The 144,179-nt window shown below is 39.5% G+C and overlaps 8 protein-coding genes across 13 annotated transcripts in view; all 8 read left to right on the forward strand.

Moving 5' to 3' along the window:
* Positions 1–380, forward strand: part of KRT12 (keratin 12) — a 5,734-nt gene extending 5,354 nt beyond the window's left edge. Inside the window, exon 8 of the mRNA XM_005597423.4 lies at positions 1–380. This exon is cut by the window's left edge and continues 87 nt beyond it. Coding sequence (XP_005597480.2) covers positions 1–11 — 11 coding nt within the window. The 3' untranslated portion in view covers positions 12–380.
* A 27,224-nt stretch (positions 381–27,604) lies between these two features.
* KRT10A (keratin 10A) lies at positions 27,605–36,916 on the forward strand. Of its 2 annotated transcripts, none has more exons than XM_005597422.4 (8): positions 27,605–33,061; positions 33,870–33,952; positions 34,319–34,475; positions 34,568–34,729; positions 34,824–34,949; positions 35,281–35,498; positions 35,878–36,227; positions 36,563–36,916. In XM_005597422.4, exons 1-8 carry the CDS (start codon positions 32,450–32,452, stop codon positions 36,667–36,669), a joined length of 1,815 nt encoding a protein of 604 aa, XP_005597479.3. In that variant the 5' UTR covers positions 27,605–32,449; the 3' UTR covers positions 36,670–36,916.
* Positions 36,917–47,716: 10,800 nt separating this feature from the next.
* LOC111775645 (keratin, type I cytoskeletal 10-like) lies at positions 47,717–52,909 on the forward strand. 2 transcript variants are annotated; one of them, XM_070227299.1, is made up of 8 exons: positions 47,717–49,075; positions 49,884–49,966; positions 50,333–50,489; positions 50,582–50,743; positions 50,838–50,963; positions 51,295–51,512; positions 51,892–52,217; positions 52,553–52,909. In XM_070227299.1, exons 1-8 carry the CDS (start codon positions 48,479–48,481, stop codon positions 52,657–52,659), a joined length of 1,776 nt encoding a protein of 591 aa, XP_070083400.1. In that variant the 5' UTR covers positions 47,717–48,478; the 3' UTR covers positions 52,660–52,909. The 2 variants fall into 2 exon arrangements, with proteins under 2 accessions (XP_070083400.1, XP_070083401.1); XM_070227300.1 differs by having other exon boundaries at positions 51,892–52,197.
* A 6,078-nt stretch (positions 52,910–58,987) lies between these two features.
* KRT10B (keratin 10B) lies at positions 58,988–68,918 on the forward strand. 4 transcript variants are annotated; one of them, XR_011423226.1, is made up of 8 exons: positions 58,988–65,084; positions 65,893–65,975; positions 66,342–66,498; positions 66,591–66,752; positions 66,847–66,972; positions 67,304–67,521; positions 67,828–68,226; positions 68,562–68,918. XR_011423226.1 is itself a non-coding variant. In XM_070227296.1 (8 exons), the coding sequence occupies exons 1-8, from the start codon at positions 64,473–64,475 to the stop codon at positions 68,666–68,668; spliced, it is 1,791 nt and encodes a 596-aa protein (XP_070083397.1). In that variant the 5' UTR covers positions 58,988–64,472; the 3' UTR covers positions 68,669–68,918. The 4 variants fall into 4 exon arrangements, 2 of the variants coding, with proteins under 2 accessions (XP_070083397.1, XP_070083399.1); XR_011423225.1 differs by having other exon boundaries at positions 67,828–68,206; XM_070227296.1 differs by having other exon boundaries at positions 67,901–68,226.
* A 7,614-nt stretch (positions 68,919–76,532) lies between these two features.
* On the forward strand, positions 76,533–85,171 carry KRT28 (keratin 28). Its single transcript, NM_001346174.1, is given in 8 exon segments — positions 76,533–77,056; positions 77,503–77,585; positions 78,147–78,303; positions 80,355–80,516; positions 80,597–80,722; positions 83,562–83,779; positions 84,505–84,560; positions 84,843–85,171. Coding segments are annotated over 8 exon segments (1,395 nt in total). The 5' UTR covers positions 76,533–76,606; the 3' UTR covers positions 84,986–85,171.
* Positions 85,172–96,053: 10,882 nt separating this feature from the next.
* On the forward strand, positions 96,054–100,847 carry KRT27 (keratin 27). Its single transcript, NM_001346176.1, has 8 exons — positions 96,054–96,552; positions 97,037–97,119; positions 97,485–97,641; positions 97,911–98,072; positions 98,152–98,277; positions 99,920–100,137; positions 100,356–100,405; positions 100,525–100,847. The coding sequence occupies exons 1-8, from the start codon at positions 96,109–96,111 to the stop codon at positions 100,665–100,667; spliced, it is 1,383 nt and encodes a 460-aa protein (NP_001333105.1). The 5' UTR covers positions 96,054–96,108; the 3' UTR covers positions 100,668–100,847.
* Positions 100,848–107,867: 7,020 nt separating this feature from the next.
* KRT26 (keratin 26) lies at positions 107,868–113,026 on the forward strand. The gene is given in 8 exon segments (NM_001346177.1): positions 107,868–108,352; positions 108,806–108,888; positions 109,480–109,636; positions 109,767–109,928; positions 110,013–110,138; positions 110,514–110,731; positions 111,971–112,038; positions 112,645–113,026. Coding segments are annotated over 8 exon segments (1,410 nt in total). The 5' UTR covers positions 107,868–107,911; the 3' UTR covers positions 112,800–113,026.
* A 7,135-nt stretch (positions 113,027–120,161) lies between these two features.
* On the forward strand, positions 120,162–126,381 carry KRT25 (keratin 25). The gene is given in 8 exon segments (NM_001346190.1): positions 120,162–120,649; positions 120,960–121,042; positions 121,438–121,594; positions 123,795–123,956; positions 124,041–124,166; positions 124,526–124,743; positions 125,115–125,182; positions 126,000–126,381. Coding segments are annotated over 8 exon segments (1,353 nt in total). The 5' UTR covers positions 120,162–120,220; the 3' UTR covers positions 126,110–126,381.
* Positions 126,382–144,179: the final 17,798 nt, after the last annotated feature.

The raw sequence follows: 144,179 nt of genomic DNA on the forward strand, positions 1-144,179 counted from the left end.
AACTAATGTAAAATTTCACAAGATCTGCTCCACGAATGATTCCTTAGGAACAAGAAATTTACAAGTAGAAATGATTCCTTTCAGAGTACGACGCTATGTTAGTTCAATCTCTGTTTTTGTCTGTTTCATTGTCTTTGGATTCCCTATTCACTTTGAGTCCTTTTTGCCCTTCTGGAACAATGTTCAATTGCAAGTCATTGTGGCCATGTTGGTCTTTATAACGAACCAAAATTGCCTTTCATCTTTCTGGACCTGGAGCAGTCTTTTAACAAACTTTCTTCTAGTGACCTGGAACATGTTTTTAATCACAGGACTTTGATCAAGTAGCATTGTTTTAATAAAGCTAATTTTAATAAAAGATAAATAGTAATAACGTGAAATGTCTGCTTGATTCCAACAATAACGTCAAGGGCACAGAGAGAGGTTTGTGACATACTAATAATAAAGTAGGTAAACCCTGGAATAAAGGTGTTGAGGTTGGAAATCAAATCAAGAAGATTGTTTAGAAATTCTGTCCTTTTTTACACCAGCCCGTCAAGGTTACAGCAAAATTATATTGTCCACTACAGGGGATAACAGTCGTCCTGTTCGTTTTCTAGGCTCTTCTTTCATTCAGTCAAGAAAACACTTATTGAGCCCTTACAGTGTGCCAGACTGGAGACTCAAAGATGAATAAGATACAGTGCTTGCCTGGAGGAGCTCACAACTGAGGGCAGAGATACCTCTCTACCAGGAATGGTGACACAGTGAGACAGGGCAATTAGAAGTTCAAAGGACACGTGGAGAAAGAAGTGAACAATTTATCAGGGGTCAACTGAATGCTTCACACAGAAATCAACTAGGCAGAGAAGGGAGAAAGGGAACAGAGGAAACACATGTGAAAGGACACAGGGGCATGAACAAACTTTGCTTTGATGTCCTTCCTCCTATCTGGCACCAGGGAAGCCCAGGGTGGGGTTTCTGTTGGGTGGGTCAGACCCACAAGTCAATAACAGATGTCATATTCTGGGTTGGGGCAGAAGGTGGCCAAAGTCTAAACCTGGGTAGATGGCAGCTCAGTCTGGGGTGCCAAATTCAAAACCCTAAAAGGAAAACAAGAGAAGGATCTAATGATTAAGAGTCTGGGCTCTGAAGCCAGACTGGGTTCAAATCCTGGTTCTGCTACTTAACAGCAAATAACAACCTCTGTGTGCCTCCCTTTCCTGATCTTTAAAGTGGGGTGGGTTTTCTGAAGATTAAATGAAGTAACATACATAAAACACTAGGAGCTTGCCCTGGCACCTAGCAAGTACTCAGCATTTGTGTCCTATTACTATTTACTGGGTGGAACCAAAAGTGCTGTGGAGAATCCAGACAAACTGCTGAGCAAGAAGTGTCAAAGGGAGCAAAAGGGAGATTGTGCAAAAAGGAATTGGGCAAGCCTGGAGGAATTCCAGTGCTGAGTGCCAAAGCCCAGGGAAGGTTATTATGCCATTTTAAGCTGACTTGCTTCAGTGTGCAGGTTTCTGAAGTCACACTTTCTTTTAATATTTGCTGGGGGTTTCAGATGCTCCATTCATCTCACTTTATTATGCATAGCAATTCAACTCTATCTAGCCATCACCTTCTATAACATGTCCTAGGAGAACCTTATCTTTCAGACCCAAAGAGATTATCAACGTCTTTTCCTGAACAAGGTCCAATGCCTGCAAGTAATAAATGATGCCACTTCCCTGGTACTCAAAAGTGGCTGCAAATAGTTACCGTTTCAAATAACATCTGTTTTCCTTACAACCACACCTGAATTGTGTGAGACTCAAAGGAAAAAGGGGTTTTGCACAAGTGTGAATCCAGTGGTCATTTCCCAGCTGTTGTATTAGTTTCTCAGCATTCTCTTCTTTGGGAAATATTTTCTCCAGTGGGCTCCCAGAGACATCACCTCACTGGGCCATTCTTTGTGACTTCTGGATGTTGCCTCAATCCTCCTGGCTTCTTTTTCTACACTGGCTCCCTAGGTGATCTCATCTAATCCCATGGCTTTAAAGTAACCATCTATGGACGGGACAGGTGTTAACGACTTATTGTGGTGATCATTTCGCAATAGACATGAATATAAAATCATTATGCTCTGACCTAAAACTAATATTATTTTATATGCCAATTATACCTCAATAAAGTAACCATCTACACATTGATTACTTCTTGTGGTAGCCTCCAAAATGGCCCCAATAATTCTCACCTTCTGGTACTCATGCTCCTGTGTATAGTTCCCTCCCAGAATAAATGCAGTAGACCTCTTGAAGAAGTGACAGTGTGTGACTTCCAAGGTTGGGTCACAAAAAACATTTCAGTTCTGGCTTGATCTCTGGATTGCTCACTCTGGTGGAAGTCAGCTGCCCTTAAGGTTATATTATGAGGAGAAAAAACTACCTGAAAAAAATCAGTGATTTCACGTAATTCCCACTGAAGCTCCATGGCTAGGATCTCCTGGAATAGCCAGAAACTCCAAAATCATAGTCCTATTTTGATAATATCTCAGCCAGAATATTCTATAGTCTTTAGCTAGCAAAGGAAGGATTCGATGTCTTATTAAGTTCACTTTGCCCTACTCTCGCTGCCAAGAAATGCTATTAGCACAGCATGCTCATCATGAGATGCCAGCTCTCATTCACTAGACCGCAAACCTTAATTCAACGCAAATGTGAAAGCTCCTTTTGGACTCAGCAATTAATGAATTGCAGAAGTGAGAGGTCTGTCTTTAAGGAAAACGGCTCATAAGAAAAAGCCCAAGTACAAGATCAGACAGCAAGAGACAAGCATGTTGTTTATGATTATTTTAAAATTTAATGTTTTACTAATTTAAATTTTTACTTTTTTTTTTTTTTAAGATTTTATTTTTTCCTTTTTCTCCCCAAAGCCCCCCGGTACATAGTTGTGTATTCTTCCTTGTGGGTTCCTCTAGTTGTGGCATGTGGGACGCTGCCTCAGCGTGGTCTGACGAGCAGTGCCATGTCCGCGCCCAGGATTCGAACCGTCGAAACACTGGGCCGCCTGCAGCGGAGCACGCGAACTTAACCACTCGGCCACGGGGCCAGCCCCTTAAATTTTTACTTTTATATGTATTTGCTGTGTGTGTAGGCTAGAGAAAGGTCTGGAAAATATTATATGGTTATCTCCTGGGGATTAGCAAGGGGTTTGAAGAATATTTTGTTTTTTCTTTTGTACATTTCTTAAAATGATTAACAAACAGCATTTATAACTCTGAGAATTGGGGCAGGGGAGGTGAATTTTAGTTATCCAGAACAAAAGGTTTACAAGTAGGTCACAGTAAGAAGGGAACCATCTAGAAAACAATGGGTTGCCAAAGCAGTCACTTCTTTAGGCTTTGTAAGAGTGCCACCTACTGGAATCTCCCGAAATGAACTTCTGAAAAACTGCTTTTCAAGCCACTTGAGGTATGTTTGATACTAGAAAGTTTATTTATTTTATTTTATTTTAATTTTTTTATCCTTTTTATTTTTGAGGAAGATTAGCCCTGAGCTAACTACTGCCAATCCTCCTCTTTTTGCTGAGGAAGACTGGCCCTGAGCTAACATCCGTGCCCATCTTCCTCTACTTTATACATGGGATGCCTACCACAGCGTGGTTTTTGCCAAGTGGTGCCATGTCCGCACCCGGGATCCGAACCAGCGAACCCCGGGCCGCGGAGAAGCGGAACGTGCGAACTTAACCGCTGCACCACCGGGCCGGCCCCAAAAGTTTATTTTTTAAAAAAAGAGAGAAAGAAAAGACAAGAGAAAAAGGCAAACCTGCTTAAAGGCATTAACTTAATAAAATTTTCGTACTTAAATGGTAAGTGTTATTAATTTCCAGAAAGTCCACCAGTAAGGAAGCATAAAGTAAAGAAGAAAGTTAGTAATTATTTAGAGTTTAGAACCAGACAGCCAACCTGAACTACTCAGGCTTTTAAAAATATGCTCAAACATCAAGTGAAAAATTTATTCATATAGCTGAGTGAATGGCTTTTTGTGGGATAGCAAATGTTTCTTAAATCTTGGAACTGGATCTGAGTTAAATGTCATAGTTTAATATTAGTACCATAAACTCAAAATCAAACTAAAAAAATTAGTGTCCTAACTGAATGTATCCTCTCCATCACTACAGCTTTTAATAAAAGCTATGGCTGCAACATTCAGCAACATATTTATACGAGAATTTGTTAAGACTAGAATTCATGGTTGAAAAATAATCACCCAGTGAAACAGATAAATTATGGTACATCCATACAGTAGAATACAACCTACCAATAAAAGGATGGAACCACTATCACAAAAACACAATGGATGAATTTCAAGACCATTATGCTGAACAAAAGCAGCCAGACACAAAAGAATACATATTGTATGATTACATTTATACGAAACTCCAGGGCAAACAAGTCTAATCTATAGTGACAGAAAGCAGATCAGTGGTCGCCTGGGCTGAAACGAGTGAAGGAGTAGGGATTAACTGATTAACTGGAAGGGTCACAAGAGAACCTTTAGGACTGATGAAAATGCTCTATATCTTGATTATGGCGATGGTTACCTGGGTATATCCATTTGTCAAAACTCTTCAAACTGTTCACTTAAAATGGGCATATTTTATTGTACATAAATCATACCTCAATAAAGTTGATCTTAAAATAAAAATAATAACTTTAATAGTCTGTCTTCATGATAATGCTGTGTTGAAAGCACAAAGAGGCCATGTAGGATAATCAATGGTGTGCTAGGGTGGGCTTGCACCTGCTCTTAAGTGCTGACTGATAAATATTAAGGAATTCTCAAGCTGGCTATTAAGCCACTGGTAACTTGCAGTTGGCCATGAAGTAAATATTGACGCTATGGAGCTTGGGCTCTATTTATGTACCCCCTGGGGAGCTGGTTTATACCAGCACACCACTGAGCATAGTAGTTAAGGACATAGACGCAGAGGCTGATTGCCTGGGTTTGGGTTCCAGCTCTGCCACTTTCTAGCTGTTTTATTTACCCCTCTGTTCCTCAGTTTTTGATCTGCAAAAGCAGGGCAGTAACAGTACCCACCTCACATGATTGTTACGAGGATTCAATGAGTTAATTTACACATTGCACATAATAAGCACTAACTAAATGTTAGCTGTTTTCATTAATAGAAAGGAAAAACAAAGTCACTCTACAACAAGAAATTAATTCATTTGCAGATTTCCCCCCAGACCCCTACACTTAATTATTCTTTGCCTTCTCTTCATGCAAACTCCCAAACCATTCCATTTTTAAAATAGAAATGTGCGATTTTCTTTTTCACCTGAAATATTTCTCTTTAGCTGACTGCTTAAAGGGTCCAATTTTCTCACCTGATATATTGGAGGTAAGAATATTTGTCTTCCCTGCATCACAAGCTGTTGTGTACATGAAAAAGCCAATTTTTTTGAAACAGCTTTGAAACCTGTAAAGCACATCAAAATTGGAAGATGCGAATGTTCATGTAGCTGCTCAGATTAAAGAGGAGGATTCTTCTACTAGTCAGTATAGAGTATAGCAAACAGATTGAGGAAAATCTTAGTACTTTTGGGGATTATCACTCACAATTTTAGGGTTGCCTTCCTGTAATGAGCATAGTAAAACTTTTTGCAAAATCCTGAATAAATACAATGCTTTACACACATGCAATAGATTGCGAAATTCAGAGTAGATATTTGAACTTTACAGAATGTGAACACATGACATCAAGCCTTTTAGAAACAATTTCTGAACTCTGGTCTTCCTTCAAAGCTAAACTGCTTGTGAATTTCAGTTGCTAAAATATGCCATTGCTAATGTTTCATTACGCACGTATTCTTAAAGAAATGCAATTTTTCTTCACTATCATGGAAACAGACCTTAGAAGCAGACCTTTAAATAAAGCACGCTAATAAAACAGACCACAGAGAGGTAGCATGGTCTCGTAGATAGAAACTAGATGGTATTTCAGGTTTTGCTCAGTGAGTCATTATTTTACTCAGAATAAGTTACTCAATTTGAGATGATTCACCTTTTACAAAAAGACAATAATAATATCACATATAGGGGCTGCCCAGTGGCCGAGTGGTTAAGTTCGTGTGCTCTGCTTCAGCAGCCCAGGATTTGAAGGTTCAGACCCTGGGCACAGACCTACACACCACTTATCAAGCCATGCTGTGGCAGGTGTCCCATATACGAAACAGAGGAAGATGGGCGTGGATGTTAGCTCAGGGCCAGTATTCCTAAGAAAAATTTTTTTTAAATAATATCACATATAATCACACTGGCCCAGCATTTTGAAATTCTCATGAAAACACCATAAACCCAGGGTGCTATGCACTTGGCTGGTCAGGATATGTTCATTTTAGTTATCAGCTTGGAAACCACCACTTGAAGTTATACATACGTGAAATTTCTGCTGAGAAAAATGTATCCATTTTGAAATATTTCATTTATTTGCATATACCATGGGATTTTTAAAAAAATCACTTGTCTGCAATTTCACATTTCAAATGAACAGAGCTGCAAATATAATTTCTTTTGACCAGTTGAAACATAATTTTTATTTTTTTCAAACAACGTTCAATTGAAATATTTATGTATACATGTGGAGCACCACAGATTTATTTGTGTATCCATTCATTCAACAAATATTTACTTAGCACCAACTATATATGTCTTTACATAATCTATTGAAAATAAACTTAGCTTTTATGAACTGAAAGTTTTACACATGATTTTTCTTTGTTGCATTGGAGCAAATGGAATAAGGTAAGTCATCATCATTTTTAATTGCCAAAAGTGTCATTGCTCCACACGTGGTATACACTGATTATTTAACAAGCGGTGAGGAGAATTAGTCAACTCCTTTTGGAAGATATGACACCTCCTCATTCATTTCTATAAGTGTTATAAGTTTTCAAAAGGAGCAACTCATACTGTTAAACAGATATTTTCAGGGCATATTTTTAAGTTATGATACTCTTAAATATTTAATTACATTTTATATTACCTTTTTCATTATATAAAAGTACCTCCAAGGTACTTTAAGATGTTTTCACTGGACATCCATTTTTAAACAACCTCATGTGCTCATGCTGGATGATAGAGGAATTTTAATGTTACACATCCCCCTCTTACTTACTAAGTGACTGAGTAGGCTGATAACTAACAAGATAAATTTTAATCATTGTTTTAGAAAAACAAACATATACGATCAGCATCTAAACAAAAGATAATCCTGGAACAAAAACTGCAGAATTGGATCCAAACTAGTACAGAATTTATTCGTCAGTGTTGATATAGATAAAGCAGAACAATGAAGTCTAGTTTACTTAATCAGAAGGAACCAGTCTGGTCTCATTAATCAGAGGCTGGGGGAAAGGAAACGTCCTCCAGGTGATGTGAACGTGGGAGAATTTGACTCAGTTCCCCTCTGGAGTCTTCAGCGGACAATCTCTCTCCCCTACGTGACTCTGGAAGGTGTTTTTACAGCTTGTAGAGCTGGAAGGAGTAAGGAGAACTGAATGTGAACCAGTGGGAAGATGGGAACCACTCTAGGGGAAGGTAGGTCTCAGCAGCGAGGAGAGCCCAGCGAAGGTGTTAGTCATCCTTATCATCATTATCTGTCACCTCCAGGGTACACAGCAAACAGCTGCATGACAGAAGAAATGATTTCTGAGGAGTGAAGGGACAATATAATATTGTAATTCCCAAGACACAAAGCTAAAGCGTCAGGTTACACAATTATTTGCTGATTTACCCAGAGGGAGGTTTTTAATCTGCATTTTCCAAAGTACTGGCACTCTGAAAACCTCACCACATAAAACGACATTCCAAAGATGAGCAACATGCATCAGAAAACACTTGCTATATACGCATATACCCAGACATCTTAGATCATCATAACTTCTCTCTGTTTAGGATGTTTATGGGTCATTTAATTTATTTTTAGGGTTGTCAGAAAAATCACCCAAAGGCATTATTTTAACAAATTTATACATTTCAGTCAAATTGAACTTTAGCTAAACAAGCCAAGAAAAGTTATTCTGCCATCAATGTTGGTCTAAAAATCCTTCAATTGTGGATTTTTAACTAGGTCAAGCTCCTAATCTCCTGAATCCATCAATTTATTTATTCATTCATTCAACAAATATTCTAAGCACATCCTGACCATATCTGGCACTTTGCCCCCTAAATATCTGTGATCTAATTACTTCTCTCTATTTCCACTACCTCCACCCTGGTCCAAGCCACCATTCATCATCTCTCACCTGGATGACCACACAGCTTCCACTTGCACCCTCTCCATTCCGTTCACCCCACCAAAGGCAGGGAGAGATCGTTTCGAAAACACAAACCTGATCACCATTACTTAAACATTTCAAAGGCTTCCTATGGTCCTTGGAGTAAAGACCAAAATCTAGCAAGGTCTAGATTTCCTTCTCTAGGGTCCCTTTCTCCTCTCTCCAATTGTGTGCCTCCCTTCCGTCTATACTTCACCAACCCTACTAGCCTAGTTCAGCTTTCCTACACCCTACCCCTCCCCACAGGCTTTGCCCCTCTGCCTAGAATGTGCTTCCTCTCTGCTTTGGCCTTGCTTACTCCTACTTACCAGTTAGGTTTGAATTCAAGTGCCACCTCCCCCAAAAGCCTTGACTCAAAGGTCACCCCTGCCCGCCCCCCCCCCCAAACCACCACTAACCAAGTCAGGTTCTTCTCGTATACATTCAGAGTACACTGCAGTCTTCCTTCACTGCTCTTAGCAAAATTTGCAATTATGTATTTATTTAGAGGAGTATTGAATTAATGTCTGCTTCTCCCATTGCAAGACCTCCAAGGTCTCTACTGTTCTGCCTTCCACTGTAGCCCTGGTGTCTAGTGCAGTGCATAAAACAGCACATTTAGCCTACTGCATAGGAGACAATCAACATTTGTTGAATATATGCACATAGAATCGTGTACAAGTGGCTAGACTGTTCACTCCATAAAAGCTGTAACAACAGTACTATGGTATCCCCAGTACTTATCATAGGGCTAGCACAGAAGAGGCATGCAATACGCACTCGTTGCATGAATACTGTGTGGTGGTGATATACTTCTCCTATTATTTTCTTGAAACATTCATCAGATTTTTATTTATTTATTAACTCTAAATTTTTCACCACTCATCTTCGGTAAACCAAACAAACGCTAGCTTACTAATGCACGGCAGCTAAGTAGGGTCCATCACACAGGAGGCCCTGAGAGGATGCTTTGAATATATTTAATCTTAATCTATTTTGGTTACTTTATTTTAAAAAATGCAAGAGTCACATACAAATGAATTCCACTTACTTTATTCTCTTTAAATCTTAATAAATAAATTATGCTATCAGGGATTAAAACAACACTAAGAAGTTGTTTGCATTTTACTGAGAAATTCATTGAATTCAATTAATATTTTCAGAAAACTTTCAAGATACTTGGCACTCAGTGAAGACATAAATTTTATCTAAAGTATACAAATTCTAATTTGGCAATTTCACGAGGCACATTGATGTAAATCATATTGCTCAATATGCCGTATCTGATGACTCAACAGAAAGTGATCTTCAGTGTCAATAAGCGCTCTTTTAATTCCTGATGCTTTTTTTAAGGAAATTAACCTGAGAACTTTTTCCCATATATCTAAAGAGTCCTAAGAGTTGTTTTCACAAAATAGCATAACTTGGTTTCTATGAAGTCTTTATTAGCAAAAATAAACTGCGTCCATTAATGTTTAGTTACAGAATCCTCTTATTCATCATTAGAGCGTGCTTTGTATATAGGCAATCGACTAACTAGGGATACAAAATTGAGTTCTCTTAAAGCAACTGACAGAAGAAAGACTAGCTTTCTGTGAAAAAACTGAAACTGAAACCTTAATACTCTGGGCAATCTAGACCAAAATAGAACCTGTTTCTTCTTAGTTAACCAAGGTGTTCTATTTAAAATAGACCTTTCTCTCAATCAAACTAATATTTACTGAAAGCATTACAGAAGCACCTGTGAGCAAATATGGACATATATGCAAATAACATTACCCTGAGGTATAAAGAAACCTGCCTATGAGAAAAAGTGTAGATGAGGTACTTAGAGAAATGTGGAAGAGAAAAGAATACACAGGGCTGGGGCATGAGGACCAGGGCCACTTTGAGGGCAGAGAAGCATTTGAGCAGAGCCTTGATGAGCACAGAAAATTTCAGTGTATGGCATTAAATGGAAGTGGAGAGGCAGGGAGAGGACCAAAGAGCGTCTCCCCTAGAATGCCTTCCCCCGAGACTAGGTGAGCTTCTTCGGAGAACCCCGTGTTCTTTGACCATGAACTTTATTTTTATAAGATGTTTGTGTATCTGACTCCTCTTCAAAGGCAGGGCCATGTATTATGACCATCCAGAAATAAATTCCCAGCATTTAATGCAGTCTCTGACAGAATGTAGGTATGCCAAATACACGTTGGTTGAAGTGATGTTTAGAAACATCACATTTGGTCTACATGTTGTTAAAATGATTGAAAAATTCAGAAGAAAGGATTTGCTGAAATCCAATGAAAACTTCAATCAAGCCCATCATTTGGCACAGTTTAAAGTAAAAGCATGTGTTGACCAAACATTTCATTTTGGCACCAGTCATGCCATCACATCAGTATGGCTTCAGTTTATGAGTCGTTGAAAATTCTGTAATCTCAGAATAATGATACAGTGTATTTTAATCACTATATTACAGCAAGTGAGGACACAGGAAAACAGAACCAACAATATTGCAAAGTGCCCACTAACCAATCTTTGTTAGAAAGAATCTCCTACTCAGCAGTACTATAACACCAACACCTAACAGCTGAACAACCCAGAAGAAAAAATATGAATTGTCAGGGAAAGTTTGCTTAGAGGGAAATGAATATCCTATGCATATTATTACATTTTGCAATCACTCATGTTGTAATATAGAAATTTGATTTTAATTGAAGGAGGAAGGTAATTATAGCTTAGAAGCCAACTAGTTAATCAACACCACAATCAGAAATTGAGTGACAAGCCTTGGCCCCACACCCAAGAACAAAGGGTAAACCGAAAAAGTGAGTAAAACAAAAGACACCTGAGCCATCCTGAAACCAAGGAAAGGGGGAGGGTTTTATGTTACTGATGATTAATTATTACATTTAAATAATTTTTATAAATTTAATTGGGAACAAGAAATTCTGTGCTATATTATATCACTGGAAGTAATGTTATTCTAGAGATTGAAGCAATGGAATAAAACACAGTTAGCAGACATTCCTTAAGAAAATATTCCTTGAACGAATACTAGAGACAGAAAAAAAGAAGTCAGATCAATCCTAAAGATTTAGAAGTGATCCAAGTAAGGGCAACCTAGATGATGACGGAAGTGAAAACCTTGTCATCTATGGAGCAATTGAATGAACTGGTGACCCCTTTGCTTAGAAAACAAAAGATTTAGAGGATAGATCTCGCTCATGAGTAGAAGACAAAAACAACAACAAACAAACACAGAGCAACAGAGATTGGATTGGTGGTTACCATAGGGGAAGGGGGGAGCGGGGAGAGCAAAAGGGAGGATTAGGAACACGCTTGGTGATCGACTATAATTAGTTTTTGGGTGGTGAACATGATGTAATCTACACAGAATTCAAAATATATTACGATGTACATCTGAAAGCTATATAATGTTATAATCCAATGTTACTGCAATAAAAAAAATAAAATAAAATAAAAGATTTAGAGGATAGAGTAACCCTCTTCAAACATCCAATAGAAGCCAAAGCTAAGTTCCGTGTGGCAAATGCCAGCTATATTTGGTGTGGTGTATTTCAGTTCAATGTAAAGACAAAGGTTTTAGTAATTAGAGCAGCCCAAAAATGGAACACCTTGTGAGACAATGAGTTTCCCTTCACTAGAAATATTCAAGTAGAGACTGGAGATATTTGATTAATGGAGTTCTGCTCAGTGTTGAATATTTTTAGCAAGAGAAGCAGGAAAGGAACTAACACATCTGAGTACCTACCATTTGCAAGATGCTTTGTATGTGTAATCTAAATTGGTAGTCTCAAACTTATGACTTGGATATTATGTCTCATATGAGGACACTAAGTTTCAGAGAGGTTAAATAACTAACCACACACCCAGTAAGAGGCAGAGCTAGGATTTGAAATCTGGTAATGACTTCTAAGGTCCCTCACAAATTCTGTCCTGGTTGATGCCATGACAGTGATTGTGTTAGTGGTCTAGATAATTCCATTCTGAAAATTTCTGTCAATTTATCTAGTCTGGTATTATTTCTGTCAGAACATCCAGAGACTCTTGGACAAAGAGCATATTAGCTTTCCCCTTGACATCAAACTCAAAAGATAAATCATCTTTTAGGTCCCTTCCAGCTGAATTCTGTAATCTTGATGAATCCCTAATGACCCATCTAAACTAGAAGAGGCAAAGAGTTGTAGCTCATATGGATCCAGGCATAAGCCCATAGGCAAGTGGTTGTGGCTTCCTGGATTAATGTTATTTATAAGAGTTCTACAGTCGGTCTAGGTTCAGCATGAAAGTGTGTCATTATCAATTAGAAACACCCACCATAAGTACAGCACAGAAGAGCAGCAGCAAGAATTTTTTCTGTTTGTCATCTCTAATCTACACATTTCCTAAAATTATTTTTCTATTTTTCATCATCAGTTCTTGAGTGTATACAAGCTCCATATTATTTTGCCGACTAACCGTTGAAAGTAATGCTTGCTGCTATTATTCCCAAAACCACTAATGGAGGGTGTGGGAATACCCAGTGAGGCAGACAGAAGGCAGCCTACAAGACTGATTATCAGGAGGGCTTCTTAAAATATCAATTAGAATTAAATTTGGAATACTTAGCTTGGTTCAGAATCTATTCCTCTCAGTCTTTCATACCCAGAAACTGGACTTGACCAGTATACTCAGAGGTGACCTGACACTTGATGGCAGACTTACAATGATTATATTCATACAATACTAATGTATATATTAGAATGCCAGTTTATTAATTAATAGTAAGGGGACATTTCTTTCCAGATGGACAAGATCTCTTTCCTGATCACTTACTTTCCTGTTATAGGTGTACTCGGTAGGATGAATTAGGAATCAGAAAGTTGCTGCATAAGCACAGAATTTGAGCCTCCCTGAATCCTGCTTTTGATATGCTCTGCTGACCATACTCCTTACCCAGTTGTTGGCTCCAAGAGATAGATTATATTTTGGTTTTATTAGTTCAGTTAAGAAGGCAACTGTATTTCCTTTTATCCCAAGTTCATGGTGATACCTCACTGTCACATGCATATTTACAGCTGTAACTACTTCTTTCAAGTATCAGAAGGCAGCCCTGGGTTCATGGTACCTAAGAAGGAAGTCTTTCATTTTAAAAGTGCAAAGGAGAATGACATACACCTTCCAGGTTCAATGCACATTAATCACATGACTCTCCTAAAAAATAGAATTTTTTTCAGTCATTTTTCTAATGAGACCATGTATCTGTTCTTTATTGTTCCCTATGATGAAGTTTAAACCAATCACCCAACAGGTGATTTCTACATCATTGAGGATTTCACTGCATCTTAGATGACTATTTTTTCTGATTAATCTTTCCTTCCAGGTACCTAAGTGCTGTCTCACTTGTTGGCTCCCTGAGTGTTCTCTTTTTCTTTATTTCACAGAAGCTCTAAAGAGTTCCTAAATTCTACTTGCTTCTGTTTTCAAGTGCATTCCACACACAACAGTCTTGTCTTCACTCCACCCTTGCTTCTTTCTTCACCATTCTTCTGTCTTTCATTCCCACTCAGGATGCTGCAGCAATACAAGACACACATGGCTTCATTCCATCTCCATCCTGTCCTTCCATAATGACAGATGGTCTGGTTCTGTGCCCTAAATTCTCCATAAATTTTCAGATCTACAAGGATCTTGGGGCAATATCATGGGCATTTTTCTAACCCTCATTCTCCCTGATTTCTCTGCAGAATTTGAAACTCAAGACCTGGAAGAACCTCTGGGAGGTTCTGGAAACTACCAGGTGAATCATCCATGCTTCGATCCATGCTGTGATTTCCTGAGGCTTCTCCAGTCTTTCAGATGACTCCTTATCCACTCCGTTTACTGGGTACTTATTTTTCCTCTATGCTAAGCTTAATTTTTGGGGTTTCTTCACCATCCAGTCTTAAACTTTTGTTCTTCTCTCCCTTAAAAAGCTCAGGCATTCTCAAGGCTTCACCTATCATCCCAATATGGATGATCCCTAGCCTTAAGCTCTCTCCTAAATTCTTATATCCATTTCCTTTTTAAAAGAAATTAAAATTTTCTCTTAATTTGCATAAATGGTCATGTTATATGATCTGCAAACTATAAAGACTGAGAATAGATATCTATTTTAGTTAGTAACTTTGAGAGAATTTACTCTCTAGTACTTATATTGTCTTTTCAGAATCCAAAACAGCCAAATTGAAAGGCCACTTTGCAGTCCTAATCCTACTTGACATCTCTGAACTGTTGATATCTTCAACATTGTTGGTCATTCCATCTTCTTGAAATTCTCCTCTCCCTTGGCTTCCCTGAAACTTCTATCTCCTGGTTCTCTCTTTTTTCTTTGAATGTTATCTTTCAACCTCTTTTGTTTCTCCTTAAATGTCACAGCTCCTGAAGATTCTGTCCTTGGTCCTCATCTCTACCCATTCTCTCTGGGAAATCTCATCCAGTCTCATGGTTGCTCTTTGCCGGTAACTTCCAAATCTAGCCACAATGTCCGAATCCCAGACCCACATTGCAACTGCCTCTGGAATATCTAACTGGATGTTGACAGGTGCTTCATCCTAATCTTCCCTGTCCTAAACTCACCATCTTTCCTACAAAACCTGCTCCTTCTTTGCATTCCCATATTAGTTAATGGCACTCCCCAAAGTCCAAAACTGGAAATTTTTTGTCATTTAAGACTCCATCCCTTTCCTTCATCAACCTGTAACTAGTCAACAATCAAACACCACCATTTCTAACTTATATCTCCCCCTTCTTACCATACCATTGCTACTTTCTTGAAGTTCTCATTGCCTTTTTCCCTTCCCCCAGACTTTGCAAATCCTCCCATCTCTTCTCTCTGCCTCCAGTTTCCCTTCAATCCACCAATACACTTCCAACAATGTTATCATTCCAAAACTTTAGATCATGTTCATCCCCTGCTTAGCAACCTTCAATGGTCCACCCCCTGACAATGGGACCAAGCCCAAATTCCTTAGAATGGTATTAAAGGCCCCAACCTTTTTTTCCACCCTTATCTCTTGGCAGTCACTAATACAAACTTTATGCCCCAGCCAAACCAAACTCTTCACAGTTCTTCAAATATGCCATGCATGTTTATACCTCTTTTACACACACTGGTCCCTATGCCTAGAATTTTTTCTCCTACTCATTTTTTAAGACACCATTCAAATGGCATCTCCCTAAGTCTTCCAGAGACTGGTTTCTCTTTCTTGGTGCTTCATATGCTTTATATAAATCTTTATTATTAAACACTTCATCCTATCTTGTAATTATTTGTATCTTATCCCCTAGCCTCCACCCGGCAAGCTATGGCTTCCTTGAGAGCAAGGACCACATCTTGCTTATCTTTGCATCTTTCAGACCCTGTAAAATTTCTGGTATATGATATATATTCAGTGAGTGACTATTGTACAAAAATGGGGAAATCAGAGCCAAGGTATTGCCCCTTCCCTCCAGAGGGTGAGGGGAAAAGGCCTAGAGACAAAAAAGAATCCTCTTTACCCTCTTTCCTGCTTCAGCTGATCTAACAGTCAAATTGCATTAATTGAAAGAATACAGAAAAGTCCTTTCTCCAAAATTTTTATTACCATAGTGCCTGAAATTCCACGTAGGTAAGAGGTACTTTTTTATGTAAATAGTTTTGGTGAATACCTCTCCACCCTCACCCACCTTTGCCAGTAACTCACACCTTAGATTGATTTAGACTAACCAGATGGTTATCCTCCTAATTCCTATTCCCACAGCAGGCTAAAAAGTTTCAGAAAGGAAGGAGGAGAAACTAGGGCACTGGAGCCCATGAGGGAAGGACAAACTAAACTGGGATGTGTCTTTAGGGTATTGGGAGCAACTTCAGAGCACAGGGTAGCTGGAGAAGGGGAGTGCTGTGGAGAGGAAGAGAGCAGCAGAACAAAGATCTAAATTCAATGATGGAAACTTTGATAGGGACTGGTTCTTCTACTACTCCCCAGAGACAGGGGAAACACCCTCTCTCACACTCAGCAAAAGCAGCCCCACCTCTGCACACAGGCTTGGCTCTTCAGAGGAAGAACTCATTTTCTATTGCTACTGAACTCCTGCTAACTCTTGTGACCTAATTCTTATTCCCATCTACTTCCCCCATTAGCCCGCCTTTCATCTAGCGAGGGGGCAAGGAAGAGAAGGGTGAGCCAGTTTCTGTAGTCTCAAGACATAGGCTGCCACAGAGGATTAGATCTTATTTTATCCTATTACCTGAACCCACCTGAGTCGCTCTCGTCCCTCCTACCTTACCTGCCACAGAAAGCAGGTTTTCTGAGAGGAAAATTGGAAGGAAGAAGCCCAGAGAGTTCGCATACAGTGAACATAACATGTGTCCAGGAGTGTTTTCTGGCTTGTGAAACCTGTGTCAATACACCTTAAAGAAACTAAAGCCAAGGGCTGTCCATCAGGATGCCCCACTCATATTGAATGTGTGACTTCTTGTGGTTTCTGAAAACTAGCCCTCTGGAGCACCCCAGTTCTGTTTATCTTCCAAACCCTGTTCTCCTGCCTTCCTTTGATTCTAGAAGTCTTTGATATTCTTCCAGTAAATTCCCTTGTTTAATGCAATGAATCTATTTCTGAATGCGATAATTAGCTACACACACTGTGAAGCCTACCTGGGTCTTCCTGGAACAGTTGCTCAACTCCATTCTCCATTTACTCCACCCTTTATGCCTAACTCTACCATTCCACACTGGTAAGCCTCTGTTCTATACCTAGCACTATGCTAAGTGTCAAGAAAGAAACATGAATTATATGTGGTCTTTACCTTCAAAGAACTTACACTTTGATAAGCATTATTAACCTTTATTTCATGGCATTGAAATTATTCATTTTCCTATTAACCTCCTGGAAGGTAAGGATTTTGTACAAGTCCTACCATACAGTATAGTCCAAGCAAGTAACAACTGGCACACTTGAATCAGAAAAAATCAAGGAGAGTTTACTCAAAGGACTATTTGCAAAGGTGTGGGCATGGTGTAGGGAAACCAGCAGGAGTAGCTATTATCACCCCCGTGCTCAAAGGGACAAAGGAAAGTGACTCAGAAAAGGAAAATCATATCAAAAGGGTCACCTTGAGAGGAGTGCAGCTTTTAATGAAAGGCCACACCCAACCTGTAGAGGAGGCCGGGGGAATAAACACCCCAAACTCATTCTCCTCCCTCTCAATTTTCTGATTGGATCCTCAGTGAGCAAACATAATGAAAGGCAGAGGGCAGCTATCATCCTGGAGCAGAGAGCAAGATGGAAAGAGGTGGAAAGTGGATCTGGAGGGGCAAATGGCTTTTTAGGGTTAACACTCAAAACACATTTGTTGAATTAGATTATTATTTCTACATGTATGCAGACAATTTCTAGTTTCTCTTTACTCGTTTTTGTTAGTTCTCAAGTAGCTATATTAGTATTTTCATTGACGGTTTTCCTGATACATGCAAGTTCTGGGGTTTTTTTAAAGATTGATACCTGAGCTAACATCTGTTGCCAATCTTCTTCTTCTTCTTCTTCTTCTTCTTCTTCTTCTTCTTCTTCTTTCTTCTTCTTTCTTCTTCTTCTTCTTCTTCTTCCTTCTTCTTCTTCTTCTTCCTTCTTCTTCTTCTTCTTCCTTCTTCTTCTTCTTCCTTCTTCTTCTTCTTCTTCCTTCTTCTTCTTCTTCTGCCCAAAGCCCCCCAGTAAATAGTTATGAGTGCCTCTAGTTGTGCTATGGGGGACACCACCTCAACATGGCTTGATGAGCGGCACCATGTCCAAACCCAGGATCCGAACCAGTGAAAGCCTGGGCTGCCGAAGCTGAGTGCGCTAACTTACCCACTCAGCCAGGGGACCGGCCCCAATGCATGCAAGTTTAATTCTCTTCTTCCTCTCTGCTGCAGAAATATATACACTAACATTAAAAAGACAATTGTGCTGAATCTAACTTCCCAATAATCAGTGTCTCCTCTTGAAACTCTGATGAAAGCTGAGATTCTTCTGCCTTTCCTTTCGTCTTCACCCCCTCCATCCTGTGCACCTAAGGTAACAAAATCACAGGGAACTGACACAGAAAAGGAAGAGCAATCCTCATGCTGTGGGGATGGACTGCAGTAGACTGAGGTAGAGATCATGGCACAAGGGATTGGGGTGGGACAGAGCTTCCACTTGCAGGGATTTTGAACTCTTAGCATAAACTGAGAGATAAGAAAGGAAGAAGTGTCAGAAAGAAAGTCTGAAGAAGAAGAGACTTCCTGAAATTCAGAGCAGAGTCCAGGACAGAACTCTGAGAGACTGGATATGGAGCAGCACAAGATCTGTGTATAGAATAAGAAGTAAGAAAATTTGTGCCTTCTCTTCAGTCTACTCCCCCACACACATTCTAAAAGATTAAAATACATTTTTGTTTAAGGCTGCCCTTTTAAGGGAGCAACTGTGATTTCAACAGACTTCAGCCCAAAATAACCTCTCTTCTCCTTACCAAGAACTGAAATTCCTACCACAAAGAACAATCCCTCATTTCATAATTGAAGAAAAAACTCAAAATGCAAATGCTCTATGTGTCCAGAACAGCACAGAGTGAATAAGGCTATATTTCTATTAGTGTCAGTGAACAATATCTTATCTTATCTTATCCTTACACAGAAAAAAAGGAGTTAAAACACAAGAAGAGCCCATGGCTTCAGATGAAGAGCAGAGAGATTTCAACCTAGAGAAGAAAGGGTGAAGAAAGAAGAGAGTAGAGATGCCAAAGACAAACTTTAACAACTCCACCATTTTTTCCAAAGACAACTCTGTCCAGTTGGGGATATGTGTAGATATCTAGAATCAATGCCTACTCAGATGTTGAGCTTAGGAGGAACTTGGGTCAAGAGGCATGCATAACAACTGTCAAAAATCGAGGGTCCACAAGGTCCCAAGAGTCCCTGGTATATACGAGGCATTCAATAAATACACCTTGAGTGAATGTGTGATATAATTAGGGTTATGAGTTTTAGAGACCACTATGGGTTAAAGTGGAGGAACAGAAGAGAAAAGAGAGAAAAGGAGAGAACCAGCATTTATTGAGTGCCTACTATGTGCCAAGCACTATTACTTGTTTCATTTATTTCCTCATCTTTTGGAAGTTATACAGATGAAGAAACTGAGCCTCAAAGAAGGTAAGTGATATCCACGCTGGAAAACTGTAAGCCAGGACCCAAAATCGATCTGTTTAACTCCCAAGTGTATGCACTACTCCACACAGACTCCCTGGAAAGGGACTAGTAGTTGGCTTGAAAACTTATATGGAAGAAGCTGGCCTCAAGAGCATGAGAATGATATGAATACATAGGGTCAAAAGGAAACAAAGATTTTATGTTAGAGGAGTGCCTGCAGGGTTTCAAAAAATGATCATTCATCATGGTTCAAAAGACAAAGTCATGAAATAACGGTCTTCTCTGCTTTTACTGTTCACACATAGTTTTCTATCATATACAACCAACACCCCAAAGAGGCACCACTTGAGCATATGGGGTTCATCAATCACTAAACTAAGGGGTAGAGAGATTAAATTGACCAAAAAACCTATTCTTTTAAAAGCTATTTTTGAAATGTTTGATTCACATTAACCAAACTTAACAAGCAATTATTACAATATTATAATATCGTTCTTTCATATTATTAAACACCCCAACATATAAAGATCTTGTTTAAAACACTTTAATTACAACAGATAACAGTCTTGGGCCGGCTACCTGAAAACTCCTGGCTCTTTGAAATCAAACATGTAGCATATGAATCTCAAATCACAGGTCAGAGACTCATTTTTATAGAACTGCAGAATGTGTTCAGTACTGTATTTGAAAATGAGAGAATCTTGTTCTTTTCCTGGCCAAAGAACAGAGGGCAGATTTTCATTCTTTTTGTGACTTTAATACTACTGTACCTACCATTATTCAACATTGACGATGTGCTAGGCACTGTGCTAAGCACTTCTGTGCATATTAACTCATTTAATCCTCACAATATTCCCATTTTAATGAAGCATTAACTAGGGTTTAGAGAAGAAACATGCCCAAGGTGACAGTTATAAGTGGCAGAGGAGCAATTTGAACCCAGGTCTTTACACTCTGGAGCTATGCTCTTTAACCTCCCCTTTGTGGGATGTTTTATTACAACTTGATGAGGAGAGTCCCATTATTCTCTAAGTTGTGTTTGTTCTTCTAATTGTGCTTTATTTAAATACCGCAGTAAAGTTGCCCTTCACCCAGAGTGTTGAGGTTGGTAGCATTGTCCTGAGAAGTCTTGGATGAGTTGACTCTGAACAAGATTGACATAGCATTGCAAATGGGAAGCCTGATGGAGGAGCTGACTTAGCTCAAAAAGAATCATAAAGAGGGGCCGGCCCAGTGGTATAGTGGTTAAGTTCACAGGTTCTGCTTCAGCGTTCTCAAGTTTCAGCGTTCAGCATCCTCAGATTTGCAGGTTTGTATCCTGGGTGCAGACCCACACACCACTCATCAAGCAAAGCTGTGGTGGCACCCTACATACAAAATAGAGGAAGATTGGCACAGATGTTAGCTCAGGGACAATTTTCCTCAAGCAAAAAGAGGAGGATTGGCAGCAGATGCTATCTCTGGGTCAATCTTCCTCACCAAAAAACATAAAGAATCATGAAGAGTTAGGAATTGCATGAAACGTTAATCAAAAGTTTCAGTATGTCAGCACTTGTGAAGATACAATGGTGGTGGATGTCATTATGAGACACTCATTTCGTAAAGCACAGGTGAAATAACACAGACTGTCAAGTCAACGTCTATCAGGTTTCTCACACCTCTCTCCCTCTGCCTAGCCCTCTGGTCTCAGTGATGGCCCACAGGGGTCTGGGTCATGAGAGAGGGTCTTGCTAAACTTGATGCTTTCTAAGATCAGCATCAACAGTAATGCTGTGCCAGAAAGGACACCCAACTGGAAGTGAATATGAAAACTAAGGGTGGGCAGTGCTGAGTGGTGGGAATATAGTATTTCTTACATTATTATTTGCATCTTTCTGAATCTTAATTCTTGGTGCTTTTTCATATTTTGCAGCTGTCTCAAGATTTTAAGAAAGTATGCTGGATTAAGAGTCAAAGCCTCAGATTCAGATTCATGCTTTGTTCATCGTGACTTTGAGGAGTTGTTACTCCTGAGTCTCAAGTTTTTGCTAATTAAAGAATAACAATGCCCTTTTCTCCACCTCCCAGCAAAACTCACCTCTCAGGGTGACAGTAAAGATCAAATCAATCACCCATATGAAAACATTTTGTAAAATATAAAAATATTATCTTATATTATATTGGTCCTGAATATTTTTGTAGCAGGGCTACCAGATAAAATACAGGACACCCAGCCAGACTGGAATTTCAGATAAACAATAAATATTTCAGCACAGATTTTTCCCAAACATTGCATTGGACCTATTTATACTAAAAAAGTATTCATTGTCTATCTGAAATTCAAATTTAATTGGGCATCCTGCATTCACATTTGCTAAATCTAGCAACTCTATTTTGTAATCTCCCAGAAATTTTTTAAAATCTTGAAGATGATTTCTAAAATCTACGTTTCCAGTTTTATCTTTTTAATCTTTTTAAATTATCATATTCCAGATACAAAAACCAAGTAACCTGTGACATTTTAAACTATTTTCTTTTGGATCAGGAAATGAAGGGCGACAGCGATAAGGCACCGCATGTTGAAGTTAATGGAGAAATCAAGATGGTCTGGAAGTGCAGCCGACTGCCCTGCTGACCGAGATGAGGGGCACTACGACGGCGTGGCGGAACAAAGCCACAGAAGGGGTGAGTCTTCCTTCAATGAAAAGGTAAACCTATCACCACCCAAAATCATCCAACATCAAGCAGAGCTCATGAAAGCTGGTACAAAGTGTTTATATTTTTCTTCCACTCTAACGCTTCAAAGTAAAGAACTGAATGGGCAAGTACTGGCTTCTGCTGACAAGACAAGTACCAACAGGACCAAGATGGCTGAGCTGCCACAAACTCTCCTGACACTGGAATTAAAGCTTGAGGCCCAACAATCTCTCGTAAGAATGTTGCAACACGTTATTTTCAAAGCCCACAGTTACATGACTGGTCACAGATTTCTCAAACCATTTTATGCCTCCATAGAATAATGTCTGCACTGTAAAAATTAAAAGCAACTCTATTTAAGGTTAAGAAATAGAGGAACAGCAAATTAGATAAGAGAGAAAGACACAATGTGAAGAGTAAATAAACTTAGAACAGTTTCTTTAAATTTACAAATTAAGTTCTGTCTGGCAGTAATTTAGATTATGTCATTCTGTTGTGTTTTTCTACATTGCAATTTTTAATGAATTGTCTTTTCACTCTTATTTTCCATTGCTTCAGAAACAATCCTTTGAATCTAGTTTGAAAGAAACTGAAAGTGACTATTGTGCTCAACTTTCACAAATGCAAGAAATAATTAGCAATCTGGGGGTTAAAGTTCAGCAAATCAGGACTCAAGTAGACAGCCAGAACAGTGACGGGGACAAGCTCTGGGTGTGAAGGTTTAACTGGTAAATAGGATTGAAAAGTACCATAAACTAACGAAGGGAAAGTCTGGGTAAGTGATAAAATGAACAATCCACTAAAACCCTAGCCCTTCTATTAAATATTCAGTTCTTAAATTGATTGTGCATACTACTCCAACCTAGGATATCCGGCCAAGTAGCATTTGTCATAAAATAATTTCCCACTGTAAGTGACTCACCCCTAACTCAGTCAAATCCACTATCCTCAAAACATCCCCATCACAAAGTGTTTGCAGAACATCTCTGAAAATAACATTTTTAAATCAGCTAAATAAAAAGGAACGTTCTTCAAATCTGCTTACCTTAAAAATCCCATTTAGTTCATTTCTAAGGAGGAAATGCAAGCCTATCCTAAAACAGTCCTGCTGTAATAAAAAAGTTCCATCCTCACCACTGTCATTTAGATTTCGGGGGCAGTCTTTGAAAACACAAAGTTTAATTAAATATTTGGCAATGAAAAGTAGTGGATAAGAGTGTGGGATCTAGAAAAGACAGATCTGGTTTCAGTTCTGGCTCAGCTACCAACTTATTAGCTGTATTACCCTGTGCACTGTGTACAACCGCTCTAAGCTTCAGTTTCCTCCTCTGTAAAAAGGGTCTAATAATCGCACCCCTTACGGAGTTGTTAAGTGGGTTGCATGAGAAAATATACATAAAGCCTTTAACATAGGATCCAGCACAGAGTAAGTGTTAAATAAATGTTAGTGATTAAATGTGGTGAAAGTTCTTGCTAGTCTTAATATTCTTGTGCTTAGACTAACTTGATGGCTATCAGTGTGATGGATTGTTACAATAGTTACTCCAATATACACTGTGGGATCCTCATCCTTGGCTAGTTGGTTAAAAATAGAAAAAGCAATTCTACCAGGTCATATTTAGATTGTAGCATTTATATTCTAGATGTCAAGAAAAAAAAAAACATCTCACAGTTCTGTAAATATCCACTCACATATCTAAGCTTTAGGACTCGAAAATTCTAACTTCAGCCCCACATTTCAACCAAAATAATCCATCTGGGAAATATTTGTGAGAGACACCAAAACAAAGTTTGATAGCTTTTGAATTATGGAAATTGGAAAATCGCAAAGCAACAGAACCCCTTCATGTCATAGTTTACTATTGAACTAATTCAGATATATACCATGTGTTCAAGACTTAGAGTAAAAACCTGATAAAAAGCAATTTATCTCCATAATGGGTGTTAGCTCAGTCTGGAAAAGCCAGTATTATAAAAGGATTAACACTGCAATTATACATGGTGGCTAATTGCTCTGATTTGTTATTTTATGATCTGTCTGGAGCTGAGGACGATCCTGCCAATAGTTAGGAATCTCCAGAAACCCAAGCAAGAGGGACCCTCAAAAAGTTAGGGCCGAGTCCAGCCTGGGTACAGACAAGATATACAAGTCTGACTTCATCAAGAGCAGGAACTCTTGCCCCATTAATTCTTTTTCCTTTCAAATTAGTCTGTTTTTTCCATCACAAAAGTCATGATAAGGAAGGCTTGTCCAGTTGGAGAGAGAAAATAAAATCACTTACGTTCCTGGTAATTTTCAAAGTCACAAGACTGGAAAATACAACTCCTGATCACTACAGGAGAGATTTAAGAGTTACTCATTGTGTTAAAACAAAGCTTTGAAGATAGATAGATCTGTGTTCAAATCCCAGCTTTTTTAAAATTATTTTTTCAAATTACTTTTGAATATATATTCTGAAAATATTTTGAAATATATTTATTTCAAATTATTTTTGAATAATTTTGGGCAAGCTACTTCATTTCTAAGTTAAAATAAAAGCCGCCTCATACAGTTGCTGCCAGGATTTGATGACACAAAAATTCAGGTCAAGTGCTTAGCAAGGCCCTGGAACATAGAAAAGTTATAAGCTCTATAAACTCTAATTATCTGAGGATTAACTTTGCAAATCTTACTTGCATATTTATTTAATAGGTTTAATCCCAGAAACTAAAAGTTCTTTGCGTGTTATCAATCTTCAGACTTGTGGAGGGAGGTTACAGAATGGTTATGGTAAATTTTTTCCATGGCTATTGTGTGCTACATTTAAATAATTATTTAATTCTATTCCTTACCATTCTCACCACCAAAAACAAAGGTGGTTTGGACAAGGAGCTATTCTCAATTTGTTATGAAACTGACAAGTTGTTTGATTTTTTTTTTAAATCGACTATTTTAAAAATCTCTAAACAATAAAATTAAGAGATTAACTTCATAAGATTTTTCTTTTAAATTTAACCACTTTACATCTCTTCATTTAAAATGACTGCACTGGGGGATTACTGCTTTCATTATATACTTTAACCTCTCTGTGTACCATTTCTAGCCCAAAATTTTCTCTATTCTTTTTAGACTTGCCCAGACTCTCTAAGTAAAAGTTAACAAGACCTGGTAATAAAATTATTTTCTCTCATTACCAGCCATCTTTGAGATGATCGATTCTGATAACCACAACTGAACCAAAAGGAATTGTCTTGCATTTATGAATGGGGGTAGGGGGGGAACAGCCACTGAATTTTTGACAATGTCCAGTTTCAATATCTTAAAGTTGGAGTCTGCAGAGCTTGGTTGGCTGGTTTGGTACTTTCAGCTTTACTACTTTTTATGAAAACTAAAAGAGATATTATGTTTCTATTTTCTGTTCTGTGTCAGTAAATTCCCCTCCTGATGTGGGTAATTCAGAGTGAGCAATTGTCTTTAACAGAATGAAGTTAACTTGATCAAAAGAAAGAAACCTATGACATGTTAATGAAACAAAAGCTAAGTCATGTTACATTTAATCTTTAAATTATACCACGCTCATCAGCTAGCTAACCAGAAAACCAGCTAAAATAGTCAATTCTAATTTAAAAAATTGAAATTTTAGAAATACAGATATATTTTACCAGTTTACTAATATCAAGATCATCTCAACAGATCCAAGACCAAAAAGGGGACCTTTAATGAAGAGGAAAAAGTGAGGGTTAAAGTGTCTTCTTAACGTATATAAAGTATATATACATATATTCTAAGGTATATTTCTTTATATATTTTAAGATATCTTAAAATTCCCATGCAGAATCTTGGATTTCTTATCATTCTTACACAATATTCTCACGTCTAAAAGTATTACAACTTGCTTTACAGCAAAATTAAATTAGTCTTCTTCGAGAAGCCTTTGTTTAAATTTGAACTTGCACCATTGCCAAAACATATGGAAGAAGAGTTTAGAGAACAAAATAAAGGCAAAGACGGGGCTGGCCCCGTGGCCGAGTGGTTAAGTTCGCGCGCTCCGCTGCAGGCAGCCCAGTGTTTCGTTGGTTCGAATCCTGGGCGCGGACATGGCACTGCTCATCAAACCACGCTGAGGCAGCGTCCCACATGCCACAACTAGAAGAACCCACAACGAAGAATATACAACTATGTACCGGGGGGCTTTGGGGAGAAAAAGGAAATAATAAAATCTTAAAAAAAAAAATAAAGGCAAAGAAAAGACAGTGGATAAAGGCATGGAGATGACATGAAAACATTCAGAGAACGAGTATCTACCAAGTACAGAAGAGTATAAGGCACTCTCCTTTCTCTAAAGGAAATTAAATGTCTTATCTCATTGGGGAAAATAACAAAATAGTACACTATAAAATTCTAGTTTGTACACAAAGGAAATGAAAAGAAAGAGACAGTAATAACTAGACTAACAGTGAGGAACCTCATAAAGGAGATGGCGTTTCAGCCAGAGCTTGGAGTTGAGGTAGAATGACTGGAATAAGCAGCAAAGTGGAGGAAGGAGGCTCCAAACCAAGAGCAACAAAGGCCTTCAAATGGAATAAAGCATAGTGTCTTAGTCAAGATTAGAAAGAAAGTCTTGCTTATAACTGAAGGATATTTTTAAGGAAACGTCAACACATTTTTTTCATTGGATCAGGGATGATGATGATGATGATTATACGTATTTTAATATTTACTATTATTATTATTATCCATATTGTATAGGGTATAAAATGAGACACAGAAAGGCTGAGTGTCTTGCCCGAGGCCACATAATTACTTTACGAGGAATGCAGCATTCCTTCCACTCCACCAGCCTCACTCACCCACCACAGGGAGCATGAAGTTGGACAGACAAGACAGGGCAAGGTTATGGAAAAGATTTCATCCATCCACCAGAGAAACCCATTGTAGGTGCTTGACTATGTTGATGAAGTGATGACAACACTTTTTCAAAAACATTAATCTTCCAGCGCTAAATAGAATAGCTCCTAAGTGACATAGCATTGAGCCAAGAAAACCGCTTCAGAAGCTGGTGATGCAACCTATGAGAGTAGTGGTGAAAGTCTAGAGTAGGGTAGTTCCAGTGGGACTAGACAAAAAGAAACAAATATATGACATAACAAAAGAAACAGTGACAAAATTGGTGACTTGGTAGATGTAGGAGATAAAGAAAAGAATAAAGTTTAAAATGAAAGCAAGTATCATTCAGAGAAAAACAGATGGCAGGGTTTACCATAAAGTTATCAAGAAAATCCCTGTCCCCGTCCCTTCTCTCCTGCCCAGCCGTCTTCTCCTCACTAGCCCTTTCCGTCCTCTAACCCTTTCCTTTCACTCACATACATTTTGCTGGCCTGTGGTGGGTTAGACAGTGGGTTAGGCTCTGAGAAACAGAGATCACAGTAAGAGTAATAACAATAACAAAAGACATTTATTAATAAGCACTCATTCTATATATGCCAGGCATTGTTCTAAATGGTTTATATTTATTAATGCATTCAACTCCCTCTACAACTCTATATAGTAAGCAAAATTATTATTAGTACTTTAGAGATAAGGAAACTGAGACAAAGACACCAGCAAGTGGAGGGGCCTGGATTGTAACCCAAAGAATCTGATTCCCGTATCCACCCACTTAACCACTCTGCTACACTACACTGGAAAGCCTTCATGTTTTCACATTTTTGTGACTTCCATCACAATGCAGTCCCAGAAGTTTTAGAAAACTTCTGTAATATAGCAGTGTCTGCAGATTTCAAAGCCCTGCATTTTAGAAGTTTGCCAAGGAGAAGACATGGACTTTTCAATATCGTAGTTGTCCTAATTGCTCAGCTGTCTAGGAGGTGAGTACCACATCTATCACACTGTGGTACAACTTTCCACTTGGCTTTGACTCCATGGGTGGTAATCACAAAGGCACACTCAGCAATCTCACAAAGTCACAGAACATTCATGCAAAAAATGTCTAATTCATAAACTTTATGCCATAAACAATAGAAACCACTAAATCTTTAGCTCATCAACTTTGCTATCTTGAGACATAACCTGCGTTAACAGATTCATCTTTCTGCAACTACCTAAATTATTCTGTATATATCAATTTCTCAGAGAAATAAACTTGCAAATAGAATTTTCACCTAGAAACTTCAAAAAAGGATTTTACTTGAAGCAAAATAAGGAAGTAAAAGGAAAGATCCAAATCCCAACAGGGACACAAGTTGATAACAAAGCTGAACCAACAACATGCTTCCAGAGCCAAATTAACTCCATGAAAATAGCACCTAGACTCATCCTAACCATGACCCTAAATCCAAAAGAAATTACTGAAGAAATTGATAAACTGGACTACACTAAACATGAAAATCAAATACCATAAGCAAAGTCATCAATTCCAATATTGGGTATATACTGTGGATTGCCATACCACAAGTTGACTAAACCTGCCCTCCAGAAGGATACCATTGGGACCTAATTGCCAAATCAACGGTCTTTCTTCAATCTCCTTTCTCCTTCATCTCGCTCTGGAGACCACCCCACCTTATCTGGGTTCTCTTCTCTCGTAGCTTCCATGATCCTTCTTCCCTCTTCCACACTTCCAGGTGCCCTCCTTCTTACCAGGATTTGCTGGCTCTTCTTCCCAGCACCTAAAGTGGCCATCGCCAAAAGTTCAGCTTTAGACCTTCTGCTCATTTCTTTCTAAATTCCTTCCCTTAGAGATCCTAAATATCCTGAAGTCTGCTGCTCTCACATCTCTCCTGAACTGTAGCCCTGTGATTCTAACTGCTCAAAAACAGTTTTACATGAATATCCTGGTACTACTCCAACGTCACATATTAAACCAAACTAATCTTCTCCTCAAAACTTGACACAGCTACTCTTTCATTGTGCCCTCACACATCTCACACACATGCACGAGTGAGCACACACACAAACACACTCACATCAGACTGTTCAAACCTCTCTCTGCATCCCTCAAAACCCTGTCCATGCCTCAAATGTAGCCCAGACTACCCTGTACTGGATTACAATCTCTGACTCATGGGTATGTTTATTTGCCTCTCCAAGTAAATTTTAAACTCCTTGAGAGGCAGGAATTACATCTTAGTCATCTATGTATCCCCAGGAAATATTGCAGGCACTCAACAAAATCTGTTAAGAGAAATTAATAAATACAGATGATCTGTTCCAGCCAAACTTGTCCATTCAGAGTCTCCACCTGCTTGGCATTTTCACAGTCCCCACTTCCCCACTTCTCTGCTGCTGCACACCTGGAAAAATCCTACTCATCCTTCACAAGACTCAGCTTAAATTCCACCTGCACCATGAAACTTGGGCAGGTGACCCTATTCCAACAAGACTCCTTGCTCATCAGTCTTACAGCAGCAGCTCAGTGTCATGAAAATAGCATCATCTTTGAAGCTAATGGGCCTGAATCAAAACCAGGCTCTAGCATAAACCAGCTGTCTTACTCTGGGAAAATTCTTAAAGCTTTCTAAAGCTTAATTTCTTTAAGCTATAAAATGAGGTAAATAATACCTGTCACAGGGAATTGGGGGGAAGATTAAAGGAGAATAAACCAACTAGAACATAGTAGATGTTCAGGAAATGTTAACTCCTTCTCCCCACCCCACCTCCCTCCCACTTCATTTCCCATTTGCACAGCATAGCACTTAAGTTGACAGCTTATGTTCAGAATCCTCAAGTACTGTAACAACTGGTGAGATCCTTAAGGACAGGAGCTGAATCTTGTTCATCTTTCTACCTTCTAAACGCCTATCAATGTGCCTTAAAGAGAGACAAAATAAAAATGGAAAACAAAGAAATTATAGTTTCACTGGAATATGGCAATCAAGTGTAAATGGTGCCAAGACTAGAAGCGACAATTGTAGATTTTCATCCAATTTAGCTGTAGAATTATTCCATGGCACCTCTGTAATGTCACTCACGCCAAAGGCTGATTTCAATAAATGACAGTGAAAATAAAAACAAATCACTTTCTAGAGTATACAAGTTAATAAGTAATCTTTGATAATAACATCAAAGGTAGCTTAAATGAAATGTGACAGTCAGTATTAGAAGAGTCTCTATACACGTATTTGTTCTCTTGTACTTTTATGCAAATGTTTCCTCTCGCATATTCTTTGAGTTGATATGACCGTAATAGATCTCTTCATACCGTTTGTTAACTAAGTGAAACTAGAGGGAAATTTTTATATTTTCCCACCAGGAGAAGAAATTAAAGGCTAATACTAAAGCAAATCTGGTACGATCAAGATCCAAAATTTGCAACAATTACGGGTAAAACCTATCAAAATCTCTCTTTAATTAAAACTTTTCTTTCCAAACGCTTTCATTAATATCAAGGCTTCAACATGCTCTCTGAACTTAGTATAATCTTGTATTTTCCTTTCCTGATTATCATAGCCTTTCTTTACTGCATGTTATCTTCATCAAGGATCAATTCCCATGGTTGGGTTTCGTTTTTCTCTCAACTACCGCCCCAGTTGCATGTGCTAACAAGTTGGAGAAGCTGTCATTTGTTGGGTAGTAAGCTCCACTCTGACAATCAACTCTTCATTAATGCTCCCAACCACATTCCGTTTCCCTGCAGAACCTATTTCTACAGTTTTCATAAACTGGAATGTGCAGCTACAAACTGAATTTGAAAAGCAATTCCTCATAGAAGAGTGCCTGCCAAATACCCTTTCAATATTTTCATGCTTCCAAGTACTTTTTGTTTTTGTTTTGTTTTTTCCCATGTGGAGAAGTTTATGATAAGAAATAGAGGCATTCAGTTCTATCACACCAAATCCACCAGAACACATACATATATATTGGTAGAGTAAGAAAAAGCAAAACACCGGGCATCAAAGACCAAGTTTCCAAGCTCAGTTCAACCACCTACTATATCTCTTTGGGCAAAATCATAACCTCTCTCAGCTTCAACTACCTCCTCTATAAACTACAGATAATAACAACCAGCCATATCTCAGCAGCTTGTTTCAGAGATTATAAAATCACAGCATCACAAATAGCACTGTAGAATTGTAAAATGCATGTATATACGTATATATATGTATAAACATATATACATATGTACATATATATGTATATATGTATTTTTGAACAATATAAATGTCTTAGCCTGTGAACAGATATAAAACAATTTTATGTCATGTTGTAAGGTCCCAATTAAATACTGCACATATGTATATATAAAGTGTTATACCAAATTCTATATCCAAATATATCACAGTATATACAGAGAAATTTTTTTGAGAAAAAGAATGCAGCTTGGAAACATATGTTCACAGTCTAGGTCATAATTTTTGGAGTAAGTATTATGGTCTAATTTGGATGTTTATTCTTGCAAACAAATTTTTACTCAAAATCACATTTAAATTCTCCCTTTTCTATCAAAGTTAGTATAAAGAACCTACTAGAGGTTAGTTCTTCATATCTGGGGCCAAGAATTTCTGCATTATGCTCTTCAAATAAGCCTTGAGTACAATGAATTTAAAGGTCAAAAAGATTCCAAGAGAACTTCATGAGTTTAGATTTTTTTTATGTTAAAAAGAATAGGATCATTAAATTAAAGGTTCCTAAATAATTCCTCACTTCCAATTTCCCAGGCAAAATATCAATATACTTTCATTCTCCAAATAAATTAAAAGATTCCCTATAAACATACGCACATATACTTCTTAAATTGTGCCCTTATGGCTTTAATATTTTATGTGTGGCAACTTTTAAACACTAATTAAATTGTTTAGCATATGTTTTGTATTTTCATTTTGGCAGCTTACAGTTTTGTACAAGATCCTTATTATAGCATGATTCTGGAAGGCTTCATGCTAATTCTTGTTCCAATTAATTGAAACTGTTTAAAATATACATTTTTTAAATAAACATCTTATTTTAACTATAATTTTGTAGCTAAAATTCTTTTTCCAAATTTTGAGAACATTCTGTGCTACCTACATAGTGCTGAGAAAAGACAGGATTTTAAGAGTTGCCCAATGGTCTTCAAAAGATGAAAAAACATAATGAAACATACACTCACCTGAACTACACCCATTTTCAATTTCAACATAGCAAACCTCCTGTTTGTTCCTAGGGCAAATTCAAAACCATACCTATTGGAATTGGTGATTACTGAAGAAAATTTATGCAATCATAAGCCAAAGATGCTAAACTGGCAAAAAGAAAATCATGCAAGCAAGCAAACTCCAACACACACGGGACACACCCTGTCAGTATATAAAGGCTTGTCACTGTCCTTGGTAGCAGGCACTCTCTGGGCTAAACAGCATCACCATGTCTGTTCGATACAGCTCACGCAAGCAATACTCTTCCTCCCGCAGTGGAGGCGGAGGAGGAGGGGGATCATCTCTCAGAATTTCAAGCAGCAAAGGCTCCCTTGGTGGAGGTTTTAGCTCAGGGGGGTTCAGTGGTGGCTCTTTTAGCCGTGGCAGCTCTGGTGGAGGCTGCTTTGGTGGCTCATCGGGAGGCTATGGAGGAGGATCAGGAGGAGGTTTTGGTGGAGGCAGCTTTGGTGGAGGCTATGGAAGCAGCAGCTTAGGTGGGGGCTTCGGAGGAGGCAGCTTTGGAGGAGGCAGCTTTGGAGGAGGCAGCTTCGGAGGAGGCAGCTTCGGAGGAGGCAGCTTCGTTGGGGGCGGCTTTGGAGGAGGCTTCGGTGGTGGATTTGGAGGAGATGGCGGCCTTCTTTCTGGAAATGAAAAAGTAACCATGCAGAATCTGAACGACCGCCTGGCTTCCTACTTGGACAAAGTTAGGGCTCTGGAAGAATCAAACTATGAGCTGGAAGGCAAAATCAAGGAGTGGTATGAAAAGCATGGCAACGCAGGCCAGCGGGAGCCTCGTGACTACAGCAAATACTACCAAATCATTGAAGATCTTAAAAATCAGGTAAGGGGCATTTTGAAAATCCAACTTTAGGCCTATTTCTCATCAATGTAATCCAGGCGGATGAACTTAAATTGAGCACAGTATAGCTATTCACTGTGTTTGCCTATCTTACTTTATTGCTTCCAAAAATAACCAAGTCTCATCAAAGATATTTGTGAGGCTATGGTCATTGCAATCTTCATCCAACGAGTGTGTTCTTTCGCTTATAGGATGGCAGATTACTGAGAAGGTTTTAGGGCTCAATGAGTGTATAATGAGTCTATAGTTAAAATACACTAGATATTTCAAATATAGTAACTGAAAGAATTATGAAATGAACCAGAACAAAATTTATTCAGATTGATAACAAAAAAATACTCATTGCAAGAAACATGAATTCTCTAGTATGCAAATGGGGTATTGCTTGGCTCTAGCGAATTTGTGAATTGCACCTACTGTGTGCCCGCTCAGAGTGTATTCATTCAGAAGATATATTTATGACAAGTTAAAGCAAAAACACGTACAAGTCAGTCAAAAGTTCGCTGAAATACAGAGAAATCACAAAGTATAAACGGGGGGACACACTAGCTGGAACACATCTATATAAGGCCAGTTAGTTTTCAGAAAGGGATGACACGGAAATCAAAGAGTATAGAAACTTCAAGAGAACAAATAACTCAAGTTTCAGTATATGGGTAAGTCTGTCATATTTCATATTTTGATAAATGCCTCCCAGATTTTCCAAGAGAACAACATAAAAACGCAGTTCAACTATGCATGCCTCTATAAAAGCCAGATCTGTATCTAATTTCTTTGCCTCTCTCTCCAGATCATCAATCTAACCAATGATAATGCCAATGTGGTGCTTCAGATCGACAACGCCAGGCTGGCAGCTGACGACTTCAGGCTGAAGTAAGCTAAGCGAATGTGGTACAATATTGTCCCAACAGATACAGACCTTGTTCTTAACAATGACTTTGCATGCCCACAATAGCATTTACATTTTCCTGAATTCATTCAAAGTCAAACACTATTGGAGTCATCAGAGAAATCCTCCATTTCAATGCTACCTTTTGGGCAATATTAAAAGAAGAAAATGCATTTTAAAGTAACCACTAAGCTTCTTTGCATTAAACCACTAACATCCCCATGTGAAATTGTATATGATAAATGTTGCCATGATGGGAAATCAACTCTATACTTACTTTTTAAACAGTCTCTACCTGGGTACGCCTCCAGTATAAGTTATAGCCAGTATTTGGATCATGCTTGTTTCAGGTATGAGAATGAGCTGGCCCTGCGCCAGAGCGTGGAGGCCGACATCAATGGCCTGCGCAGGGTGCTGGACGAGCTGACCTTGACCAAGGCTGACCTAGAGATGCAGATTGAGAGCCTGACTGAAGAGCTCGCCTACCTGAAGAAGAACCATGAGGAGGTGACACAGAAAGTTATACTTTCCCTAGCCAAAACAAAAAGGGCTCATTGTAATCACAGTGCAGTTATTAAATCTTTCTGATCCTCAAACAGGAAATGAGAGACCTCCAAAACGTGTCCACTGGTGACGTGAATGTGGAAATGAATGCTGCCCCAGGTGTTGATCTGACCGAACTTCTGAATAACATGAGAAATCAGTATGAACAACTTGCTGAACAGAACCGCAAAGACGCTGAGGCCTGGTTCAATGAAAAGGTCATGCATCTTCCTTCCTACTGAAGCCAATGGAGGTTCGGTTTGGTTATCATGTCCGATTTTCTTCATCTTTCCCCTGTTTTTAATACTCTAGAGCCAGGAACTGACTACAGAAATCAACAGTAACATCGAACAAATGTCCAGCCATAAATCTGAGATTACTGAATTGAGACGCACTGTTCAAGGTCTGGAGATTGAACTACAGTCCCAATTGGCCCTGGTATGTTAAGAACTGTCTTATAAAATGACTTCGATTTTCTCCTACAAAGTTTCATGCTCACATGAGAATATGCAACCCAACACAAAACAAAACGCAGAGTTGGGCTAAGAAAGTAGAAATAAAATTGGAGTTCTTTGTTAACCGGAGAAAAGCATTATTGGCATTGATCTAAAAGTGCTGAAATTGAAATGTTGCCATTAAGCAAAAAAACACATTCTATTCATTTTCTTTATTCTTCTACATGATGTCGTATTAAATTATTGAAAAGCCTCACTGCACTCAACTGAACAAGGAGGTCGCTAAGCCACAATATATTCTCTCCTTTTTTCAGAAACAATCTCTGGAAGCCTCCTTGGCAGAAACGGAAGGCCGCTACTGTGTACAGCTCTCACAGATCCAGGCTCAGATCTCCTCTCTGGAGGAACAACTACAGCAGATTCGAGCAGAAACCGAGTGCCAGAATGCTGAGTACCAACAACTCCTGGATATTAAGATCAGACTGGAGAATGAAATTCAAACCTACCGCAGCCTGCTAGAAGGAGAGGGAAGGTAAATGACAAAAGTGTTTAAAGGATCCCCACTGCTTAGATGCAATATTCCAAATTGCAAGGCTTCTCCAAAACCCGAGGAAGTGCCACAGGATGGGAGAAAGAGGGGAGAAGGGAGGAGGCAGAGCACAGGAAAAGGCCGATGCGACCAGTCTCAACTTCCCACGAATTTGGCCCGAGAACGATCCTTAGGGTTGTGCATACTATACAGAATTGTTTTTAGAGAATTTTTTTAAGAATGGATTTCTAAATTCATAGTTGGCAAGGCTGTCTTTTCTCCCAACAACGTTTTGCTTATTTTCTAAAGCAACAATAATCTGGAAAGCGACCGACTGTCGCCCAACGTTAGAGTTAACCGATGTCACACTTACCCCCGGTAGTTCCCGCGGCGGCGGGCGCGCCTATGGCGGAAGTTCCGGCGGCGGCTATGGAGGAAGTTCCGGCGGCGGCTATGGCGGAAGTTCCGGCGGGGGCTACGGAGGCGGTTCCGGCGGCGGCTACGGCGGCGGAAGCTCCAGCGGCGGCGGCTACGGCGGCGGAAGCTCCAGCGGCGGCGGACACGGCGGCAGTTCCGGGGGCGGCCAGGGCGGCGGTTCCAGCGGAGGTCTCGGCGGCAGTTCCGGCGGCGGCTACGGTGGCAGCAGTTCCAGCGGAGGCCACAAGTCCTCGTCTTCCGGGTCCGCTGGCGAGTCCTCATCTAAGGGACCAAGGTCAGCAGAAACTAGCTGGGGTAATCAGAACTAGTTTTGACTTTCTGTGATGGTTTTGTTGCTTTTTCAGCTCTAGAGCAGTTTAAGAAAATTAAACTCTTACAGAAGTTTCCCGCTTGCATGTTTTAATGAGCTGTACTCTTAGACCAATCTGGAAGGGAAAATGGCGTGGTCGAAAATGCTGTAGATTAAACATTGCTGAGGGTTTTTGGTTTTTTAAAGCAAAATTAAAAAAATGAAGTTTCTTTTTTGAAATTTAGTGTATTTTTCTTTTAGAAATTTGCTTGTTAATTAGTAAGGACCCCCACAAATTGCTTGGGTTGAATTCTCGTTTTCTTTTGGGATTTGCATACAGATACTAAGAAAGCCAGTGTAATCAAGACAATTATTGAAGAGGTGGCACCTGACGGTAGAGTCCTTTCATCTATGGTTGAATCAGAAACCAAGAAACACTACTATTAAACCGCATCAAGAGGAAAGAGTCTCCCTTCACACAGGCCATTATGTACAGAATCATGAGAAACATCTTCTCCAGGAAAACGCTTCAATCTTAATGGTCTAGAAAATAAGGTGTCTAAAAGGTGTTTTGCGGTTTCTATATTTCTTCTTTTCACTTTGCCAGAAAGTGTTCTTTAATGGAAAAAAAAAAACCCCTTTCTATGCTCATTTACTAATGACTTTCAATAAACTTTCGTACTGATGCAAACTATCCAATTTGGTCAGAATTCTTTATTTAAATTAGATGTTTCTAACCTTCAATATTAGTACACTATAGCATTTGAAGATTGGTTACCTAGAAATTCTAAGACAGAACGATTGTCTCTATGGTTCCTGTGAGTAAATGTTTTCATCTTGCGGGTGTGTTGGACCAACGTCAGTAATCTCACTGAGTAAAATGTCCGTCAGTCCCCAGTCTTAGTCTTTCTTAAAGATACACAGAATGTGGAAAGCTCCCAGTTCTCTGGCTTTGAATTTCTTTGATCCCGGAAATTCGGAAATAGCTCAAATAGGACCCCCAAAATAAAGTTAATTGGAAATTTCACATTTTCTCCTCACTTGACTTCTCACATTTATCTGCCCTTATTTTCTCCCCATTACTATATTACTTCTGCCCATATCACCCCAACAGAATTGTCTGTGTTTATCAGATGAACAGGAGAAGCACTGTTGATACGTGGTGATGCCAATTTGACCAAAAAGACACCTCTAGGTCCCTGCTCACCAACCCTGCCCAGTGATCAGTCCTACAGACCTAGTACTTGTAGGGTCAACCCAATCACATCCTTCAGCCAATAAGAACCCAACTGACTTTACTTCGTACTCTGCTAGTAGATGGAGTAGGTAAGGGCTAAAGTTATTCTCTGCCCCTAAGACCACCTGTGTTCCCTGGCTGGTTCCTGGGTTACCCATGTTCACCGAGTAGCAGCCTTCCTCAGATTCCTTCCTGATTTGAGCTCCAGTTTTTCCTAGGACCTGAGCCCTGGTCCCCAGGACATTTGGTTGGGACTCCTGCTGGGTAAACTCTACCCTCTGCACCCCAAAGTGATGACTGGAGCCCTGTTTTAATGTGAATGTACTTCCCAATAGTCAAGGCTCCATGCCCTAACTGGCACTAAATGTTACCCAGAGTTCAGAGACTCTCCACTTTAGTTCACATGTCTGTTTATATGTGTACCAGCCACCCTTCTCGGGGGCTAGGCTTCTAAGGTTCACTGTTGAAGTCCTAACAGACCACATCGTAAAGCCCTGAATCCAATGTTGCTAGGTAAGGACTCTTGGAGCTCCTACTGTGTATGTACTGACTGCTCTTTAAAAACACTTGTCTTTTAAAATATTTATTATCTAACAAAGTTAACCATGTCCCTGGCAACTAAAGTATTGTTCACAATCTGAGATGACCATTCTCTTTATTCTGAAGAAATAAGTGTTTTCATATTCAATGACACTAATTTGAGACAAATACAAATACGTTATTATGAGATAGTTGTGTTTGTTATTAAGCTTTGTCTCTCTTCTACCCACCACCCCATATACACACACACACTCAAGGCCAGGCTCTCAGCTGGTCAGAGTTTTTTATCTGGTTGGGTAGTGACCCAAACCTTCATTCCTGAAAGGTGAATCATGGTGGTCCTATCTTCTCACCTTTTCAATCTTCCAATATCTCCTTAAACCATTCTTTATATTAAATTCTCTCTGATAAAGAACTACTTTTCTTGACGTTCACTAAACTGATTGTGCTAATCATTTTGCTGTATATGTATTTCAGTGTATTTCTTATGCTGTACACCTTAAACTTATACAGGCTGAATGTCGATTATATCTCAATAAAACACAAAAAGAGAACTACTTTCTTGACTAGACTCTGAAACTACAGTTTAATAAGACTGTCTAAATGAACACTTTTATTTTAACAAGGACATTGGTATTTATCTTTTAAAAAACTATTGTGAAATGTACAGGTCACTGTTTTTACCACATCGATTTATCATGTAGCTATTGATCAAAAACTCCTGTACACATTCTTACAGATTCTAAAGTTGTTACAGGGTCCTCCTGTTTAAGCAAGACAGTGTGCAAAGACACTGGCAGGGCCAATATTTGGCATTCACGTGGAATCACACTAAACAACAAAAGCTTGCTTCTCCAAAGATTTTTGCCTTATGCTGCTATAGGCCTGAAAGCTTTGGACTCTGACCTTGATGTCCGTGATGGCTTGATATTTTTCTTGGGAATGGAGGAGTAACTGTTGTGGTCAGCTTTATAAGGGAAATAGCTTGAGTAGGTTTAAGTAAGGTCCATCCAGTATTTCCCATCTAGATTGCATGTTGAGCGGGGGAATTGGGGAAAGAGCTCATTTGTGGTTAGAAGCATGCATTTCACAATCAATGATTCCTAGACTTCATATCCTGGCAGTGGCATTTACAAATCATGTAATTTTTGCACAAGTTGCTTCAACTCTTCTGAGTCTCAGTTTTCTTGTCTATGCAATAGGTATAATGACTACCACAGCTGAGACTGTTGTGGGGATAAAAGGAGTTAAATATCTATACAGCCCTTAGAAAAATGCCCATCAGAGAGTAGGTAATGAAGAAACAGCATTCTGTTCATCTACAAAGAAATATGCTTCTTGGATAAATAACATAGTTTCTCAAAAGACAGACATAAGCATCACAATAATTTGTTAGAGTGGGTGATCATTAACGTGGCCCGCCAAAGGGTAGAGAACAAGGTCAGCTTGCCATCCTAGGGCTGCAAAACTAAATTCCAGACAGTAGGAATAATGATGACAGTACATTACAAAGGATTATGATTAATCTAGCCCTGTGAGCTGGGGTCCAATAAAACATAGCAGGAGGTTTACGAAAGTAAGTGGGAAGGACGAGATGATTGCCCCAATGTTTGGAGATACTTCACTATCCCTTAAAGCTGCAGCTGTGGTCACCCTAATTATGATGCAGACTATCCAAACTGTGTCCTTGGGTGACAAAGAGAAATAACTTATCACAAAAGAAATGAGTCTAGTCTGGAAGCCAGGTATGAAGGATATTTCTTGAAGGATACTTTTTGAACCAGATTGTTCCACAGAACACCATGGCAAAGCAGGAAGGACTGTTTGAATTGTCACCTTACTCCTCAGTGTCTCCAGATAAAATCACAAACACCATCCACATTCCATCATGGAGTAAGAGATCTTTCCAGGGTAGTACCAGACAGAAAAGCAAGGAATTATTGTGCGTTGATGTAAATATTGAATATTACCTCAGGGAAGAATGCGGGTAGTGTTCTGAAACTAGTTTGACCTGCTGGATTTTACCAAAGAAAAAATCACACACTTAATCTTTTAATTAGCCTTTTCTACTCACAATAAGTTATCTCAGGAGAAATGCTTGAAAAGCGCGAATAACTGGGTTTAAAGTCTAGCACAACCAAGACCAAGCTAATCAACCTTCCAAGTTCCTTTGGAAGAGGAACTCTCATGAAAAGTTTTGATCTATAGAGCCTCTGTAAGGTTTTATAAAGTAAGAAATTTGAAGAGAAGACTAGAAAATAAAATGGCACCAAAATGGATCTTGAAGACTGACAATAGTTGTTGTAAAGACAAAAGCAAGTAGGGTATTGGAGATGCTCCACATCACTAATCATTAGGGAAATGCAAATCCAAACTACAGTGAGATACCACCTCACAGCATTAGGATAACTACTATCAAACAAATAGAAAATAGCAAGTGCAGGCATGGAGGGGGAGAATTGGAATCCTTGTGCCTTATTTGTAGGAATGTAAAATGATATGGCTGCTGTGGAAAAAAGGATGACAGGTCCTTAAAGAAATTAAACATAGAATTACCATATGATCCAGAAATTCCACTTCTGGTATACAGTGAAATGAATTGAAATCAGGGTCTGGAAGAGATACTTGTCCATACCATGTCCACAGCAGCGTTATTCACAATAAGAGCTTGCAAGGCATCTATTTTCTTCCCCTCCACGTCCCCTGCCACTAGCACAGTGCCTGGAGCATAGCAGGTGCTCAGGAATTATTTCTTGAATGAGCAAAAGAATGAATGCACCACATCTGAAAGGCAATATATCTGTAGGTAAACGTTTCCCTTTGCTAGTAACTAGAAATTCTGAGAGGGATTTTGTAAGAAGCATGTTTATGGTTTTCATTAAAGAGGGATTTTTGCGTTGTTTGAGTCTTATTTTTCTACCTGATCTAAAGAAGATCAGGTCTACTGAAAGCATCATCACACTGAGTCACAAGGCCCATTCTGGCCTGGTTCTCCCAGTTTCATGCTGCACATCCCTGAACAGTCCTTTTCCTCAGCTTCCTCTTCTTTAACTCGGAGGAAGGAAACCTCTCTTCCTAATGCCCAGGTTCCTTGTAAGCTTCAAATGACATGCCATACAAGAAAGCACTTTGGAAGCTGTAAAGTATCATATAAATATAAGGAAATTTTGTCTTTATAGTCATCTTGCTCTGCAACTTTGAAAAGACAAATGTTGAGGCTGTTTTTTATCAGATTTAATAATTTCCTGCTGAGGGCATGTGGGACCCAGGCTCAAGTGGAGGTTCAGGCCTAAGCTACATCCATTTGAAGGTGAGCACTGCCACCTGGTGTCAGCAGGACAGCAGGGGCAAGTGTGGTTAACGACATGGGTGATGCTGACTGAAAAGGAGAAACCACTTATCTACGCTTTCTAAAAGGACGGTGTCTTTCTCTTTTTTGTCACAAAATGTTCTTTTGGAAATATTTTCTTTATATATGCAGGATGGAGACACGTTACACCCATTACTTAACTAATTATGTTTATTTACAGTTAATAAGCAGGCCCTGAAGAGATTTACAATTCTTTATATATTTCATATTCTAATTCCTCACTGTTTCAATTTCAATAATTCAATAATTTAATTAAAAGAATAATTGTACAATTCATACAACATGTTAAGACTACTGATGGCAAGATATAAAGTGGGTATTCGTATTAGCATGGATCATTTGGAGTAATTATTTATATCTAAAATACACTCATGATGCCAGGATCTCAAGGCCGTCTTGAACATAAGCCAAGTCTTCACCTGGCATGTGTCTGGTGACACCAAGCAAACTCTCACATTTCTGGGTCCCATTTGTCTCATCTGACAAATAAAGGGGCTGAATTAGGTGATGTCTAAGGCTCTCTGCAGCTCTAAAAAAGCCTATAACTCTGCCCAGAAAATGCATTTAAAGGCCATGCCGATGCCGGCCACAGTGCTTCAGATTGCTTGCACCAACACAGTTCCAGGAGACACTGTGATGCTTCTGGTGGCAAAACAACTTTATACCTGTAATCTGCAGAACCTGAAACCAGTCAAGTTCAACCAAGTCCTTGCATCCCCCTTTTCCTGTCCTCTCCACCTCCTTCCCCCACTCTCCTTGCCACTGCCTCAAGAGGAGTCATCTTAGGGCACTTCTTGCTCATGTCTCCTTCTCTCTCACCTTGACCTCCCCAGATCTCTCCACACACACATCCACTTTGTAACACAACAACAACAGTAATAATAATGGCTGCAGTTCATTGAGGCTTTTTTTTTGCCAGGCACTGTGCTAAGCATGATCTCTTTTATTGTCTCACCAACCTTATGAGGTGGAAACTCTCTTTAGCCACATTTTAACTACCTAAACCCTTTCTGCAGACCTCTCCCCATCTCATTTCCATTCCTACCTCTCTCCTCTCCCCATCTCCCCTTCCACCTCTCTTTCCAGTCTCTAATCTGCACTCCCACTCCACATAACTAATATACAAACTTCAAGGCAGACTCTCTATTCCCTAAATCCCACTGCCACATACAGCTTTACATGGATCAACTCAAGTTAAATTCTTCTTTTGAAGCTAACGCCTCACCACACCTTCCCATCATCCCAGCACTTTGGCACCTGGCTCACAGTCCACTACTCTCCCATCTCCTGCCACCGTGGGAGACTTCATGCCTATGTAGATGGCCCACTTAACACCACAGTCTAACAGTTCCTAACCTCCTACTCCATTGACTTTCAGGGCAGTCCACTTCTGATCTCTTATTTCAGTGACCGTTGGGTCCCGCGCCCATGGCTGTTCACTGAACTTTGTCAAGATCTGGGGTTGTGCCAACTGTAAAATTCTAAACTCTGTCTTCCACTGTCCGACTTTAACCCATCTTCCTTCACCTCTCTCAATGTCCTTCTCACACTCTTCTTGCTCCATGACCTCATAAAGATGTCCGATGAGTCAACTTTTTTCTTTTTCTTCAGTGTATCTGTCCCTCTGGTCTTACTTCCTTCTTTATATGTGACCGTATGCTCAATCACCTCAACCATTTTCTCAAGAGCACTAGAAATTTCTTTGCTACTTTTTCTATCTTCTGAATCTAGCTTCAAATTCCAAAATGCACATCAGCCTGATCATCATCTTCTCTATTCCTACATCAGAATAACTTCCAATACCATCATGCCTCGCTTAACGAAAGGGATACTTCTGATAAACATATCACTAGGCAATTTCATCATTGTGCAAACATTATAGAGTGTACTTACACAAACCTAGATGGTATAGCCTATGACATACCTAGGCTATATGGTACTAATCTTATGAGGCCACCATCATATATGCGGTCGGTCACTGACCAAACGTTGTTCTGCGGCTCATGACTGGATGCATTTGAATGTCGTTACAAATGAAAGCTGGGCCCTCAGTTCTTCCTGACTATCCCTTCATGCATTGTTAGTCAGGTATTTTTCCCAATTCCATGTACTTATTCTAAACAGTCACACTTCCTATCGGTCATCTCTTTCTGAGATATTTCACCAACCTCTCAAACCCAGGTGGTCTAAAAGTAAACTCAGTATCTTCCTCCTGCTATATTCCCTATCTCAGTGAATATTGTGGATTCCCAGAATCTGAAATCAACTACTGAAGGGTCATTCCCAACTCTTCTTTCTTCCTCATTCTCCAAATTCAATAAAACACCAAGTACTCCCAACTTTTTCATCCCACAACCTTCATCCTTCCCACCTGGACGATTGTCCTAACTTTGCAATAGGCCTTTTTTTTCATTTCAACCTCATCATGTTGCCCTCTGCCTGGATTTTAACCCAAACAGTCTGACTCCAGTACGCACCTACTTAACCACTCTGCTATACTACACTGGAAAGCCTTCATGTTTTCACATTTTTGTGACTTCCATCACAATGCAGTCCCAGAAGTTTTAGAAAACTTCTGTAATATGGCAGTGTCTGCAGATTTCAGAGCCCTGCATTTTAGAAGTTTGCCAAGGAGAAGACACGGACTTTTCAATATCGTAGTTGTCCTAATTGCTCAACTGTCTAGGAGGCAGGTAACACATCCATCACACTGTTGTACAGCTTTCCACTTGGCTTTGACTCCATGGGTGGTAATCACAAAGGCACATTCAGCAATCTCACAAAGTCACAGAACATTCATGCAAAAAATGTCTAATTCTCAAACTTTATGTGCTAAACAATAGAAACCGTGAAACGTTTAGCTCATCAACTTTACTATCTTGAGACATAACCTGCGCTACCAGACTCATCTTTCTGCAACTACCTAAATTATTCATTATATTTCAATTACTCAGAGAAAAAAACTTGCAAATAGAATCTTCATCTAGAAACTTCAAAAAAGGACTTTACTTGAAGCAAAATAAGGAAGAAAAAGGAAAGATCCAAATCCCAACAGGACACAAGTTGATAACAAAGCTGAACCAACAACATGCTTCCAGAGCCAAATTAACTCCATGAAAATAGCACCTAGACTCATCCTAACCATGACCCTAAATCCAGAAGAAATTACTGAAGAAATTGATAAACTGGACTACATTAAACATGAAAATCAAATACCATAAGCAAAGTCATCAATTCGAATATTGGGTATATACTGTGGATTGCCATACCACAAGTTGACTAAACGTGCCCTCCAGAAGGATACCACTGGGACCTAATTGCCAAATCAACAGTCCTTCAATCTCCTTTCTCCTTCATCTGGCTCTGCAGACCACCCCACCTTATCTGGGTTCTCTTCTCCCGTAGCTTCCATGATCCTTCTTCCCTCTTCCACACTTCCAGGTGCCCTCCTTCTTACCAGGATTTGCTGGCTCTTCTTCCCAGCACCTAAAGTGGCCATCGCCAAAAGTTCAAGTTTAGACCTTCTGCTCATTTCTTTCTAAATCCCTTCCCTTAGAGATCCTAACTATCCTGAAGTCTGTTGGTCTCATCTCTCTCCTGAACTGTAGTCCTGTGATTCTAACCGTTCAAAGATAGTTTTACATTAATATCCTGGTATTACTCCAAAGTCACATCTTAAACCAAACTAATCTTCTCCTCAAAACTTGACACAGCTACTCTTTCATTGTGCCCTCACACACATGCACGAGTGAGCACACAGACAAAAACACTCACATCAGACTGTTAGAACACCTCTCTGCATTCCTCAAAACCATGTCCATGCCTCAACTGTAGCCCAGACTACCCTGTACTGGATTACAATCTCCGACTCATGGGTATGTCTATTTGCCTCTCCAAGTAAATTTTAAACTCCTTGAGAGGCAGGAATTACATCTTAGTCATCTATGTATCCCCAGGAAATATTGCAGGCACTCAATAAAATCTGTTAAGAGAAATTTATAAATATGGACGATCTGTTCCAGCCAAACTTGTCCATTCAGAGTCTCCACCTGCTTGGCATTTTCACAGTCCCCACTTCCCCACTTCTCTGCTGCTGCACACATGGAAAAATCCTACTCATCCTTCACAAGACTCAGCTTAAATTCCACCTGCACCATGAAACTTGGGCAGGTGACCCTATTCCAACAAGACTCCTTGCTCATCAGTCTTACAGCAGCAGCTCAGTGTCATGAAAATAGCATCATCTTTGAAGCAAATGGGCCTGAATCAAAACCAGGCTCTAGCATAAACCAGCTGTCTCACTCTGGGGAACTTCTTAAAGCTTTCTAAAGCTTAATTTCTTTAAGCTATAAAATGAGGTAAATAATACCTGTCACAGGGAATTGGGAGGAAGATTAAAGGAGAGTAAACCAACTAGAACATAGTAGATGTTCAGGAAATGTTAACTCCTTCTCCCCGCCCCACCCCCCTCTCACTTCATTTACTATTTGCACAGCATAGCACTTAAGTTGACAGCTTATGTTCAGAATCCTCAAGTACCGGAACAACTGGTGAGATCCTTAAGGACAGGAGCTGAATCTTGTTCATCTTTCTACCTTCTAAACGCCTATCAATGTGCCTTAAAGAGAGACAAAATAAAAATGGAAAACAAAGAAATTATAGTTTCACTGGAATATGGTAACCAAGTGTAAAAGGTGCCAAGACTAGAATTGACAGTCGTACATTTTCATTCAATTTAGCTGCAGAATTATTCCATGGCACCTCTGTAATGTCACTCACGCCAAAGGCTGATTTCAATAAATGAGAGTGAAAATAAAAACAAATCACTTTCTAGAGTATACAAGTTAATAAGTAATCTTTGATAATAACATCAAAGGTAGCTTAAATGAAATGTGACAGTCAGTATTAGAAGAGTCTCTATACACGTATTTGTTCTCTTGTACTTTTATGCAAATGTTTCCTCTCGCATATTCTTTGAGTTGATATGACCGTAATAGATCTCTTCATACCGTTTGTTAACTAAGTGAAACTAGAGGGAAATTTTTATATTTTCCCACCAGGAGAAGAAATTAAAGGCTAATACTAAAGCAAATCTGGTACGATCAAGATCCAAAATTTGCAACAATTACAGGTAAAACCTATCAAAATCTCTCTGTAAATAAAATGCTTTCTTTCCAAATTGCTGTCGTTAATATCAAGGCTTCAACATGCTCTCTGAACTTAGTATAATCTTGTATTTTCCTTTCCTGATTTATCATAGCCTTTCTTTACTGCATGTTATCTTCATCAAGGTTCAATTCCCATGGTTGCGTTTCGTTTTTCTCTCAACTACCACCCCAGTTGCATGTGCTAACAAGTTGGAGGAGCTGTCATTTGTTGGGTAGTAGCCTCCATTCTAACAATCAACGCTTCGTTAATGCTCCCAACCACATTCCTTTTCCCTGCAGAAGTTATTTCTATAGTTTTCATAAACTGGAATGTGCAGCTACAAACTGAATTTGAAAAGCAATTCCTCATAGAAGAGTGCCTGCCAAATACCCTTTCAATATTTTCATGCTTCCAAGTACTGTTTGTTTTGTATTTTCCCATGTGGAGAAGTTTATCATAAGAAATACAGGAATTCAGTTCTATCACACCAAATCCACCAGAACACATATATATACATTGGTACAGCAAGAAAAAGCAAAAAACCAGGCACCAAAAGACCAAGTTTCTAACCTCAGTTCAACCACCTACTATATCTCTTTAGGCAAAATCATAACGTCTCTCAGCTTCAACTACCTCCTCTATAAACTACAGATAACCACCACCCATATCTCAGCAGCTTGTTTCTGAGATTATAAAATCACAGCATCACAAATAGCACTGTAGAATTGTAAAATGCATGTGGATATATATGTATAAATATAGCTGTGAATGTATTTTTGAACAATAGAAATGTCATAGCCTGTAAGTAGATATAAAATAATTTTATGTCATGTCTTAAGGTCCCAATTAAATACTGCACTATATAAACTGTTACGCCAAATTCTATATCCAAATATATCACAGTATATACAAACAAATTTTTTTGAGAAAAAGAATGTAGCTTGGAAACATATGTTCACAGTCTAGTTCATAATTTTTGAAGTATTAATCCCTAATTTGGATGTCTATTCTTGCAAACAAATTTTTACTCAAAATCATAACATTTAAATTCTCCCTTTTCTATCGAATTTAGTATAAAGAACCTACTGGAGCTTAGTTCTTCATATCTGGGACCAAGAATTTCTGCATTATGGTCTTCACATAAACCTTAAGTACAATGAATTTAAAAGTCAAAAAAACTCCAAGAGAACTTCGTGAGTTTAGATTTTTTTATTTTAAAAAGAATAGCACCATTAAATTAAAGGTTCCTAAATAATTACTCACTTCCAATTTCCCAGGCAAAATATCAATATACTTTCATTCTCCAAATAAATTAAAAGATTCCCTATAAACATACACACATATACTTCCTAAATTGTGCCCTTATGGCTTTAAATTTTTATGTGTGGCAACTTTTAAACACTAATTAAATTGTTTAGCATATGTTTTGTATTTTCATTTTGGCAGCTTACAGTTTTGTACAAGATCCTTATTATAGCATGATTCTGGAAGGCTTCATGCTAACTCTTGTTCTAATTAATTGAAACTGTTTAAAATATACATTTTAAAACAAAAATCTTATTTTAACTATAATTTTGTAGCTAAAATTCTTTTTCCAAATTTTGAGAACGTTCTGTGCTACCTACATAGTGCTGAGAAAAGACAGGATTTTAAGAGTTGCCCAATGGTCTTCAAAAGACGAAAAAACATAATGAAACATACACTCACCTGAACTACACCCATTTTCAATTTCAACATAGCAAACCTCCTGTTTGTTCCTAGGGCAAATTCAAAACCATACCTATTGGAATTGGTGATTACTGAAGAAAACTTATGCAATCATAAGCCAAAGATGCTAAACTGGCAAAAAGAAAATCATGCAAGCAAGCAAACTCCAACACACACGGGACACACCCTGTCAGTATATAAAGGCTTGTCACTGTCCTTGGTAGCAGGCACTCTCTGGGCTAAACAGCATCACCATGTCTGTTCGATACAGCTCACGCAAGCAATACTCTTCCTCCCGCAGTGGAGGCGGAGGAGGAGGGGGATCATCTCTCAGAATTTCAAGCAGCAGAGGCTCCTTTGGTGGAGGATTTAGCTCAGGGGGGTTCAGTGGTGGCTCTTTTAGCCGTGGCAGCTCTGGTGGAGGCTGCTTTGGTGGCTCATCGGGAGGCTATGGAGGAGGATCAGGAGGAGGTTTTGGTGGAGGCAGCTTTGGTGGAGGCTATGGAAGCAGCAGCTTAGGTGGGGGCTTCGGAGGAGGCAGCTTTGGAGGAGGCAGCTTCGGAGGAGGCAGCTTCGGAGGAGGCAGCTTCGTTGGGGGCAGCTTTGGAGGAGGCTTCGGTGGTGGATTTGGAGGAGATGGCGGCCTTCTTTCTGGAAATGAAAAAGTAACCATGCAGAATCTGAACGACCGCCTGGCTTCCTACTTGGACAAAGTTAGGGCTCTGGAAGAATCAAACTATGAGCTGGAAGGCAAAATCAAGGAGTGGTATGAAAAGCATGGCAACGCAGGCCAGCGGGAGCCTCGTGACTACAGCAAATACTACCAAATCATTGAAGATCTTAAAAATCAGGTAAGGGGCATTTTGAAAATCCAACTTTAGGCCTATTTCTCATCAATGTAATCCAGGCGGATGAACTTAAATTGAGCACAGTATAGCTATTCACTGTGTTTGCCTATCTTACTTTATTGCTTCCAAAAATAACCAAGTCTCATCAAAGATATTTGTGAGGCTATGGTCATTGCAATCTTCATCCAACGAGTGTGTTCTTTCGCTTATAGGATGGCAGATTACTGAGAAGGTTTTAGGGCTCAATGAGTGTATAATGAGTCTATAGTTAAAATACACTAGATATTTCAAATATAGTAACTGAAAGAATTATGAAATGAACCAGAACAAAATTTATTCAGATTGATAACAAAAAAATACTCATTGCAAGAAACATGAATTCTCTAGTATGCAAATGGGGTATTGCTTGGCTCTAGCGAATTTGTGAATTGCACCTACTGTGTGCCCGCTCAGAGTGTATTCATTCAGAAGATATATTTATGACAAGTTAAAGCAAAAACACGTACAAGTCAGTCAAAAGTTCGCTGAAATACAGAGAAATCACAAAGTATAAACGGGGGGACACACTAGCTGGAACACATCTATATAAGGCCAGTTAGTTTTCAGAAAGGGATGACACGGAAATCAAAGAGTATAGAAACTTCAAGAGAACAAATAACTCAAGTTTCAGTATATGGGTAAGTCTGTCATATTTCATATTTTAAGAAATGCCTCCCAGATTTTCCAAGAGAACAACATAAAAACGCAGTTCAACTATGCATGCCTCTATAAAAGCCAGATCTGTATCTAATTTCTTTGCCTCTCTCTCCAGATCATCAATCTAACCAATGATAATGCCAATGTGGTGCTTCAGATCGACAACGCCAGGCTGGCAGCTGACGACTTCAGGCTGAAGTAAGCTAAGCGAATGTGGTACAATATTGTCCCAACAGATACAGACCTTGTTCTTAACAATGACTTTGCATGCCCACAATAGCATTTACATTTTCCTGAATTCATTCAAAGTCAAACACTATTGGAGTCATCAGAGAAATCCTCCATTTCAATGCTACCTTTTGGGCAATATTAAACGAAGAAAATGCATTTTAAAGTAACCACTAAGCTTCTTTGCATTAAACCACTAACATCCCCATGTGAAATTGTATATGATAAATGTTGCCATGATGGGAAATCAACTCTATACTTACTTTTTAAACAGTCTCTACCTGGGTACGCCTCCAGTATAAGTTATAGCCAGTATTTGGATCATGCTTGTTTCAGGTATGAGAATGAGCTGGCCCTGCGCCAGAGCGTGGAGGCCGACATCAATGGCCTGCGCAGGGTGCTGGACGAGCTGACCTTGACCAAGGCTGACCTAGAGATGCAGATTGAGAGCCTGACTGAAGAGCTCGCCTACCTGAAGAAGAACCATGAGGAGGTGACACAGAAAGTTATACTTTCCCTAGCCAAAACAAAAAGGGCTCATTGTAATCACAGTGCAGTTATTAAATCTTTCTGATCCTCAAACAGGAAATGAGAGACCTCCAAAACGTGTCCACTGGTGACGTGAATGTGGAAATGAATGCTGCCCCAGGTGTTGATCTGACCGAACTTCTGAATAACATGAGAAATCAGTATGAACAACTTGCTGAACAGAACCGCAAAGACGCTGAGGCCTGGTTCAATGAAAAGGTCATGCATCTTCCTTCCTACTGAAGCCAATGGAGGTTCGGTTTGGTTATCATGTCCGATTTTCTTCATCTTTCCCCTGTTTTTAATACTCTAGAGCCAGGAACTGACTACAGAAATCAACAGTAACATCGAACAAATGTCCAGCCATAAATCTGAGATTACTGAATTGAGACGCACTGTTCAAGGTCTGGAGATTGAACTACAGTCCCAATTGGCCCTGGTATGTTAAGAACTGTCTTATAAAATGACTTCGATTTTCTCCTACAAAGTTTCATGCTCACATGAGAATATGCAACCCAACACAAAACAAAACGCAGAGTTGGGCTAAGAAAGTAGAAATAAAATTGGAGTTCTTTGTTAACCGGAGAAAAGCATTATTGGCATTGATCTAAAAGTGCTGAAATTGAAATGTTGCCATTAAGCAAAAAAACACATTCTATTCATTTTCTTTATTCTTCTACATGATGTCGTATTAAATTATTGAAAAGCCTCACTGCACTCAACTGAACAAGGAGGTCGCTAAGCCACAATATATTCTCTCCTTTTTTCAGAAACAATCTCTGGAAGCCTCCTTGGCAGAAACGGAAGGCCGCTACTGTGTACAGCTCTCACAGATCCAGGCTCAGATCTCCTCTCTGGAGGAACAACTACAGCAGATTCGAGCAGAAACCGAGTGCCAGAATGCTGAGTACCAACAACTCCTGGATATTAAGATCAGACTGGAGAATGAAATTCAAACCTACCGCAGCCTGCTAGAAGGAGAGGGAAGGTAAATGACAAAAGTGTTTAAAGGATCCCCACTGCTTAGATGCAATATTCCAAATTGCAAGGCTTCTCCAAAACCCGAGGAAGTGCCACAGGATGGGAGAAAGAGGGGAGAAGGGAGGAGGCAGAGCACAGGAAAAGGCCGATGCGACCAGTCTCAACTTCCCACGAATTTGGCCCGAGAACGATCCTTAGGGTTGTGCATACTATACAGAATTGTTTTTAGAGAATTTTTTTAAGAATGGATTTCTAAATTCATAGTTGGCAAGGCTGTCTTTTCTCCCAACAACGTTTTGCTTATTTTCTAAAGCAACAATAATCTGGAAAGCGACCGACCGTCGCCCAACATTAGAGTTAACCGATGCGACACTTACTCCCGGTAGTTCCGGCGGCGGCGGGCGCGCCTATGACGGACGTTCCGGCGACGGCTACGGAGGCGGTTCCGTCGGCGGCTACAGGATCGCCAGGTCCAGCGGCGGCTACGGCGGCGGAAGCTCCAGCGGCGGCTACGGCGGCGGAAGCTCCAGCGGCGGCGGACACGGCGGCAGTTCCGGGGGCGGCCAGGCCGGCGGTTCCAGCGGAGGTCTCGGCGGCAGTTCCGGCGGCGGCTACGGTGGCAGCAGTTCCAGCGGAGGCCACAAGTCCTCGTCTTCCGGGTCCGCTGGCGAGTCCTCATCTAAGGGACCAAGGTCAGCAGAAACTAGCTGGGGTAATCGGAACTAGTTTTGACTTTCTGTGATGGTTTTGTTGCTTTTTCAGCTCTAGAGCAGTTTAAGAAAATTAAACTCTTACAGAAGTTTCCCGCTTGCATGTTTTAATGAGCTGTACTCTTAGACCAATCTGGAAGGGAAAATGGCGTGGTCGAAAATGCTGTAGATTAAACATTGCTGAGGGTTTTTGGTTTTTTAAAGCAAAATTAAAAAATTGAAGTTTCTTTTTTGAAATTTAGTGTATTTTTCTTTTAGAAATTTGCTTGTTAATTAGTAAGGACCCCCACAAATTGCTTGGGTTGAATTCTCGTTTTCTTTTGGGATTTGCATACAGATACTAAGAAAGCCAGTGTAATCAAGACAATTATTGAAGAGGTGGCACCTGACGGTAGAGTCCTTTCATCTATGGTTGAATCAGAAACCAAGAAACACTACTATTAAACCGCATCAAGAGGAAAGAGTCTCCCTTCACACAGGCCATTATGTACAGAATCATGAGAAACATCTCCTCCAGGAAAACGCTTCAATCTTAATGGTCTAGAAAATAAGGTGTCTAAAAGGTGTTTTGCAGTTTCTATATTTCTTCTGTTCACTTTGCCAGAAAGTGTTCTTTAATGGGAAAAAAAAAAAAAAACCTTTCTATGCTCATTTACTAATGACTTTCAATAAACTTTCATACTGATGCAAACTATCCAATTTGGTCAGAATTCTTTATTTAAATTAGATGTTTCTAACCTTCGATATTAGTACACTATAGCATTTGAAGATTGGTTACCTAGAAATTCTGAAGACAGAATGATTGTCTCTATGGTTCCTGTGAGTAACTGTTTTCATCTTGCGGGTGTGTTGGACCAACGTCAGTAATCTCACTGAGTAAAAAGTCCGTCAGTCCCCAGTCTTAGTCTTTCTTAAAGATACACAGAATGTGGAAAGCTCCCAGTTCTCTGGCTTTGAATTTCTTTGATCCCGGAAATTCGGAAATAGCTCAAATAGGACCCCCAAAATAAAGTTAATTGGAAATTTCACATTTTCTCCTCACTTGACTTCTCACATTTATCTGCCCTTATTTTCTCCCCATTACTATATTACTTCTGCCCATATCACCTCAACAGAATTGTCTGGTGTTTATCAGATGAACAGGAGAAGCACTGTTGATACGTGGTGATGCCAATTTGACCAAAAAGACACCTCTAGGTCCCTGCTCACCAACCCTGCCCAGTGATCAGTCCTACAGACCTAGTACTTGTAGGGTCAACCCAATCACATCCTTCAGCCAATAAGAACCCAACTGACTTTACTTGGTACTCTGCTAGTAGATGGAGTAGGTAAGGGCTAAAGTTATTCTCTGCCCCTAAGACCACCTGTGTTCCCTGGCTGGTTCCTGGGTTACCCATGTTCACCGAGTAGCAGCCTTCCTCAGATTCCTTCCTGATTTGAGCTCCAGTTTTTCCTAGGACCTGAGCCCTGGTCCCCAGGACATTTGGTTGGGACTCCTGCTGGGTAAACTCTACCCTCTGCACCCCAAAGTGATGACTGGAGCCCTGTTTTAATGTGAATGTACTTCCCAATAGTCAAGGCTCCATGCCCTAACTGGCACTAAATGTTACCCAGAGATCAGAGACTCTCCACTTTAGTTCACATGTCTGTTTATATGTGTACCAGCCACCCTTCTCGGGGGCCAGGCTTCTAAGGTTCACTGTTGAAGTCCTAACAGACCACATCGTAAAGCCCTGAATCCAATGTTGCTGGGTAAGGACTCTTGGAGCTCCTACTGTGTATGTACTGACTGCTCTTTAAAAACACTTGTCTTTTAAAATATTTATTATCTAACAAAGTTAACCATGTCCCTGGCAACTAAAGTATTGTTCACAATCTGAGATCACCATTCTCTTTATTCTGAAGAAATAAGTGTTTTCATATTCAATGACACTAATTTGAGATAAATACAAATACGTTATTATGAGATAGTTGTGTTTGTTATTAAGCTTTCTCTCTTCTACCCACCACCCCACATACACTCACACACTCAAGGCCAGGCTCTCAGCTGGTCAGAGTTTTTTATCTGGTTGGGTAGTGACCCAAACCTTCATTCCTGAAAGGTGAATCATGGTGGTCCTATCTTCTCACCTTTTCAATCTTCCAATATCTCCTTAAACCATTCTTTATATTAAATTCTCTCTGACAAAGAACTACTTTTCTTGACGTTCACTAAACTGATTGTGCTAATCATTTTGCTGTATATGTATTTCAATGTATTTCTTATGCTGTACACCTTAAACTTATACAGGCTGAATGTCGATTATATCTCAATAAAACACAAAAAGAGAACAACTTTCTTGACTAGACTCTGAAACTACAGTTTAATAAGACTGTCTAAATGAACACTTTTATTTTAACAAGGACATTGGTATTTATCTTTTAAAAAACTATTGTGAAATGTACAGGTCACTGTTTTTACCACATCGATTTATCATGTAGCTATTGATCAAAAACTCCTGTACACATTCTTACAGATTCTAAAGTTGTTACAGGGTCCTCCTGTTTAAGCAAGACAGTGTGCAAAGACACTGGCAGGGCCAATATTTGGCATTCACGTGGAATCACACTAAACAACAAAAGCTTGCTTCTCCAAAGATTTTGCCTTATGCTGCTATAGGCCTGAAAGCTTTGGACTCTGACCTTGATGTCCGTGATGGCTTGATATTTTTCTTGGGAATGGAGGAGTAACTGTTGTGGTCAGCTTTATAAGGGAAATAGCTTGAGTAGGTTTAAATAAGGTCCATCCAGTATTTCCCATCTAGATTGCATGTTGAGCGGGGTAATTAGGGAAAGAGCTCATTTGTGGTTAGAAGCATGCATTTCACAATCAATGATTCCTAGACTTCATATCCTGGCAGTGGCATTTACAAATCATGTAATTTTTGCACAAGTTGCTTCAACTCTTCTGAGTCTCAGTTTTCTTGTCTATGCAATAGGTATAATGACTACCACAGCTGAGACTGTTGTGGGGATAAAAGGAGTTAAATATCTATACAGCCCTTAGAAAAATGCCCATCAGAGAGTAGGTAATGAAGAAACAGCATTCTGTTCATCTACAAAGAAATATGCTTCTTGGATAAATAACATAGTTTCTCAAAAGACAGACATAAGCATCACAATAATTTGTTAGAGTGGGTGATCATTAACGTGGCCCGCCAAAGGGTAGAGAACAAGGTCAGCTTGCCATCCTAGGACGGCAAAACTAAATTCCACACAGTAGGAATAATGATGACAGTACATTACAAAGGATTATGATTACTCTAGCCCTGTGAGCTGGGGTCCAATAAAACATAGCAGGAGGTTTACGAAAGTAAGTGGGAAGGACGAGATGATTGCCCCAATGTTTGGAGATACTTCACTATCCCTTAAAGCTGCAGCTGTGGTCACCCTAATTATGATGCAGACTATCCAAACTGTGTCCTTGGGTGACAAAGAGAAATAACTTATCACAAAAGAAATGAGTCTAGTCTGGAAGCCAGGTATGAAGGATATTTCTTGAAGGATACTTTTTGAACCAGATTGTTCCACAGAACACCATGGCAAAGCAGGAAGGACTGTTTGAATTGTCACCTTACTCCTCAGTGTCTCCAGATAAAATCACAAACACCATCCACATTCCCTCATGGAGTAAGAGATCTTTCCAGGGTAGAACCAGACAGAAAAGCAAGAAATTATTGTGCGTTGATGTAAATATTGAATATTACCTCAGGGAAGAATGTGGGTAGTGTTCTGAAACTAGTTTGACCTGCTGGATTTTACCAAAGAAAAAATCACACACTTAATCTTTTAATTAGCCTTTTCTACTCACAATAAGTTATCTCAGGAGAAATGCTTGAAAAGCGCGAATAACTGGGTTTAAAGTCTAGCACAACCAAGACCAAGCTAATCAACCTTCCAAGTTCCTTTGGAAGAGGAACTCTCATGAAAAGTTTTGATCTATAGAGCCTCTGTAAGGTTTTATAAAGTAAGAAATTTGAAGAGAAGACTAGAAAATAAAATGGCACCAAAATGGATCTTGAAGACTGACAATAGTTGTTGTAAAGACAAAAGCAAGTAGGGTATTGGAGATGCTCCACATCACTAATCATTAGGGAAATGCAAATCCAAACTACAGTGAGATACCACCTCACAGCATTAGGATAACTACTATCAAACAAATAGAAAATAGCAAGTGCAGGCATGGAGGGGGAGAATTGGAATCCTTGTGCCTTATTTGTAGGAATGTAAAATGATATGGCTGCTGTGGAAAAAAGGATGACAGGTCCTTAAAGAAATTAAACATAGAATTACCATATGATCCAGAAATTCCACTTCTGGTATACAGTGAAATGAATTGAAATCAGGGTCTGGAAGAGATACTTGTCCATACCATGTCCACAGCAGCGTTATTCACAATAAGAGCTTGCAAGGCATCTATTTTCTTCCCCTCCATGTCCCCTGCCACTAGCACAGTGCCTGGAGCATAGCAGGTGCTCAGGAATTATTTCTTGAATGAGCAAAAGAATGAATGCACCACATCTGAAAGGCAATATATCTGTAGGTAAACGTTTCCCTTTGCTAGTAACTAGAAATTCTGAGAGGGATTTTGTAAGAAGCATGTTTATGGTTTTCATTAAAGAGGGATTTTTGCGTTGTTTGAGTCTTATTTTTCTACCTGATCTAAAGAAGATCAGGTCTACTGAAAGCATCATCACACTGAGTCACAAGGCCCATTCTGGCCTGGTTCTCCCAGTTTCATGCTGCACATCCCTGAACGGTCCTTTTCCTCAGCTTCCTCTTCTTTAACTCGGAGGACGGAAACCTCTCTTCCTAATGCCCAGGTTCCTTGTAAGCTTCAAATGACATGCCATACAAGAAAGCACTTTGGAAGCTGTAAAGTATCATATAAATATAAGGAAATTTTGTCTTTATAGTCATCTTGCTCTGCAACTTTGAAAAGACAAATGTTGAGGCTGTTTTTTATCAGATTTAATAATTGCCTGCTGAGGGCATGTGGGACCCAGGCTCAAGTGGAGGTTCAGGCCTAAGCTACATCCATTTGAAGGTGAGCACTGCCACCTGGTGTCAGCAGGACAGCAGGGGCAAGTGTGGTTAACAACATGGGTGATGCTGACTGAAAAGGAGAAACCACTTATCTACGCTTTCTAAAAGGACGGTGTCTTTCTCTTTTTTGTCACAAAATGTTCTTTTGGAAATATTTTCTTTATATATGCAGGATGGAGACACGTTACACCCATTACTTAACTAATTATGCTTATTTACAGTTAATAAGCAGGCCCTGAAGAGATTTACAATTCTTTATATATTTCATATTCTAATTCCTCACTGTTTCAATTTCAATAATTCAATAATTTAATTAAAAGAATAATTGTACAATTCATACAACATGTTAAGACTACTGATGGCAAGATATAAAGTGGGTATTCGTATTAGCATGGATCATTTGGAGTAATTATTTATATCTAAAATACACTCATGATGCCAGGATCTCAAGGCCGTCTTGAACATAAGCCAAGTCTTCACCTGGCATGTGTCTGGTGACACCAAGCAAACTCTCACATTTCTGGGTCCCATTTGTCTCATCTGACAAATAAAGGGGCTGAATTAGGTGATGTCTAAGGCTCTCTGCAGCTCTAAAAAAGCCTATAACTCTGCCCAGAAAATGCATTTAAAGGCCATGTCGATGCCGGCCACAGTGCTTCAGATTGCTTGCACCAACACAGTTCCAGGAGACACTGTGATGCTTCTGGTGGCAAAACAACTTTATACCTGTAATCTGCAGAACCTGAAACCAGTCAAGTTCAACCAAGTCCTTGCATCCCCCTTTTCCTGTCCTCTCCACCTCCTTCCCCCACTCTCCTTGCCACTGCCTCAAGAGGAGTCATCTTAGGGCACTTCTTGCTCATGTCTCCTTCTCTCTCACCTTGACCTCCCCAGATCTCTCCACACACACATCCACTTTGTAACACAACAACAACAGTAATAATAATGGCTGCAGTTCATTGAGGCTTTTTTTTTTTGCCAGGCACTGTGCTAAGCATGATCTCTTTTATTGTCTCACCAACCTTATGAGGTGGAAACTCTCTTTAGCCACATTTTAACTACCTAAACCCTTTCTGCAGACCTCTCCCCATCTCATTTCCATTCCTACCTCTCTCCTCTCCCCATCTCCCCTTCCACCTCTCTTTCCAGTCTCTAATCTGCACTCCCACTCCACATAACTAATATACAAACTTCAAGGCAGACTCTCTATTCCCTAAATCCCACTGCCACATACAGCTTTACATGGATCAACTCAAGTTAAATTCTTCTTTTGAAGCTAACGCCTCACCACACCTTCCCATCATCCCAGCACTTTGGCACCTGGCTCACAGTCCACTACTCTCCCATCTCCTGCCACCGTGGGAGACTTCATGCCTATGTAGATGGCCCACTTAACACCACAGTCTAACAGTTCCTAACCTCCTACTCCATTGACTTTCAGGGCAGTCCACTTCTGATCTCTTATTTCAGTGACCGTTGGGTCCCGCGCCCATGGCTGTTCACTGAACTTTGTCAAGATCTGGGGTTGTGCCAACTGTAAAATTCTAAACTCTGTCTTCCACTGTCCGACTTTAACCCATCTTCCTTCACCTCTCTCAATGTCCTTCTCACACTCTTCTTGCTCCATGACCTCATAAAGATGTCCGATGAGTCAACTTTTTTCTTTTTCTTCAGTGTATCTGTCCCTCTGGTCTTACTTCCTTCTTTATATGTGACCGTATGCTCAATCACCTCAACCATTTTCTCAAGAGCACTAGAAATTTCTTTGCTACTTTTTCTATCTTCTGAATCTAGCTTCAAATTCCAAAATGCACATCAGCCTGATCATCATCTTCTCTATTCCTACATCAGAATAACTTCCAATACCATCATGCCTCGCTTAACGAAAGGGATACTTCAGAGAAATGAATTGTTAGGCAATTTCATCATTGTGCAAACATTATAGAGTGTACTTACACAAACCTAGATGGTATAGCCTATGACATACCTAGGCTATATGGTACTAATCTTATGAGGCCACCATCATATATGCGGTCGGTCACTGACCAAACGTTGTTCTGCGGCTCATGACTGGATGCATTTGAATGTCGTTACAAATGAAAGCTGGGCCCTCAGTTCTTCCTGACTATCCCTTCATGCATTGTTAGTCAGGTATTTTTCCCAATTCCATGTACTTATTCTAAACAGTCACACTTCCTATCGGTCATCTCTTTCTGAGATATTTCACCAACCTCTCAAACCCAGGTGGTCTAAAAGTAAACTCAGTATCTTCCTCCTGCTATATTCCCTATCTCAGTGAATATTGTGGATTCCCAGAATCTGAAATCAACTACTGAAGGGTCATTCCCAACTCTTCTTTCTTCCTCATTCTCCAAATTCAATAAAACACCAAGTACTCCCAACTTTTTCATCCCACAACCTTCATCCTTCCCACCTGGACGATTGTCCTAACTTTGCAATAGGCCTTTTTTTTCATTTCAACCTCATCATGTTGCCCTCTGCCTGGATTTTAACCCAAACAGTCTGACTCCAGTACGCACCTACTTAACCACTCTGCTATACTACACTGGAAAGCCTTCATGTTTTCACATTTTTGTGACTTCCATCACAATGCAGTCCCAGAAGTTTTAGAAAACTTCTGTAATATGGCAGTGTCTGCAGATTTCAGAGCCCTGCATTTTAGAAGTTTGCCAAGGAGAAGACACGGACTTTTCAATATCGTAGTTGTCCTAATTGCTCAACTGTCTAGGAGGCAGGTAACACATCCATCACACTGTTGTACAGCTTTCCACTTGGCTTTGACTCCATGGGTGGTAATCACAAAGGCACATTCAGCAATCTCACAAAGTCACAGAACATTCATGCAAAAAATGTCTAATTCTCAAACTTTATGTGCTAAACAATAGAAACCGTGAAACGTTTAGCTCATCAACTTTACTATCTTGAGACATAACCTGCGCTACCAGACTCATCTTTCTGCAACTACCTAAATTATTCATTATATTTCAATTACTCAGAGAAAAAAACTTGCAAATAGAATCTTCATCTAGAAACTTCAAAAAAGGACTTTACTTGAAGCAAAATAAGGAAGAAAAAGGAAAGATCCAAATCCCAACAGGACACAAGTTGATAACAAAGCTGAACCAACAACATGCTTCCAGAGCCAAATTAACTCCATGAAAATAGCACCTAGACTCATCCTAACCATGACCCTAAATCCAGAAGAAATTACTGAAGAAATTGATAAACTGGACTACATTAAACATGAAAATAAAATACCATAAGCAAAGTCATCAATTCGAATATTGGGTATATACTGTGGATTGCCATACCATAAGTTGACTAAACGTGCCCTCCAGAAGGATACCATTGGGACCTAATTGCCAAATCAACAGTCCTTCAATCTCCTTTCTCCTTCATCTGGCTCTGCAGACCACCCCACCTTATCTGGGTTCTCTTCTCCCGTAGCTTCCATGATCCTTCTTCCCTCTTCCACACTTCCAGGTGCCCTCCTTCTTACCAGGATTTGCTGGCTCTTCTTCCCAGCACCTAAAGTGGCCATCGCCAAAAGTTCAAGTTTAGACCTTCTGCTCATTTCTTTCTAAATCCCTTCCCTTAGAGATCCTAACTATCCTGAAGTCTGTTGGTCTCATCTCTCTCCTGAACTGTAGTCCTGTGATTCTAACCGTTCAAAGATAGTTTTACATTAATATCCTGGTATTACTCCAAAGTCACATCTTAAACCAAACTAATCTTCTCCTCAAAACTTGACACAGCTACTCTTTCATTGTGCCCTCACACACATGCACGAGTGAGCACACAGACAAAAACACTCACATCAGACTGTTAGAACACCTCTCTGCATTCCTCAAAACCATGTCCATGCCTCAACTGTAGCCCAGACTACCCTGTACTGGATTACAATCTCCGACTCATGGGTATGTCTATTTGCCTCTCCAAGTAAATTTTAAACTCCTTGAGAGGCAGGAATTACATCTTAGTCATCTATGTATCCCCAGGAAATATTGCAGGCACTCAATAAAATCTGTTAAGAGAAATTTATAAATATGGACGATCTGTTCCAGCCAAACTTGTCCATTCAGAGTCTCCACCTGCTTGGCATTTTCACAGTCCCCACTTCCCCACTTCTCTGCTGCTGCACACATGGAAAAATCCTACTCATCCTTCACAAGACTCAGCTTAAATTCCACCTGCACCATGAAACTTGGGCAGGTGACCCTATTCCAACAAGACTCCTTGCTCATCAGTCTTACAGCAGCAGCTCAGTGTCATGAAAATAGCATCATCTTTGAAGCAAATGGGCCTGAATCAAAACCAGGCTCTAGCATAAACCAGCTGTCTCACTCTGGGGAACTTCTTAAAGCTTTCTAAAGCTTAATTTCTTTAAGCTATAAAATGAGGTAAATAATACCTGTCACAGGGAATTGGGAGGAAGATTAAAGGAGAGTAAACCAACTAGAACATAGTAGATGTTCAGGAAATGTTAACTCCTTCTCCCCGCCCCACCTCCCTCTCACTTCATTTACTATTTGCACAGCATAGCACTTAAGTTGACAGCTTATGTTCAGAATCCTCAAGTACCGGAACAACTGGTGAGATCCTTAAGGACAGGAGCTGAATCTTGTTCATCTTTCTACCTTCTAAACGCCTATCAATGTGCCTTAAAGAGAGACAAAATAAAAATGGAAAACAAAGAAATTATAGTTTCACTGGAATATGGTAACCAAGTGTAAAAGGTGCCAAGACTAGAATTGACAGTCGTACATTTTCATTCAATTTAGCTGCAGAATTATTCCATGGCACCTCTGTAATGTCACTCACGCCAAAGGCTGATTTCAATAAATGACAGTGAAAATAAAAACAAATCACTTTCTAGAGTATACAAGTTAATAAGTAATCTTTGATAATAACATCAAAGGTAGCTTAAATGAAATGTGACAGTCAGTATTAGAAGAGTCTCTATACACGTATTTGTTCTCTTGTACTTTTATGCAAATGTTTCCTCTCGCATATTCTTTGAGTTGATATGACCGTAATAGATCTCTTCATACCGTTTGTTAACTAAGTGAAACTAGAGGGAAATTTTTATATTTTCCCACCAGGAGAAGAAATTAAAGGCTAATACTAAAGCAAATCTGGTACGATCAAGATCCAAAATTTGCAACAATTACAGGTAAAACCTATCAAAATCTCTCTGTAAATAAAATGCTTTCTTTCCAAATTGCTGTCGTTAATATCAAGGCTTCAACATGCTCTCTGAACTTAGTATAATCTTGTATTTTCCTTTCCTGATTTATCATAGCCTTTCTTTACTGCATGTTATCTTCATCAAGGTTCAATTCCCATGGTTGCGTTTCGTTTTTCTCTCAACTACCACCCCAGTTGCATGTGCTAACAAGTTGGAGGAGCTGTCATTTGTTGGGTAGTAGCCTCCATTCTAACAATCAACGCTTCGTTAATGCTCCCAACCACATTCCTTTTCCCTGCAGAAGTTATTTCTATAGTTTTCATAAACTGGAATGTGCAGCTACAAACTGAATTTGAAAAGCAATTCCTCATAGAAGAGTGCCTGCCAAATACCCTTTCAATATTTTCATGCTTCCAAGTACTGTTTGTTTTGTATTTTCCCATGTGGAGAAGTTTATGATAAGAAATACAGGAATTCAGTTCTATCACACCAAATCCACCAGAACACATATATATACATTGGTACAGCAAGAAAAAGCAAAAAACCAGGCACCAAAAGACCAAGTTTCTAACCTCAGTTCAACCACCTACTATATCTCTTTAGGCAAAATCATAACGTCTCTCAGCTTCAACTACCTCCTCTATAAACTACAGATAACCACCACCCATATCTCAGCAGCTTGTTTCTGAGATTATAAAATCACAGCATCACAAATAGCACTGTAGAATTGTAAAATGCATGTGGATATATATGTATAAATATAGCTGTGAATGTATTTTTGAACAATAGAAATGTCATAGCCTGTAAGTAGATATAAAATAATTTTATGTCATGTCTTAAGGTCCCAATTAAATACTGCACTATATAAACTGTTACGCCAAATTCTATATCCAAATATATCACAGTATATACAAACAAATTTTTTTGAGAAAAAGAATGTAGCTTGGAAACATATGTTCACAGTCTAGTTCATAATTTTTGAAGTATTAATCCCTAATTTGGATGTCTATTCTTGCAAACAAATTTTTACTCAAAATCATAACATTTAAATTCTCCCTTTTCTATCGAATTTAGTATAAAGAACCTACTGGAGCTTAGTTCTTCATATCTGGGACCAAGAATTTCTGCATTATGGTCTTCACATAAACCTTAAGTACAATGAATTTAAAAGTCAAAAAAACTCCAAGAGAACTTCGTGAGTTTAGATTTTTTTATTTTAAAAAGAATAGCACCATTAAATTAAAGGTTCCTAAATAATTACTCACTTCCAATTTCCCAGGCAAAATATCAATATACTTTCATTCTCCAAATAAATTAAAAGATTCCCTATAAACATACACACATATACTTCCTAAATTGTGCCCTTATGGCTTTAAATTTTTATGTGTGGCAACTTTTAAACACTAATTAAATTGTTTAGCATATGTTTTGTATTTTCATTTTGGCAGCTTACAGTTTTGTACAAGATCCTTATTATAGCATGATTCTGGAAGGCTTCATGCTAACTCTTGTTCTAATTAATTGAAACTGTTTAAAATATACATTTTAAAACAAAAATCTTATTTTAACTATAATTTTGTAGCTAAAATTCTTTTTCCAAATTTTGAGAACGTTCTGTGCTACCTACATAGTGCTGAGAAAAGACAGGATTTTAAGAGTTGCCCAATGGTCTTCAAAAGACGAAAAAACATAATGAAACATACACTCACCTGAACTACACCCATTTTCAATTTCAACATAGCAAACCTCCTGTTTGTTCCTAGGGCAAATTCAAAACCATACCTATTGGAATTGGTGATTACTGAAGAAAACTTATGCAATCATAAGCCAAAGATGCTAAACTGGCAAAAAGAAAATCATGCAAGCAAGCAAACTCCAACACACACGGGACACACCCTGTCAGTATATAAAGGCTTGTCACTGTCCTTGGTAGCAGGCACTCTCTGGGCTAAACAGCATCACCATGTCTGTTCGATACAGCTCACGCAAGCAATACTCTTCCTCCCGCAGTGGAGGCGGAGGAGGAGGGGGATCATCTCTCAGAATTTCAAGCAGCAGAGGCTCCTTTGGTGGAGGATTTAGCTCAGGGGGGTTCAGTGGTGGCTCTTTTAGCCGTGGCAGCTCTGGTGGAGGCTGCTTTGGTGGCTCATCGGGAGGCTATGGAGGAGGATCAGGAGGAGGTTTTGGTGGAGGCAGCTTTGGTGGAGGCTATGGAAGCAGCAGCTTAGGTGGGGGCTTCGGAGGAGGCAGCTTTGGAGGAGGCAGCTTTGGAGGAGGCAGCTTCGGAGGAGGCAGCTTCGGAGGAGGCAGCTTCGTTGGGGGCGGCTTTGGAGGAGGCTTCGGTGGTGGATTTGGAGGAGATGGCGGCCTTCTTTCTGGAAATGAAAAAGTAACCATGCAGAATCTGAACGACCGCCTGGCTTCCTACTTGGACAAAGTTAGGGCTCTGGAAGAATCAAACTATGAGCTGGAAGGCAAAATCAAGGAGTGGTATGAAAAGCATGGCAACGCAGGCCAGCGGGAGCCTCGTGACTACAGCAAATACTACCAAATCATTGAAGATCTTAAAAATCAGGTAAGGGGCATTTTGAAAATCCAACTTTAGGCCTATTTCTCATCAATGTAATCCAGGCGGATGAACTTAAATTGAGCACAGTATAGCTATTCACTGTGTTTGCCTATCTTACTTTATTGCTTCCAAAAATAACCAAGTCTCATCAAAGATATTTGTGAGGCTATGGTCATTGCAATCTTCATCCAACGAGTGTGTTCTTTCGCTTATAGGATGGCAGATTACTGAGAAGGTTTTAGGGCTCAATGAGTGTATAATGAGTCTATAGTTAAAATACACTAGATATTTCAAATATAGTAACTGAAAGAATTATGAAATGAACCAGAACAAAATTTATTCAGATTGATAACAAAAAAATACTCATTGCAAGAAACATGAATTCTCTAGTATGCAAATGGGGTATTGCTTGGCTCTAGCGAATTTGTGAATTGCACCTACTGTGTGCCCGCTCAGAGTGTATTCATTCAGAAGATATATTTATGACAAGTTAAAGCAAAAACACGTACAAGTCAGTCAAAAGTTCGCTGAAATACAGAGAAATCACAAAGTATAAACGGGGGGACACACTAGCTGGAACACATCTATATAAGGCCAGTTAGTTTTCAGAAAGGGATGACACGGAAATCAAAGAGTATAGAAACTTCAAGAGAACAAATAACTCAAGTTTCAGTATATGGGTAAGTCTGTCATATTTCATATTTTGATAAATGCCTCCCAGATTTTCCAAGAGAACAACATAAAAACGCAGTTCAACTATGCATGCCTCTATAAAAGCCAGATCTGTATCTAATTTCTTTGCCTCTCTCTCCAGATCATCAATCTAACCAATGATAATGCCAATGTGGTGCTTCAGATCGACAACGCCAGGCTGGCAGCTGACGACTTCAGGCTGAAGTAAGCTAAGCGAATGTGGTACAATATTGTCCCAACAGATACAGACCTTGTTCTTAACAATGACTTTGCATGCCCACAATAGCATTTACATTTTCCTGAATTCATTCAAAGTCAAACACTATTGGAGTCATCAGAGAAATCCTCCATTTCAATGCTACCTTTTGGGCAATATTAAAAGAAGAAAATGCATTTTAAAGTAACCACTAAGCTTCTTTGCATTAAACCACTAACATCCCCATGTGAAATTGTATATGATAAATGTTGCCATGATGGGAAATCAACTCTATACTTACTTTTTAAACAGTCTCTACCTGGGTACGCCTCCAGTATAAGTTATAGCCAGTATTTGGATCATGCTTGTTTCAGGTATGAGAATGAGCTGGCCCTGCGCCAGAGCGTGGAGGCCGACATCAATGGCCTGCGCAGGGTGCTGGACGAGCTGACCTTGACCAAGGCTGACCTAGAGATGCAGATTGAGAGCCTGACTGAAGAGCTCGCCTACCTGAAGAAGAACCATGAGGAGGTGACACAGAAAGTTATACTTTCCCTAGCCAAAACAAAAAGGGCTCATTGTAATCACAGTGCAGTTATTAAATCTTTCTGATCCTCAAACAGGAAATGAGAGACCTCCAAAACGTGTCCACTGGTGACGTGAATGTGGAAATGAATGCTGCCCCAGGTGTTGATCTGACCGAACTTCTGAATAACATGAGAAATCAGTATGAACAACTTGCTGAACAGAACCGCAAAGACGCTGAGGCCTGGTTCAATGAAAAGGTCATGCATCTTCCTTCCTACTGAAGCCAATGGAGGTTCGGTTTGGTTATCATGTCCGATTTTCTTCATCTTTCCCCTGTTTTTAATACTCTAGAGCCAGGAACTGACTACAGAAATCAACAGTAACATCGAACAAATGTCCAGCCATAAATCTGAGATTACTGAATTGAGACGCACTGTTCAAGGTCTGGAGATTGAACTACAGTCCCAATTGGCCCTGGTATGTTAAGAACTGTCTTATAAAATGACTTCGATTTTCTCCTACAAAGTTTCATGCTCACATGAGAATATGCAACCCAACACAAAACAAAACGCAGAGTTGGGCTAAGAAAGTAGAAATAAAATTGGAGTTCTTTGTTAACCGGAGAAAAGCATTATTGGCATTGATCTAAAAGTGCTGAAATTGAAATGTTGCCATTAAGCAAAAAAACACATTCTATTCATTTTCTTTATTCTTCTACATGATGTCGTATTAAATTATTGAAAAGCCTCACTGCACTCAACTGAACAAGGAGGTCGCTAAGCCACAATATATTCTCTCCTTTTTTCAGAAACAATCTCTGGAAGCCTCCTTGGCAGAAACGGAAGGCCGCTACTGTGTACAGCTCTCACAGATCCAGGCTCAGATCTCCTCTCTGGAGGAACAACTACAGCAGATTCGAGCAGAAACCGAGTGCCAGAATGCTGAGTACCAACAACTCCTGGATATTAAGATCAGACTGGAGAATGAAATTCAAACCTACCGCAGCCTGCTAGAAGGAGAGGGAAGGTAAATGACAAAAGTGTTTAAAGGATCCCCACTGCTTTGATGCAATATTCCAAATTGCAAGGCTTCTCCAAAACCCGAGGAAGTGCCACAGGATGGGAGAAAGTGGGGAGAAGGGAGGAGGCAGAGCACAGGAAAAGGCCGATGCGACCAGTCTCAACTTCCCACGAATTTGGCCCGAGAACGATCCTTAGGGTTGTGCATACTATACAGAATTGTTTTTAGAGAATTTTTTTAAGAATGGATTTCTAAATTCATAGTTGGCAAGGCTGTCTTTTCTCCCAACAACGTTTTGCTTATTTTCTAAAGCAACAATAATCTGGAAAGCGACCGACCGTCGCCCAACATTAGAGTTAACCGATGCGACACTTACTCCCGGTAGTTCCGGCGGCGGCGGGCGCGCCTATGACGGACGTTCCGGCGACGGCTACGGAGGCGGTTCCGTCGGCGGCTACAGGATCGCCAGGTCCAGCGGCGGCTACGGCGGCGGAAGCTCCAGCGGCGGCTACGGCGGCGGAAGCTCCAGCGGCGGCGGACACGGCGGCAGTTCCGGGGGCGGCCAGGGCGGCGGTTCCAGCGGAGGTCTCGGCGGCAGTTCCGGCGGCGGCTACGGTGGCAGCAGTTCCAGCGGAGGCCACAAGTCCTCGTCTTCCGGGTCCGCTGGCGAGTCCTCATCTAAGGGACCAAGGTCAGCAGAAACTAGCTGGGGTAATCAGAACTAGTTTTGACTTTCTGTGATGGTTTTGTTGCTTTTTCAGCTCTAGAGCAGTTTAAGAAAATTAAACTCTTACAGAAGTTTCCCGCTTGCATGTTTTAATGAGCTGTACTCTTACACCAATCTGGAAGGGAAAATGGCGTGGTCGAAAATGCTGTAGATTAAACATTGCTGAGGGTTTTTGGTTTTTTAAAGCAAAATTAAAAAATTGAAGTTTCTTTTTTGAAATTTAGTGTATTTTTCTTTTAGAAATTTGCTTGTTAATTAGTAAGGACCCCCACAAATTGCTTGGGTTGAATTCTCGTTTTCTTTTGGGATTTGCATACAGATACTAAGAAAGCCAGTGTAATCAAGACAATTATTGAAGAGGTGGCACCTGACGGTAGAGTCCTTTCATCTATGGTTGAATCAGAAACCAAGAAACACTACTATTAAACCGCATCAAGAGGAAAGAGTCTCCCTTCACACAGGCCATTATGTACAGAATCATGAGAAACATCTCCTCCAGGAAAACGCTTCAATCTTAATGGTCTAGAAAATAAGGTGTCTAAAAGGTGTTTTGCAGTTTCTATATTTCTTCTGTTCACTTTGCCAGAAAGTGTTCTTTAATGGGAAAAAAAAAAAAAAACCTTTCTATGCTCATTTACTAATGACTTTCAATAAACTTTCATACTGATGCAAACTATCCAATTTGGTCAGAATTCTTTATTTAAATTAGATGTTTCTAACCTTCGATATTAGTACACTATAGCATTTGAAGATTGGTTACCTAGAAATTCTGAAGACAGAATGATTGTCTCTATGGTTCCTGTGAGTAACTGTTTTCATCTTGCGGGTGTGTTGGACCAACGTCAGTAATCTCACTGAGTAAAAAGTCCGTCAGTCCCCAGTCTTAGTCTTTCTTAAAGATACACAGAATGTGGAAAGCTCCCAGTTCTCTGGCTTTGAATTTCTTTGATCCCGGAAATTCGGAAATAGCTCAAATAGGAACCCCAAAATAAAGTTAATTGGAAATTTCACATTTTCTCCTCACTTGACTTCTCACATTTATCTGCCCTTATTTTCTCCCCATTACTATATTACTTCTGCCCATATCACCTCAACAGAATTGTCTGGTGTTTATCAGATGAACAGGAGAAGCACTGTTGATACGTGGTGATGCCAATTTGACCAAAAAGACACCTCTAGGTCCCTGCTCACCAACCCTGCCCAGTGATCAGTCCTACAGACCTAGTACTTGTAGGGTCAACCCAATCACATCCTTCAGCCAATAAGAACCCAACTGACTTTACTTGGTACTCTGCTAGTAGATGGAGTAGGTAAGGGCTAAAGTTATTCTCTGCCCCTAAGACCACCTGTGTTCCCTGGCTGGTTCCTGGGTTACCCATGTTCACCGAGTAGCAGCCTTCCTCAGATTCCTTCCTGATTTGAGCTCCAGTTTTTCCTAGGACCTGAGCCCTGGTCCCCAGGACATTTGGTTGGGACTCCTGCTGGGTAAACTCTACCCTCTGCACCCCAAAGTGATGACTGGAGCCCTGTTTTAATGTGAATGTACTTCCCAATAGTCAAGGCTCCATGCCCTAACTGGCACTAAATGTTACCCAGAGATCAGAGACTCTCCACTTTAGTTCACATGTCTGTTTATATGTGTACCAGCCACCCTTCTCGGGGGCCAGGCTTCTAAGGTTCACTGTTGAAGTCCTAACAGACCACATCGTAAAGCCCTGAATCCAATGTTGCTGGGTAAGGACTCTTGGAGCTCCTACTGTGTATGTACTGACTGCTCTTTAAAAACACTTGTCTTTTAAAATATTTATTATCTAACAAAGTTAACCATGTCCCTGGCAACTAAAGTATTGTTCACAATCTGAGATCACCATTCTCTTTATTCTGAAGAAATAAGTGTTTTCATATTCAATGACACTAATTTGAGATAAATACAAATACGTTATTATGAGATAGTTGTGTTTGTTATTAAGCTTTCTCTCTTCTACCCACCACCCCACATACACTCACACACTCAAGGCCAGGCTCTCAGCTGGTCAGAGTTTTTTATCTGGTTGGGTAGTGACCCAAACCTTCATTCCTGAAAGGTGAATCATGGTGGTCCTATCTTCTCACCTTTTCAATCTTCCAATATCTCCTTAAACCATTCTTTATATTAAATTCTCTCTGACAAAGAACTACTTTTCTTGACGTTCACTAAACTGATTGTGCTAATCATTTTGCTGTATATGTATTTCAATGTATTTCTTATGCTGTACACCTTAAACTTATACAGGCTGAATGTCGATTATATCTCAATAAAACACAAAAAGAGAACAACTTTCTTGACTAGACTCTGAAACTACAGTTTAATAAGACTGTCTAAATGAACACTTTTATTTTAACAAGGACATTGGTATTTATCTTTTAAAAAACTATTGTGAAATGTACAGGTCACTGTTTTTACCACATCGATTTATCATGTAGCTATTGATCAAAAACTCCTGTACACATTCTTACAGATTCTAAAGTTGTTACAGGGTCCTCCTGTTTAAGCAAGACAGTGTGCAAAGACACTGGCAGGGCCAATATTTGGCATTCACGTGGAATCACACTAAACAACAAAAGCTTGCTTCTCCAAAGATTTTGCCTTATGCTGCTATAGGCCTGAAAGCTTTGGACTCTGACCTTGATGTCCGTGATGGCTTGATATTTTTCTTGGGAATGGAGGAGTAACTGTTGTGGTCAGCTTTATAAGGGAAATAGCTTGAGTAGGTTTAAGTAAGGTCCATCCAGTATTTCCCATCTAGATTGCATGTTGAGCGGGGGAATTGGGGAAAGAGCTCATTTGTGGTTAGAAGCATGCATTTCACAATCAATGATTCCTAGACTTCATATCCTGGCAGTGGCATTTACAAATCATGTAATTTTTGCACAAGTTGCTTCAACTCTTCTGAGTCTCAGTTTTCTTGTCTATGCAATAGGTATAATGACTACCACAGCTGAGACTGTTGTGGGGATAAAAGGAGTTAAATATCTATACAGCCCTTAGAAAAATGCCCATCAGAGAGTAGGTAATGAAGAAACAGCATTCTGTTCATCTACAAAGAAATATGCTTCTTGGATAAATAACATAGTTTCTCAAAAGACAGACATAAGCATCACAATAATTTGTTAGAGTGGGTGATCATTAACGTGGCCCGCCAAAGGGTAGAGAACAAGGTCAGCTTGCCATCCTAGGACGGCAAAACTAAATTCCAGACAGTAGGAATAATGATGACAGTACATTACAAAGGATTATGATTAATCTAGCCCTGTGAGCTGGGGTCCAATAAAACATAGCAGGAGGTTTACGAAAGTAAGTGGGAAGGACGAGATGATTGCCCCAATGTTTGGAGATACTTCACTATCCCTTAAAGCTGCAGCTGTGGTCACCCTAATTATGATGCAGACTATCCAAACTGTGTCCTTGGGTGACAAAGAGAAATAACTTATCACAAAAGAAATGAGTCTAGTCTGGAAGCCAGGTATGAAGGATATTTCTTGAAGGATACTTTTTGAACCAGATTGTTCCACAGAACACCATGGCAAAGCAGGAAGGACTGTTTGAATTGTCACCTTACTCCTCAGTGTCTCCAGATAAAATCACAAACACCATCCACATTCCCTCATGGAGTAAGAGATCTTTCCAGGGTAGAACCAGACAGAAAAGCAAGAAATTATTGTGCGTTGATGTAAATATTGAATATTACCTCAGGGAAGAATGTGGGTAGTGTTCTGAAACTAGTTTGACCTGCTGGATTTTACCAAAGAAAAAATCACACACTTAAGCTTTTAATTAGCCTTTTCTACTCACAATAAGTTATCTCAGGAGAAATGCTTGAAAAGCGCGAATAACTGGGTTTAAAGTCTAGCACAACCAAGACCAAGCTAATCAACCTTCCAAGTTCCTTTGGAAGAGGAACTCTCATGAAAAGTTTTGATCTATAGAGCCTCTGTAAGGTTTTATAAAGTAAGAAATTTGAAGAGAAGACTAGAAAATAAAATGGCACCAAAATGGATCTTGAAGACTGACAATAGTTGTTGTAAAGACAAAAGCAAGTAGGGTATTGGAGATGCTCCACATCACTAATCATTAGGGAAATGCAAATCCAAACTACAGTGAGATACCACCTCACAGCATTAGGATAACTACTATCAAACAAATAGAAAATAGCAAGTGCAGGCATGGAGGGGGAGAATTGGAATCCTTGTGCCTTATTTGTAGGAATGTAAAATGATATGGCTGCTGTGGAAAAAAGGATGACAGGTCCTTAAAGAAATTAAACATAGAATTACCATATGATCCAGAAATTCCACTTCTGGTATACAGTGAAATGAATTGAAATCAGGGTCTGGAAGAGATACTTGTCCATACCATGTCCACAGCAGCGTTATTCACAATAAGAGCTTGCAAGGCATCTATTTTCTTCCCCTCCATGTCCCCTGCCACTAGCACAGTGCCTGGAGCATAGCAGGTGCTCAGGAATTATTTCTTGAATGAGCAAAAGAATGAATGCACCACATCTGAAAGGCAATATATCTGTAGGTAAACGTTTCCCTTTGCTAGTAACTAGAAATTCTGAGAGGGATTTTGTAAGAAGCATGTTTATGGTTTTCATTAAAGAGGGATTTTTGCGTTGTTTGAGTCTTATTTTTCTACCTGATCTAAAGAAGATCAGGTCTACTGAAAGCATCATCACACTGAGTCACAAGGCCCATTCTGGCCTGGTTCTCCCAGTTTCATGCTGCACATCCCTGAACAGTCCTTTTCCTCAGCTTCCTCTTCTTTAACTCGGAGGAAGGAAACCTCTCTTCCTAATGCCCAGGTTCCTTGTAAGCTTCAAATGACATGCCATACAAGAAAGCACTTTGGAAGCTGTAAAGTATCATATAAATATAAGGAAATTTTGTCTTTATAGTCATCTTGCTCTGCAACTTTGAAAAGACAAATGTTGAGGCTGTTTTTTATCAGATTTAATAATTGCCTGCTGAGGGCATGTGGGACCCAGGCTCAAGTGGAGGTTCAGGCCTAAGCTACATCCTTTTGAAGGTGAGCACTGCCACCTGGTGTCAGCAGGACAGCAGGGGCAAGTGTGGTTAACGACATGGGTGATGCTGACTGAAAAGGAGAAACCACTTATCTACGCTTTCTAAAAGGACAGTGTCTTTCTCTGTTTTGTCACAAAATGTTCTTTTGGAAATATTTTCTTTATATATGCAGGATGGAGACACGTTACACCCATTACTTAACTAATTATGCTTATTTACAGTTAATAAGCAGGCCCTGAAGAGATTTACAATTCTTTATATATTTCATATTCTAATTCCTCACTGTTTCAATTTCAATAATTCAATAATTTAATTAAAAGAATAATTGTACAATTCATACAACATGTTAAGACTACTGATGGCAAGATATAAAGTGGGTATTCGTATTAGCATGGATCATTTGGAGTAATTATTTATATCTAAAATACACTCATGATGCCAGGATCTCAAGGCCGTCTTGAACATAAGCCAAGTCTTCACCTGGCATGTGTCTGGTGACACCAAGCAAACTCTCACATTTCTGGGTCCCATTTGTCTCATCTGACAAATAAAGGGGCTGAATTAGGTGATGTCTAAGGCTCTCTGCAGCTCTAAAAAAGCCTATAACTCTGCCCAGAAAATGCATTTAAAGGCCATGTCGATGCCGGCCACAGTGCTTCAGATTGCTTGCACCAACACAGTTCCAGGAGACACTGTGATGCTTCTGGTGGCAAAACAACTTTATACCTGTAATCTGCAGAACCTGAAACCAGTCAAGTTCAACCAAGTCCTTGCATCCCCCTTTTCCTGTCCTCTCCACCTCCTTCCCCCACTCTCCTTGCCACTGCCTCAAGAGGAGTCATCTTAGGGCACTTCTTGCTCATGTCTCCTTCTCTCTCACCTTGACCTCCCCAGATCTCTCCACACACACATCCACTTTGTAACACAACAACAACAGTAATAATAATGGCTGCAGTTCATTGAGGCTTTTTTTTTTTGCCAGGCACTGTGCTAAGCATGATCCCTTTTATTGTCTCACCAACCTTATGAGGTGGAAACTCTCTTTAGCCACATTTTAACTACCTAAACCCTTTCTGCAGACCTCTCCCCATCTCATTTCCATTCCTACCTCTCTCCTCTCCCCATCTCCCCTTCCACCTCTCTTTCCAGTCTCTAATCTGCACTCCCACTCCACATAACTAATATACAAACTTCAAGGCAGACTCTCTATTCCCTAAATCCCACTGCCACATACAGCTTTACATGGATCAACTCTTAAGTTAAATTCTTCTTTTGAAGCTAACGCCTCACCACACCTTCCCATCATCCCAGCACTTTGGCACCTGGCTCACAGTCCACTACTCTCCCATCTCCTGCCACCATGGGAGACTTCATGCCTATGTAGATGGCCCACTTAACACCACAGTCTAACAGTTCCTAACCTCCTACTCCATTGACTTTCAGGGCAGTCCACTTCTGATCTCTTATTTCAGTGACCGTTGGGTCCCGCGCCCATGGCTGTTCACTGAACTTTGTCAAGATCTGGGGTTGTGCCAACTGTAAAATTCTAAACTCTGTCTTCCACTGTCCGACTTTAACCCATCTTCCTTCACCTCTCTCAATGTCCTTCTCACACTCTTCTTGCTCCATGACCTCATAAAGATGTCCGATGAGTCAACTTTTTTCTTTTTCTTCAGTGTATCTGTCCCTCTGGTCTTACTTCCTTCTTTATATGTGACCGTATGCTCAATCACCTCAACCATTTTCTCAAGAGCACTAGAAATTTCTTTGCTACTTTTTCTATCTTCTGAATCTAGCTTCAAATTCCAAAATGCACATCAGCCTGATCATCATCTTCTCTATTCCTACATCAGAATAACTTCCAATACCATCATGCCTCGCTTAACGAAAGGGATACTTCAGAGAAATGAATTGTTAGGCAATTTCATCATTGTGCAAACATTATAGAGTGTACTTACACAAACCTAGAAGGTATAGCCTACGACATACCTAGGCTATATGGTACTAATCTTATGAGGCCACCATCATATATGCGGTCGGTCACTGACCAAACGTTGTTCTGCGGCTCATGACTGGATGCATTTGAATGTCGTTACAAATGAAAGCTGGGCCCTCAGTTCTTTCTGACTATCCCTTTACACATTGTTATTCAGGTATTTTTCCCAATTCCATGTACTTATTCTAAACAGTCACACTTCCTATCAGTCATCTCTTTCTGAGATATTCCACCAACCTCTCAAACCCAGTTGGTCTAAAAGTAAATTCAGTATCATCCTGCTCCTATATTCCCTATCTCAGTTAATACTGTAGGATTTCTAGCATCTGAAATCAACTACCTAAGGGTCATCCCCAACTCTTCTTTCTTTCTCATTCTCCAAATTCAATAAAATACCAAGTCTTCCCAACTTTTTTCATCCCACCACCTTCAGCCTTCCCACCTGGACCATTGTCCTAACCCTGCAATTGGCCTTTTTTCATTTCAACCTGATCATGTTGCCCTCTACCTTTTACTTAGGATTCACTCCAAATTCTTTAGCACAGAAGGCTAAACATGAAACACCACTGTCTGGTCCTGGACATACAATTCTTAAAGATAATAACCATATCTTTTTCATCTCTGCATTTATTTGCCATCATGTCTTCATTTTTGCATTTAGAATTGAACACCAGGCATAGTACCTATACATGTTAAAAAAAGGAATCAGTCAATATTTATGTTATTGTTCAAGGAAATAAATAGATGTTATAATCATGGTAAGACCAGAGAAGTTACCAGTATCATATTTTTTTAAATAACACATTTTTTTGTTCTCATGGGATAAAGTAAGTGTTTCTCCAGTTAATGGTTCTTTATACACCTCTCCGGTAATTAAGACCCTTGTGTAGCTGATGGTACCCTACCACAATCTTACTCAACTTTTTAAACTTTATAATACCCTGTGCCAGATAATGATGGTATATTCCTAGGGTCTAGATGAAAGTAAAGTATTACTCACTCAAAATTAAAAGTTAAAGTAATGAACTTAACATAGAATGAACCCTATTATATTTAAGATAATAAATATCCTGAAGCAACAGCTAGAGATGTCAGATACTAATTTAAAAAAAAAAATCACCCAATTATACATAATTTCAAGCTAATCTGTATGATCCCATTTTTCTTATGGCATGCATAACTCAAATAAGAACACCCCAATAATTGTGTATAAAAGCCCAAAGAAACCAACAGGGTACAATATTCTGTTCTCCTTTGAAGTTACGGCTATCCACAGACAAGGTGAACACTTCTCATATACCATGTCTCTCCGATTTTCTAGTGGGTCCAGGCATATTTGCTTACGGTCTGGATCTGGATCTGTCAGACCATCCAATGGAGGCACAGGCTTTGCAGGCAGCAATGCATGTGGCAGCTCTGTTGCTGGAAGTGGATTTTCCTGTGCCTTGGGAGGGGGTTTGGGCAGTGTTCCTGGGGGGAATCATGCTGGTGGTGTCCTTGGAAGTTCTGCTTGTGCTGGCTTTGCTGGAAGTGAAGGGGGACTCCTCTCTGGGAATGAGAAGGTGACCATGCAGAATCTTAATGACCGCTTGGCATCCTACCTGGATAACGTGCGAGCTCTGGAGGAGGCAAATGCTGAATTAGAGAGAAAAATCAAGGGTTGGTATGAAAAATATGGACCTGGATCTTGCCGTGGACTTGATCGTGACTACAGTGGATATCACTTAACAATTGAAGACCTTAAGAATAAGGTGAGAAATCACAAATTTGGAACTATTCAAAGAATTTAAAACTAAGAATTACCTAGCAAAAGACATAGAACTACAACAGGAAATGCTTCACAGCTGTTATCTGTAATTTATATTGTATTTATTATTTATTTTGATAAATAATTCTTCCTGTTTGTCAAAAATAGGTCCTTTGTTTCATGGATTTCAATGTAGCTTCAATGTTACCATTTCCATTATTGTTTATTTTGAAATGTATTCATTAACAAGAAAGTATTATATTCTAAAAGTTAAATGAGTATATGAGAAAAAATAAAATCATATCTGTAATTTTTAAATTTTAAACATTTTGGTTGTTACTTAAAGAAGTAAGATTTTTACACAGAAGCTTAATTGTGTTTTTATTTCCTGAAATAACAAATTACAAGAGCAGACTTATTTGTTGTGTTCTCCCTTTTGATTTCTTCTAGATTATCTCTTCCACTACTGCTAATGCTAATGTCATCCTGCAGATTGATAATGCCAGACTGGCTGCTGATGATTTCCGGCTAAAGTAAGTGATAGAAAACAATCATGTTCTATAAAAAAGTTTTCATATCTATTTAATTTGATAAATAAAATATCAGTTTTATCCCAAGTTAAATAAACTATAACCTAAAACATTAAAGGAAGTAAAGCAAGTTATAATACTATAATACCATACAATACAAAGCATCTTATAATATCGCAATCAACCGTACACACAATGTGCACATGTTTATTACATTTGGGGGACAAAATACCATTATATTTCTACGACTGCCTAGAATCGTGCCAAGCACAAGGTAGACGCTCATAAATATTTGTCAACTAAGTAAAAATATTAACTAAGGTAAAATTCTAAAATGGTACATTTGTATTTATTGAGATATGCTATTGGAATTTCTGTGACTAAATAGCTGCCAATTATCCTGCACGGAATTGGGTGAAAGAGGTGAAGGAAGACTTTCTTTGTATATTTTTATAATATTTAGAGTCCTAATTCAATTTCTAACTTTCAGTTCAAAGCAGTTGGGTTTTATTTCTCCACCTCCTGAGGTGGTCTCATGCTGAAATTCATTTAACGCCCCCCTAGGTATGAAAATGAGCTCGCCCTTCACCAAAACACAGAGGCTGACATCAACGGGCTCCGGCGAGTCCTGGATGAACTGACTCTCTGCAGGACGGACCAGGAGCTGCGGTACGAATCTCTGAGCGAAGAGATGACCTATCTCAAGAAGAACCATGAAGAGGTAGGAGAAGCTTTACTTCCAGGCAAACCACAAATTTGTACATTTTAAATACTTTTGGGGGCATTAAATTACAATAGCAATTTGCACTCATTATAATCATTCAAACAAAGCCAGAGCATATTAAAAAAAAGAATTTCATTCCTCCCACTCTACTCTTCTAATCTCATCCCCTGAGGTACTGAATATTAACAATTTGATCTGTATCCTTCCATTTTTTAGGCTGATACAATATTCTATCCTCCTGAAAATAATACATTAGTTTTGCACTAATACAACCATCTATCTTTCCACTAGATTATTTCTTTCATTCATATATGCCTATTCTGAGGCTAACCTTCTCACAAAGGACGTCTCTGATTAAGAAAAAATGTCAATGTTTTCTCCATTTAATGAGCCTGGGTTTTCTTTAATGTTGAAATCTGCACAAAAATAAATCCATTGCTTGACACATAATACCAGATAACTTCAACCCCTTAAAAAATTATTACCCCAAAAGTAACTGCAAAAGTCTCCAAAACAATGGATGACAAATTTTCAGAAAACACCTATGACAAAAAGTGCTTCATCATTCGTTATAAATTCCTGAAACACCAAATCTACTTGCCCCAAATGAGAAAATTATGGGAGAGGGGAAGAGAAGGAAAATTGGAAGGGAAAAATTAAAATAAAGGAGAAACAGGGAGAGGGAAGAGAGTCACAGAGCAGAGTGCTGGAAGAGACAGGCCACCAGAGGGTATTGGCAGGAGAGTGACAAGCAGACCCATGCATTGCAGACAGTATGACACCAAGATAAGAAAGAGTCTCAGAAGAAAAGAAATTGCAATTACAGCAGCCCAGCCAGGCTAGAGTCAGGATCAAAGCAGCATTCGTTGTCCCCATAAAGCCACACTAACCAAAAAGAAGGTAGCTCTGAATGCACTGAGGGTAGGAACAAAGAGTCACCACATCTCAACATCTCCTGAGAGTGTCCTATTTACCACATTCACCAGTGACCAATGCCCCTAAAATAACTGCAAGCAATTCCATTTACAAACCTTTATAACAAGAAGAATTTTTCTTCACATGGAATCTTACATAAAATCCAAAAATATGGAAATAATTTAAAGTAATCAGTGGTTTCCTTGCACAATGTAAATCTTTTGCTCTGATGGATACTGGCAAACCACTTGATCTAAGGTCATACAAAGATAGCTTAAGAAAGCAGAAGTACCTTCTGCAATCCATCAAAAGCAGTTGAAAAACGAAAAAGCTCAGCTACTTAAAGAACCAAGTTCAGGACATTGATAGGCTGATTTGTCCAGAAATCCATTCTCTGATTAGATCTGACTATTCAATGATTCGAACCTGGGGCATATCCTAGAACAGAGAGGCCAGAGAGTATAGTTGCTAAGAGCAGACACTCTGGAGTCAGGGTACCCACAATGTTCAAATCCAGGAGTGTTCATACCTCAGTCCTTTCAAGTACTAAGTATCTTGGGTGAGTTACTTTACCTCTCTATGCCTCGGTTTCCTAATCTGCAAAATAAGTCTAATAATAGTACCTACCAGAGAGATGTGAAAAAACTCCAATGAGTTAATGCATGTGAACTGTTTACAACAGTGCCTGGCATATGACAAGTACTCACTAAATGATAACTGTTGTCCCTAAGATGAGAGCTGCATGACAACAGGGATTTTTGTTTGTTTTTTCCCATGCTCTATTCCCATCAATAAGAATGCTGCCTGACATTTAGTCAATAATTATGTGCTTCATAACTCTCTGGTCTCTGTAACCCCTTCTCACTTGAAAGAAGAAAACACTTCTCTTGAGATGCTGTGACCGTTTTTGTTGTGGTGTTGTTTGTGGTTGTTTTAATTAACAAATAACTAATTAAATTGATGATTGGCATGACTATGGATCAAATAAGTCAATTTAAAAATCGTGTGCCTTAAATTATACACTGGAATTTGAACCACAAACTTTGAGACATAAAGTAACCCCTGGGAACACTCGTCCCGGACTGCAGGTGATCGTAAACTGCCCCTAAGGTCACGCTCACGTTTCCCTCCAGGAGATGAAGGCCCTGCAGTGCGCGGCTGGAGGCAACGTGAACGTGGAGATGAACGCGGCGCCCGGCGTGGACCTCACGGTTCTGCTGAACAACATGCGGGCCGAGTACGAAGACCTTGCCGAGCAGAACCGCAGGGACGCGGAGGCCTGGTTCAACGAGAAGGTGAGGGCAGCGCGAGCAGCCCTGCCCACACCAGCCCGGGGGGTACAGGCCCGTTTAACCCCTTTGACCCCACCTTCCAGAGCGCCACGCTGCAGCAGCAGATCTCCGATGACGCGGGCGCGGCCACCTCGGCCAGGAACGAGCTGACGGAGATGAAGCGCAGCCTGCAGACCCTGGAGATCGAGCTGCAGTCCCTCCTGGCGATGGTAGGTGAGAGCGCCGGTCAGCCTGGACTTTGTGATTCCACGAAGTCCACCTGAAACCCTTGCCTTCTTCCTTGTTATGGCTTTACCCACAAATACCTAAGAGCAGAAGAGAGCAGGAAAGACAGACACTGAGGCACTCAGAAAGAGACACAGACAGAGCATTGCTTCCTCCCTAAGGTCACTGAGAATTTCCTTCCTGGTCGGTGCTCAGTGCTCATTTCATAAAATTGTTTCTTCCTTGGTGTTGTTCGTCTCAGCCCCACAGAGCTAGCAGCAGCAGTTGTGCTGCACCTGAAAATCAAGCAGCACCCTACAGTCATGCGGCCATCCAGGGCAGAGCTAAGGTCACCAGCACCTCCTACTGTTGATGAAGCCCTGTTAAATTGAATCCTAGTATTGATGAAGGCCTATTCAAAGCCACATTGTGTTTTTCATCAGGCAGAGGAAAAGAGGGTACACATCTGATTCCATATGAGCACCATCGGGCTCTTCAGACCCACAGTGTCCGGGGCAGAGGTCCCATTCCAACACACCTCGCAGAGCTGGGCATTCAGGCACCCTGGCACCCACCCCAGTGACTTCAGAGGTTACCATGGAGAAAACTCAGGACTAAAACTGGCTTCCCTTCTGGGGTGGAGAGCTATGGCACCAATGTGGCCAAAGGGTTCCCTGTCTTCATCAGAGGTTTCACACTCTCCAAGGTCACCATGTTGTAACACAAAGGAAAGGGCTGCTCTGACACAAATGAGTGCAGAAGGAACGGAGGACTCAAAACAATAGGAAGATTATTTTGATTTAGCCCACTTAAAAAGTTGAGCTGCTTTCTTACCTTATTGTATTCAGCTTGGAGACTTGTTTTCACCACTGACCAACCCAACTTAACCAGCATGCCCCTCTTCTCCTCCCCCTCGTCACCTCCTCGCTGCTGGCTGGTACCAGAGACCTTCCCTGCTGCTTTGGGCTCCTAGAAACCTCCTCTCTTCCCCACTCCCTTCTTTCCTGCAACAAGACCCCTGAGGACCTGTTCCCGCTGCTGTACCCCTGAGTATGAATCCTCCCTCTCATTTCTGAGCTATGTTGAAGGAAATAAATTCCTGAGTTCCCAGAACAGAATTGTAAGCATTTTCACATGGAAGCAATGGTGCTAGAAAGTAATGAGATTCTGCGAAGCCAGAAGTACTATAGTTTGGGCTCATGAGAAAATCCATAAAAAGCCCATTTTAACACAAGATAACTGAATAGAATAACGGTAGCATAGAACTCAACTGCCATACCTGAGCTTCTTTTGTCATAAGACGAATTCTAAGCGTGATCTTCCATAATTTAGTACACAAATCACCTGTAAGTTGGGAGTTGTCTAAATATATAAATGTTTCACACGCTTCCTGTAATACACAAACTTCCAGGTTCATCTTGTCCTCCTTTCTCATCTACAAGCCAAGCTTTACAGCAGAAGGCTGTGAGGTAGAGATGCTGTCCCCTCTGATTTAGGAGAGTATTAGCAACCCTAAGAAGGAACGCCACATGAGGGTACATCATCAGGGAAATTAAAGGTTCGAACAGCCAAGCACACATCTCACTGACATCTTGTGACTTGTTGCTTCACCCTCCGCATTACCATCCTGATCACCTTCCACACTCCTCTGCCCCTGGAGTGGGCCTGCCCAGCACCACCCACGCAATGCATCTGTCAGCCTATGTGTCCAAGTCCATGGTTCTTAGCCCCAATACAACCAATGTCTGCGTGTTATGATCACTATTTTATAACTCCCTTTTCACAATCCTAGAATGAAGCCAATAGATAATATATTGAGCAACAAACAAAAATTTTTTAAAAACCCGTCTAATGCCATAACTGCAATAAAAAGGAAAAATATAAGTGTTTTAAAATAAAATATATTTAAAATGTAAATACTCAGGGCCAACTACCCTGGAACATGTAATAAAAGAGTCAGAGGCTTACATCTTCCTTTGATAAATGTTCTATTTTTAATAATGTAAGATCAGGAGTTGCCCCACACAAGAAAAAAAGGAAAATGAGAGACTGGAAGTGGGGGTGGACGATCAGATAATAACTAATATCAGGAGAAGTAATAACCACCCAGATGTATTTATGTATCATAAAGGGAAGAGGAAAATTACTTTAATTGAAGGAGGGATCCTCTGACAAGACAAATTACACACTATGGAAGTAGGAATGAGGAGGTGTAATGTTCATAAGAGTAGTGTTGAAATAATGACCTGTACTGTGTTATGAAATTTATTTCTTGCCTTGAAATCCCACCCCTGTGAAGGCATTCATTCAATCTCAAATGCTTAATGAACGGCCTTTGATGACAGAAAATCGAGGACAGATTAGAAAAAAGAAACAGCAGCACAAAAGGCCTTGGAATAGTGGTGAGACAGATCTCTGGTCTCTGGAGACAGAAGCAGAATAATACTGAAAACAGCAGCCAGCCCAGAAGGAGATATGTAATTTCAAAAAAACTAATTTCCAATATTGATTTCTTATTGTGCTACCCAAAAAAAAGTGTTTTAATATATAGGTTGGCCATCATATGAAATATTATCTAAATATCATGACTATCCATTGGAACAGTCAAAAGTCTCATGGGAAAGGGTCATTTATCCCGTCACCCCCCAGGCCTGGCCTCCACCCAGTAAATGCCCGTCACTTCCCCTTCCTCACCACCTCCCGTTTTATTGTGATGAGCCCCACAAATTTTCTAAACTCGCCTACGGAGCAGTACTGCCATTTGCTGAGAAACACTGGTCTACACAGTCCTCAAAATGGTTTCATCCCTTGCTCCTTTTTATCTTGCATCTTTTCCGTCCTCAGAAACACTCCCTGGAGTGCTCCCTGACAGAGACGGAAGGCAACTACTGTGCTCAGCTCGCCCAGATCCAGGCTCAGATCGGGGCCCTGGAGGAGCAGCTGCACCAGGTCAGAACCGAGACGGAGGGCCAGAAGCTGGAGTACGAGCAGCTCCTGGACATCAAGGTCCACCTGGAAAAAGAAATCGAGACCTACTGCCGCCTGATAGATGGAGATGGAAAGTAAGTAACACCATTTGAAAATCCAGTTTTTACCTATTTTAAACCACAACCATATACTGCCCACTTACCTTCCATGCCTCCAAGCCTTTTCTTCTTCATTCCCACTGCAGAAAGGCATGCCCATCTCTTGCCTCTGCAGTCATCTCTTCTGTATTTTGTACCTCACAGCCTCTTCCTCATCTGCCTTGGATGACCCCAGCCGTCCCTGAAGAACCACCATTAGTTGTCCATGTTAATCACTGTGGGTTTCAAGATTCTCTCCACCCCACCCCTCAGTTCACTCCTAATATCACTGCTGCCCTGAAATAAATGTCCTCTGTACAAAATCCCGGGATCTATATGTAAAACAATTTCACTACAGCAGCCCAGGTTCACAGGTTCAGATCCAGGCATGGACCTACACCACTCACCGGCCATGCTGTGGTGGTGACCCACATACAAAATAGAGGAGGATTGGCACAGAGGTTAGCTCAGGGCAAATTTTCCTCAGCAAAAAAAAAAAAAAAAAAAATCAAATGGAAACAAGGTTGTTTTATATCCTCTTTAGATAACATTTAATTACTTCCAGCTCCTGCACAAAAATTTTTTATTTTCCTTTATAGAAAACTAAGGTCTGCTTTTGGCATACAACATTCACTTGAGTTTATGTTCATCTGTTGATTCAATGAATATTTATTAAGTGATAAGCAGAAATATTAAAGAATAAGCTGTTTTTTGTTTTACAGCTCATGCTCTAAATCAAAGGGCTTTGGATCAGGAAGCTCAGGGAATTCATCTAAAGGTAATGAAATCTAGTTCTATTTCTATTGCAGCAAATGCTCTTACATTAATGGCAGTTATACACTATGGCAACAGTCTATGTTTAAGTAATTTTAACTAAAGTGCTCTGAATTTAAAGTATTATTTTGAATGGATAAAACTATCCCAAACTATTATTATAAACCTATGCTTACTCCCTCAGCAAAAATGTACATGATATATTGTATTAACAGCCAACAGTGGAATTCTTTGTCATGTAATCCTTTAGGTTGAATATGTGCATTCACATATGTTTTATTTCTAGATTTATCCAAAGCCACACTGGTAAAGACGGTGGTTGAAGAGATAGATCAACGTGGTAAAGTTCTTTCATCGAGGGTTCAGTCCATTGAAGAAAAGAGATCTAAAATGGCCAATGGCAAGACAGAGCAAAGGGTTTCTTTCTAGCTGTCATTACTGAGAAAAGAATAATTTGGGAAGGGATCCCACACAGCTGTATTGTTCTAAATAGCAAAGAGATAATAAAAACCCTCTCTACCCTTAAAGATAAGTTACTTAGAAAAAATACTTGTTTTCTTAACTTTACAGGATGTTGGGTGTTTGTTTTCAAATAAATAAAAAAGTTGATGTGCATTCATTTCCATTCACTCATGACTAATAATTGAGGTTTTTTTCTGTGTCTAATTCATAGGGAGACATTTGTGAAATATATTCTAATTGCCTTCCACTCTAGTTTTAAATAGTAGTCAATACCACATGACATTTAAATATTAAATCTCACCACTTTTGCATGGGCAAAAATAATCTGTAAAAAATTCAGAAATTTCCCTGTGATTGAAAAGTCCCACCACTAGATGGTGCATTCATGGTATTTTCACCCGTGAGCCTATCTCAGACTCTTCTGGAGGTATGGGTACTTCCCAGGAAACCATTTCCCATATAATCAGGATTATCTCTGGAAAGATCCACGGCAATGAGCCTCGTGCTAATGACGTTTTTCCTAGAGCAGAGATCGGCAAACTTTTTCTGTCGGGGCCCAGATAGTAAATATTTCAGGTTTTGCAGGCCATAAGGTCTCTTACTTTAACTACTCAGCTCAGCCATTGTAGCAGAAGGCAGCCATAGACAATAGATAGACAAATTGAGCATCACTGTGTTTCAATAAAACATTATTTACAGACACTGACATTTGAACTGCAAATAATTTTGACATGTCATGAAATATTCCTCTTTGGGGTTTTTTTTCCCCAACCATTTAAAAATGTAAAAAGCATTCTTAGCTCATGGGCTGTACAGTAACAAGTGGCAGACCACATTCAACCTGTCTAGAACATACCTGTTCTAGAACTTCAACTCTCATGCAGCTGATGAACAGTTCAGTTATTATGTCTTTCTATGTTTCTGGATCAAAATGTATGGTAGAGATTCCCAACACATATTGAATTCCCTAAAAGGAGAGCAGCTCTCATATTTTTCTAATATGTGGCCTGATTCTAATGACAAGCTCCAGTCAGGGCAAGAATTCTACCCAACAACCCAACAGTCAGGTGGGAGTTAAAGAAGTGGCACAGAATGGGAAATTTATAAAATCTTGAGCGAAAAGTCACCAAATGAAGCAAATACTAGAAATTCATGGGCAAGTAACTTCCCAAATGTACAGTGTAGAGGGCTAGCTACATGATTTGCAGAGCTCAGTGTAAGATGAAAATGTGAAGCCCCTTATAATTCCCTATAATCAGGGAAAAAGTATCATTAAAGGCACTAAAATGGGCCAGCCCCATGGCCAAGTGGTTGAGTTCGTGAGCTTTCACTGGTTCAGATCCTGGGCACAGACATGGCACCACTCATCAGGCCATGCTGAGGTGGCACCCCACATAGCACAACCAGAAGGACCACAACTAAAATATACAACTATGTACTGGGGCTCTTTGGGGAGAAGAAGAAGAAGAAAAGATTGGTAACAGATGTTAGCTCAGGGCCCATATTTAGAGAAAAAAAAGGCACTAAAATATAAAGTTTTTCCTTTCTTCAGCAATCTTACTCTTGACTTGTCATGTTTTTCTAATTTACCATTTAATGTCATCCTAAATAAATAAGAATTAAAATTTTAAGTTATTGGCATAAATTTTTTCTTCTTCTTCTCCCCAAAGCCCCCAGTACATAGCTGTATATTCTAGTTGTGAGTGCCTCTGGTTGTGTTATGTGGGATGCCACCTCAGCATGGTCTGATGAGCAGTGCCATGTCCACGGCCAGGATCCAAACTGGCAAAACCCTGGGCCACCAAAGCAGAGCATGCGAACTTAACCAGTCGGCCACAGGGCCAGCCCCAATATTGGCATAAATTTTACTATTCATTTTTATATTGTGCAATGCCAATTCTATATACAAATATAAGAATATTTAACTTGTATAGAGAATCACTGAAATTACACAATTCATATTTTGTAGTTCATACATGCATATGTATTTTGTTCTTACCAAAACAGTGGAAACAAACTCAACTCATTTTTATTTCACTTCTTTGTGCGCTCACATTCTACCAACACTCTCCACCACTGGTTTACTGATGAGTAAGAAAAGACAAGAAAAGGAACTGTGGGTTGCCCTTTCTTTCTACATCATTGTTTTTAGCCTAAGTGGTTGACTAATAACATGAATGTAACTCAAGTGTATGATAGAGTTCCTGTATCGTTCGTGTTTCTTAGAACACCATTGCCTTCTTTCTGCATTCGAAGCAAGTTCTGTTTGAGTGGAAAACCTGGCCTCTTGGGGTTGTCAGAGACCCTGCTTACTCAGTCGTAAACATTACACAGTTACCTTATACTCGCTTTGAGTCTCACTGAACTCTGATGCATCGTGGGCCCACCAGGAGGACGTGCACATGGGCACTGCGTATGCTCCATGCGATTGTGGTAAGGAACTGCAGACGAGCACATTTTGAACACTCTTCTGCTCCCTTGTGTGCCCCATTGTCCCGTCAGACTCCACGTACAAGACACAAGTTCAAAGATAAAATTATTAAAAATATCAAGATGGCAAGAAGAGCATTATAACAAGTGTGGGGTCCTTCTGAACATGAGACCTTGTGCAACTGCCCAGGTTTCATGCCCGTGAAGCCAGCCCTGCTTATCAGGTGTGCTCAGAACACAGGGATCTTTAAAAACACTGTCTTCCCGGTGATCTGCTTCCCATGGCAAGAACACTGGAGTTCAGGGAGTACATATTGCTCTTTGTGGTAAGGGTACTATTGATGTGAAAAGATTAAAAAGGAAAACAAACCATTCTAATTCAGCATTTCTTGCCAAAGAAATAAACCAGAATTCCCTGTGTACTCTATGTATCTATTTAGCAAAGGAATGGATGTAAAGTTAAATTCTGGGTGCATTTCCTTTACATTCTGTTGAGTTCACAGGATGGAAGGAAACATCCCATCCTCAGGCCATAGAGTCTTGAATCTCTCCTTCCTTCCTAGTGTGGGAATCGACCTTGGCCTTTAGGTCTGTTACTTTCCTTTGCTTGGTAGAATTATCTAGGGCTCCTGAGTTCTTTAGGAGTTCTGCTAATTGATTATGTGTCCTTCTCCAATTCTTGAAGGTTCATGTTGCTTTTTGCTGTGGTGGGTTTCTACACCAGAGGTACTTCGAAGGAATTGGTCTCCACCTAAAGGGAAAGGAGTTCAGAGACCGTACCTGGGTGGTTGTTAAAGTGGAAATCACAAACTGCTATTCCTTCTTTCTGTGTGTGTGTGAGGAAGATTCCCCCTGAGCTAACATCTGTTGCCAATCTTCCTCTTTTTGCTTGAGGAAGATTGTCACTGAGCTAACATTTGTGCCAAGCGTCCTCTATTTTATGTGGGATGCCACCACAGTGTGGCTTGACAAGCAGTACTAGGTTCACACCTGGGACCTGAACCTGTGAACCCCGGGCTGCTGAAGCGGAGCAGATGAACTTAAGAACTATCCCACCAGGCCAGCCCCTATTCCTTCTTTTAACAAACACCCAAGGGGCAGCCCCGTGGCCGAGTGGTTGAGTTTGCATGCTCCACTTCAGCAGCCCAGGGATTCACCTATTCAGATCCTGGGCACTGACACGGCGCCGCTCATCAGGCCGTGCTGAGGCGGCGCCCCGCATAACACAACCAGAGGCACTGACAACTAGAATATATTACTATGTACTGGGGGGCTTTGGGAAGAAGAAGAAAAAAAAAGGAGATTGGCAACAGTTGTTAGCTCAGATGCCAACCATTAAAAAAAAACAAACACCCAAGATTTACGGGAGCTCATTGCAAGGGAAGTAAATTACCACTTGTTATTGGGTGTTGCAGATGTTTCGATATTGCTATTTTTCTTTTGATTTTTTTGTCATCATACAGAAATTCATCATTCATTGTCACATTCATAAAAATTTCCATCATAGATTCTGAGTTTTACATCTGCTGAGAAGTCTTTGTCATTCCAACATTTTAAATACAATTGCCCATGTTTTCTTTTAGTACTTCTGAGAGGCTCATATGATTTTTATGTGACATTTTTATCTGCTGCATGTAATACTGAACTACTCTCATTTTTTATAAGGGACTCCCTTGAAAAATTATATATTACTTAATATACTGTTGAATTGTATTTGTTAATATTTTACTTAAGATTATTCAAGATATTTATTTAAGATTGCTTAAGATTGTCTATTTCCAGAATATATCTTTTCTCTGGGAACTGATTTCCCCTAAACTTCTCATTTCCTGTGATTGCATCTTACTCATTGTAATGATTTTTTTTCTTTTATTTCTAATCCTTTCCTAAGTTCTGTCGCCCCATTTTCTAAGTTTTCCCAATTCTGGTTTACGTTGCTTTTTTTTTTTCCTTCTATCATTTTTAATGCATTTTAGGTCATTTTGAAATGGTAAATTATATCTTAATCTGTTTTGTGGGCATGTCTTTCTGGCACACTTTCATTTTCTAGTAGGATGTAATTCAGATCCTCATTTTCTTATTTTTGTGTATTAACATTTTGTGGGATTCTCTTTTTTTTTTTTTTTTTTGCTCATTTTTGTAGGTAATTCATGTTCCTTAACTTCTAGATTAAGTATAGCTCCACATAGCTTTTCTAACTTTACAGAGCTCCCTTTTCTCTTGTTGTCATCTAAGGTTCACTGGGCCAGCCCTGGTGGCCTAGTGGTTAAGCTCAGCATGCTCCACTTGGGCAGCCCGGGTTCACTTCCCTGGCCCAGACCTACACCTCTCATCACTGGCCATGCTGTGGCGGCAGCTCACATACAAAAAGAGGAAGATTGGCAACAGATGTTAGCTCAGGGCAAATCTTCCTAAGGGAAAAAAAAAGTATGTTGGCTTGATTTCTGAAAGTTCCTGTCTTTTTTCCCCTCCCCCACCTGTGTCTGGACCATCTCTTTCTTCCTCTCTACTGACCCTATCTGGATCAGTTTTGGTTTCTTTCCATTAGTTTCTCCTCACTGTGGGGGGCTCTTCTGGGAGGGAACCATGGCTCACGGTTTTGAGAATTCACAGGGTCTAGTCTGCTCCATTCCCTTCTGACTGCATGGAAGACTACTTTCACTTGCCTACGACTGGATGGGCAAAACTCTCTCAGTTTCATACGTTTTTCTCAAATTTACCTGCTGTTATTTTCAGTTGGCTCTTTTGGGATTCTCCTGTCATCAGACTTCAGATGCCTCTGAATTCCCTCTTCTTCCTACAGAAATGTTTATAACATGCAGGTCTTACGGCTAATGGTAGTTTGTTCTACCAGCTTATATTTTGGGATTTGTGGTCATACCTTGTCACCCAGATTTGTTGTATCATTTGTACATGGGTCTTTGGTTTTGCGATATAATTACTCTGTGCGATTTTTATGTGAGGATTCAAAATTTCTGCCACCATGGCCGTGATTTCCCACAATTCATACCTTATTCTTATAAGATAGTTTTGCTTGGTACTCAATTTTAACAGGATGATGATTTTTTTCTTAGTATTTTGTAGAAATCATTCCAGTGTCTTCTGATTTCCATTGTTGCTAATGGGAAGTTGCTGACAGTCTAATTATGCTTCCTTTGTAGATGATCTCTATTTTCTCTCCAGCTGCTGTAAGGTCCCCTCCTTGTCTTTGCTGTTCTTCAACATCACTAGAAGTAGGTTTTTAACTTTACTTTGCCTCTTAAATTGGAGAACAGATGTTTCTAATCTACCCTAGGAAAGTTCTCACCCTCCGCCCCATTCTCTTAGTATTGTCTCTAGGAGAATTCCAATGAAAAGTGTGTTTGAACTTCAATCTCTTTCTCTCTCTCTCTCTCTCTCTCTCATTTAGAAAAATAATCTTTCATGTTTCCTATAGTTTACTTACTTTCTCCTCAGTAGTGTCTTATCAGTTGCTTAATCCTCAGTTAAATCTTCAATTTTAGTTGTATTTTGCATTTCTTTTTTAAATTTACCTGGTCATTTTTGATAGTCACTTGTTTATTTGTAACACTCCTAGTTCTCTCTTTCGATTCTTAAACACTAAAACTACACTTTTTTGTATACACTTTCTTGTCATTTCATTATCCTTTCATATCTTTCATATGCTATTCAGTAGACTGCAGTTAGCTGACTCTTAGTCATATGTGGTTTGTGTCCTCATGTATTTGTTTTATTTTATTATAAGTTTATTTGTGGTTGGAATTTAACTGTGGGAATCCTGCAAGGCCAGGACTGAGATTATTTCTCCTGGGTACTATGGAGCCATACCAACCTAAAAATTTCTTAATTAATTTCTTGGATTGGAGTTCTCAGACTGAGGGAGTGTAAATTCAAATTGCAAGACTGTATCAGAGCAAGGCCATGATTACAAGTTATTATCAAATACCAATAACTTTAATTCTATTGAATTTTTGCCCAGTACCATCAGCAACAGAACGATTTTCTGATTTGCCCATTTTGTCAGCATGCAGATTTTTCTAACTTCACCTTTTCTACTGAAGACATAGGCTCTGGGGCTGCACAGCCTTTAGTGAGTCTCAAGTTCAGCTATGACACTTGATCAGTTTCAAATCTTACTTATCAGCGGGGCTCTAAACCAGAAAATCTATTTCTGGCTTGAGCAGATTTCCAGGACAGCTCAAACTTCGGTGTTTGCTCACCACTCATGTTTCAGCTCCCTGTTTTCTGTTTTTTGTTTCTTTCTTTTTTTTTTTTTTGGCTTCCTTTATTTATTTATTTTTGAGCTTAGCAATGAATTTAGATGGACATGTACTGTAATTTATCTACTGTTAGGGTACTTTGTGGTGGAAGGGAAATTCATTGTGTCTAATCTTATTTAACCGCCAGACATAGAAATATCATAGTGTCTGTTTTTCAAATTGGATTCTGTAGCAAGTTTATTTGTAAACTTTACAAAGAAAGCTCTGTTGTATATTTGGGGTTTTTTCTTGGTTATTTTTAAATTGATTTTTACTTTTTATCAAGTGATGAATGCACCTTAAAAGTCAAATTGTACTAAAAGTCAAAACAAAAACAGCAGCAATTTCTTGTTCCCTACCTTCTTCCACCTCCAGCTGTGCTTTCCACAGGCTACCACTTAAAACTCTTTTAGCTATTTCTTGTAGTCTTTATCTGTATACGTAAGTAACACGCTTTAGTCGATATGTCTTGATTTATCCATTTTAGACATTACATATTGTCCTCTTGAAAAGAAGTTGAGAATCTAGCTTTTACATCTTTCTCCTCTTCCTAATGTAGCTATACCCCAATATTTAGGTAAATCAATGCTCAGTATTTTCATCATTATGACTAAGTAAATACTGTTCATTATTGTGTCAAGTGGTATGCTCATTACGTTTTCTTGCACAACTTTGTGTTCCTCATGCAAGCAGTATTTTTCTAATTTTTTTACTAACCTGGTTTCTTATGTATCTTAATCTCTCACACCTCTTTCCAACATAAAAATCATCAGTCATTTTCATCTGTCCCCTGAAGACCTCACTCAGAATCCTCCAACCTCCTACTGAATATGGACTATTTCTTTTTTAGACCTGATACCCAGCTACCATTCAGGGACATTCATTCAGTGAACTCTTGTGTTGGGATTCCATTACCTGGACCCTAAGTTTTCCCTTTCCTTGTTCATTTTTCCCTCTAGTGGCTTCCTGACAAAGTGTGCGAAGGAGGTAAGTTTCCTGAGAATTTTCATGTCTGAAAATATTTTTATTCCTCTCTCACTCATGATTAATTGTCAAAGTAGAGAATTTTAGGTTGGAATCACTTTCGGTCAGAATTTTGAAAGCATTCTTCACTGGAATCGAGGCCTCCAGGGCTGTTGAGAAGTCCTGAGCCTTTCTGATTTCCTCATCCTTGCATGCGTGTTGTCTTTTCTCCTGACACGCTTTAAATGTTCTCTTTTTCTCTACAGGTCTCTGAAATATCCTGTGCACGTGACTCACTGTGGTTCCTTTCCATTTATTACTCATGGTTCTTGATGTTCTCTCTCAATTTAGGAGCTCTGTCTTTTAGTTCTGAGTAGTACTATAGAATATGGTTATAAAATAATTTCTTCATCATCTCTCCTCTCTCTCTTTCTGGAAGACCCACTTAAGGGTGTTTGTGGCCCAAACCTCTAATTGTCTAATATTTTCTTTGATCCGTTTGTCCTTTGTTCCACCATCAGAGGGATTTTTTAAGGTTTATTTTCCAACCTATCTATTAAAGTTTGATTTTGGTAGTTCATTCTTAATTCTAAGAGTGCTTTCTTGTGCTCTGCTGTTCAATTTTAATGATATTCTGTTCATGTTTCAAATAGGCAGTATTTCTGTTACTTAAAAAGGTATTAAATACAAGTAGTTTCTTTTTCTTTTTTATTTAAAGTTTTCTTCAGCTTCCTTTATTGTCTCTGTTTCCCCTGAGTGCTATTTTTCCTTCTTTCTGTGAGTCTTTGTCTTTCATGCTGGAGTGTTTTCAGTGTATGGTGATCTTTGAAATTCTGTTCAAGAGTAAGGCCTTAAATATTTGGAGGCTCTGTGTAGGCATGTGTGTATTTCACTCTAGGGTGGTTGTGTGGTGAGCTTCTTTTTGTGGGAAACACTCACATATCTGTACCTGGAGGTCTTTTCAGGATGCTTCAGTTTTCCTAGAGAAAGACCCAACAACCAGAATGCCTACATAATTTGCAGAGCCTAGTGCAAAAAGAAAATGTTGAGCTCCTTGGTCAAAAGTCAGGAAAAAATTCAGTTAGAGGTACTAAAACATAAATACTTTTTCTTTAAAAATATTTTATTATTCATAACAGATAATAGAGGTAATAGTGATAGAGATACAATAACAAAGTTACAAATTGCAAAAAGATAACATTTTTGGTGTCATAATTTTATTTACAATAAATTATAATGCTTTATTAACGTGATTTCTTGATTGATCAACAGATTTTTCTGGCTTGCTTTTCTACAAATTTACTTATTAGGTTACGAAAATTTATATTTTTAGAAACTTCATTTTCATTCTATGTAATAGAAAGTGATGTCAGTTGTTATTGGCAAATGCAAGATCTCAAATAACCTCCAATGGAGAAGATAACATGAGCCAAGACAAAAAGGTGGGGGTGAGGAGATTAATAAAATAAAAGAACGGGCAAGTCAGGTAGGTAGAACCTACATCAAGAAGAGTCTTAAATGTCAGGCAAGGGAGCTTCATCTAATGTGTAGTTGATGGCTTTTAAACAGGAGGAGAATGGAAAAAGGAAAGAAATACTTTCTGACTACATGTTATTAACAAGCATAGTTACTTTACATCTTTAACTACCATGTAATAGCCTCACCACACAAGTAATATCTCCATCTTAGAAATGAAAAGCCAAGGCTCAGAGAATGAACTTTGCATTGGTCCCACAGCTAGAAAATGGCAGAACTCGGATATGAATGCTGATATATCTGATTCCAGGGCCTGGTTCCTTCAATTACATGAATGGTGTTGTATTTCAGGAATGGTACTTTGGTACCCACCTGCCTACTGACAATGATGGAAAGGAAAAATACTTGAAATGAGGACCCAATTAAGGTTTTAATAATTGAGCTGAAAGAAAATGATAGTAACAAGGAAAAGAGAACAGAGAAAAATGCTTCAAGAGACACTGCAGAAGCAGATTCAATAGGACCTAGTGACTGATCAGATGCAGGCTGGTAAAAAACGATAGCAATTAAAGATTTCTTAGTAATCTTGAGCATGACTCAAGGTAATTCCACCAATATCTAATGAACCAATGAAGAAAGATGCAAAAGATCAAATTTTGATGTCAAGGTGATTGCATGTTGAGTTGGAAGTCACGACAGAACATCCAAGTAGAAATGTCTGGTGGGCATAGTAAAGTGTGGGTGTAGAAAGGGGAAGAGAAAAGTGCTAAAGATATATGTTTAGAAGCCATTCATAGAGAGCCAAAGCCACAAGAAGTGATGAGATCAGAAAGGGAGAGTGTGTAGAAAGCAGAAATGCCAAGCACAAAACTATAAGGAAGGAGAAAATTTAGAGCACAGAAGCTGTGAATCGAAGAAGGAGGAGGAGCAAACAGAGATGTAGAAGTATTCTCAGAAAGCAAGGGTTCAAAACTCATCAGACTGGGGTGGTCAGTATCAAATGTGTCCAAGAGGAGGTAGGAGAATAAAAATGAGAAACAAGATCGGACTGGAGATGTGTTATAATTGACGATCTTTGTGGAATTAATTTCAGACACGAGGTGGGACCAAAATTGGGGAGTGAGCAGGAAGAGAATGAGGAAAATTTTTCTAGAAATAATGAAAGGAAGAAATGTAAAAGTACAGGAAATCTAGAAGTAAAAAACAGAATATTCAGGCCACAGTCTAGTCCCTTCGTTTTACAGATGAGGAAACCAGAGCCCTGAGAGGTTGACCAGTATCTTCACTTAACCTGGTTAACGACAGAGCTTAGACAGAAAACCAGTGAAGATGAAACGGTAGCTCAGGAAGTTACGTCAAGGGAAGACATTCTGTCTCCAAAGAAGAGTCCTTCCAATTCCTCAATTTTCATTTAGGACCTGGCCTCCTTCCTCTGGTACCAAGAGCCCATGGTCTTGAAATTATTTTCAACATCCCTGAAAGAAAGATCATATTATCCATAGACAACCATGACTATGATGCCTCACTTGCTGGAGAAAATGCAATCCTGTTGGTCTGAGCAAGAGAGAGAGAAGTCTGTCTGTCACACTTTTTTATTCTTGTAGGAATTTTAGAGTACTGCAGCCTGGAAGGCAGGAAGGATTACTCATACTGCATTTGAAATACATCACTATAATAATCTCCGTAATACTCCTCCCTGTCTCATTTCAGAGATAACAAATAACTCCAAGGTAACTATCCACCTACAGAAGTAGACACAGTAGGGTAAAAATATTCATTAAAAAAAAAATCACCCAATTATGAATAATTCATGATGAGCTGGCAAACACCATTTTGCTATGGGTAGCAAAGTTCATCAAGAAACACCCTGATGAAGTGTATATAAAGACAAACTGAACTTTTTGAGTAGGACATTTGCCATCAGAGCTTTGCTCCAGGAGCAAGCATTCCAGTCTGGATACCATGTCTGTGCGCTTTTCTTCTGCATCCAGACGCCTTGGTTCTTGCGGGGCAGCCGGCTCTGTGCGGCTCTCTAGTGGGGGAGCAGGCTTTGGGGCTGGAAACACAGGCCATCTGCCAGGCATTGGAAGCGGCTTCTCTTGCGCCTTTGGGGGCAGCTCATCTGCAGGTGGCTATGGCGGGGGGCTGGGCGGGGGAAGCACTTCCTGTGCTGCCTTCACCGGGAGTGAACATGGCCTCCTATCCGGCAATGAGAAGGTGACTATGCAGAACCTCAACGACCGCTTGGCCTCCTACCTGGAGAATGTGCGAGCACTGGAAGAGGCCAACGCCGACTTGGAGCAGAAGATTAAGGGCTGGTATGAGAAATTTGGGCCTGGCTCTTGCCGTGGTCTTGATCATGACTACAGCAGATATTTTCCAATAATTGACGACCTTAGGAACCAGGTAAGCAGCACAACGGCATAGGGTTAACACCCATAAGAGTATTTAGCCACCACGTACGTACACACATGTATAAGCTATCACACAGCAGGGCTTTGCTCTCAGCTTCTAATTTTTGGTAGTTCATTATTAATATTAAAAATAATTTTCACTAAAATTCTAATCTTTGAACATGGCTCACCCACCATCTGGTATGAGGTATACATGTTTACGCTTTCAGTAATATTAAAATATCAAAAACTACCCAATGTCTCAAACTATATATTTATAAGCTTTTATATAGAAAGAGTTTTTTACAGGTGGGGTAGAGAGAAAAAGAGGTCATACTTAAATTTCCCATTTTCAAAAGAATCATCTTATTATTGGAGACAGAATGCCAGAAATATTACTCTAATTCCATAGGGGACTTTATGTCAAGGAAATCTGAAATGCTGAAGTTTGAAATTTTTTTAAGTATTTTCTCACTCTTTAACTCTCCATTTTTCAGATAATTTCTGCAACTACAAGTAATGCCAATGTCATCCTGCAAAATGATAATGCAAGACTAACGGCTGATGACTTCAGACTGAAGTAAGTAAGCTGATGAGAAACCAAAAAAGTGAAGCATTTCCCTCTTTTATTCAGACTGTTTGAGGTCAGCTCAATTCTTTGTTTTCATTTGTTTTAAACCAAATGCATGTTAGAATGACCAGCTGAATCATATATTTTACTTGGGGAATCTGGGGACTAACACAAATGAATGTCAAGACCATATGAAAGAGAATTTTAAGAGTCCCCATTCTCTTGGCTTCAAAGAAATTCATTCCTTGCATTACGGGTGATCTAACTGAAGTTTTCAGTATAATTTAACAGTTTGACCGCAAAGCTTAGTCTGAGTTTTATGACCCAGAAAGTGATCTGACTAATGCGCTGAAACTTTCAAATACTGTTCTCAGGTTTGAAAATGAACAAGCCCTTCACCAGAGCGTTGACGCGGACGTCAGCAGTTTGCGCAGAGTCCTCGACGAGCTGACTCTGTGCAGAACCGACCTAGAGATCCAGCTGGAAACGCTGAGCGAGGAGCTGGCTTACCTCAAAAAGAATCACGAGGAGGTAGATGTCCCGTCTCCCCCGATTTCACAATCCGCCTTCCTCCCAAAATTTGAAAATACATTTCCGAGGACAATTTATAAATTTAAATCCATATTCAAGAAGGAATTTGTCAGTTTCTCCATATGGTTTAGATTGTTTGAAATGTTTCTATTCATCCCCCTCAAAAAGAAACAAACCCTTTAAAAAAAGTTTCAAACCATATGGATCATGTCTTTCTGGCTCCTTTAAAAATGTTCAGATCCCGCCACGGTTAAACAAATTTCTTTCAGGAAATGAAGGCCCTGCAGTGTGCAGCTGGCGGTAACGTGAACGTGGAGATGAACGCGGCGCCCGGCGTGGACCTCACGCTGCTGCTGAACAACATGCGGGCCGAGTACGAAGCGCTCGCCGAGCAGAACCGCAGGGACGCGGAGGCCTGGTTCAACGAGAAGGTGATGTCACGCTGCGCGCGCTCACGCGGTGCTGGGTGCTGATGCGAGCCCTGCCCTAACGCGCCTCCCGCCGTTTCAGAGCGCCTCGCTGCAGCAGCAGATTTCTGACGATGCTGGTGCCACCAGCTCAGCTCGGAATGAACTTACTGAGATGAAACGCACTCTTCAAACCCTGGAGATTGAACTTCAGTCCCTCTTAGCAACGGTAAGAAAAAATTACAAAAAAAGATTGACTTTAGAAATTGAGAAAAAATTTAAAGAGGGTTTTCTGCTGCATGATAGTGCTTGTTTCTGCTACTATCCATTCATTATTATGCTTGAAATAAGACACATTTGCATTTTGCACAGTAGAATCCTCTTTGCCTGAAAATTATAGCTAGGTGCTAATAATTCTGAAACATTCGAAATTAGCAAGTACAATTATTTTGAGGTACTGGAAAAACAAAATAGTTTCTACCCTGAATCTTCTCTCTCAAGTCAAAAGATCAAAAACTACTGTCCATGGAAGGCAAAAATACGTTTGCGCCCCTCCTGGCTTCTTCATCTAGCATTCCTTTTGGCTACTTAATTAAGAGCACTTACAAGTTCCTTTTGAAGTGGCATTAACAAGCAAAATAGAGGCCTGAAGCTTGCCTATAAAGTTAAACATACGTGATGACTGTAATAACCTTTTTCATTAAGGGTTTGCACTTACCCACATGAGTCCACAGGAAGCCTGGGGCTTGGGCAGGGCAGAGTTTATAATTCATGTCCTTATTTCCGAAAGAAGAATCTGAGATTCAAAGAAGTTAAACAATTTTCCCAGAGACCCACAGATGGACATGAAAGAATTAGAACTTCTCTCCAAACTTTCTAACTCCCCAAGTCTATACTTTTTCCACTATGGTTAGTAATCCTCCAGAGTTTATCCACAAAAGAGGCTATGAATGTATATAAAATTAAGACTTTATATAAAAATTCTTGCAGAGGGGCCGGCCCGGTGGCACAGTGGTTAAGTGCGCATGTTCCACTTCGGCGGCCCGGGATTCACCAGTTCTGATCCCGAGTGCGGACATGGCATCGCTTGGTAAAGCCATGTTATGGTAGGCGTCCCACATATAAAGTAGAGGAAGATGGGCACGGATGTTAGCTCAGGGCCAGTCTTCCTCAGCAAAAAGAGGAGGATTGGCAGCAGTTAGCTCAGGGCTAATCTTCCTCAAAAAAAGGAAAAAATTCTTGCAGAGGAAAGCATAAGACACTCTCATCTTCATTAGTGTAAAATGACAGCAAGCACCCCTCCGTGGGATAAACCCTATATGGACCCATTTGGAGTCACAAGCCAGTGAATCAAACTATTTAAAGCCTAAAAAGGTCATCCTTTTCTTCGGGTCATTCTACCTCTGGAAAGTTTATGCAGCTCACTACAGGGTTATTTTTTAATAACCCTGTATTTAATAGAAGACCTATAATCCTCATTAGACAAGGCTGTCACATGATTAGCAATGAAGCGGCAAAGTGTAGGGGGACTTCTTTTCCTGGGGAAAGTGAAAATGTGTGCCGGACTCTATAGACATGGGCTATATTGGTGAGGGGGAGGGATCTTCAGACTGTGCCCAAGAGGAAACAACCTCAGCTTTGCTAAGACTCCTGGGCATATGAGTAACATTCACCACCAACTGTGTTATCTCAAATAGAAAAATCGTATGACATCCAATAAAGGCAACAATTAATATTGAACGAGTGGAATCTTTCAGGTAAATACAGTTATTTGCGTTATGTAAAGATAACGCTCTTAAATACCTCTTAAGTGCTTTGCCTTATTCTAAAACAAAACATTTTCTACTAAACTATCTCTTACTGATCCACAGAAACACTCCCTGGAGTGCTCCTTGACAGAAACCGAAGGCAACTACTGTGCTCAGCTCGCCCAGATCCAGGCTCAGATCGGGGCCCTGGAGGAGCAGCTGCACCAGGTCAGAACTGAGACGGAGGGCCAGAAGCTGGAGTACGAGCAGCTCCTGGACATCAAGGTCCACCTGGAAAAAGAAATTGAGACCTACTGCCGCCTGATAGATGGAGAGGATGGGTAAGTGCTGCTTCCATTGAGAAAACAATTGATTTTAAGGTTATTAAAGATTTTTTTAAATCAACTACAAAGTATCTGTGATCTACATCATGTGTACATAAAGCCCTTCTAGTGTTATTTAAGAATCCAATGATCTCCCATGTTAAATCGTTGTTTATCAGTTTCCTCAGCAAAACACAGAGTGGAATAGTTAATACAAGCTCTCTATATATTTACAGCTCTTGTGTCAAATCAAAAGGCTACGGAGGACCAGGAAATCAGATAAAAGGTAAAAACAAAAGCAGTGTTGAGCATCCAGTGTTTATTTGTGTGTGTTTAAAATGAAAAGTTAATTATTCCCCCTTTGTGAATCTGATAAATTCTAACAATTCACACGCGTCATTTTAGATTCATCTAAAACCACCGTGGTTAAAACAATTGTTGAAGAAATAGATCCTCGTGGCAAAGTTCTTTCCTCCAGAGTTCACACAATGGAAGAGAAATCTACCAAGGTCAACAACATGAAGAGTGAGCAGAGGGTGCCCTCCTGAACCCCGAAAGAATGGCCCCTAAATTAAAATATCAAATTGAAGCTAGGTTCCTAAATAAGGGCCTTCTTACTTTTCTGCCTTTCTTCCAGTGAATTAAGATGAACTATTTTTAGAATAGTAACATTTCTTTGGCTCTCTCTATGGTGGTGTTTCAATAAAATTTCTTCCTGTTGCAAGTCATCTTCACTGGTTCTGGCCAATCTTTGCATTTTAAACACATCCCCCCTATGGGAGCTGAATTTTGTTTTTAATTTCTTGTGTTTGATTCAATGATCTTCACAAGTTAGGAGTAAGTTTAACAGAAAAACTAGTTGGAATCCTTTTTCACATCTCTGTAAAATTTTAAATCTTTCTTCCTTCCTTCTGTAAATACTTATTAAGCACACACTGCATGCTGGTAATGAGAATAAAACAATTAGTAGAATCTAATCCCTGAGTGCACCATGCTCATAGAAGTGGAAGTAAGAAATTAAAGAATCAGAAACATCCTAAAAATAAAGGAAAAAAACTATAAATGGTCATATTTGAAGGTAGAAGGGAAAAGAGAGATGTGGGGACTAGATAGGGAAAGTGGGGAACTCCACAATGTTAGGCCACAAAACAAGTCTTAACAAATTTAAGAAGATTGAAATCATATCAAGTATCTTTTCTGACAACAATAGTATGAAAATAGAAATCAATAATAGGAGGAAAATTCAAAAGTATGTAGAAATTAAACAACACACTCCTGAAAAACCAGTGGTGAAAGAAGAAATCAAAAGGGAAATCAAAAAATATCTTGAGACAAATGAAAATGAAAATACAATATCCCAAAACCTATGAGATGCAGCAAAAGCAGTACTAAGAGGGAACTTTATAGTGATAACTGCCTACGTTAAGAAAGAAGAAAGATCACAAATAAACAGTCTAGCTTTACACATCAAGAAACTAGAAAAAGAACAAATTAAACCCAAAATTAGCAGAAGGAAGGAAATAATAAAGACTAGAGCAGAATAAGTGAAATAGAGACCAGAAGAACAATAGAAACAATCAACGAAACAAAGAGTTGGTTTTTTGAAAAGATAAAATTGACAAATCTTTAGCCAGACTAATCAAGAAAAAAAGAGAGAAGACTCAAATATATAAAATTATAAATGAAAGCACAGACATCACAATTGACACCAGAAATACAAAGAATCATATGAGAATACTAGAATATTTATATGCCAACAAATTGGATAATCTAGGAAGAGATGGATAAATTCTTAGAAACATACAACCAACCAAGACTAAATAACGAAGAAGCAGAAAATCTGAACAGACCAACAACAAGTAAGGAGATTGAATGAGTAATCAAAAGCTCGCAACAAAGAAAAGCACAGCATCAGGTGGTTTCACTGGTGAATTCTACCAGTCAAAGAAAAATTAACACCAATTCTTCTCAAACTCTTCCCAAAAACTTGAAGAGGAGGGAACACTTCCAAACTCATTTTACAAGGCCAGCATCACTCTAATACCAATGCCAAACAAAGATACTACAAGAAAATAAAATTACAGGTCAATAACCCTGATGAACATAGATGCAAAAATCTTCAACAAGATTCTAGCAAACCAAATTAAAAGGATCATATACTGTGATCAAGGGAAATTTATCCCTGGGATGCAAGAGTGGTTCAACATACACAAATCAATAAATGTGATACACCACATTAACAAAAGGAAAGATAAAAATTGTATGATCATCTGAATAGATACAGAAAAAGCACTTGACAAAATTCAATACCTTTTCATGATTAAAAAAACACTCAACAAATTAGGTATAGAAAGAATGTACCTCAAGACAATAAAGGCTACTTATGGCAATCCCACAACTAATATCATACTCAATGGTGAAAAACTGAAAGCTTTTCTTCTATATCAGGATTGTTGCTGATATACAAGGATGTCCACTCTTGCCACTTTTATTCAATACAGTACTGGAAGTTTTAGCAAGAGCAGTTAGGCAAGAAAAAGAAAGAAAAGTCACTCAAGTCAGAAAGGAAGAAGTGATACTGTCTCTATTTACAGATGACATAATCTTATGTACAGAACCATTGGGCCAGCCCTGGTGGCCTAGTGGTTAAGTTTGGCATGCTCTGCTTTGGCAGCCCACATATGGTTCCCAGGCACGGACATACACCAATCATCAGTGGCCATGCTGTGGCAGGGCTCACATACAAAAAAGGAGGAAGATTGGCAACAGATATTAGCTCAGGGAAAATTTTCCTTAGCAAAAAGAGGGAGATTGGCAACAGATGTTAGCTCGGGGCAAATCTTCCTCAGCAAAGAAAAGGAAAAAAAAAACCCAGAAAACCCTAAAGACTTCACAAAAGAACTGTTAGAACCAAAAAGCAAATTCAGCAAAATTTCAGGATACAAAACCAACATTTAAAAAATCAGTTGCATTTCTATACTTAGAACAAGTTATCTAAACAGAAATTAAGAAAACAATCTCATTTACAAGAGCATCACGAAGAACCAAATACTTAGGAATAAACTTAACTGAGGAAGTGAGAGACTTGTACACTGAAAACTACAAAACACTGATGAACGAAATTAAAGCAGACACAAATAGATGGAAAGACATCCCATGTCCATGAATTGGAAGAATGAATATTGTTAATACATGCATACTACCAAAGCAATCTACAGATTCAATGCAATCCCTATCAAAATCCCAATGGCATTTTTCACAGAAACTTAAAAAATAATCCTAAAATTCATGTGGAACCACAAAAGACCCTGAATAGCCAAAGCAATCTTGAGAAAGAACAAATCACAATTCCTGATTTGAAAATACATTACAAAGCTACAGAAATTAAAACATTATAAAAGATATACAGTCAATAAACACATGAAAAGATGCTCAACATCACTAATCATTAGTGCAACGATTTGAAATGCAAATCAAAACTACAATCAGGGGGCCACCCCATGGCCAAGTGGTTAAGTTCGCACACTCCACTCCAGCGGCCCACACTTTCGCCAGTTCGGATCCTGGGCATGGACCAAGCACCACTCATCAAGCCATGCTGAGGCAGCACCCCACATGCCACAACTAGAAGGACCCACAACTAAAATATACAACTATGTACTGGGGGCCTTTGGGGAGAAGAAGGGAAAATAAAATCTTTTAAAAAAAAACCCTACAATCAGATACCACCTCACACCTGTTAAGATGGCTACTATGAAAAAAACAGAGAATAGCAAGTGTTGGTAAGGATGTGGACAAATCAGAACCTTGTGTACTGTTGGTGAGAGTGTAAAATGGTATAGGTGCTGTGGAAAACAAAATGGCAGTTCCTCAAAAAATTAAAAATATGATTACCATATGGTCCAGCAACTCCACTTTTGGGTAAATACTCAAAAGAATTGAAAGCAAGGTCTTGAAGATATATTTGTACACCCATGTTCACAGCAGCACTATTCACAATAACTAAAATGTGGAAACAACCCAAGTGATCATCGATGGATGAATGGAAAAGCAAATGAGGTATATACATACAATAGAATATTATTCAACCTTTAAAAGAAGGAAATTCTGACATAGGGTACAACATGGATGAACCTTGAGGTCACTATGTTGAGTAAAATAAGCCAGTCACAGAAAGACAAATACTGATGACTCCACTTATATGAGGTACCTAGAGTAGTCAAATTCATAGAGACAGAAAGTAGAATGGTGGTTGCCAGGGCCTGAGGGAGGAGGAAATGGAGAATTATTACTTGATGGATGTAGAGTTTCAGTTTTACAAGATGAAAACAGTTATGGAGATGGATGGTGTTCGCACAATGTTATCAATTTATTTAATACCACTGCACTATACACTTAAAAAGGGTTAAGATGGTAATTTTATGTTCTGTGTATTTTACCACAATAAAAAAATTGGAAAAAAACAGTATGGTACTGGCATAAAGACAGTCATAGACCAATGGAACAGACTAGAGAGCCCAGAAATAAACCCACCTGTACACAGTCAACTGATCAACAAGGGGGCCAAGGGTACATAGTGAGGGAAAGAGAGTCTTTCCACAAATGGTGCTGGGAAAACCGGATATTCACATGTAACAGGAATGAAATTGGATCCCTTTTGTACACTATACACAAAAATCAACTCAAAATGGATTAAAGACCTAAACATAAGACCTGAAACTGTAAAACTCCTCAAAGAAAACATAGAGGAAAGCTTCTTGACATTAGCCTTGGCAACGATTTCTTAGATTTGACACCAAAAGCAATGGGCAACAAAACCAAAAGTATATTTAGGGCTTTTTGACATAACTTCCAGGAAAAAATCAATAATAGTGATACCCAGCACTTACTATGTGCTAAACTCTAATCTAAGTATCATTTAATCCTCCCAACAATCCTATGAGGTAGGTACTATTATCACCCTTTTTTCACACATAAAGGAAACTGAGGCAGAGAGTGGTTGAATAATTTGCCCACGGTCACACAGCTAATAACTGCAGTTGCTGGAATGCTAACCCAGCAGTCTGGCTCAGAGTCTGTGTGCTTAACAACATAATACCATGCTAGTAAGAACCTTCTTTTTGGCAAGAAAAGGGATTTTAAAAACTAAGTGCATTCTACCTCCACTCAGGGTAAGGCTAAGCAGTCATCAGAGACTCCTTCCCAAACAAGCCATTTTGTGGGAAGAATGCGCACACCAGAATCTGATTCTTAGAAAAAACTAAGAATCTAGTGACAAAACAAACCGCATCCATGTTCAGGAAAAATGCTTTCTAAACTTGGCTAGCAGGAATGTAGAATGTGAATTTAACCAACGGCAAAAGATACTGAAGCACATTTGAAACTAAATACTAAATTCATCAGGGGAAAAATTAGTGTACGATCATTAGAATAAGATGATGTAATGAAAACCTGTATCCTGAGATAAGCAGACATTAACACTGCATATCTTAAAGTTTAATTCAATTCAATTGTTTTTGAGTACCTACAGTATACACATTATATAACGAACGTTCTAATACCTAATAGATTCTCTAGAAATGATATGCAGCTGAATCTGTGTTTCTTACCATGAATAAAATGACTCTCAGGGAAGAAACATACAGGTAGCAATGGCCTAGAAAATTTGCTAATTCTATCCCTCACTCCCTGAAAGGATTAAAGTATACATAAACTTCTGTAGTAAGTATTAGTTTAGAGGAAATCTATGATTAAGAAAATTCAAGGGGCCAGTCCGGTGGCGCAGCGGTTAAGTTCGCACATTCCACTTCTTGGCGGCCCAGGGTTCACCAATTCGGATCCCAGGTGTGGACGTGACACCGTTTGGCACGCCATGCTGTGGTAGGTGTCCCACGTATAAAGTAGAGGAAGATGGGCACAGATGTTAGCTCAGGGCCAGTCTTCCTCAGCAAAAAGGGGAGGATTGGCAGTAGTTAGCTCAGGACTAATCTTCCTCAAAAAAAAAAGAAAAAAGAAAATTCAAGAGATCTGCCCTTGTAAGTAAATAGACAACAATGTTTCAAGAAAGAGTTAAGCATCATGCATTCCAGTTCTGCTTTGATATAGAAATGCTTTGTGATCTGTGTTGCCACTTAGCTTCAGGGCCAAGTCATCTCCAAAATGGTTCTAATAATATGTGCTTAACTTATTTCACAAAAGATTATAAGTTAATGAGCATTTATAAAATATCTAGAGATATGTTAATAATACTTTGCAGTCTCATAATACCTCTTATCCAAGAAACTCAAGACTTATAAACTATTACGCTGACAACATATACTCTATTTTTCTTGTTTTATTCATGGGAAACAGGGGTGAAAGATTAAAATTTTGACCAAGTCACAACAAAATCAGCAAGAAGTCTCTGAATATGAGCTGCGCTTCTTAACATATCACACATTGTTCTAAATATGTGCCAACATTGTCTGAATTACAGTTTCATATGAATTATCTCAAAATATTTTTGGTCAAAAATCCAAGCGTTCTGATCCATCAAATATTCCATATCTTTAGGGGCAATAATGTTGGATGTTTTTCTAAGTATTCAATATTCACAACATTGAAAAATCTCATTCAGAAAAACTTATTGTTTCAAAACCATAATCAGTTAACCAATCAATTTGTACCATTATAAGTGATAGAGACCTGACTCTGTCTGACATGTCCATTTTATTATAATAATTTAAATAATTAACATTTATAAAATGTCTGTGCCCTTCAGACTGTTTTATAGTCATTAATTACTGGAACTTCTCAACATTCATTTGAGACTGTTCAACATTATTATTTTCGTCTGCTCAATAGGGAAATGAAGCACAACCAGACGGGATAATTTCCCACGGGCATCAAGGCACGAGAATGAAGAGTCTGCTCACCCATGACAGCTAATCTGCTATCCAGAGAACCATAATTATTGGTTTTCCAGGTAGTGATGAAAACACCCCTCTCCTTCATATATTTTGCTCTCCACTTATCAATATGAAACTTGCTTCTCAAAGTAATTCATAATGTCTTAAACACATAGAGTTAAACTAAAAGGCAGTAAACAATATTTTTGAGGTAGGGACATGAACAACTTGGAGACTCAGAAGTTCTTTAAATGGACATTCTGCTCCTCCACTAAACCAAGAAATCTCAATACAAATGATTTTCTGTCAATGTCGCATGTTCATTAATTTTAGTTAAATTGATGAGCAAAGTACTACAGAACTTCTATTTCAGTTTTCAATTTAAAAAATCCACTGAAGAACTCCCACCACAAAAGGATCACTATATATTGAGAGTATGTGATTTTAATAAGAAAGAAAACACTCAATAAAGCATGAATAATAGAGATAGTCCATAAGCATTTCCAGGACAAAAGCAGTAGACATTTCTCATTTGAATTATTAATCCTTTGTTATATACTGGGGAAACAAGTAGAATCTATTCCAGAGGTTAAAAAGATGTACATTTACTCATATTTAATCTTGAGCTTGGACACTATGATTTAGTATTGCTCCACCTGGCACCCTTTTTATATACAAAGATATCCTTGGGAAGCTTTCCACCTGCAGACTGGACACTATTAACAATCACCCAATTATGAAAAACAACAATTAGGGTACGAGTAACATTTTATGACTGATTGGCAAAGTTAAGACTGAAATGACCTACTGAATCCTATAAAAGGCCAATGGAGCTGACTTCTACGGGGCGGTGTGCTTTGGCTTTGCTCCTTTCTGAGAAAGGGTCGCTCAGCTCTAGTGTTGCCATGTCTTTCCGACTTTCTAGCGGATCCAGGTGGATCTGCTCGCAAGCTGGCTCTGGTCGTCTGTCTGGTGGAGGAACAGGCTTCGGGGCTGGCAATACATGCGGTGGGTTGGGAGCAGGAGGCAGCTTTCCTGGTGCTCTTGGCAGTGCTTCCTCTGTAGGAGCTTTCAGTAGTAGTGGTGGAGGGTTGGGAAGCGGCGTCTGTGCTGGTTTTCTTGGAAATGAACATGGCCTCCTCTCTGGAAATGGAAAGGTGACCATGCAGAACCTCAATGACCGCCTGGCATCCTACCTGGACCACGTGCGAGCTCTGGAGGAAGTAAACGCAGACCTGGAGCAGAAAATCAACGGCTGGCATGAGGAATACGGGCCTGGCTCTCGCCGGGAACTCGCTCACGACCACAGTAGATACTTGTCAGTCGTTGAAGATCTTAAAAGGCAGGTAAGAAATACGGATTCGTGTACTGTTGCCACAGACTTTGCATGTGCATAACCTAAAAAAGACAAAATACAAATTGGGCTTACCAAATTTACATGATAGAGAATTGGCTCATTCTGTTTCCCAGTGCTTAGGACAGTGACTGTCAATAAAACTTGGTAGAATTAATTAATTAATGAAAGAGAATTAGTTTCAAAACAGACATAATCGCTTTGTTGATCTTATTCTCAGCTCATACTTTTTGATGAAGAGTGGTGAAAGTACCCATAATTGAAAAAGCTTACACTTTGGCTCTTAAGCTCTGGACATTTATTATCTGAAGAAAATCCAGATTCCTTTACTACAGAAAAATAAGATACCAAAATAGATGTTTGACAGGTTAAGAAAATAAGACTCAAATCTGGAGCCTCCCTTGACTTTTGATATTTAACATTTTGCATAATCTACCCTATTTAGATTATTTCTGTGACCGCCTGTAACGCCAGCGTTGTTCTACAAAATGACAATGCCAGACTGACCACTGATGACTTCAGGCTGAAGTAGGTGAAAATAATTAATTATAGTAAAGGTAAAAATACCACAATTGGAGTCAACAACACATCTTTTGCTTTAAAAACCAACACGTTTTCATAAAGTCAGACTTGGTCACTGAAGAAATTAAATTAAATATGCCCTTATAAAAAGAGCTATCATAATTTTTTTTTTTTTTTGCTAAGGAAGATTTGCCCTGAGCTAACACATGTTGCCAGTCTTCCTCTATTTTGTATGTGAGCCACTGCCACAACATGGCCACTGACAAGTGATGTAGGTCTGCACCAGGAACTGAACCCAGGTCCCCAAAGCAGAGTGTGCAGAATTTAACCAGTAGGCCACTGAGGCTGGTTTAAACAGTACTTTTACTCAAGTGTTAAGCACATTGGATGACAAAAATCAATTCTGAAGAAACAACTCCCCCAAAATAAAATTCATAAACCAATAGGTTTTCCAAAGCATTTCATCACTTTGCCATCGCAGGAAGGTTCAGAAGTGTGTACAGAGCATCATATCTTTCAGTGTATGAAATGTCTGAAAAAGTTATGCTTTGCACCTGCCTACGATTACAATTCTCAAGCATCTTAATCACCTTTCAGGTATGAAAATGAGCTTGCTCTGCACCAGAGCGTTGAGGCCGACATCAACAGTCTTCACAGAGTTATGGATGAGCTGACCCTTTGTACAACCGACCTGGAGATACAGTGTGAGGCACTCAGTGACGAACTTACGTACCTCAAAAAAAGTCACGAGGAGGTAAGAAACCCTGCAGGGTGGCTTCCTGTGGTATCCGGTGCCCTTCCTCAAGGCCACTGTTCATTTCACAGCAGAGTGTGAATATCAACCAAAATTCTACGTTGAGTATTGAAACTGGTCCCTTTTCCAGGAAATGAAAGTCCTGCAGTGTGCAGCTGGGGGGAACGTGAATGTGGAGATGAACGCAGCCCCAGGAGTGGACCTCACCGTTCTGTTGAACCACATGAGGGCCGGGTACGAGGACTTGGCTGAGCAGAACCGCAGGGACGCTGAGGCCTGGTTTAATGAGAAGGTACGTTTGTGGAAATCACACACCAAGGGCTTGTTCAGTGGACCGCGGAGCTGGTGGCTAACCCTTCTGACAATTATGCTGCAGAGCACTTCGCTGCAACAGCAGATTTATGACGATGCAGGAGCAGCCACGGCAGCCAGAAATGAGCTGACAGAACTGAAACGCAGTCTGCAAACCCTGGAAATAGAACTTCAGTCCCTCATGGCCAAGGTTTGTAGGAGTCGCCATTGATTTGACTGTGTGTGTGTATAAGTAAATACATACATACAGCTAACTATATATATATCTAAGTATATGTAACTAATTATATATAACTAAAACATAAAATATATTAAATACGTGTAAACATATTAAATATGTATCAAGAATTTTGTCCATAAACATTACTTCTGACTCACCAATCCCAAAACTTGAAAAAAATTTTTTTCAGTGTAGAGAAAATGGTTTTTTTAAGCCTTGCTGATGCTGGTTTTCAACTGACATGACTTAGACCTCATACAAATATGTCTTTCCACCTGGAGAATGTTTAAAATAGGAGCATGTCATCTGTCTTTTACGCATGCAAGCTTTGCTTTGTTCTTTCAGAAACATTCCTATGAAGGCTCCTTGGCCGAGACCGAGGGGAGTTACTGCCTTCAGCTCCAGCAAATCCAGGATCAGGTTGGCATGATGGAGGGACAGCTGCAACAGACTCGAACAGAGACAGAAGGCCAGAAGCTGCAGTACGAACAGCTTCTAGACATCAAAATATTTTTAGAAAAAGAAATTGAAACTTATTGCAAATTGATAGATGGAGAAGAAAGGTAAATATTAACTTGAGAAAAAAATTAATCTCACATCAACTAGGTTTTCTCGATATCCATCAATACGAATATTGTACCCCAGAATTTCCTGTTCTAAAGATCATACCTATACATGGCCTCAGGAATTTATTATTGCACCCAACTGAAATGAAAACAGGCAGCAAATTCCAATTTCTAAGTATGCAAAGTATTTGTATTTATAATAATATATAGAATACTTAAATATAGAATGTTGAACAACTCCAATACTCCAAGCTAGGGGGAAAATTGTTCTGTGATTTAGTGTTGAGGCACATTTCTAATAACAACACACTCTATTTTATTATTACGTCACTAGTCACCGTGCATGCACCCTGTGTTAAGTGGGTTGTTACGTTTTCATTTGAAAGACGAGCAATAAAGATACAGGAAGATTTAATTGGAGAGGTCACCATAGTTTGTGAGCCAAGAGCAGTAGCCCTGGGTGCGAATCACACCACTGGGTGAATTTGAGCGCGTTGTTTAACTTCTGTCGACCCCAGTTTCCTTACTGGTAAATTGCAATAACACCAAAACCATACTCACAACACTCCCAACCATCGTGCATCACTATGTAGCTGAAATGCTTGTGACGGTAGCTTGCATACAAAAGGTACTCAGTAATCAGTGGCTATTACTAAATGCTGTCTGTGGTCCCATCATGAGTCAGTAACGCGTTATGCATCACCCAAGGCCAGTGTCAGCCCTCTACAGTTTATTCTCATGAGAACACAACAGTGATTGCTCCCTCCTTCAAACTGCTTATTACATCATTCATTTTTCACTTCTCTTATAGCACCTTTCATGCCACGTTGTAGAAAACTTTTACATGCATATACTTTATTTTATTTTAAACATGTAAACTGCTGTATCTTTGCTCTATATTTTCTACAGCACCTAGCCCAGCGCCTTCTGCATGGTAGGCTCTCCAAACACACACATTGGCCAGGTGATTCAGAAGTCAGAATGAGAACTTGGGGTCTCCATACTGCTAGATGAAAGAGATATCTGGTCACAAGGGAATTTCTGATCATAAACATCCATTTAATCTCTTCTTTCACTATACTGAAGTCATGAAAAGCTTACTAATGTCTCTTAAACATAAGAGGAATGTGAATCTTAAGGAAACTAGCACTCCAAAAATTTTATTCTTAAATCATAGTTATTTATGAGCTCTCTAATGAAAGAAATAAATGCAATAATTTACTCTTCTCTTCACAGAAAAAGTAAATCTACATGTTACAAAACGAAAGGACGTGGGCCCATAAATTCTGAAAATCAAATCAAAGGTATAGAAAGTTTTTACTTGGTGTAACTCTTTCTAACTCCAGTAATTGTATTAAGTAGGTCACTTATTTGTAAACTAAATGAAATTGTTTCTAAGTTTAGTTCTAGTGAATGAAGGGGTAAGGGGTGACTACGACAAGTGTTTTATATTCTTGTCAATCAGATATGGTCAAATTAGGAAATAATTGAAATAAGGACTCAATCATCCAATATCTTTCTTACTTGAAACCTACTTATTTACTTAGAACTTACTTATTTTCCCAGTTTCAATGCTTTGATTAAAAAAAAGCTGCTTTATTTTAAACCACAAAAACAGGGCAAGTTGGTGTTTAAAAGAAGACAACACACCTTGCGCCCAGGCGCTACTTGCCTGATACTTATGTTGTTTAATCCATGTTTTATTTACGCTTTCAAACACCCAGTTTTCTAAAAACAGTGGTGAATATAAGATAGTCCTGGGCCTTGCTAAGCATAGACTTCAAACACAGTATTGGATCTCAATTTACCGCAAACTTGCAAACACCATTTTTAAAAAGAATATCTGTCACAACTAAATACCTTTCAATCTATTAAGAATGCATACTAAACTTTCATTTACTTTATTTTAGACTCAAAAGAAGAGACTGTTGTCAAAACAGTGGTTGAGGAACTAGATCAACTCAGCAAGGTCCTTTCACTGAGGGTCCACTCATTTGAAGAAAAATCCTCTAAAATAAGCAACATTACAGTGGAGCAGCGAGTACCTTCTAAAGCCCCAAAATGAGAAAGAAAGGTTTTTTTTAAAAGCCTGCCTTTGCAAAATCCCCTTGGCCAGAAAACCCAAGGAAATCATTCATTTCTATTCTTAAAGGGTTAGAATTCGTTTTCCTTCCCTTCTTGTTCTCAAGGTCTTTGCATGTAATCTTTCTCAGGAGTAGAAAAAATCTTGCTCTGTCCCTAGTTTTTATTTTAGGGCCTTTTTTTTGCCATTTCATTAAAAATTTTTCTATTGCAAGCTATTTTTGATAAGTCTGGTGCTTTTGAATTTCCACAATTGATCTCAATGTGACGATACTAAGGATATGCTAATAGAATAAAGCGCTTCGCTTCACAGTCACATTTAACCAATTCACGACACGATAAATTGGAAAGATCACTAGTCCTAATCTTTGGTCCCAGATCTGTCCCTTATTAACCATGCAAACGACTAGATCTCTTTGAGTTTGGGCTTCTGTGGATATAAAAGGAGATTACACCCGCTGATCATTAGGATTTGTTCACCCTCATAATGGGTAGCCTGCATGCGTGATCAGCTAAGGCTAGTTTGTTGAATTTGAATCTGGATAGCTGCTTTTCCATTTTGAAGTACATGCATTTCTCGGCCCCTACAATGGAGACAACCGAGCAAATGTAGAACTGCACTACTCAAGCCTGGAGAGGTTCTCAACCTTGCTCATATCCTCCTATACGCAAGATTCTGCTTGACATCCTTCCTAAATCACTTTGGAAAGTGCAGCAGGGGCTGGAAAGCAGCAGAGTTCTAGGCTAAAGAGGTTCCTTTCATTTGGAGTGGAGTGAGGCAGGGAGCTCTGCGGTAACCTAGATTTCCAACTTGCATGGCAGGGCATCACTATAGAGTTTTAACTGGCTGGTATATAGGCAATGTGGAATCCAAAGTGCCCATAGCTCTGAACTGCACCATCTCAGGGAGCTGGGCCCCCGAGGTTGCATCTCCAAGTTTCAAAGATGGTCTTGATTGCTTCCTCCTCCCACATAAGGCAATTGATCTTAGGCCAGAGCCAGTTTTTTGAGATGTAGATACAGCTGAAGGTTAATGTTTCCAGGGTCTTCTTGTTGTAAATGGCCCCAACCATGGTGACAGAGGCCATAATTTCGATGGTGTAGAGTTGGAGTTAGTTGGGTGAGAAGTACGTTCAACTGCAGGACCATGATTAGAGTATCCTACATTTATTGAGTGTGCTTTATCTCGCTTTACATGAATTAACCAATTTAATCTTCATAAAGGCTTATAAAGGTAGGTGTTTTTATTATCTTTATTTTACATATGAAGAAACAAATATTCAAAGAGACTAAGCAATTTCCCCAGAGTTGCACAGCATGTTTGTAGTGGGGCTTGGATTCAAATCCAGATCTCCCTCTCCACCATGGTGACCCGAGTCCCATTGACCAGGACAAAATCAGCACAGGAATTTCACCTAAACACACTCTATTTTCATACTAAGATTTCACTGCCACCCAAGAGGGACCATAATCAGGCAGATCCTTGTTTGTGTAACCAGCAACAACACATAATAAGAAATATGGTTTTTAGTTAGTATGAAGATTTAGTCTTTTCCTCTCTATTTATTACCCATCTCCAGCTCCTCTCCAGCACCAACTTTCTCTGCCCCCATATTAAGTCTTGGTCACCAGATGCCCCCCTCTCCAAGGCTAAGTTTATCTCATTATACTTCTTACCATCTCTTTCTTACTAGGAGGGTCATCCAGAGGCTCTATCTTGTAGCAACCGGAAGACTAGAGCGGCAACCTCAGCTCTCTCAAGACGCTTGGCTAGTCCACCATCTTACACCACCATGTTGGACCCTCTTTCTCTTGCGACCACCAGTACTAGTTATTCCTTGTTCTTAACAGAGTTCTTATTCTTTCCAAGAACAATCAGACTAACTTCCATTTTTCTGTATCTACTCTTTCCTACTTAGACAGGTAAATAGACTTACCTATCTACATTATCTACATAAGACAGATTTATATTTAATGCAAGCATAAACTATGATTCCAAAATATATGTTTTTAGCTAACAACTGTACTTCTTGAAATGAGGGCTGGAAAGTTTAAGTACTCATCCTCATTTCTAAGAAGTCAGTATTAGCAAAAAATAAAAAAGTAAATGACTATCATCAGTAGTTGACAAGTTCCAAAAACTACTATTGGGCATCCTAAATTGTTAATTACCAAGGCTTGTCCAGTAGCCTTAAGACGCCTTGGCTAAATACAACATGCCCTAGACATTTCACTTTCAGGCCCTTGGAAACAAATATTTTGTAGAATAGGCTGAGAAAGTAGTGCCCTATAAAGTCAGGACCATTAAGAATAGAGGACATCGTTGGAGTTCATGGTAAAACATGGACTGAGGAAAAGGCAGGATCTCGCTCTTCAGTCCTACGAGGGCAAATAAAAGTCTGTGTAGGAAAGACACAAACAGTATTGCGCTATATTAGAACTGCCTGAGGACATGTGGCAGGCCCTATTTTGTGTCTGATCCAGATATTTTACATATGCCCTGACCCCTGGGACTGATGCAAGAGTCACATTCTTGAACGTGACCACTTTGAGGCTACATACAATCATGGTGCAGACAGAGGGCATCCACTTTCTTTCTAAAAACATCACTATACTGCACATGAGGGTTCTTCTCCCTCTCCACCCCACTACAATGCCATTTAAGGAATGAAAAAGGTATAAAACCACAACAATAAAAAGAATAAGGAAAGAGACATAGGTAGATAAAAAAAATTGACAATTTTTAGAAGAAAGTAAGTAGAGAAAGCCTATCTGCTTCAGAATAGTAAAAGAAGCCTCAACAAAAAAATACATGTTCAAGGAACTAACTGACCCCACAGAATCCAGGAGAGATTCAGGACTTAGAAGATACCAATTATGATGGAGGACTTGGCTGAGAGGCAAAGCAGAGGGCAGAGTGATTGACAGAGGGGAATTTACGATAACACTAATGACACATAAGCTCAGGGCCCCTCCTTAGCACAGGAGAGGCCCTAACATTGTGTTCATATAGCCATTTTGGTAAAATTTGCAAAACTAAGATAATTTTACCACAATGAATTAAGCCTGCTATCTCTTTCCACTCCAGTTCCCCCTCCATCATCAACTTCCCTCACGTCTGGTGGCATGAAATATCCACAAGCATCTTGAGGGCCCTTCTAAGACAGGATGATCATACAATTTATTATCCAAATGCAACATCTGAGAGGGAGGAAAAGATGCTATTAATCAGGCATAATCGTAGACGTGAACTGATCTACTGTAGACACATGGACATAGAGTCACCACAAGTCAACAGAAAGCTGAGTTGAGCATAGTGGGATATATTTACAAAGCTCTTATCATTTCCTTGGGCGGCTTCTAGGAATATTCCCACTGCCCACTGTGCTGACTCCTACATGAATGCATCTCAACTGCATCATGCTAAGTCAAAGAAGTCAGATTCAAGGGGTACATACTGTTTGATTCCATTTATACGAGATTCTGGAATAGGCAAAACTATAGATATAGAAAACTGATCAGTGTTTGCCTGGAACCGGACCTGTGGTAGAGATACAAGGAAATTTGGGGGGCGGGGGGTAACAGAACTGTTCTATATCTTGATGGTGCTGGGGGTTACATGACTGTCAATACTCATAGAATTGTAGGCTAAAAAAGGATGAATTTTACTATAGGTATGTTAAACCTCAATAAACCTGACTAAAAGGAACTGACAAAAAAACTTAAGGAATCTATCCTAAAGAAAAATGTGAACATGTTCAGCGTTATTAATAATGCAAAAAGATGGAAACAATCTGAAGGCCGCTTAATAAGATAGTGGTTAAACAATATTAGGTTTGATATTAGGTTTGACCCTGAGTAATAGTAACAAAATAATAGGACTTTACAGAGATAGAAGTTTATTTCTTTCACACATAAAAATGCAGAAGTAGGCTATTCAGAGCTAAGATGCTGGCTTAGCACCAGGGCATCATCAGGGACCCAGGTTTTTTTCAGCTTTCCGCTCTGCCATACCCAGAGTGTAGCCCTGGCTCCTGGTCCAAGATGAAGCTCCAACCATCAGATCCAGCCATCACACCCAACTCAGCAGGGTAGAGGGAAGGGAGAAGATGGGACAAAGACCGTGGCAGCTTCCTCTTAGGTAAAGTTTCTAGAACATGCCGCATATACCTCTGCTAACATCACGTTGGTTAGCTTAATCACACAGCCACAGTTAGCTGCAAAGAATGCTGGAGAAAATAGTCTTTATCGTGGGCAACTATTGCCCAGTTAAAAACTGGGGGTCAGCCAACAGTTTCTGCCACATTAGGCACCTATTCGTGCTCTAAGGCACGTTAGGTAAGGAGAACGAATCTGGAACAGTAAACTGCAGTTACCTGAGAGAGTAGGGAGGACAGAAGAGAGAAGGTGGAAAAGGACTTTAACATTTTACTCTACACTCTTGGATATTACTAGATTTGTTTACATCAAGAATGGTTTCATGCAGAGAGTAAAATCCTAGTTGCCAGGGACCGGGGGTGGAGGGTGGAGAGGGAATGGGGATAAGTTGGTAAAAGGGTAAAAACTTCAGTTATGAGATGAATAAGTTCTGAGGATCTAACGTGTAGCATGGTGACTAAAGTTAATTATACTGAATTGCATACTTGAAATTTGCTAAGAGAGTAGATCTTACGAGTTCTCACACACACACACACACACAAAGGTAACTGTGAGGTGATGGACGTGTTAATTAACTTGATTGTGAGAATCATTTCACAATATATACAAATGCCAAATTATCACTTTGTACACTTTAAGTATGTTACATTTTTATTTGTCAGTTATACCTCAATAAAGCTGGAAAGAATAAATAAATAAAAACTGAGGGAAAAAAGAACAATAGAATGCAGCAAGATTGGCCAAAATCACTCCACAAATATCAACCGCATTACTTTACATAGTAAAATATATTTAGAAAGTGTGATTTCTAAAAGATATATTAAACAACAATATTAGATAAGTATCTGGAAATAGTTTTTTAAAAAGATGTGAAAGCACATTAGGGAAAACTCTATAACCTTTTACTGAAGAACGTTAAAGATGACCTAAATAAATGGAAAGAATATTCCTTTTTTTATATAGATATACACAATGTCATAGAGATATCAATTTTCCTCAAATAGCTTTACAGATTTAAGGCAAATCCTGGGATCTTACTGTAATTGAGAAGCTGATTTTAAAATTTATACAAAAGAGCAATGGAGAAAGGATATTTGACTTGATGGCACATAAGAACAAAGTGGAGTACTTGCCTTACCAACTATCAAGTTATATTATGGATCAATAGTAACTAAAGTGATACGGTTCTGGAACAGATAGAAAAATAGTACCACCTGAACCCTCACCTATACGAAGATTTTATTGAGGGCAGAGGAGGCGTTGGGCACTTTCTTTATGACAATGTGGCATTGCAGAGAAAGGATGGCACCACTCAGTAAATAGTGCTGAAATTATTGTTATCCATATTGGAAAAAATGAAATTTGATTCTATATCACAGAATACTCAGAAATCATTCCAAACTACCGAAACCTTAAACATGAAAGGCAAAATGATTAAATGTTTATAAAACAATACAGAAAAATATTTTTATGATTTTGGAGAGTTAACCATTTCTTAAATAAGACAAAATAATCACAATCAAAAAGTAAAGAGTGGTAAACTCAATCTCCTTAAAAATAAGATGATAATGGGTTAATATCCAGAATATATAGTAAACTCCTACAACTCAACAACAACAAAACAATATGATTTTGAAAACTGGCAAACGACTTGAATAGACATTTCTCAGAGAAGATATACAAACAGCTAACAAGCACATAAAAAGATGACCAATGTCACTAATCATTAGAGAAATGCAAATAAAAACTACAAGGAGATACCACCTGATATGCAGGATGGCTGCTATCAAAAAAAGAAAATAACAAATACAGGTGAAGATGCGGAAAAATTGGAACGCTTGTGCACTATTGGTGGGAATGTAAAATAGTGCAGCCACTATGGAAAACAGTGTGGCATTTCCTCAAAAAATTAAAAATAGAATTACCATATGGTCTAGTAATTCCACTTTTGGATCTATTCCTGCGAGAAATGAAAGCAGAGACGAGCAGATACTTGTACACCCATGTTCATAGCAGCATTATTCCCAATAACCAAAAGGTGGACATAACCCAAGTGTCCATTGCCTGATGAATGGCTAAAGAAAATATGATATGTACACGCAATGGAACATTATTCATCCTTAAAAAGAAAGGAAATTCTGATCCATGTACAACATAGATAAACCTTGAAGACATTATGCTAAGTGAAATAAGCCAGTCATGAAAGGACAAATAATGCACGATTCTCCTTACCCCAAGTGCCCAGAACAGTGACTGGAACATAGCTGGTGTTTAATAAATATTTGTCAAATGAATGAATGAATCTGCATGTTCACAACAGCCTCACAGAATAAATACTCATGGAAATTTAGTCCAAAAACCAATTCCCAGATTTTTCAAAAATGTCCATAATATTTAGGGTTTCCAATAAACATATGGAAATCCACGCCCAGTAAATAGTTTACTGATGACTTTCAGCTAAGCTAAACCACAACGAAGTAAAAACAGATGAAATATTTCCTTCCAGGTTTGCTTCAAATTTTGCAGGGTCAGGAAATACATTAATGTCCTTCCGAACGCCCACAACCCATAACAGCAATTAGGGGTGTGTTCCTAATTACCAAAATGGATAAGAGAAGACAACTATGCCTAGACATAAGTAAATGTCAACAAAGTATGACGCATGTCAGCCAAAATGGAAGTCAACTTCCCATCGGAAACAGCAGCAAGAGGAGGAGAAAAACCTGATGATTGAAGGACCAGGTTGGGGAAATAATGATTCCAGTTCTGTTCTCTACTTATGTGGAAAGAATTGTGAAAATAAAAGCAGGAAAATTCTCAGAAACATCAAAATCTGCCTTGGCATAATAGCCCAAAACCGTGACGCCAGATTTTTATTGGGTGGTGGACTGACGAGTTTTATCTTCTAAGGAGGGAAGTGAACAATGACTCACTCACAATTTAGAAGTGTAGTAAGGAACCTGAAATTGCTCCACCCAGACCCATTTCTCAGATAACCACCAACCTGAGGGCAACTGTCCTCCTACAGAATTGAGCCTGGCAAAGTTAGTTACTAATTAGGAAAAGTCATCCAATTATGCTAACTTGCTGAGGCTGGCAAGCCATGTTTTACTCTATGTAGGCAGAATTTCATCCAGAATACACTTGAGAATTGTCTATAAAAAGGCAAACAAGACCACTGAGACGAGAAGGCGCTCCATTCTGGCTTTCACAAATACAGCTCTGCAACACGCCTGCCTGGAAACCATGTCTCTCCGACTTTCCAGTGCATCCAGGAGGGCCGGTCCCTGGCCCACCACAGGATCGCTCAGGCTCTCTGGTGGGGGAGCCAGCTTTGGGGCTGGAAATACTTGCAGCATACCTGGAATTGGAAATGGTTTCTCATGTGCCTTTGGGGGTAGCTCATCCGGAGGAAATGCAGCAGGGAGCAATTCCTGTGCTGGCTTCACTGTGAATGAGGGGGGCCTCCTTTCTGGCAATGAGAAGGTGACCATGCAGAACCTCAACGACCGCCTTGCCTCCTACCTGGAGAATGTGCGTGCTCTGGAGGAGGCCAATGCTGACCTGGAGCAGAAGATCAAGGGCTGGTATGAGAAATTTGGACCTGGTTCTTGCCGGGGACTCGATCACGACTATAGTAGATATTTCCCGATAATCGATGATCTTAAAAATCAGGTAAGAAATTATACTTTGCAATCATTTTTCTGTACTTTTATTTCTAAATGTTCTTTTCCTTTCTTCACTGAATACAAAGGACATTTATCAGCCCTACTTGTAATTTCTTAAAGGAAATTTCAATTTAGCCTTGGAAATAAGCACTAAGTAGGTTCAGTTGGTTAGCTTCTCGATAAAAATGTCACTGACTATCGATAGGAACTATACTAATTTTTATTATTTTCATTTCCTAATCTTTAAAAGAAAACACTCTTTGTTTTCTATTGGTTGTGATACATTGCCTTTAAAAAGTTGAAATCCCCATTTCTAGATTATCGCTTCCACCACCAGCAACGCTAATGCTGTTCTACAGATCGATAATGCCAGGCTGACAGCTGATGATTTCAGACTCAAGTAAGTAGACACACAGAGTAAAAGAATTCATGGAGATTAATGCAAAGCATTAAATTGAATTCATTTTTTGATCCCTCCATTAAATTTAATTCCAACTTTAATTCCAAAACTGTAAAATACTTGGATTTAAAATAAACACTTATTACTTTATTATTCTTCGGCTATGAAATATAAAGTATGAACTGCTATAAAAGCAGCGTGTAATACCCTAGTTCTTTTTCTGTCAAAGAAATACCTCAAAATAAAGAAAATAATTGTTATACAATAAACTTTGAAAATGCCTCTTGTGGCCAAATCTACCCCTTCAAAATTATAGAATTCTAGCATTTGATCATTGATTGGTGACTATTTCTCCAGCCATGTGACAAACTGGAAAATCATTAACACTCTTTAAGGTATGAAAATGAGCTGGCTCTTCACCAGAGTGTAGAGACTGACGTCAATGGGTTGCGCAGAGTTCTGGACGAAATAACCCTGTGCAGAACAGACCTGGAGATTCAGTACGAAACCCTGAGTGAGGAAATGACTTACCTCAAAAAGAACCACAAAGAGGTAAGAGCTGACTGTCCACATTCTGCTGTCCCTCTGCAGAAACTATCCACCCGACAGGACACAATGTACTCAACTTCTTAAATAAGAAATTAGTACTAAAGACCCACTGTGAGGCAGGCATGAGGCCTGGGTCGTCTTTGGAAGTGATGAACTATTTGTGCAGATTCTCCTGTGCTCTCTCATCGAGTTTCCCACGGGAAAAAAAAAGAATCATGTTTTCTAGATCAATCAGAGTGACAAGAGCAGTGTTTGGCTAGGTAATTATAGCTAAGTTAAAATGGCCCACTTAGGAGATTACATCTAATTAGATAAAATAAATATACTTTAAGGACATCCTAAGAAAACTAGGTTTAAATTTCTATATAACAGTGGCAGATTTAAAACACTTAAACATTTACTCCACACATACGTTAAATATATGTAATTAACACATGTTCTTAATAGGTATGGAATAAAAATAATGAAAGTGAAACTAAACTGTTATATAAAAACTTACACCTCCAAATAAAGATACTTCCAAAGTGGTCTCCATTGTAAGCTAGCTTTTAAATCGGATCATATAGCCACTACTCCAAACACATCTTTGGGATTGCTTTCAGAACCACAGTTTTCTGAGAATACCTTTGTTCTTTGAAAATGAACTTGATATTTTTAAACAACCGAAACACTTCAATAGTCAAGCCAAAGGCTTAAAGCAGGAGATCCAGTTAAGAATGTTACTTGATTAGTCACGAGGCTGTCTCGTAAACATAACTACATAAGAACAACATTTATATAAATATACAGGTTCAAGTGTGGTTATAACCCATGTTAGTTACTCAACAAATTTTTGATGAATTGAATGCAATTGATTTTTTTAATGACTCACAGGCAAACCCACACGCATCTTTTTTATCTTTTTCTTTTTCTGCTTGAACTGGGGAAGTTTTCAATAAATCAGATGTAAAAACTCCATCTGGAAATAGAGAAGGTATAGGGACCACCAGGGAGGAAAGGATACAGGAATTGCCTGAGGGACTCGGCGCAGGGAGGGAAAAAAAGCCTCATTATTGTCATTAGAATCAATCCAGGGTCTGGAACACGGGTGGGGAGGAGAGTTTCTGCAGCATAGACATAAACTAATCGGTGTTATTTCAACGTACACACTCTTAGCAGTGAGGTCTGCCGTCCGGTCTTAGAAGTGACTCACTGCGTCCCAACAGCACACACCTCAGGTGGAAGGAGATGTAGACTTTGACTGCAAAACCGATTCCAACTTCTGTGATGCTGATAATAACCACAATAACTAGCGTTCACTTAGCATTTATATTCCAGGTAGTACCGTCGGTCTTATTATGATAGTTCTTTCACATCTTTCAACAACCCAAAGAAGGATTGTTGTTTTTTTTTTTATCCTCAACTTTCAGATAAGAAAATTGAGATTTAAGAAGTTAAGTAACTTTCTGAAATTCACCTAGCCACCACAGGGCAGAGTTAGAATTCACATAGAGGTTTGTCTGACACCAAAGTCCATCGTGACACTATAACGTCCCTGTGTAAGCTTAATAGACAGCTAAGATTCTTTAGAGGATGATATTCTTCCTTTATTAATTGTAAATAAAGAAATATGTTTATAGCCATAAATAAATATAAATATATAAGCATAAATATTTATTTGTTTATAATATTCCAATTGTTCAGAATTGTTCACACTCAGCCCTTCGACCGTGTTCGTGCTGTGTTCAGGATGTAGCTGAATCGAGAACACATCAAAGCTGATCTCTAAGCGACATAAAGACCAGTCCACCAAGTTGGAGACATTTCAGCTATAAGGGAATAGAATAAGAGATAATGGATAACTCATTTTAAACAGCTTGAGGACTTTCATTTGGAAAAGTAACTAAGAATTTTTCTGCACAGTAGAACTAAAACCACTGGGGTGGGATTATAAGAGCAGGGGTTTGATTCGCCGTAATCAAGAAGAGCTCTGAAGCAATTAAAACTCTTCCAGAAAGAAACAGACTACTTCCCGAAGTAGTGAGTTCACTGTCGTTGAAAGTGATGTCAGCTGGACAGGAAATATAAAATGTAGGGGGTGGGGGGATCATTGCGCAGCCTGGGGGGTGGAACCAGATGAACTCTAAGAGCCCTTCCAAAGCTAAGCTTCTGGACTTTCTGTGAGATCCCCGCATAGCCGGGCTGAACACTTTCCTGCCGCTAGGAGATGCAAGTTCTGCAGTGCGCGGCCGGCGGCAACGTGAACGTGGAGATGAACGCGGCGCCCGGCGTGGACCTCACGCTGCTGCTGAACAACATGCGGGCCGAGTACGAAGCCCTCGCCGAGCAGAACCGCAGGGACGCGGAGGCCTGGTTCAACGAGAAGGTGAGTCTCGTCCAGAAAACAATCCCTCTGCCTTTTAGTGACGTTCACAAAACTCAGATTTCTCCCGCGCTTCCGCCTTTTCAGAGCGCTTCACTGCAACAGCAGATCTCTGAGGATGTCGGGGCCACGACCTCAGCGCGGAACGAGCTCACTGAGATGAAGCGCAATCTGCAAACGCTGGAGATTGAACTTCAGTCTCTCTTAGCCACGGTATGAGGAGGACAGTTTCTCACGGTCTCCTAGGTTATCATTTTGAATATGTGCCAGCTGGTTTTAAAGCCCTTACCTATGTCCAGAATATATCCATATTTTTTATAGAATTATCTTAAAACGTAAGAATAGGGCTTATAGGGAGCAGCCAAAATGGTAACACCAATGTCTTTAGGCTTATTCTACCAAAAAGAAAGATTTGCTCATTTTTAAGAGTGTTATACAGCCTTCTTAACTGTGTCAATGTGAAATCTAAAACAATTACAGTAAAGGCGAAGTTAAGAGGAGAAAGTCATATATCAAACCAAATCCTTGCATATCTGTATATCCGTCTCAGGTTCTTTACTGTTTTCTGACAGAAACACTCCCTGGAGTGCTCCCTGACAGAGACGGAAGGCAACTACTGTGCTCAGCTCGCCCAGATCCAGGCTCAGATCGGGGCCCTGGAGGAGCAGCTGCACCAGGTCAGAACCGAGACGGAGGGCCAGAAGCTGGAGTACGAGCAGCTCCTGGACATCAAGGTCCACCTGGAAAAAGAAATTGAGACCTACTGTCTCCTCATCGGTGGAGATGATGGGTAAGCACAATAATGTACAGGGAAGATGTAATATACTGAAATCTGCTTGAAACTTAGACCCCTGGGAAGTGAACATAAATTGAAAAGAGCACATTTAATATCATGAATGCTAAATACTAAACATAGCACGCTACTGCCAAGGTACAAATTAGCAACATCTTACAGAACCAAAATGCAGCACTCCCTGTACTGAAGTTATGGAAATGAAAAATATCACCTCTTGATGCTAAAGCAGAGTGGTTTCAACTGTGTAACCCACCGAAACTGCTCTCGCCAAATAGCCAAAGAAAACGTCCGAGTGAATCTAGAATGGAAGAGGTTCTCTCTCAATCTCTCTCTTCTGTGATGTTTGCAACAATATGTGTTCACAGGGCTTGCAAGTCTGGAGGTTACAAGTCTAAAGATTATGGATCTGGAAATGTGGGAAATCAAGTCAAAGGTAATTAAAGTGAAATTCTGTTTTACTATACTGCTTCATTTTCAATGCACAGCTTGATTGTTTTTGTATTCCTAGGGCTTTACAGATATAATAAAGATTTGTAGTAGATATATAGTGTGTCTAACTTTAGTAATGTGTGTGCTAATTTTAAACAAAGTAATATCTCATCATGGTTTTAGCTAACCAAGAAAGCAAAATTCATCAAAAATGAATCTAGATCATGTCTACTGCATAGTCCACCCTATACAAAAATTCCATTATTCTTTTAATTGATATAATTTCTTATTCCTTTTTTCAATTTTTTTATTGCAGTAAAACACACAGAACATAAAATTTACTATCTTAACCATTTTAAGTGTCCAGTTCCGTGGCATTAAGTATATTCATATTGTAGTGCAACCTTCAACACCATCCATCTCTAGAACTCTTTTCATCTTGCAAAACTGAAACTCTATACCATTAACAATAGCTCCCGGTTCCCTCCTCCTCCCAGCCCCTGGCAACTTCCATTCCACTTTCTCTATGTATAAATTTGACTACTCTAGGTACCTCATATAAGTGGAATCATACAATATGTGTCTTTTTGTGGCTGATTTATTTCACTTAGCATAATATCCTCAAGATTCATTCATGTTGTAGCACGTGTCAGAATTTCCTTCCTTTCTAAGGCTAATATTCCATTGTATGTATAGACCATATTTTGTTTATCCATTCATTCATTGATGGACAGTTGGGTTGCTCCCACATTTCAGCTATTTGTGATTTTATTCATCTTTTTTCAACTCTCTCAAATCTCCTTTTAAATTTTAATTTTTAGATCCGGCCAAAGCCATAGTGGTTAAGAAAGTTCTCGAGGAGGTAGACCAACGCAGCAAAATACTTACCACCAGGCTCCACTCCTTGGAAGAGAAATCTCAAAGCAATTAAGTTGAGACACAAGGGAGAGCATATGCCAAATACTTTCCAAGGAGAGAAGGCATTATATATCTGTCTGGAAAAATGAGCAAGTCTAAGAAAAACGTCTGTCCTCTTGTCTTTCTGTTACTGAAATATGAGCTCTGTCTGGGCAATCAATAACAGGGTCTCTACCCATTCATCTGGAAGAATGTCACATACAAATATGATGACTCATTTGATTACCCTACAGAAAATGTGGTCAATACTTTGTATTCAATAAACTTTCTTCCTTTAGCAAGTTATCACTGTGGTGTTGTCTTACCTGTAAAATGTTCGTGTCTGTGGTACAGATGTATGAACACCTAACAACTTTTCATTTATATGAAAACTTTTAAAAAAATAATTAACGGATTTCCCCCTGGATTTTCATGAGGCTTTCCCAATGATTCAAAGTGAGACAAAGGAAGAAGGAATAAAGACTCCCACCTAAATCCCAATTTGCCATACTTTGACATAATAACATAGTAACATAATGACATATAGCTAAAATGTATACATTTCAGGTTCATTTATAAAATAATAATAGTACTCCTCTCAAGTGGTTATCATAAAAATTAAACAAATAAATTATTGTTAAGTGCACTTATGGAGTAAGTACTCAATGAATGCTTTTATTTTTTAATGCTCAATATTTACAATGATAAATTTTCAAATATCACTTCCTTTTTGAATATATATTTAAATAATATTCTATACGTAAGGGAGATTGAAGCAAAAGTTCTGATTTAGAATTCTAGTTCTATTAATGGAGTCCTCCACTTGTGTTACAAAGTATACTTGATGTTTATAACTCTCTTGATCAATGGATTCATCTCTAATGAAAGGAAATAAATAATAATTTACTCAGATCAAATACTACCCCTAGAAACTTAGTTGACTCTCAGTCTTCTATGGAGGGATTATCCATATTCTAATACGTCCATGAAAATTTGATTTCAGGATACTCTATCCATGAAAATTTGGTTTCAGACTCCACCTGAAAATATTAAGCAAAAAAGATGATGGAATCCTTTAAGGGCATGAGCATTATCCTTGAATCACTTGTATTGTCTTCCTCTAATGAATTTCAGCTAGAAGCCACTAGAGTCAGAATACCTAATTATATCCCCCATCAGGTTATGTGAAACAAAAACATTACAATCTTAGAGAAAATTCCACCTGGAAAAAATATCTTGCAATTGTCTAAATGCTGAAGCAATCTACAGCACTCCTCCCGCCTGTCATCGAATCCTACCTCATCGGAGTGATGATTCCAAAGGCAAACCTTCACACAGTGTATCCATCTGTCAAAGTTCACAGACCTGTACACCTGGAAAGCGTGAATTTTAATATGCATTTGTAAATTACACCTAGACGTGTGCGGGAGCTGCTTCTAGTGTCTCACGAGAACCTATTCTCTGCATCCCTTCCTAGGTCCTCGTTAGTGACGTCACTTTCATAGCTTGAAAGCAGCCATGGAGGAGACATTTACACCAGAGAAATTGGCAAACACTGCAAATTAGGGCTCCCTCCTCCCCTGAGAGCTGGTTATTAATTTTTTTTCTACTCATTTTGATCTTAAGGGTTTTGGGTGGGTTTTTTTTGTTTTTGTTTTTTTTTTGGCAGGCTTTTTTGATGAGAAAGATTGACCATGAGCTAACTTGTTGCCAATCTTCCTTTTTTTTGTTCCCGAAAGCCCCAGTTCATAGTTGTATATCCCAGGTGTAAGTCCTTCTAGCTCTTCTGTGTGGGATGCTGCCACAGCATGGCTTGACAAGCAAGGCATAGGTCCATGCCCAGGATCCAAACCAGCGAACCCCAGGCTGCTGAAGCGGAGCATGCAAACTTAACCAGTATGCCACCAGGCTGGCCCCTAGTTATTAAATATTTACCCCCACATCAATGATTGAACCTCAGTAAAAATGACTTTTAAAAGAAACACACAACGTTTGATCTCTTTCTGCCCTTCTTTCAATAGCTTCCTATTTCACCATAGAATAAAATGAAATGTTTTCCTATGGCCCAGAGGGCCCCATGTGAGCTGGGCCTGCTTATCTCTCTACTCATATCTTATGCTCTCACCCCCACCCTCCATCCTAACCAGATTGCCTTCATTTTATTCCCTGAATACAAGTTCATTCCTGCCTCAGAGACTTGTTCTAGCTGCTCCCTCTGCCTGAAATGCTCTTCCCCAGATCTTCCTATGCTTAGTTCCTTTTTTATCATTTCCATCAAAAGAGCTGTTTCTGGTTGGTGACGTCAGCATCATGGCAGAGTGAGGTCTCTCAGAAATCTTTCCCCTCTGATATACAATGAAAAAAAACCCCACTCCAACAGAGGACATCCAAACACAACACAAAAAATTCTGAGAGATCCACACAGCCATACAATGGAGGGCAGAGAGGCTGGAGGCCCCCCTCAGAGGAGGTGGAACCAGGTAAGAGAAATCTTCGGTCCCTCCCCTAAAGACTGCGATCAGGACCACAGGAGGCCTCCTAGAGGGAAGGAACAGGGGAGGGGACGTTTGTTCACAGGAACATCAAGGACTCTCAAGGGCCCTTGCAGCCTAGAGGGAAGCCCTCTTCCAGGGCAAAAGCTTTCACAGGGGGGTGACCTTATCAAGCCAACACCCCAGGAGAGCAGACAGTGAGAACAGAGGGAGAAAACCCCAAGATCATGGAGGAGAAAGCACTCCTCCCGCCACCTGCTCAGCCTGGCTCCAGCCCCTGGGATTTTTGGCTGAAGGCAGAGGGCTCAGAATACATGGCTCTTGACCCCCACCCAGTGGTGACAGGCAGTAACTGCAACCAAATAACTCCAGGATAAGAAAGAACAGAGCCACTCCATCTAGCAATAGCAAACACTATATTAGCTCTCCAGACCAGAGAGAAAATGACAAGTAGCCAGAAATCAGTCCTGAGGACACAGAAACATGTAATCTAAATGATAAAGAATTAAAAACAGCTATCATTTAAAAACTCAACAAGGGGGGCTGTCTCCGTGGCCGAGTGGTTAAGTTTGCGCGCTCCACTGCGGCGGCCCAGGGTTCAGATCCTGGGCATGGGCATGGACATGGCACCGCTCGTCAGGCCACGTTGAGGTGGCGTCCCACATCCCACAACTAGAAGGACGTGCAACTAAGATATACAACTGTGTACGGGGGGATTTGGGGAGATAAAGCAGGGAAAAAAAATGTTTGGCAACAGTTGTTAGCCCAGGCGCCAATCTTTAAAAAAAAAAAAAAACTCAACAAGGTAAAAGAGAATGTAGAGAAACAATTCAACAAGTTCAGGAGCTACTTCACAAAAGAGATTGAAACTATAAAGAAGAATCAATCAGAAATATTAGCGATGAAAGAGACAATGGAAGAAATAAAACAAAATATGGATTCCCTGAATGCTCAAGCGGACACCATAGATGAGTGTATCAGTATAAGCGAAGATAGACATGTTGAAATGCTCCAGATGGAGGTGGAGAGAGAACGAAGACTAAGAAGAAATGAAGAAAGTCTCCAAGAAACATCCAACTCAATTAGGAAATGCAACATAAGAATTATAGGTATTCAAGAAGAAGAGAAGGAGAATGGAGCAGAAATCTTGTTCAAAGAAACAATAGCAGAGAACTTCCCAAACCTAGGGAAGGAAATCCATGTGGAAGAGGCTACCAGATCTCCTAAACAGGTCAATGTAAAAAGGCCTACTGCAAGGCATATAGTAGTGAAACTGGCAAAACTGAATGACAAAGAAAAAATACTAAGGGCAGCAAGGCAGAAGAAAATAACCTACAAAGGAATCCCCATCAGGCTTTCAGCAGACTTCTCTGTAGAAACCTTACAGGCTATGAGAGACTGGAATGACATATTCAAATCATTGAAGGAAAAAAACTTTCAGCCAAGAATACTCTATCCAGCAAAAACATCCTTCAGATATGATGGAGAAACAAAAACTTTCCCAGACAAACATGAGCTAAGAGAGTTCATAGCCATGAGACCCCCCCTACAAGAAATCCTCAAGAAGGCCCTCATACCTGAAAAAAAAGGGGAGGAGAAAGGGGTTATAAAGCATGGAATAAGGAGTTAAATAGCTAGACAGAATCAGAGCAGGATAGCAAATACTCAAGTATAGCATTAAAGACAAAAGGAAGGAAAAACACCAAAAACAAAGATAATCTTGTCATTTTAACCACAAACTCATAACACAGGATGAAATAAGATGTGAGAAAAACAACTTAGGAGGGGAAGAGGAAAAGGACTGAATCTGTTTAGTCTAAGGAAATTAGAGGCCATCAGAAAGGGACAATCTTATCCACAGGAGCTTGACTACAAACCTCAGGGTAACCACTAAACAAAAAAGCAGAACAGAGACACAAACAATAAATAAGGAGAAAACAAAGAAACACACCATAAAAAACTACATAACTCGATTGGTAGACCAAAATACACAAGACAAGAAACAAAGGAAATACAGGAGAACTGGAAAACAAGTGACAAGATGGCAGCATTAAGCCCTCATATATTGATAATCACCCTAAACGTAAATTGATTGAGTTCTCTGATAAAAAGACACAGAGTGGTGAGATCGATTAAAGAACAAGACCCAACAACATGCTGCCTCCAGGAAACACATCTCAGCTCCAATGACAAACACAGGCTCAAAGTGAAGGGATGGAAGATGAGACTCCAAGCTAATGACAAACAAAAGAAAGCAGATGTTTCAATACTTATATCAGACAAAGTAGACTTCAAGATAAGACAGATAAAGAGAGACAAAGAGGGGGAGTATATAATGATCAAAGGGACATTGCATCGAGAAGAAATAACACTTATAAATATCTATGCACCTAACACTGGAGCACCAAAGTACATAAAGCAACTATCAACAAACCTAAAAGAAGACATTAATAATAACAACACAATAATAGTAAGGGACCTCAACACTCCACTCACATCAATGGATAGATCATTCACATAGAAAAGCAACAAGGAAACAGTGGAATTAAATGAAAAGCTAGACCAGATGGACTTAATAGACGTATATAGAACACTCCATCAAAAAACAGCAGAATACACATTCTTCTCAAGTGCACACGGAACATTCTCAAGAATAGACCACATGTTGGGAAACAAAGCAAGCCTCAGTAAATTTAATAAGATTGAAATAATAACAAGCATTTTTTCCAATCACAATGCTATAAAGCTAGAAATTAATTGCAAGGAAAAAGCTGAAAAAAGGACAAAGATGTGGAAACTAAACAACACACTATTGAACAAGCAATGGATCACTGAAGAAATTAAAGGGGAAATCAAAAAATATCTCGAGACAAACGAAAATCAAAACCTACCATACCAACTCATATAGGATGCAGCAAAAGCCATATTAAGAGGGAAATTCATCACAATACAGGCTCATCTTAACAAACAAGAAAAAGCCCAAATAAGCAATCTCAAACTACACCTAACTGAATTAGAAAAAGAACAAACAAAGCCCAAAGTCAGAAGAAGGACAGAAATAATAAAAATCAGAGCAGAAATTAATGCTATTGAAACAAAAAAGGCAGTAGAAAGGATCAATGAAACAAAGAGCTGGTTCCTTGAGAAGATAAATAAAATTGACAAACCCCTAGCTAGACTTACAAAGAAAAAAAAGAAAGAAAGCTCAAATAAATAAAGTTAGAAATGAAAGAGGAGAAATAACAATGGATACCACAGAAACACTACAGATTATAAGAGAATACTATGAAAAACTATGTGCCAACAAAATGGACAGTCTAGAGGAAATGGATAAATTCTTAGAATCTTACAACCTCCCAAAGCTGAATCAAGAAGAACTAGAGAATCTGAATAGAGTAATCACAAGCAAAGAGATTGAAACAGTAATCAAAAGCATCCCAAATAATAAAAGCCCAGGACCAGACGGCTTTCCTGGAGAATTCTACCAAATTTTCAGAGAAGATTTAATACCTATCCTTCTCGAGCTAGTCCAAAAAATTAGGGAAGATGGAACACGTCCCAACACGTTCTATGAGGCCAACATCACTCTGATACCAAAGCCTGGCAAGGACAACGCAAAAAAGGAAAACTACAGGCCAACATCGCTGATGAACATAGATACCAAAATACTCAACAAAATATTGGTAACCCGAATACAGCAATACATCAAAAAGATCACACATCATGATCAAGTGGGACACAGGGATGGTTCAACACCCACAAATCAATCAATGTGATACACCACGTTAACAAAATGAGGAATAAAAACCACATGATCATCTCAATAGATGCAGAGAAAGCACTTGACAAGATCCAACAGCCATTTATGATAAAAAAAAAAAAATCAACAAAATTGGGATAGAAAGAAATTACCTCAACATAACAAAGGCCATATATGATAAAGCCACAGCCAACATCATACTCAATGGGGAAAACCTGAATGCCATCCTCTGAGAACAGGAACCAGACAAGGATACCCACTATCACCGCTCTTATTCAACATAGTACTGGAGGTTTTGGCCAGAGCAATTAGGCAAGAGAAGAGAATAAAAAGAATCCAAATAGGGAATGAAGAAGTGAAACTCTCACTGTTTGCAGACAACATGATCTTATATGTAGAAAACCCTAAAGAATCCATCAGAAAACTATTAGAAATAATTAACAACTACAGTAAAGTTGCAGGGTACAAAACCAACTTACAAAAATCAGTTGCATTTATATACTCTAATAACGAACTTGCAGAAAGAGAACTCAAGAATACAATTCCACTTACAATCACAACAGAAAGAATACAATATCTAGGAATAAATTTAACCAAGGAGGTGAAGGACTTACACAACGAAAACTATAAGACATTATTGAAAGAAATAGATGATGACATGAAGAGATGGAAAGAGATTCCATGCACATAGATTGGAAGAATAAACATAGTTAAAATGTCCATACTACCCAAAGCCACCTACAGATTCAATGCAATCTTAATCAGAATCCCAATGACATTCTTCACAGAAATAGAGCAAAGAATCCTAACATTCATACAGGGTAACCAAAGACCCCAAATTGCTCAAGCAATACTGAGAAAAAAGAACGACACTGGAGGCATCACAATCCCTGACTTCAAAACATACTACAAAGCCATAGTAATCAAAACAGCATGGTACTGGTACCAAAACAGGCACACTCATCAATGGAACAGAACTGAAAGCCCAGAAATAAAACCACACATATACAGACAGCTAATCTTCGACAAAGGGGCTAAGAACATACAATGGAGAAAAGATAATCTCTTCAATAAATGGTGGTGAGAAAACTGGACAGCCACATGCAAAAGAATGAAAGCAGACCATTATCTCATGCCATACACAAAAATAAACTCAAAATGGACGAAAGACTTGAAGATAAGTCCTTAAACCATAAAAATCCTGGAAGATAATATAGGTTGTACACTCTTTGACATCGAGCTTAAAAGGATCTTTTCAAACACCATGTCTTCTCAGACAAGGGAAACAAAAGAAAAAATAAACAAGTGGGAGTTCATCAGACTAAAGAGCTTCTGCAAGGCAAAAGAAACTAGGATGAAAACCAAAAGCCAGCCCACCAATTGGGACAAAATTTTTGCAAATCACATATCCAATAAGGAGTTAATCTCCATAATATATAAGGAACTCACACAACTGAACAACAAGAAAACAAACAACCCAATCAAAAAATGGGCAGAGGATATGAACAGATATTTTTCCAAAGAAGATACACAGATGGCCAATAAACACATGAAAAGATGTTCAACATCACTAATCATCAGGGAAATGCAAATCAAAACTACACTAAGATACCACCTTACTCCTGTTAAAATGGCTATAATCACTAAGACTAAAAATAACAAATGTTGGAGAGGGTGTGGAGAGAAGGGAACCCTCATACACTGCTGGTGGGAATGCAAACTGGTGCAGCCACCATGGAAAACAGTATGGAGAGTTCTCAAAAAATTAAAAATAGAACTACCATATGACCCAGCTATCCCACTACTGGGTATCTATCCAAACAACTTGAAATCAACAATCCAAAGTACCATATGTACCCCTATGTTCATTGCAGCACTATTCACAATAGCCAAGACATGGAAACTATCGAAGTGCCCATCGAATGATGATTGGATAAAGAAGATGTGGTATATATACACAATGGAATACTACTCAGCCATAAAAAAAGACAAATTCATCCCATTTGCAACAACATGGAAAGACTTGGAGGGAATTATGCTTAGCGAAATAAGCCAGACTGAGAAAGACAAACACCAGATGATTTCATTCATATGTGGAACACAAACAAGCACATGGACAAAGAAAACAGTACAGTAGTTAACAGGGGAAGGGGGGGTGGGGAGTGGGCACTGGGGGTGAAGGGGAGCACCTATGTGGGGACAGACAAGAAATAATGTCCAACTGAAATTTCATAATGATGTAAACTATTATGAACTCAAATTAAAAAAATAAATATAAAAAATTATGTGTTAATATTTTAGGGAAAAAAACTGTTTCTGACCACTCTAACAACAGTCACTAATACATCATCCTGCCTTATTTCCTTCAGAGTACTCATCACCATATGAAATTATATTGTTTATTCATTTTATTTCATGTTTTCTGTTCCTTCCCCTGAACGAGAATCTGAGCTCTATAATGGCAGGGATATCATCCATGTAGTTCAACATCGTATCTCTGGCACCTAGAACAGCACCTGGCATATGGAAGGTACACATTAAGTATTTGTTGAATGAATTAATGAATATAAGCATTTAAAATCAGAGGTAATTTTTTCATTTAAAGTAAACTTTTTAATTTAATGTATATAGAAAAATGCTAAATCATAAATGCACAGCTCAATGAATTTTTATCAAATGTACAAACCCACATGACCACCATCTGAATCAGGAAATAAAAAGTTAATACTCCAGAACCATCCCTTCATGTCTTTTCCCAGTCACTGTCCATACTTCCCCACCAAAGATAACTAATATCCTGATTTCTTAAACTACAGGTTAGTTTCGCCTGTTGTTGAACTTTATGTAAGGGGAATAATACAGCATGTACCCCTTTGTGTGTGGTTTGTTTCACTCAGTATAATGTTTTTGAAATTCATTCATGTTGTTGCAATAGCTAAAGTTCATTAATTTTCAGTGCTGTGTAGTATTCCATTTTATAAATAAACCACAACTTATACATCCATTCTACTATTGATAACCACTTGGATTACGTCTAGTCTTACACTGTGATGAGTATTGTTGCAGCAAAACATTTGAATACATTTTTTTTGCTGAAAAACCAGAGGTAGTGTTTTAGATTGAAAACATGTATCAGACTCAAGTTGGTCGTTGAAGCTGTGGTAGGTCATAGCTGTGATGAGTCTGGTGCCTCCCTCTCCCTAATTAGTCTGGAAGCTGTTGCAGGGAGGAGAGCTGACTCTACACATCCCTGACCAGCTCCCTGCCGTGCTGCAAAGGCCATGCCTTGCACCAGCTTAGTGCCCATAATTGTTCAGTTGATGAGTTTTTGTCTAGTGACAGCTTTGGCCTGGAAGAAGGGACTCTGGGCCCCCTGAGCCACCTCTACATTTCCTTGATAGCAGAGGAGAAAAGTAGAGGGGCATAGATGAGTCCCTGAGGACAAAAAGGGGGTATCATAGTCCACTGGAAGGACCGAGGCCCTGTGCCCCTATATCCTCCAAGGTGAGGGGCCGAGGATGTCTCACCAGGAGCCAACCTCCCATTCAGGATGAAGTACTAGTTATCTGCATCAGAGATAGAGAGTTGATAAGCTTTGGTGACGGAAAAATTACATTAAAGGGAATGAAAGTGATTAAGATGTATGTCTGTAGCATTAAAAAAATAGTAATAAAGAAGTGAGGTTATCAAAAAAAAACGCTGGGAAATATCAACATTTAAGGAGTAGAAGAGTAAAAATCTATGAAGAATAGTAAACAGGATAGTCACAGAGGTAAAAAGGAGAACCAAGAGATGATACAGGAGACTCTGTTTTGACTGATCCTCCTACTAGAAACAACTAAAAATGCTGGGTAAAATCCTTTTAAAATCTTTTTTAAAACATTAGTGAGCTGGTAATAACATAAAGAAAATTCAGATGGAACACTACGTGCAGAAGAGATTCCACAGAGGCAAGGAGAGATCTGAACTGCTTGGGCTTTGAGGATTTGCTGAAGCTGTGGACCTGGACTTCAGTTTTTATGACCCCCCAGAGTATGAAGGACAAGAGATAAGACATAGCACTTGCCTAAAGTGGGGAGTATAAACAGAGACTCCTCCCCCTAGGGCATGAGCCCGAGGGCCATGCACCCAGTGTAAGGATGACCTACAAATAAACGCACCCACTGCCAGGCACTGCAAGGGAAGTCTCCTGTCTCAGCCACCGGCATAAAGGGAAGAAGGAAAAATTACCCTTGAGAATACAGAGTTACAAGCCAAACTTCAGATAGGTTTCTATCCAAAATTCATACTATCTGGCTATTCCAAAACAACTCTAAGCTGAGAATTTAGTTTGAGAGGGTCCCTAACCACTGGTACCTCCCAGGTGGCCTAACAGAAGCAAATGCAAATTTTCTCTAGATAAATCTATCATCATTCCAGGCCTCAAAGGAATATCAAAAATAAAATTCTCAGGAAAATTAGTTGTTCATCATCAAAAATCACTAAACACAGGGAAACAAGGTACAATGAGCAAGAACCAATAGAAATAATTATAAAATATGGAGTACAAAAAATGTGATGAATGTATTTAAAGAAATTTTTAAAAACCTGAAAAACATAGCAGACTCCAAAACTCTATAAAGAATAACTAAACAGATTTGAAAAAGAAACAAATGTAAACTTCTAAATATAAAGAAGATAAGAAATGAAATTTTAAAATCTCAATATTTAGATTCAATAGTAGATTAGATACAGAGAGAGAGGGAATCAGTAAATGGTAAAGTATTCTGAAGAAATTATCCAGACTTCAACACAGAGAGAAATAGATTAATGTATATTCATGTATATATTCATATAGTTCATATACATATGAATAAATGTATAAGAAGATTAAGAGGCATGGAGGATAAAGTAAGACAGCACTATAAAAATGGCATAAAAGCTACAATGAGCTCCCCACAGAACGGGAAATTGATATATTCAACAAACATATGAAAATAGATTCCGCCTCGCTAGTACTGAGGGAAATGCAAATTAAAACCACAATGAGATTCCATTTCACACTTACCAATTTGACAAGTACCAAAAAATCTCACTGTGCCAAGTGTAGATGAGGATATGGGGCAACAGAAATTCTAATATTCTTGTGGGGTTACCAATACAATGACTTTGAAAAATTGTTTGGTTTTACCTAATAAGGTTGGATTTGTGCATATTCTACAACCCTGAAATTTCGCTCCTGGGTTTAGAACTTTGAGAGACCCTTAAACATATGCACCAGGAGACATGTCCAAGAATGTTCATAGCAGCACTGTTCATAATAGCAAAAAACTAGAAACAACCTGGACAGCCATCCACAGTAGGATGGATAAATAAAGCAAGGCTTACCCATGCCAAGCAATGTTATCCAACAGCGAGAAATAATGAACCGTAACCCCTGTGGTGACACTGTGATCTGCCCCCCAGGTTCCCCTTCAGTGGAGGACTTCTCATCTCAGCTGCATGAGTATTCAGTCATTGGTCCCTCAGAGATTGACTCAGCTGCAAAGAGTCACCTCACCCAAGGTCGTGCTGCATCCAGGAGTGATGCACATCCAATGACTGATTGGTACAGGCGTATAAAACCTAGACATCTCAGCCCAACTCAGGACAACACTGAGCTCCACAGCTCCTCATGGAAGCTCATCTTCTCCCTATGCCCAATCCTACTTCCTTCTCTCCTTCCACAGGTATTGAGTCCATGGGCAATTTTTTTTTAATTAGATATACTAAACTTTTTTTTTCCCTTGACTGGCCCTGAACTAACATTATTGCCAATTTTTTTTCTAAAGCCCCCCAGTACATAGTTATATATTCTCGTTGTAGGTCATTCTAGTTCTGCTATGTGGAACGCCGCCTCAGCACGGCTTGATGAGCGGTGCTAGGTCCACACCCAAGATCCGAAATGGTGAAACCCTGGGCCACTGAAGCGGGGTACATGAACATGGCCACTCAGCCATGGGTCCGGCCCCCAAGAGCAATTTTTAATAAGCACCCTGTACATTGAAATTGTCTCCAAGTCTGCTTCCCAGGGAACCCAACCTGCAAGCACCACATGCATCAACAATGATGGATTACGGAAACACAAAGCGAGTGAAAGAAGCAAGTCTCAGAGGAGTACACAAGGCATGAGTCCATTCGTATAAAGTTCAAAACAGAAAAACTAAAGAATACAATATGTAGAGATACGAAGATAGATGGTAAAACTATTTACAAACAAAGTATAAGCGTACAAACTCCCAGTTATAAGATTAACAAGTGTGGGGATCTAATGTATGGCACAGTGATTATAGCAAATAACAATGCATCATACACTAGAATGTTGCTAAGAGAGTAAGTCTTAAATGTTCTCACCACAAACAAGAAATAGTAACTATGCGATGAGATAGAAGTGATAACTAATACTATGGTGGTAATCATTTCGCAATTTATAAATGTGTCAAATCAGCACACTGAATACCTTAAACTTACACAATCTTATGTGTCAATTATGTCTCAGTAAATCTGGAAAAAAAGAAAAAGAGAAGTCAGGACAGTGATGACATCTGAGTAGGAATAGGGAGATGCCTTGGGGAAAAACAACAGGAGCTCTAAGATGCAGGCATGTTTCATCATAATTACTTAAAGTCGCTCTGGTTGCTGTGTGGAGAGTTGAGTGTAGGAAGGCAGGAGTGGAAGCAGGGATGTCTCTCGCAGTAACCTTCACGAGAGATGGGGAGGGGGGCCTGGCCGTGAAGACTCCTACTTGTTCTTCTGTGAGAAGTCCTCCCAGAATGCTCACTCCATAGCACCTCGGTCCATATCCTCACTCTGTGGTAACTGCCTGTTTCCCATCCATCTCGTGATTTGGACAACGGTAAGCTCCGAGAGCAGGGGCTATTTCTATCATCCCTGAATCCATAGCACCTAGCACAGGACCAGATTCAGAGCTGAATGAACGAATCATGTGATTCAGGCTTGTACTAAAACAATTCGAAGCTGCACCTAAGGCCTAAAAGGAATTTAAATTATCAGTCATTGAAACTTTTAAGTGCCAGAATAGACTCGGATCACTCTACCCTGTACCATACTTAGTATAATATGTATCCAAAAGGCATCTATTAAAATGAGGGCAAGAGAATCAGACCATCATTTTGGGGGGAAATTACACAATAGTTTTCCTGAGATAATTTAAGCAAAAATTTTGGCCATAATTTGTATGGTAACAGGACCCATTCTAACGCAGCCAAACTGCAAAGAGCAATGACGGCCCTGGTAACATGACAAAGCGGTGATCTCAACTCTGTTCAATCCTCTGGGATAAACATGAAAGCAGCCTGCCAGCCCCAGCAGAAACCCTGAGATGCACTCCCTTCCCCACCCCCAGCTGAGAAATGTCACGACAAAAGGTTGCCCGGAAGGCTTTTGGCAGGTTATGCCCTGCGTGGGGTCCCCAGCGCACACTCCACTCCCCAAGCTGAGTGTCCAGGAGAGAAGCACCTTTTTTCTAATTTGTACAAAATTACAGGAAGGACTATAGCAGTGCTGGTACACATCGTTAAAACACCAAAATATTTCACAAGACTGAAAAGCAACCACTGCCTAGAGGCCCCCTGAATGCCCGCAACTGTGGTCCCAGGCCTTCCTCCATGACCCCCTCCCCACCACCCGGTAACTAAACCTGTGAGGCACAGCAGGGGCCTCCAGGACCCCACTCCAGACTTGCCAGCTACTGGTGCTTGTTCCGATTCATCAGTGCCCACATCATACAATTGCTAAATACTTTTTTATTTTTAGAGTCTACTGAATTTATTGCTTTGTTTTTTGTTTGTTTGTTTTTAAGATTATGATAGTTTACAACCTTGTGAAATTTCAGTTGTACATTATTGTTAGTCATGTTGTGGGTACACCACTTCACCCTTAGTGCCCTGCCCCCACCCCCCCCTTTCCCCTGGTAACCACCCATCAGTTCTCTTTGTCTATATGTTAACTACCACCTATGAATGGAGTTATACAGAGTTCGTCTTTCTCTGTCTGGCTTATTTCAAATAACATAATTCCCTCAGGGTCCATCCATGTTGTTGTGAATGGGACGACTTTGTCCTTTTTTATGGCTGAGTAGTATTCCATTGTGTATATATACCATATCTTCTTTATCCAGTCATCAGTTGATGGGCACTTAGGTTGGTTCCACGTCTTGGCTATTGTAAATAATGCTGCGATGAACACAGGGGTGCAGGGGACTCTTGGGATTGCTGATTTCAGGTTCTTAGGATAGATCCCCAGTAGCGGGATGGCTGGGTCATAGGGTATTTCTATTTTTAACTTTTTGAGAAATCTCCATACTGTTTTCCATAGTGGCTGCACCAGTTTGCATTCCCACCAGCAGTGTATGAGGGTTCCTTTTTCTCCACAACCTCTCCAACATTTGTCACTCTTGGTTTTGGATATTTTTGCCAATCTAACGGGTGTAAGGTGACATCTTAGTGTAGTTTTGATTTGCATTTCCCTGATGATTAGTGATGATGAGCATCTTTTCATGTGTCTATTGGCCATCCTTATATCTTCTTTGGAGAAATGTCTGTTCATGTCCCCTGCCCATTTGTTAAATATTTTGAATATCATACTTGGTTTTATCCATTTTCCTTTGTTGTTGTTGTTGTTGTTTTTCTTGTCCACATCCTTAGAGAACCCTTAAGGAACCATTTATAGACTCTGGAATGGTCTGATGTATAGAAATATATTCCACAATGCCAGATGGTCAGTTTCCAGGGCATGAGAAAGTGACCAGAGCGGGAGCCCTGTGACAGTTCAGACTGGAGCTGAGCAGTCCGGCCTCAGCTGGGAGGTCAGGGCACCATGGCCAAGACCTTCTCTCCTAATTCATCTCACTAATAAGTCAAGCTAACAAAGAGAAACATATTCTCTAATTTACTTGTTAGAGAAGGCAGCATGGAAGGGTGGTTAAGGGATCTGGCCCCAAACTGCCTGGATCCAAAATAATTTCTACCTCTTTCTAGCCACGTATGCTTGGGCAAGTTTTCTAACTGTTCTGTCCTTTGATTTCCTTCCCTGTAAAATGGGGATAATAATGATAACACCTACTTCATATGGTTGTTGTGAGGATTGAATATCCAAACTATGTACTTTGAAAAGTGCCGGTTCATATTAAGCCCTCAATAAATATAGCCAGTATGATAAAGAAATAAAAATGTGAAAATTAAGTTCATGGATTTCAGAGAACTTTAAAGACATAGGAGAACTTAGACATTATCGAGTCCACGGCAAGTTTTCCCATGGGAGACTGAGGCCCCAAGGGATGGAGTGGTTGATTCAGAGTCATCCCTGGTGCTGAGAATGAGAAAGAAAATCCTATAAATCCTTTTAAAGGTGAATGGCAAGTTTTCCTGCTTGACCATAAGGCTCAGGCAAGAAATTGAATAAATCAGCCAATTAAAACAAAAGCATCCAGGAGAAAAATGACCTAATTCTAATGAATGTGTTGCCAAAATGGCAAGTCTACAAAGAAAACAGAAAGCACAGCTCCTGATCCTATCCTTTGTGATGTTTACGCCTGCAGGAACATGGTGCCCAGCGTGGCCAAGACGTTCCTGCTTAGGTCGGAGGTATGACCTGGCAAGGCGCTTAACGTGCTTGAACTAGTGTCTAAGGTAGGAAGTAGTTGAAAGGCTTCCAGAAAGGGAAGAGGAACATGACTGCCTTGGCTCACCAGGGCCTTCTACCGGCTTGATGTAAAGGGGGTGTAGTTATACACAGTACAAAGAGAACTCAGCTCTAACTGTTAAATTATCTAGAGGATTTAGTAACCCTGAAACATAACTGAAAGCATATAGACATCAGTGAAGTCTTCTTAACATTTATATGCTAATTTAATTTTTCTAATTCTTTAATCCTCACCTATAAAACTATATACAGAACCTCCAGGGACTAGCCTTTTCCACCATAATTTAATGCTCTGCACTAGGCCATTGTACTCTCAAGTCTCATGATGCTACAGTGACTTGGAAGTTGTCTTCTGAAAGTAAGAAAGGAAACACCCTCCCCTCTCTTCTTTAAAGATTTTATTTTTTCCTTTTTCTCCCCAAAGCCCCCCCAGTACATAGTTGTATATTCTTCGTTGTAGATCCTTCTAGTTGTGGCATGTGGGACGGCGCGTCAGTGTGGTTTGATGAGCAGTGCCATGTCCGTGCCCAGGATTCGAACCAACGAAACACTGGGCTGCCTGCAGCAGAGCGTGTGAACTTAACCACTGGGCCACGGGGCCAGCCCCTCCCCTCTCTTCTTGAAGGTCTGTTCTGTAAAGGTGTGTTGGTGGGCCCTAAGACCGTCCTCAAATTTCATGATTCACCAGAAGGACTCACAGAACACAGAAAAGCTGTTACACTCACGGTTATGGTTTATTACAGTGAACGAGAAAGATTAAAAACAGCAAAGGCAAAAGACGCATAAGACCAAGCACAGGAGAGACCAGGCATAAGCTTCCAGTCCTTTCATAGTGGAATCATACAAAATAGCACTTACTTCTCCCAGAAATGATGTCTGGCAACACATACGTTTTATTGCTAGCAAGAGAAGTTCACCCTAACCTTGGTGCCCTGGGTTTCTATTGGGGATCAATCACGTAGGTACGGAGCGCCCATGTGAAAACTTAGTTGCTCAATCTCCAGCCCCTTCAGAGGCCAAACTGATACAGTGTAGACCAAGGACCCCACCATAAATCCCATTGTTAGCATAAACTATCTGCATCTACAAAGATACTCTTATCAGGCAAGATATTCCAAGGCTTAGAAGTTATCTCCCAGGAACTGAGTAAGGGCCAGACTTTTCTTCAGAATGTGCAGGGTCTGCACATCCCACCCGTGCTGAGTTAACCCTTCACTGCACGAGGGATCTCACAGCAGGGTCCCAAGATAGTACAGAGTTCCACTTCAGCACCTTCGTCCTCTACAACTCCTACTCTCGAACTCCCAGGATGGATGAGTGCTCCACACTCAAGACCTCCACACCCCTTGGATGTCCAGGCTCATGGTGGAGTCCATCTTTCTTTAAAGTGGGTTCTCTCTTAGAGTCTTTCTTTAATATTTAGCAACTGTCAGGTCCCTGCCTATCTGCATGTGCATATATCCAAAACCCAATCATGGAGAAGACTCGAGATCCTTTCACAGAAGGCCCTTCAGCCCCTACACAAAGCAGAAGATAGAAACAATTACCCCTGGGCATACCTAAATCTCCACTCAGGATCACAGAGAGTTAATAGTGTTTGGAAGCTTTGACTATGTAGAGGGATAGATGTATGCATGTACATATAACTGAATCAAGACAAGCTCAAGAAAAATTTACATTTCTTGAAACCATTTTCCAGGTAATCAAAGCAAAAGTGGGAAATTCAACCAATACAAATAGACATGTTTCAGACATATCAAAAATAGTATTTTCCAACCTATTGCTACAATTAAGTTCCTAGGCCTAAATATACAAGAAGAAAGAAAATACAAAGGGGTACTCCTCTAAATCTGACAGCAAAATTCATCTTCAAGACTTGAAACTCATTCTTTCACTTCCTCTCCACATTCCATACGGATTTTTCTTAAAGTCAGAAGATAGAACTCAAGAAAAACATGGCATCACAATTAATTGAACGTGATTATACTTTATGTTTATAGATCACTTTAGAATTTTGATATTCAGATACGTAACAAAAATTTGTTCTTCACAAACCCTAGAAGATAAGTATGATGACCATTTCCAGATCGAGATCCAGATTCAGACATGTGAGCTGTCTTGTCCTCGATCTCAAAGCAATTAAGTGACAGTACAGGACTTGGACTCAGGTC

The sequence above is a fragment of the Equus caballus genome, chromosome 11, assembly GCF_041296265.1.
Source record: "Equus caballus isolate H_3958 breed thoroughbred chromosome 11, TB-T2T, whole genome shotgun sequence".
NCBI classification, from domain to species: Eukaryota; Metazoa; Chordata; class Mammalia; order Perissodactyla; family Equidae; genus Equus; species Equus caballus.

Excerpts from the sequence above, each read along its gene's own strand:
- KRT10A (XM_005597422.4), top strand. The coding sequence starts at position 32,450 with ATGTCTGTTCGATACAGCTCACGCAAGCAATACTCTTCCTCCCGCAGT. Across the intron at positions 33,062-33,869 it reads TTGAAGATCTTAAAAATCAG|ATCATCAATCTAACCAATGA; the intron begins GTAAGGGGCATT and ends CTCTCTCTCCAG. Across the intron at positions 34,476-34,567 it reads TGAAGAAGAACCATGAGGAG|GAAATGAGAGACCTCCAAAA; the intron begins GTGACACAGAAA and ends ATCCTCAAACAG.
- LOC111775645 (XM_070227299.1), top strand. The coding sequence starts at position 48,479 with ATGTCTGTTCGATACAGCTCACGCAAGCAATACTCTTCCTCCCGCAGT. Across the intron at positions 49,076-49,883 it reads TTGAAGATCTTAAAAATCAG|ATCATCAATCTAACCAATGA; the intron begins GTAAGGGGCATT and ends CTCTCTCTCCAG. Across the intron at positions 52,218-52,552 it reads GTCAGCAGAAACTAGCTGGG|ATACTAAGAAAGCCAGTGTA; the intron begins GTAATCGGAACT and ends ATTTGCATACAG.
- KRT10B (XM_070227296.1), top strand. The coding sequence starts at position 64,473 with ATGTCTGTTCGATACAGCTCACGCAAGCAATACTCTTCCTCCCGCAGT. Across the intron at positions 65,085-65,892 it reads TTGAAGATCTTAAAAATCAG|ATCATCAATCTAACCAATGA; the intron begins GTAAGGGGCATT and ends CTCTCTCTCCAG. Across the intron at positions 66,973-67,303 it reads TACAGTCCCAATTGGCCCTG|AAACAATCTCTGGAAGCCTC; the intron begins GTATGTTAAGAA and ends TCCTTTTTTCAG.
- KRT27 (NM_001346176.1), top strand. The coding sequence starts at position 96,109 with ATGTCTGTGCGCTTTTCTTCTGCATCCAGACGCCTTGGTTCTTGCGGG. Across the intron at positions 97,642-97,910 it reads TCAAAAAGAATCACGAGGAG|GAAATGAAGGCCCTGCAGTG; the intron begins GTAGATGTCCCG and ends AATTTCTTTCAG. Across the intron at positions 98,073-98,151 it reads AGGCCTGGTTCAACGAGAAG|AGCGCCTCGCTGCAGCAGCA; the intron begins GTGATGTCACGC and ends CCGCCGTTTCAG.